This window comes from Amphiura filiformis, chromosome 17 (assembly GCF_039555335.1).
Source record: "Amphiura filiformis chromosome 17, Afil_fr2py, whole genome shotgun sequence".
NCBI lineage: Eukaryota > Metazoa > Echinodermata > Ophiuroidea > Amphilepidida > Amphiuridae > Amphiura > Amphiura filiformis.
Window position 1 is genome coordinate 30,239,613 of NC_092644.1, and position 130,736 is coordinate 30,370,348.

The window sequence follows — 130,736 nt, forward strand, 5'->3', positions numbered from 1 at the left end:
TCGGACAGTGAATCGGATAGTGAAAAATCCAAATCACCGATTGCGGACCATGCCGTTCAACAAAAAACAAAATCATGTTATTACTTGAATTGGAAAGATTCCTCGAGAGAGAGAGAGAGAAAATGTAATTCGGGAGCCTGCCGTAGCAGAGAAGCAATCTTGATAAGAAAGAGAGCACCGAACACCATGAACAGAGATGAGGGCCCATTATCTTAGTCACGTATACGATCCACTTCTGGGCGCTGGTGCACCCTCATTTGGTGTACAGAAGTTGGATCGAAAAACATCACGCTGAAGATGGCCATCGCCCGAGATGGTCGAAACTGTCACGTCAGTAAAACAGGTTTGGTTTTGAAAAGATGTATATCAAAAACAATAACAACAACAAAAACCGCGTGAATAATATCATGTAGGAAACAACATGGCGCCTATGCCGGGAGGGACGGAATGTCAATTCAGGTCATAGACATGATATACCACTTTTCAGTGACTTTATGACTTTGCGTGATTTTTTGTCATTCGCCCTTCTCGAATAGATATAGCCCTTCCCTGATATGACCGGTGTAGCTCAATGATGATTCAGAACAATACCTTGTGATGAAAAGAAGACACCCAAAGCTGAAAGCACCTGTGGATTTAATATCAATATTTTGAAAAAGTGAAAAGCGCGGGGATTCCAACTGGAAATGCGCCATTATTGATTTACTACATAAAGACATTGTCATTTTTTTTGGTTTCATTTTATATCATAGCTTCCCGATTACTTTGATAATATTCAGAACATTTTCAATCGCCTTGGATTTCGGAATCAGCCTGTGTCAGGAAGTTCCCGCAGTTGGGATGTGTATTGGTGTCACGAGTATCCCGGTAGGGAGTTTTTCTTCCAATTTGTAAATGCAAGAAGATTAACTGCTTCAGCATACCAAAAGGTGAGTTTATATTAATGATTTCGTCAGCCAACACTGTTCCCGCAGCACAGCTCTAGCTATAAATTTGGTTCACCTCAAGTTTGGTAGTGACGTCAATGCTTTTTCGCGGTTGCGCCGCAAGCGTGCCGACAAGCCGCCCCTGTACGCGTGCGTGGACACTCAGCGCGTTTAACTTTACGCGCGCGATTCGATACTGCGGCGAGCAAAAGACGCACCTACGTCACTACCGAACTTGAGGTGAACCAAATTATAGTATGGGTGGTGTTCTGATTCATCCTAAATTAAATACAAACCGATATTCAAAGCAGTTTTATTTGGCTTGAACATTGTGGAAGATGTGTATATTTTATATAATTGGGGATAATTTATGGTTGTAAACGCCTGGCCGAAATTGAAGTATACAATTCATTAGGAGATGTGCAATGTGTATTGATTGACTAGTAATGGGAAAATCTTACCCAGAACCAACGGGGAGACACACTAAATTCACGGTGTTTTTACTAGCAACGCAAACCTATGACGAATTATGTTGGTTTGCGAACTAAACTACAGCTATCGAGATTATCAGTTCCCGATTTTTATTCCTGTGCACTACGTATAGTTGGAGCGCGCTGTTGCATGGTTGACAAGATCTCAAATATGAAAGGCAGGTTCGTCTTTTCTGAAATAAAACTTTGTAAATTGTTTTGGCAGTGACAATAAACATTCTAATGTGAAATTGGGGAATATTTTATCATTATTATTCTGCCATTATTGATTAAATTACCGAAAAATAACAAAATAATATATGATGCAATATTATAGAAAATTGATTAAATTTTACCTCGTCGTTCTTGCGTCGTTTGTCATATTGATTTCCTGAAATACGGACCTTGTTATAAAAGGTGGTTTCTATGGTAAATTGTTTCTTATATATTATTTCTAAATCATTTCTTGTATCACAGGTTAATCATTTTCCTGGTATTGGTGAGATTGTAACCAAATCAAGGCTGGTCAAGAAAGGTGGAAAGTTTATACCACCAGCCTTCCTGATTCCCGAAGAGAAAGATGCATTCCTGAAAGAGGTGGATATTATTGCTATCTTTTAATAAAGTTGAATTCACTATTTTGTGTGTTCAATTGACAAAGCACATAAATTCACAGGTTAATCATTTTCCTGGTATTGGTGAGATTGTAACCAAATCAAGGCTGGTCAAGAAAGGTGGAAAGTTTATACCACCAGCCTTCCTGATTCCCGAAGAGAAAGATGCATTCCTGAAAGAGGTGGATATTATTGCTATCTTTTAAGGGGGTACTACACCCCTTGATAAATTTGTGTCTATTTTTGCATTTTCCTCAAAACTAATAACACAGTGGTAACAAAAGTTATGTATATTATAGGGCAAGGAATCCAATTACTACACTGGAATTTCAGTGACCCAAGACAAGCGGTTTGTTATTTATGATAAGAAATAAAGGCACCGCTAGGATGTACCTCGTTTCCCATCATATATACTGAACCGCTTGTCTTGAGTCACTGAAATTTCAGTGTAGTAATTGGATTCCTTGCCCCAATAATATACATAACTTTTGTTACCAGTGTGTAATTATTTTTTGAGAAAAATGCAAAAATAGTCAAAAATTTACCACATGGGTATAGTACCCCCTTAATAAAGTTGAATTTACTATTTTGTGTGTTCAATTGACAAAGCACATAAATTCGGTCTGACACTAGGAATTATTTTGACATTATGTATAATAAGCAGTTATTGAAAATAACTTTACTAAAACTATAAGGTTCTTGGATCAGGAATTTGCTTCTCCAGTGCCGGAGTAAACCTATCTATGAACAAAATATTCCGATCAACAGATATCTCAATTCACTGGTACTAATTTCAATTTTCATGGTTTAAAATGATCACAAAAAATTACATAAAAACGGAAAAATTGCATCGGTTTCGACGTAATTGAGAGCTGATCCTGCCAAACCAGGAAGTTTCAAAAGCGGAGTTTTTCAGGTTTTCGCCAAAAGGTGTCAATTTTATTCATGTATCAAAATAATACCGTGGGAATTTACATTTTTTAATATTTTTAGGCGGGTCTTTCTACAAGTTGTTATCATTCATTGCGCGGAGGCTGCGATCTAGGAAATACTATAAAACAAACTCAAGGAAGCGACAGCGACAAGCTCGAAAACGTCCATAGTACAGATTTGCTTGTGATTTAGGTGCAACTTGTGAAGAGCCCCGCAGGGCTACTAAGGTCAAGTGACCTCCGCGCGACCCACGCGGATTTTCCTAAGAATATACCACCATAGCTATCTTTCAGGGTATCGCTATTGACGATATCTGTTTGTCTCTTAAATATAGGTCACTGACACTGCTGCCAAGAATCGGACTTGGATGCAAAAAAGTCGTCACCAGGGAGGAGTTCTAATAAAAGATACGAAGGGTAAATATATAAATACTATACATAATACCTGATTAAAAATATCTCACCGTGGCTGGAAAGAGTGAATATTTCTTGCTGAAGACGAACTAGAAGAGGAGGAGGAGGGGAAAGAAGCAGGAGGAGAGAAAGGAAAATCGTATGAGGAGGAGGAGGAGGACGGGGAAAATAAAGATGAAGTAAGTGGATTATGATTATGATTATTTTAAAAAAAATAGCCTACGTTGTGTGTTTCCCACAGATTTGGATTTGAAATCACCAACCATTATCCAAGAATTTGTTGCGAACCCATTTCTTATTGATGGCTACAAATTCAATCTGGGTGTGTTCGTCGTGTTGACATCAATCAACCCATTGAGAGCCTACATCCTAGATTCTACAGTCAGTTTACGATTCGGTGGTAAAAAATACATGCATGGGAATTACACAGATGGTACTACATATAATACAGACATAAAGGGCAGACAGGCGGTGCATGATGTAAGTTTAGATGCAGATCTGTTGTGATTTCCGTGCACTTATTATCGTCGTCATCACCATCATTATCATCATCATCATCATCATCATCATCATCATCATCATCATCATCATCATCATCATCATCACCATCCTCATCATCATCATCAGCAGCAGCTATCATCATCATCAATCAATCAATCAACTTCTCAAATTTCATAATTAGCGGGATTCTAATTTAAATCAAAATTGTAACAATTGATGAGGAGTTTTTCAAAATTCTGATTACGCGATTGTAACGTACCGTACTGAATAAACTAACATACCCTGCAAAAATCAAGGCTTTGGGTACTTTTGTGACAAAATTTGAGATTTTTTAAAAACAATGTGTCGAATCTGTACATGTACGTACATGACGCTGTGCGGGATGGTCATGACACATCAAAAGGAGTGCAGCAAGTGACACGCATTAGCGATATAGGCGCTGGAATTAAATAGCCATTTTATTGGTTCATTTGTTAATTAAAATTAAAAGGGGACATCTGACAGTAAAAACTAAACTTTTGTGGAACGGAATCTATTTCTTAGTGATGGTAATGTTACAATATTGCTTTTATACGGTTGTTTGAAGTGATCAGTTATTAAATTTCGTAACAAAACTTTATATAAAGCCAAAAAAAAGATGTTTGCTTGCCCTCAACCGACCGACCCTAATTTTGGAAATCAGAAAAAAGTTGTTTTTTTCTATTTTCTGTACAAAAGAATACCGACCCTATTTTTGGAAATTCCTGAAAAAGTTTTTTTTTTTTTTTTTTCAAATTTTTGCATTCTGAAGATGTAAAAAAATGTATTTTAGAGCTTGTGTTCAACATTTTAGTTGTTTTGTAATGTTAGTTGATTCATTTTGACACCAAAATTGTCTAATTTTTCATATTTTGAGCCTTAATTAATACAAACAGTAGAGTTTGCTAGTAATTAAAAAAAAAAAAAAAATAAGAAATCCCGACCGACCGACCCGTTCGAACTTAATCATCTTTTTCTGCTTTTTTTGTGGTATTTTTTATTCTATAAACTGTATTTGTGTGCAAATTGAGGGCGCTATTTATATATATTTTTAATTTAATTTAGCCAAATAATAATAATTATTCCTAACATTTCATGATAAAAAAAGGGTTTTTAAATTTTGTTGCTATCTGTTACTCTTTTTCTGATGTTTTAATACCATTATACCAGTATATACCCATTATAATGATGAAAACACGATTTAGCGCCAGCAGCGTTCAACTTTTCTTAAAAATAACGTAGTTTTTCATGGTATCATACAACCGTGTGCTTTAACCGTTATTATTTTATTACTTACTACACCATTTCATATTATTAGATAGCTTCTGTTTCGACAAAGTTAAAACGATTTGCATATGGAAGAATGAAGATGTTGAATCAGTATTTTCAAGAGAATGGTAAGTTGGTTTTTGGTCTCTGTGCTCGAGCGCTCATCATGATATATACATGCAGACAGATAGTTACGACTTATATATGTCGTTTCAAGAGTGCTTGTCATGCGTAGAGAGAGGTTGCCGTAGACTGAGTGAAAAATACGAGAACCGTGCAAATTTACTATACATGAGGAATAAAATCATTAAACGGGATTAAAAAAAAAGGTATCGCGGTATCATACGTTTTGAAGGAGGCGCTTATTAGGGGCGCTTATTAGGGCGGATTCCGATTACACCTTTGAACCAAAATGTGATGGAGTGTGTCTTTAAAACCAAACGCAATGTCCTCAATTTCAGCAATGCATTATGGGATGGTGTCATTTCACAACACACTAGAATGACTATATGAACGAGCTGAAAGCGACTACAAATCCATAATAAACAAACAACTGAAAGATAACAGGCCCATACATTAGGCCTATATGTAATGTTTCGAATACTTGAAATAAGATTTGCAATTTACATGCCACTGTTGCTTCCGGTTCCTCCGGACTGGGACCAATCGTTGCAAAATCTTCCCCGTCGTCTGTCACGTGACCAATCAGATGTCTGATGATGTCCGGATGCACTATATGTAACTGTAGCATGTACGTACGTAAGTTGCAAGTTAAAATTATTACTGGATGTCTTACATCTATCAGATCTATATTATAGTTAATAATTTGCCAGGCCTACGGAAATATGCCGGTCTCGTTTGCGCAACATGCAACATTAAGTAATATAGACTAATAAAGGGCTCGTCCATGGGCACAGTACATCTAGGGAAAAAACCAGATAAATGACGAAACAAGAAATTCCATTTGAACTGGTTCCGAAACATTTCATAAAAAACTTTTGAAGAGAAGTAGCTGGTGTAGCACACTTTTTCAATCGGCCAAGTCAGCTCATGGTCAACAACTTTAAAAACCACTATCTCAACCTAAATACCAAGTTTAAAATTCCAATCATTATCGATATTATGTTTATTTGTCCAGGTAATCCATCCATTGTTAGAAAACAAATATATGAAGCAGTTCGAGATGTCCTAGTAACAAGAGAAAGACCAATGCAACTACATAAAAATTCTCCAACGAATAGTGATAATTTGCAGTAAGTATTGAAATACCCATGGAAAAATATGTAGTGGGATCGCTGTCTATAAGTAAGGAACCATGCAGCTCCAGCTAGGAAAATCCATTATCTCACACGTCATTGTCAATATACATCTTCACATACACATAAACCTATCCATTTCCATAGTTTTAGTAACTCAATCCCCACGGCCAAGGGCTTATACTACACACCACAGTCATAGTTTGCACATAGCCACAGTGCTACCCTTTTAAAGGGTTTTTTGTTCCTTCAAGTTCGGTTCACTTTTGAATTTTTGTTAGAAGAAAAATAATGCATTGTCATTTATTGTACCGATAATTGACACTGGTTTGCTTTTCCAGAGGTATATTTTTCGAGATCATGAGATGTGATTTTCTAATCGATGACAACCTGGGAGTACACCTTATTGAGGTAATATGGCGAGCTGTGTATGTGTGGAGAAGCCCGTCCCTGCCAATCGAAACGAAAATCAAGCTGTTTGAGACAACTTGTGTTACTGTCCTTCTGTACGGGTGCGAGTCATGGGTGCTACTGAGTCATGTTAAACATCAAGCGTGTGGATTGGATTCCAAATGAAACCATCTACAATCTGACCAACGCCACTCCACTGGTTGGCAGAGTCAAGATTCATCAACTCAAATTTCTCGGTCATGTACTGCGTCTTGGAAGACGACGAGCCTGTGAAAGAATATGCCCTTCATATTCCACCACATGGGAAGAGGAAACCGGGACGGCCACGCACACTGTACTTACAGTATGTACAGCACCTCCTGGGAGATACTGAAGGGATGCTGCAGCCAAACAAAATTATTTTGCCCAAGATCGCAATAGTTAAAGAAAGCTTGTAGTCGCCTGATCCGCAGCCGACTGATGATGATGTATGTGTGAGTTGTGGAGTGAGTTGTAACGCGAGTTATGGGGTAATCGCGTGTAGCAGTTGTTTTTGTTGTTTTATTAGAGCAGGGTGAGTTGTGGAGTCTTACCTGTAGAGCGAGTTGTGCAGTTAGTTGTTGCAGCTACTTTAGTTATCGTATTTGCTATATTAAGTGAGATAAGTTTATTTTGATTGTTTGTCTACAAATTGAAATTGAAGGTTGATTATTATTTTCACTAGAAAAACACACAATCTTTGAACCGGTTTTATAAAAATTGCGACCCAAAGTTACACCAAAAATCCAGAAAATGCACTACCAAGCCTGCCGCACATCCCCGTACCCACCTTTCCCCTAAAATGATCGGTTGTTATTATTTTCTTTTTCTTTTTCAGTTCAATATGTCTCCAGATATGTCGGTGGACAGAGAGGCCTCGCGCCTTTATAACGAGCACGTAGTGTTCAATTGTTTTCATGGCCCATTATTAACTGATGTTCGAAAATACGGAGCAGGGAGTAGGTAAGAGTGGGTCAACTACATGTAGTGCAGCTGCTAAGCCTCCTACCATGAAGGCGCTGTAACTGACAAGTGCATAAAAAAGCTATAGTTTTAAGAGAGTGTGTAATTTGTACAAATAGCACGAATAGCGGTTGCCAGTTCTTTTTGCAAGAAGATCGTCAAAAGCTGCAGTGGTAAACAAGCTTCAGTAATCAACCACCTTCAACATGTTAAGTGGTAAATAGAAGATCGTCACAACAGCAATAGTGTAGAAAAAGGAATCTGGTAGACTTCTAAACGTCCACAATGAGTACTGTTTTACTGAACTTGACTAAGAATAGGCTGCTATTATGTTTCAATAACAGTCCTGATGAACAGTGATGTTCGTGAAATACACGGAAAAAAGTACTGTCAAAAAACCACGTGATTTGGAGAATTGCGAACGTAATATTGGCAATCATCGAAACCATGATGTATTTAGTCTACGTTGCCGAGACCTAGCCTCACGCCGCCTAGTTTAAAGCTTAAATGCCCAATAAACACCAGAAAAGTCAAGGATATTGTAAATAAGACTCAACGTGAGTTATTACGTGAAAGAATAAGGGTTGTCAACAACAAATTGGTGACTTTAACCCACCAAATCTCGTTGCACATTCCGAGGGTTTGCGAGAGAACATTTGAGAAATCAAAATGTCGGCATATGCGGAAGTTACAGATTCTGTAGCAGAAAAGTGTAAATAACGAAAAGAATCGCTGGTTTACATGGTTTACGACAACAGAACCGGAGCTCTCCGGGACGCAATTGAAGAAATCGGTGATGAACTTATCGGAGTATAAACTGAGTAAATCAGAAAATAGTGTCTTGTCCAAAGGGTTAAATTATTCCGAATTCGGAAGCCGTGCATTCGAGGGCGAAAGTAGCCAGTACTCTCGATTCGACCCACAAGTCCAATATATGGGAGGGAAGATAAAGATTGATTCAGCCTGATAGCATGAAGCAAAAAGTAAACATTATGTGGGGAGATGCAACAACATAATTAAAAGCTTCCTACTAGCCCCACACCTAACGAAATATGAAAGGAAGTTGGAGTGCATTCTGTCTAGAAGTACAAAAAGTTGTATCCAACTGCGGAGATCATCAAAAGACTTCATTGTACTTTAGTGGACTATACTATACTATACCATTGGCTACGAAACTTCAAAATGGTTAGTGGATATTTGGTCTCCTACGGACGGTAACTGTACCCACCATGTGGAGAAATCCAAGCAACTGGCCGAAGAATTGGTGAGCATTGTGATTAATGAGACGACATCTTAAATCCCCACGATGTTGTGGCGTTTCATAAGGTTCTTTTAAGAGACTAGAGAAGGTATCTACGAAGGACTACAACAAGACATATGGTTATAAATTGTCCGTGGATGATGTGGTCGAGTTCCTCCTCTTCAAGCATATTTTACATTCAGAGGGAAAATCGACAGGCAGTTATTTGGGCCCACTTTGGGCAGTCCCGTCTTTCCGTTAGCCGCAAGTATATTTACGGAGCATGTAGAAGAGCCGAAGCTCTGGAAACTCAGGTAGTCAACAAAGATGCAATTGTAGCACTTACAAATCACCTCAACAAAGTCGACAATTAAGTTCCACGGTTGTTTGATGTAATCATTAATTAATTTTTCTAACAAAACATTTTTATAATGTTCAATTCAACAGCAACAACTATCGCACTAATATATATTTCCAGCTCGTTTTTTACATACATTTTCGTTTCTTTTCCAACTTATTCATCTTTTTTCGGATTTTTTGTGGTATTTTTTATTCTATAAACTCTATATTTGTATATTTGTCTATTTTTTAAAATTTAATTTAGCCAAATAATATAAGTTATTCCTAACATTTCATGATAAAAAGTTTTTTGAAAATGTCTTTGCTATTTGTTACTCTTATTCTGATGTTTTAATGCCATTATACCAGTGTCTATCCCTTGTATAAATCAAAACACGATTTAAGATAAATAGCGCTATCGGTGTTTACCTTTTCTTAAAAATGACGTAGTTTTACATGCTATCAAACAACCGTGGTTCACCTTTGAGGAGGAAGAGGATAGGATAATCCATTTTCTTGACACGTTGATTTTTCGGCGGGAAGATGGCGCTGTCAAGCTGTTGGTGTATCTATGGCAAGGCTACATACACCGACCAGTACCTGAATTTTGCTTCTCAGCATCCTCTGCATCGTGGGCGTGGTAAGAACTCTTATGGACAGAAAAGACAAGCAAGAGGAAGAAGAAAATATCAGGAAAGCGCTTCATACTTGAGGGTACCCGCCATGGACTACTGATAAGAGTCAAAACGCAAATGAAAACACCCCGAGAGAAGAATAGCCCAAAGAACGATGAAAACAACAAGTCTAGGAGTTTTGTCATCAATTCTTATGTGGAAGGTGTCGAAGGTGCCGAACGTATTGCCATAACCTTCAAAAGTTACAACAACATTACCACATCCATGAAACCCCATTGCTCTCTTAGTAATATGTTAGTTCATTCTATATACAAAAGACTGACAAACGAGATCTTATGAACTCCGCGGATGTCATTTACGCTATTATTCCATGTAAGAATTATACTTCAATGTATGTAGGAGAAACGGGAAGGAAGATTTGGTAAGCGAATGAAAGAACACAGGGCATAAGCAGAAAACACAGGGCCGAATGTGCGGAAACGAGCTGTTAGGAAGCCATCACAATCCATTGTCAATAAATCGGCTATAGCATACCATGTGCAGGATATAATACAAGATAACAGAATCTTGGTTAAGGGTAGATGACATGGTTGTTATTGGTCATTGTACACCCCCGGGCTACGACATGCTCAACTTTTCTCGTGATAGTGTCAATTATGGAGGTGGGATTTGCATATTGTATAAAAAATCTCTCAATTTGCAATCAACCCCATCTGGTTTTACTTCTACCACCTTTGAGCACTGCACGATCATACTCAATAATTCCATCAAGTTGATTATTGTATATCGCCCATATCCATCTCGTGTAAATAAATTCACTACCCCTGCATTTATGGATGAGTTTGACAAATTTCTTGATGAAACCTGTGTGACACCCGAAAAGGTTGCATTATTTGGGGACTTTAACGTCCATATGGATGAACCCGATAGATATGACACCAAGACATTTGCCAATATCTTGAAGAATACCGGTTTTCATCAGCACGTTGTAGGCCCGACACATATATCGGGTCATACCCTGGATTTGGTCATGTCCCGTCTTGATGATGATCTGATTCCAGATAGACAATTTGAGGCAGATAATTTACACTACTCAGATCATTATGTTGTACCTTGCACCATCCAATGTGAAAAACCTCCTCCATTGAAAGTTACCACAACATACCGCGAATACGGGAAGATGGATCATGAACATTTAACTATGCTGCTTGGTGAACGGCTTGCCAATTTCCCCGATAGTGAAGATCCTAATGTTCTGGTTGAATCCTATGAGAATTTGACATCCTCGGTGCTGGATGAAGTTTGCCCCTTTGTCACAAAATCACGCTCTGTAAGATCAAAACTGCCCTGGTATAATGAGACAATCCATGAGGCTAGGCGCACCCGGCGGCGCCTTGAGCGTAGGTGGAAAAAGACTCGTGCAGAAGCTGATGAAACTACTTTCAGAACTCAGAAGGACCATGTTTGTAGCTTAATAACAAATGCAAAAATTGAGTATTTTACAAACAAATGTACAAATGCTACCATGAAAGATATGTACAGTACAATCAATTTCCTTCTCAACAGGTCTCCATCTAAACTTCCTGATTGTACTTCTGATAAAGTTCTTGCTGATATGTTTTTAACCTCTTTTATTGAGAAGGTGGAGAATATTAGAAAGAATGTGCACACTGATGTAACTTCTGCTGCAAGTGATGATTCATATACTTCTAGTAACATGCATACAAATTTATGTACTTTCAAAACACTCACTGATGATGATGTTAGAAAAATCATTATGAAGTTCTCTAGCAAATCCTGCTCATTAGATTCTCTACCATCTTGGTTGGTTAAGGAAAACCTACATACATTGTTGCCAATTATTACTAGAATTGTGAACTCATCACTTGCAACAGGCTCATTTCCATCAAGGCTTAAGCGTTCTGTTATAACACCTGTAATCAAAAAGCCTACCCTAGATCAAAACTTGTTGAAAAGTTATCGTCCTGTGGCGAATATAACATTCTTGTCCAAAATCGTCGAAAAAGCTGCGACATGTCAGGTAACCGACCATGTTGAGACCAACCATCTTGGTGAGAAATATCAATCTGCCTATCGGAGACACCATAGTACAGAGATTGCACTTCTTAAGGTGAAGAATGATATTCTGCAGTCTCTGGACAATGGTAAGGCTATCTTCATGGTGTTACTTGACATGTCGGCAGCATTCGACAAGGTGGATCACCACATTTTGTTACAAAGACTCAAATGTAGGTTTGGCATAGAGGGTACTGTAAATCGTTGGTTTGCATCTTACTTATGTGATCGTACCACAAAGGTTACCAAAAAAATGAAGTTTCCAGAGATCACATGTTGAAATATTCTCTTCCTCAGGGTTCTATTATTGGGCCATTGGGTTTCACTTTGTATACTACCCCAGTTGGGGATATCATTCGTGATCATGGTATTATGTTTCATGTGTATGCAGACGACATACAGCTATACCTTGATTTTGATCCAAAGATCCAGGGTGACTGTCAGCGAGCCCTAACTAGTTTGAGCTCTTGTATCTCAAAAATCAATGATTGGATGGTTGCAAATACACTCCAACTCAATCAAGCCAAGACCGAGTTTATCGTTTTTGCTAGCAACCGCATTTTGCCAACTCTTGTCAATCTAGAGCTCAGACTTGGTGATGTCTGCATTTCTCCCTCTGCAACAGCTAAGAACCTCGGCATTTGTCTTGATTCTCCACTCAACATGTCTGACCAAATCAGCTCCCTCTGTAGATCTATCAATTTTCATATTAGGAACCTTTGGAGGATTCGTCGCTTCATTACCCGTGAAGCTTGCCACAATGCTGTCAGGGGGTTGGTCCTCTCGCGCCTTGATTACGCAAACTCTCTGTTGCTGGGCGCACGTGCAGTAGACCTTAAGCGTTTGCAGCGGCTCCAAAACAAGGCCGCACGATTAGTTTTTAATTGTGGCCGAGACCAGCCCTCTGCCGGCTTGTTGCAGGAATTACATTGGCTCCCCGTTAATGAGCGAATTCAGTATAAGATCCTGTTGTATATTTACAAATGTCTCCATGGTGAAGCCCCTTCTTATTTGGAAGAGCTTATTTGTTTACAAAGAAGTAACGATCCCCTTGGTGCTAGACGCCGACTCCGCTCTCACGCCGACTGCACCCGTCTGTCCACTCTGAGATCACACAAAAAGGCGGGTGATTCTTCCTTTGCTGTCGGTGCTCCTCGCATTTGGAATAACGTGCCTATGGAGATCCGTGAAGCGGAGTGCAGGATATAATACAAGATAACAGAATCTTGGTTAAGGGTAGATGACATGGTTGTTATTGGTCATTGTACACCCCCGGGCTACGACATGCTCAACTTTTCTCGTGATAGTGTCAATTATGGAGGTGGGATTTGCATATTGTATAAAAAATCTCTCAATTTGCAATCAACCCCATCTGGTTTTACTTCTACCACCTTTGAGCACTGCACGATCATACTCAATAATTCCATCAAGTTGATTATTGTATATCGCCCATATCCATCTCGTGTAAATAAATTCACTACCCCAAAACAAGGCCGCACGATTAGTTTTTAATTGTGGCCGAGACCAGCCCTCTGCCGGCTTGTTGCAGGAATTACATTGGCTCCCCGTTAATGAGCGAATTCAGTATAAGATCCTGTTGTATATTTACAAATGTCTCCATGGTGAAGCCCCTTCTTATTTGGAAGAGCTTATTTGTTTACAAAGAAGTAACGATCCCCTTGGTGCTAGACGCCGACTCCGCTCTCACGCCGACTGCACCCGTCTGTCCACTCTGAGATCACACAAAAAGGCGGGTGATTCTTCCTTTGCTGTCGGTGCTCCTCGCATTTGGAATAACGTGCCTATGGAGATCCGTGAAGCGGAGTCTGTGTCTTGCTTCAAGCGTATCTTGAAAACATTTTTATTCCCATGTTGAGTTTTTCTTGCTCACTTTTTCATTTTGTGCTTTGATTTGTATTTTTCCTGTTGTATTTATATGTTTCTCATTGTAAAGCGCTGTGTTCTTTGTAGAGCGCTTATAAATGCTTGTATAGAATAGAATAGAATAGAATAGAATAGAATAGAATAGAATAGAAAGATCATATTGTACTGGGAAGAAGCTATGGTAGTAGGCAAAGAGGCATATAGATGCAAACGGTGGATAAAAGAGGCGATAGAGATCAGGAAACAAAACACCATCATAAACAGAGACAAGGGGATACAATCTCAGTCATGTTTTTGACGATCTTGCAAAAAGAACTGGCAACCCGATGTGCAACGGCCTTCAGTGGTAAACCACTTCAATAATCTGTGGGTAAACAGAAGATCGCTAGTGTAGAAAATGGAGTCTGGTAGACTTCAAACTTCAACAGTGAGTATTGTTTTACTGGTTTTACTAGAATAAGAATAATCTGCTATTGAACCATACAATCTGTGTAAAGAAGAATAAGGAAGTCAATTGCACAAAATACAGTTGTACATAATTTTTGTCAATTGTATAAATAGCCACAGATGTCTGTATTCGTGCAATGTATGCCATTCCATGCAAGCTGATGGAGCACCTACTAGTGCAAAATGACTGGCTTTACATACATCTGTAGTTTCTTAGCAACATGCCCGGGTCAGTAACATGCGGTTAATAACTATTAACCCTGGGTATTAACCCCAACTCCCTCTCTGCTTTTTGCCTAAATGAAAGGAAAGAAGGAAGGGAGGAAGGAAGAAGATGGAGAAAAAGTTTTCCCGCCCGGAATTTGACCCACCGACCTCTCGGATTCCAAGTAACAGAATGGGTATAGCAACTCACGCCTGCCTGACCAACGGACAGTTTCGCGCGTATTATGTAGTTTGGCAGGATTGCGCAATCGGATCACTTGGGATGCATGGTTTTCCAGTCGTTTCTTGATGTATTGTTTTGTATGGACTATAGCATTAGGGTTTCATTCTATAATTCCAATGCGACAATCCGCGTATTCCCAAGTACGTATGCATATGACGGAAATCAATGAACACAAGGCGTGCGCAGAAAAAGGGGTGGCTGATTTCGTCTTGAACTGATAGCTTGAAAATATCACTGAAAGGCATGAATATAAGATTCTAAAATCACTTTCAACCCTCTTACAACAAAGAGGATTTTTATATAAATGGGTTATCGCCCGAAAATGGTGTTACAACTTTTGACTTTTTACTTTTCAGTTCCCTGTTGAGCCTCAGAGCTTCAGATATCAATGCAGGTATAGCTGTTTGCGTCATTTCAAAATGCATCGAATGCCAGGAGAAGGTAAAGTATCAGTAATTTTCAAATAAAAAGAATAAAATATCGTAGTCGTGTGGCTTGCTAAAACTTCAGCCATCGGTGTTGTACTTATCGGCGTCATTATAATCTCTGAAGTCATCACAACGAAGTGGCCATGCGTATAGATTATAAACGATGCGGAGATCCATCCATATCATTTTTTATAATGACGAATGAAAATATTTCTAGCCTACTATTTCTAAGTGTTACAGTTCTTATTAAACAGGATCGCCTTGATTTTCTGTCTTGAGCATGTTGAGATGAAAAATATTATTCTCGGGCCAAATTCAGGTTTTGTAGAATACCGTAAAAACTCGATAGTTAGCATAATGTGCTTACTATCGAGCGCTTTAAAACATGCAAACATGAAGAGCCCTATCCACAAAAGTGTTAAGGGTTTTGAGCAAATCATCGATACACATAGTTATATACGAACAAGTAAACCTGCAAATGCGTGTCTCAGTCCCCATTAGATCAGTTGGTAAAGCCCCCGGTAAGGCCCCGGACTTTGGTATAATTTCACGTTTTCAAAAGCGCTCGATAGTAAGCACATGTCCTAACTATCGAGTTTTTACGGTATGTAACTCAATACTTCTGTAATGTTTTATTTTCCAGGATTGCTCCATTTGCACACATTGCATGTCAGAAGAGGCCGTGTACATGATAAAACTGGCTTATGCTGAACATATCAATCGAAAAGGTCTAAGGCGTGTTTATCCGGAAGAAATGGTATTTGTTTTCCTTAAGATCGGTAATTGCGTTAGGCCTACATGTACATGTATTTTATTTCCATGTCAAATGATTTCGTCTCAATTTCATTTATTGTATTGTCGTATCTTCGGCACAGATAACATAACATTTCGGTGTTTATAGCCTCACTAAAATGACCACGGGAATCAGTGGCTAGCTTTGTTCGTTTAAAAATATAGTAACAATGGGATGAGCTTAATTATTTCAAACTGAAAAAATATTCGACTGACAGGGATGTTGATTTAGGTTAAAGGTCATTTATCTAGTCAAAATAGTTGTTGTTGATTTCTTGTGTCTATAATGACCCTTCATTAATATGCCGTTTAAGATTTGCGAACCAACGCGTACTAGAAAAGATTGGAAAGTAGTTCGTTGGGGAGTTCCATGCTATCTTATATATGATCAGGGCCTGATTGGATGGTATCCCCATTTGGTCACTGACGGAGTAAGCAAAATTAAACAATAACTAATACTTTTGTATGTAAGACACATTCTCCACTTTAATATGCAAGTGCTATAAAATAATTGACATTATTTAATTTTATTTTTATACTAGACAAGAGAAGAAGCTGTGACATACAATGATACGGAAGATGCGACCCTTTCTCTCAATAATGGACTCATCAGAGCTTGGTTTCGGGCAAAGTGTATTGGAGATTCCTATTGGTGCAACTGAAACTTGACAAGAACCCGTCGCCATAATTGAAACCTGCCGCTACAAAACTTGGCCTACGACGGTACAAAACTGGCTACGACAGTACAGATGTCATAATGGCAAATCCAGATCAGGAAGCAAGACACCATCATAAACGGATACAATCTCATTCATGTTTTTGACGATCTTGGGAAAAAGAACTGGCAACCGCGCTACTGATGAACAACCGCCTTCGGTGGTAAACAGAAGATCGCCACAACAACAATAGTGTAGAAAAAGGAGTCTGGTAGACTTTGAAACGACCACAGTGAGTACTGTTTTATTGGACTAGAATAAGAATAATCTGCTATTGAAATATGATATTTGTGTAAAGTAGAGTAAGGAAGTCAATTGCACAATTAATAGCATACAGTTGTTCACAATGGCATAATGGCAAAACCACCGAACCTCTCTCTATGTACTCGCAAATGCTTATGGGTTTTACCGAAAAGCTCAATCGAGCCGTGTGCTAGGGTTAATATCTGACGTTTTATTTTTTACAGACACCCAGTTTATCAAAATCGTTACGACCTGCCAACATATCTATATGTTTCGGCAAGGTTCTTCAGCGTTCTGCCGATTTGGCGCTACGTATGGTATAAATACGGAAGTGGGGTTCTGATTGGCGTAAATCACATCTTCATCATCACATCGGCACCTCATTCGCCGATATCACGCTGCATAGCGTCGCGAGACCTAGTTCTTTTTACGCGATAATCAGAAAGAGCAGTCGGAAACTGCTGAAGGACCTTGCCGAATACTATAGTAATCGAATCGAAATTGAGGAAACAACGCTCTCTCCCCCATCGTAACTAAACATCTCAAAAAAGGTAATTACCCCCTTTAAATAACGGCCATTATTCATTATTCAAAAACGGGCTATTGTATTACAAATCTGTAAAATGCGTTGACACCTCATTTGATTCGATAGCCCAGAAAACAATAAGACACCTGTCAATGTAGTGAGGTCCAGATTTGAAAGTTGCCCTTACAATAATATAAAACACTCGGATATCATTACACATATTTCCTTCCATTTATACTGAATACAAATCAATAGAATTTATACTGCAACTTTCAAATAATCTTTGGTTACATTGATTAAAATGTACCTGCGACGTCAATATCTAGTCAATTGCTACAAATGAGGTGTCAAAATGTGCAGAAATAAATTCTGCTTCCAACGCATTTGACAGATTTGTAATACAATAGCCCGTTTTTGAATAATGACCATTATTTAAATGGGGATAATTACTTTGAGATGTTTATATACACTAAGTGGTCCTTATCCGTGCCACCAATCATTATTTTCCCACTTGGTTTGTCTTAAATACATAATTTATAGTAAACTTCTCCAACATTTTGTGAAATACGAGGGTCATTCAATAAGTTACAACTTCTTCAAACTCAGCATTATTATACATTGAAATGTCATCTAGAAATGAGGGCAAAATTAATGTATGTACCCTTTCCCGATTTTTGTAGGTGACATCAGGACCTAAAATAGATTTGACACACCGGAAACGGTAAAACATCGTAAAACATCTTCATGAAAATATGTGTGTATCTCCTACAAATTTATAGATATGCAAGTGTCAGAATTATGCTATCAGATTCTAACTGTGCACCCAAACAGCGAGATAAATAAAAATGCATTTCAATGTTTTTTGTTGTTGTGAACCAGCTTGTGTTCCGATTTATATAATTCTCAATATTTGTCTTTATGTTAGCTTCAATTTAAGCTAACTGAAGTGACCAAATCGTATTTTATGGTCACTTAAGTTTGGTCTACCTATGTCGTCTTTGTAGATATATGTATAGATTTTCACCATTTCCGCGACTCCGAATCCTGATTTCATCAGGAAAAATATATTAAAACAAAACTTTTCACTTGCTAGGTAAGACCCTAGGAAAAATATATTTAAAAAAAATCTCTTGCTAGGTAAGACCCTAGGATATATGAGAGGGCTACTAAATGCAGAAGCTGAGATATGAGGCTGGAGGTAGAACTTTTGAATGACCCTAATACATCTCAATATAACGTTCAAGCTTTACTAGATACCCATTTTAATACATTACATTATTATTATTCACATCGACTGCTTGCATGTACACACAGGTTCGTAACTATAATTGAAGACAAAGATAAAAAGACTAGTTTGCGTCTGACGTCACGGTCAATCAAATTCTCTACGATCCTTGATTGGTTAATATTAGCGCGTACAAGGAAGGTCGATTTATCTGGTGCCGATCGGAGAAAAAGAATATCAGTAAATGGCGAAAAATTACGTACTTTTACAAGGCAAAAAGCAACTTTTCTAGGCATTGTTGACATGGTGTCTTCGCGAAAGAAAGTTTCCTACTATTAAGACCTAACTTTTGAGATGGTTTGTATGTTTGAAGGTGCAAAATTAACAATAAGGCGCCCGGTTTTACCGCCGTGTTCAGCAACTCATATCATCACGACACTTGTAAACAAACCGTGCTCGAGTTTGACTGACAGATGACGTCAGACGCAAATCTCTCGGTCTTTCATTATAACTGGAGGTACCCTATTACCCATTATTTTGTTTAAAAAGATGCAATGTTATATTAAACATGCTATAGATACAATATTTACTTCCGCAAAGAAGCAAATGTTGTATTATACAATATTTTGATATTTTAGATAAAATAAACATTTTCACAGATGACACCCTAATACACACATATGAAATTATGTACAAAACTACGAAATATGAAGGTGACTTATCTATAACATATCAAAGGCGTAGCCAGGTGTGCTGCCGAGCGTGAATTTTGAATTTGCAGATCAAATAGGATTTAATAGATATCAAACTTTTGCCAGAATATTTTGAAAATCAAAACAAGCTAAAATTTCAAAATCAAAGTGGGACGGCGAAATAGAAATGAAGCAACCGATTTGTGTGAGGGGTTAACTTGCCAGTTATACCAATGGGCTCGATTAGGGGCTGTGCAATAACTATCTGTCCCCGGGAATTCTAAAATGACTTACTAAAAAATGAATGTCCCCCATCCGGGATTCCACAAAACAACCTTACCCCTCCCCTTGGCCTGCCAAATATTACTTTTCCCCCTCCGACTACCCAAAACCCCATCACCCCATGCAGATGCCAACTATTTTACAATGTGCAAACTTTGTCTTTTTAGAGCACTTTATTTAAATGGTACCCCGTGAATGTGTGCCAAAAATATCTTGCCTCCTTTTGACCATGTTGACTTGCCAATCATATTTTTCTCCACACCACCCCCCCCACCCTTTTGACATGCCAAAACTTGCTTGTTCCCCTTTTTTGCAACCCGGGCCTAATAATTATTGCACAGCCCTTGAAATGAACATGTTGAATATGAACGGAACGAAAATTCTTTCTTGCACTGGCTGCACACAAGGCGGGCTACAAGCCCGAGATTATATCCTAACTATAGACTGGTTCTATATTGGAAAAATCACGTTTCTAGCGGCAAGTTTGCGTAAAGTTGGCAACCAGCTTAAAATTGTAACTTTGGGTATGCTGAACTCAAATCTATAACCTGCCAAGCAATATTTTGAGACCGTGACCCTCATAAAGACCCCTCAAATGACCCCATGGGATCGCATTGGGGGCAAAAAGTATTTTTATTCCAATAACACTTTCAAACATGTCAAATTGTTCGTCTGGCCTCACGCCTCACGGATCCCAGAAATGTAATGTAATGCACGACCTATCGTTAAGAAATCACGGGGTACAATAGGTCGAGGTCGATTTGCTTGCTGTATAGGTCAAAAGTCAAAGTTGCTTAAATATCGTAAAAGTTAAGGCAAATTGTTCGCCTAGCTAAGAGGATTCAGAAAAAGAATAGTTTGTACTACCTGCGATGTCAAGTTAGCATGTTACACAGCAAATAGTCAAAAGATATCTAGGGTTCTGTAACATTCAATGGAATTTGTATTTATTTATCATCTATCTTCTGAACTTGACATCACTGATAGTAAAAACTATTCTTTTCCTGAATCGCTATTCCATTGAAAATCCACACTACCCCTGTTGAAGATTTTGAAAATATCTTCCACAGGGGGAGTATGAATTTCAAATGGCATTAACATATTAGCAGCTCCGTTTGAAACTCACTCTTCCTCAGGGGAAGATTCAGGTTGAATCTTTCTCAGAGGGTGTATGAAATTCAAATGGATCCATGTGCTCATTCCATTTGAAATTCATACTCCCTCTGAGGCAGATATTTCCCAAATCTTCCACAGGGGTTGTGTGGATTTTAAATGGAATAGCCCATTGCCATGTAAGGAAATGTGACCAACCTGGTAATTTATTTCCTGATTTGGAAATGGGCCCATGTGCATGTCAGTTGAATTCGGCAACTTTATTGAATTTTTGATCATGAATCTTGATTTTGGATATTTGTTTAATAGTTATAATAGCACGCATATCTGTGATTTTATTTGATGTGATGTTTGTACAGTCAATTTCCCCGGATTCCATCATTCATTATTATTACTATAAAATTGTTGTTCCAGCATTACTAATTATTTAGTGTAACAAAATTAATAAAAACTTGTCGGGCTATATAAAGATTTAAAAAGTTATTGTTTAATATTTTGGGCAAAATATCTTTCAACAGATTAATAACATTCTGTTTAGAATTTTGTGCATCAACTTTTCAAAGGTGTTTTTGAATGTTATTAAAACGTTTTATACCCTTTATAGAACCCGAAATTTAAACGTTTTCTGTAAAAACTGCTGGGGTGTTGCCAGATTGATCACATTTCATAATCTGGAAATTTGTCCGGACTGCTCATGATGTACTGGTACAAACCGAAAATAATTCCCCATTATTTCATGGAGAAATACCATTTGGTTTAAAATATCAGTTGATTTTGATGTGAATACGGCGTTTGAAATCCAGGCTGTGGGAAAAAGGCAAAATTGACAATAACTTTAATTTTATTTACAATATTTTGTCACAAATAGACGCTTATAAGCAAATGATTCAAGATGATGTTTGAACTTTGCTATTAAGCAACTTTCGTTTTACCAGGACACATATAATTGAATTTCAAGTTCAATTTCAAAATTTTTTATAGCCACTGGCGCTGTTAAAGCCATATTATAACATTTTCATACAAAATAGATTAGCATTTCTTTGCCATAAAATGTTAGTTTTTACTGTCAGATATATCCCCTTTTATCTTTGAGCCGAACAACTACGGCAGAGCAAAGAAAATTGGAATTTACTACCAGCGCATATGTCGCCAATACGTACCACTCCTTCGGTCATGTTATGGTACGGCCTTTTGTTGTGTAGATCACCGTCGCGCACGCCGTGTACGTAATGTGTGTTATGAACATCGTGTATGCGTTCGACTAATAATTCCATCGTAATAATAAAACGCTGATTCAGGCGTTTTATTCAAAATCTCGGATTTTGACAAAACTACAGCACCTAGAGTCTTGATTTTTTCAGGGTATATTGGTTTAATAAAGTACAATATAATCGTGTAAAAAATGAATTTTAAAAAATCAGTGAGGGCGTCCTTCTCAGCAAATGTTATAATATGGCTTTAAATATGTGTAACTTTCAAATGCAATGTTCGCATCAACTGAAAGTTTATAAACACGTTTTTTTTCGTGGATATCTATTTAACCATTAAATATGCTAAAATCACGAAATAAATTTGTTGTATGTTGTGCAGTGATTATCCTGCCAACTTGTCCGTGAAATCAAAATGGCTCAAAGGGTTGCATTTATAAAATTAATAGTATGGGCTCATAATTATTCACTGACAAACGTTTAATAAATTGCAACATATCGAAATCATTTAATTACCTGTATATTGGCTCCATCATACACAATAGGTGGATTGGTTTGGTAGTCAGGAGACAAGTTAGAGACATCAGGTGTTTTACTGGGGCGAGGTCGTAACATCCGGAAACAAATCATTGCAGAGAGAATTATTATGATGAACAGTGTCACCACTGCAGCAACGGCAATACCTGCTATCCCGGCATCAGATAAACCTTCTTCTTCAGCTGTAAGAAATGATGATCGGAGATATTAGTTATTAAAATCTACTACGCTTTACCCGCATGATATTATTGCTATTAATGATAATGGTAATATTCATCATCATCATCATCATTATCAACAACAACAACAACAACAACAACATCATCAACATCATATATTATCGCCATTAGCAGCAGCAACATCGTTCTCATCGATATCTGTTTCTCGCCTCTGTTTCCAAATTAGACTATGCCATAGTCGAATTTTATTAAAATATGTTATTATTAGTCATGATGAACCCATTTCGTTGAACTCAAAATTATACTGATGTTTATTAAAATTAAAGTATTCAATAGTGAAATGGTCATAAAGAGTTAAAAATATCAGACAATAAAAGTAACTGAATGCAACATTATCTTGCATAATTATAATGGCTCACTTTAAGGGCTGGGGTATGAACGTTTGGACAGTATTTATTTTGGGACATTAGAGCACATCAGACATATCGAATTGCATTCTGAATACGAAGAATGTCATTCTGATATCAAATAATTTTTTTTTTTTTAAATTCGCAATTTAATACACATTTTATGGCAAATCATTAAAAATTGATATTTTGATATTTAACAGTACTTGAAGTAAACTTTATAAATCTGATGATTTATACTTAAAGTGTATGTAGGTGGGATGAAAAGCCGACGATCAATTGAAAATTTTGACCGTTCGTCCCATCAGGACCTAAGTGTGTCTCCACAAGGAGCGACCATTTAATCAAACAAACTGGTCACTACTATTAATCATGTATTGGTATGTTGATCCCCGGTGTTGATCAAGCCTACCTGTAATTACAGTAGATTGGGTCGTTATGTCCTGTGGTATGGGCGGATAATACAGCCGCAGCGTAGAGCCACCAAGATATCCATTGTTGTCTGTGCTAGACGCCACAACTCTAACGACATCCACAAATTTAACGGATGAACTCGATGAACACTCGACTACGAATACAACAATGATGTTATTTCCTGGTAAAAAGGCCACAATCTTAACATCCACAAACCCAGCAAGTTGACTAAAAGCAGGTTTGAGCTAGAGAGGAAACACATTTACGTTATTATTAACACAGAAGCATTAAAGAACATTGTGTTAATAGCGATGATTGTGTCATTTTAAACCCCATAGCGCTAGTAACGTGTGTTAATTAACATTAATACTACAACGCATTAATAAGAAATTTTCTATCTATCTTGCGGACGCATCCGAGAAAGAGTTTACAATTCTTTTCCAGGAATCTCTATCAGCCATCAGATTTGGGAGGTCATTAATTTCTTGATTGACGTCCCTTGCCACACAGTCAATGTAGTTGAATGGTCTTCTTCCTCTATGTTCGTGGATGCCTCATACAGATGACATCTGAAATTATTTGGTACGAGACTTAAAGCCGCAGATTGGTATTTCTTGTTTTCCAGGAAAACATCAGTCAGCAGGCAGACCATGGCCAGACGGTGACATTAGTTGTTTCTAGCTGTGTCTTTAAATGTTATCAGTTCACCCACTATTAGGTCCCGAGGCTGTTTCAGTTGCTTAGATATTATGTACCCATCATTTTCTTTTGGGCCTCTGGGGCACACGATCTTTGATCATGTTGATCTATGGGGCACACGTGTCCATGTAAATGCATTTGGCCTAATAATACACTTCGGCAATAAGAAAATTATCACTGTCAGTGAACAATTCCCCCTATATTTCGAGCCAGGGGAAAACCGTCCCCCATCCGGTTGATGCGCCAGTGGATGTCTATGATGTGATACCAGATCATCACTCTCACTCTTACCGTTACTAACACTTCTGCCTCTAGGTCTAAATAGGCTTGAGAGATGTCGTTTCCTAAATCGGACTGGAAGATGGCTGGCTCTCCACCAATTTCAACAAGATTAAAGCTGCCAGAGATCAGTTTCGACGACACTAAATAAATGTCAAATTACGGATGGAAGTAAATTCAGTAGTACTCTCAATATAGTGAACAATTGAATATATGAATACAAAAGCCACCTAAGTCCATACTTAAACCAAATTGAGTTAAGCATGGGAAAGTGTTCCTTTACATAGGCCTGTCATATGTATGAAAGAACAACTCAAATTCATCCTCTGTGTCTATTGAGCATGTGAAAATAGCATGTATGAAAGAATCACCCAATTCCATGATTTGAGTCTTGTAACACATTGATTAAAATCCAGTATGTATAAAAGTCCACTTGTAACACATTCATTGCTAGAGAGTGACTTTTGAAAAAAAAATGGGTTTAATAAAGGAAAGTGTGTGGTTTATATTACATGGCAGAATGCTTATCAACATTATACATACCTGTGCGCTTTATTTTGTATTATCTTACTAGTGGTAATCTCATTCTAACATTGTTGTCTTTGTATATGATTCAAAAAAACCACCTAAGTCCAAAATTTAAAATCAACCCCACGAAGTCCCTGAAATGCTAATCGTCATACCTAATACAGGTTAATCCACTCATTTGCACGTAAAACTTACCATATTGACCAGGTAAATCTAACTGAAGGAATTAAAATGATACACAGGTTTTTCTCTCAAAATCACTTCCCATGGACTTAGGTGGCTTTTGTATTCATGTATTCAATTGTATTTATTTGTGTCTGGTGAGAGGGGGGATGATAAAATCAAACTCTTGTTGCTAGAAAATCGCTTCGGAGCAGAAATCATGGTCCTGGTGCGGCCACAGTGTCTGAAAGGACAAGCTACATACAACTCATTTTCACAAATTACAAATTACTCATTTCATGGCTTAAAAAGAGAATAATTATGTTCATCCATGGAAACCATGGATGAGAATGTGTATAATTCAAATACACTGTTAGCATGTCAATTGTAAAGAAGAAGTTTTGAAATGTGTAAATATGCAACGTCACAAAAATACTGCACTGTTAGTCTGTTATACATATTATTTTGAACTCCAAATCTCGTTTGCACAATATGGTAATTAATGAGGAACGCCCTATGCATGGTGTGGTTCCAATCAAATTACATTTTTACTGCCTCTGACACATTATCTGTGTGTAATTGATATTCCATTACTATGTATTTCTTATTTAGAAGAACAATGTCCTATCATGTATAACCTGCCCTGATATCGACCTTTCATTTGGAAGAGTACGTGCATATGGATCACTGTAAAAATTCATACCTGAATCTAAAATCGTCACAATTGCAATTGATGGCTCGGCAATAGTAGTTGCATCAGTACCTACAAGTTCCAAGTGAAAATATTCCCAATTCTCAGGAAATCTATCCGACTGGATTTTGATATCCAGATATTTGGTTGACTCGCCAGCATTGAACTGAACTGATGTATCAATTGCTTCAAAATCGGCCTCAGGTTGAATACTGGAAGCGGTGCCATCTTTAGTACGAACATCTAATTATAAATCACAGCAATGAAAACGATTAAAGTAATATAATTTGATATAAACATGATTTTTCAATTTTTTTTTCTGTTTGTTTATTTTCGGACAAATCAGCGTTCAGACAATAAGCATGATAATTCTTAAGATTCAAACACATTTTTATTTCTTCATGAATAATTATGTGACTTACATACTAATGACTGTCCACCTAAATATCCTTGTCTCACAAAAGTGATTCTTACAGAGCCTCCGTCCTCACTTGCAAGAAAGTTATTATTTAGCAATGACACTGTCACTGAAAAGTAAGGATAGAAATATAAAACCGATTGCATATGCTTCAAACGATCAAACTTTAATTGAACAAAGTCGGTCACTAACAGTCACATTGTTATTGATATCTGGAGATGATCGGCTGCTGGTCCGACAAAGGCAACGTTTAAAATATAACAGTAATGTGTATGAATGGTTTCAAATACACAATTATTTCTCAGCGATGGTGTACTGATTATATTGTTCATCTACTTCAGCATGACTTTCAGCGCTACAGCAGAGTACAAGCAAGGCCCTAATACCTCTTAAATCCAAATGTTAGAAGTTATTGAGGTGACTAGGCCACTGATCAACGTTAAAATTACCATTCCAACAAGTTACACGTAGAGTTGGGCTGAAGAGCTCTAAAGCAATGAGGATGAGGAAGCTCACCCGACTCTTCCATCAGAATCCATTTAATTGGACCGGTGGACCGAAGAGCATGCTGGGGGCATCCTAAACTCCAGCTCTTAGTGTCATTATGTCAATACGCTGATCACGGCCAAAAATTCCAAAATGCGACTGTGGTTGTCCATTCCTGCACATTCCCAAGCATTTTTATTTTCAATTCAATAAAAATCTCGGCTCATATAAGATCAGACATGTTATGTTAGTAAATTGAAACAAAGTCAGTTATCTTACCATCATCATCATTGATCACAACCGTTGATGCAACAGGTGAAGACAGATCTCCATTCACAGGATCCCTCAGGGTCACCTCAAACGACTCTGATGATTCCAAGATGTTATCGGCAGTTATTGGTATCTTTCGTGTTTGTGTGCTTTCTCCAGGTTGGAAACTGATCTCAAATGAAGATGCCGTGTAATCTGATGGAGACTGTGCCTCAACATCTGACGTGTAAAGCACTATGAAATTGAAAGGAAAAAATATTTGTGTGCACCTGTCATCATGATCATGAAGAAACTTGATGCAGGTCGCCGGCTGTTTAGACTTCTCCGTAGTCCACTTGCCCATTTTACTCTGGCTATTACATTTAAGCATAAAACGCTGATTTGTATTAATTTGTGTGCAACTGATAGATTTTCACATCTGATATTTTCAGTCATCGTACTCCCTCTGTTTGTTAGCTTCCCAAGTGGACTACGGTACTTACTTTGACTTGCGGTTAAAATTTTTAACACGGGACTCTATGGCGAATTAGGCCAATTTCTGGCCTAACTAAAATTGGCCATGATGTAATGCATCTTTAAATGGATCTGGCTTGTGATTGGTCGCCCAGATCTCGCTATGGTTTAAATCCTCCGGGCACGTGCTATTACTACATCGTACACAGCAATATATGGAATTTGCGGCACGTTTGATCTGGCGCAAAAGTTAAACTCTCAGTGGTGTGTATGGACGTACATTTAGCGCGTCTTACTACCATGCTTGGTACTTGCGGTTAAATTGGATTGATAAACAAGTATGATTGACAGTGTGTTTTAGAGACCAAAGTCCCGGGGTAAAGTTCTGCTTAAAAGTCAAAGTACATAGTGGGATTGTTTACTCGGGCTTTCGCGATCAATAAACTGGTAGATTTGGGGGTTTGGGTGAGGTGGGAGCTACTCAAGTTTGGTTTGGGTAGGGATGTGCCACTGAGAATTTGAAAATGGACCCATACAAATTTTCCAAGAAATTTTGACCCATCACAATACCAAAAGTCAATTTTTTTTGCCCAAATTTGGACAATGGACAATGTGTATCAATAGACTAATATCGTTTTGCGAGCACCTTGATGGTTATAATGCAGTGTTATAATAATATTGAGTGACGCCCTGGATGGCCAATAATGTGTATTGATAAAATCTGCGACACGACTGTTCTCGTAAAAGAATCAACCACATCAAACCATTGGCTGATAACTTAAGGATATAAGCTTGTGTGGACCTGAATGCTGCTATGCTTCTTTGTTTTTGATAATGAGAGCAGTTGGTCTCATAAACCCACAAAGTAGAGTTTATGTTGAAATGTTTCCTTCCACTCACCTACACTCCCTGTAGCTGCTTGTGAGGTATCCCCATCCCTGTTGACCCTTCCACTCACCTACACTCCCTGCTTGTGAGGTATCCCCATCCCTGTTGACCTTTCCACTCACCTACACTCCCTGCTTGTGAGGTATCCCCATCCCTGTTGACCCTTCCACTCACCTACACTCCCTGCTTGTGAGGTATCCCCATCCCTGTTGACCCTTCCACTCACCTACACTCCCTGCTTGTGATGTATCCCCATCCCTGTTGACCCTTCCACTCACCTACACTCCCTGCTTGTGAGGTATCCCCATCCCTGTTGACCCTTCCACTCACCTACACTCCCTGCTTGTGAGGTATCCCCATCCCTGTTGACCCTTCCACTCACCTACACTCCCTGCTTGTGAGGTATCCCCATCCCTGTTGACCCTTCCACTCACTTACACTCCCTGCTTGTGATGTATCCCCATCCCTGTTGACCCTTCCACTCACCTACACTCCCTGCTTGTGATATATCCCCATCCCTGTTGACCCTTCCACTCACCTACACTCCCTGCTTGTGATGTATCCCCATCCCTGTTGACCCTTCCACTCACCTACACTCCCTGCTTGTGATGTATCCCCATCCCTGTTGACCCTTCCACTCACCTACACTCCCTGCTTGTGATATATCCCCATCCCTGTTGACCCTTCCACTCACCTACACTCCCTGCTTGTGATGTATCCCCATCCCTGTTGACCCTTCCACTCACCTACACTCCCTGCTTGTGATGTATCCCCATCCCTGTTGACCTTTCCACTCACCTACACTCCCTGCTTGTGAGTTATCCCCATCCCTGTTGACCCTTCCACTCACCTACACTCCCTGCTTGTGATGTATCCCCATCCCTGTTGACCCTTACACTCACCTACACTCCCTGCTTGTGAGGTATCCCCATCCCTGTTGACCCTTCCACTCACCTACACTCCCTGCTTGTGATGTATCCCCATCCCTGTTGACCTTTCCACTCACCTACACTCCCTGCTTGTGAGGTATCCCCATCCCTGTTGACCCTTCCACTCACCTACACTCCCTGCTTGTGATGTATCCCCATCCCTGTTGACCCTTACACTCACCTACACTCCCTGCTTGTGATGTATCCCCATCCCTGTTGACTGTAACAGTTACCTGCCCAGTGGATTCTTGCACTGTGTACGTGTTCTTTTCTAGGTGATATGTTGGTACTGTAAATTCAACACGACAACAATATTGTTACTATTTATACATATATATTTATATTACAAATTATATATTATATATTTATATCATGTAGCTATCATCATTCATCATTATTGTCCCCGCCAAACGAAGTTTGGAAAAGGGACTATAAAATGAACTCCGATGTACTGTATGTGTGTCTGGCTGTCTGTGCGCAACATGTTAATCTTTTGCACCAAAATGTTAACCCTTGTCGAAAAGATGATCTCCTACGTTATCTGAGGGTCACTTGAGGTTATTTTACAAAATATGGTAATTCTTTTCAATTTTTTTCCGAACAAAAAGCCTCTTAACTCAACATGAATAGATAAATTTGTTACTATCGTCAGTCAAATATAGACATACTTACCTTTATCGTTATCAGCAATAATAACCGTTGCCAAATACTGCTTTCCCAAAACACTTCCACTCTCCACATTCACAAGTTCGACTTGAAAAGTTTCAAAGCTCTCCAAGTTTTCATCGTTCACGATGCCAATGGTAAATTCCTTGGAATCCTCCCCACGCTCAAAAGTAACCAATGCTGCGCTAGATGTGAAGCCGTTGTAATCAACAAGTTCTTCGGCACTGTTAGTATCAATGCTTCTAATCTCTGTATAAAAGAAGAACCGACCATTATAGATAGGATAGGAAAAACTCATTATTTTCTTTGCTACTTGTACATTAATTGAAGGCGATTCTTCTTCAAGACCAAAAACATGTTAACCCTCGATCTTCTTCCTTTAGAAATGTTCGAACAATTTTAATATAAACCTTAGCTACCACAACGGATCTCTTTGGAAAGACGATGTTAACGTAACACTTCCATTTTACTTTTCATTTTTTGTATTCCAGATCTTTTGTTTTGACTAAACTATGTGTATAAAGATGTGTTTTTGAAATTTAATATTTTTGCATGCCGAACAATAGAACTACTTACAAATAATTATTATGACTTTCAAACAATGCAATAAAAATTTCCAATACTTACGAACAGACGTCTGACGTGTTAAATCTCCCAGTCGTAAAATATTGACAGAAAAATGACCACCATTATCACCATCATCTGATTCTCGAGTGATGTACGTTGGCCGATCAAATTCGTATGAGATCTCTGAATTTTTGGTTTAAAGAAAAAAGTTTAATGAAAAACGATTGATTTTGCTTGAATTATATGAATAGGGTACAGGACATGGTATAAACTAAAATAAACTGAGCTCAAAAAGAAACAAGGTCATATCTTGAAATCCTGTCCATCAAATTGAACCAAAATTACACACAGATTTACTTCAATAATCTACTCTTAACACATGTCAGTAACCAAGCAGTTATCCAACTGACACAACAGCAAAATGCACTGACATGGGACAGCTTCCTGGACCACATTCACAGCCCAGCCCTGTTCCATGAAATAAGTGTATGAAAAGCAGAAAGCAGCACCGTTTTATCATCTGTGCAAGGATTTTGTGTGCATTCTCACAGATTTTTTTGTCCTGGGTGCCAAATGTTGGGCTGTGAAAGTGAAGGAAGTCCAGGAAGCTGTCCCATGACAGTGCATTTTGCTGTTGTGTCAGTTGGACAACTGCTTGGTTACTGACATGTGTTTTGAGTAGAGTATTAAGGTAATCCTGTGTGTAATTTTGGTTCATTTTGATTGACAGTATTTTAAGATATGACCTTGTGATTCACAAGTTGTAAAAAATTATAAGTTTCTTTTTCAGCTCAGTTTACAATAGTAATCCGAACTTCCATGAGCTATGCCCGTAGGCATGAAAGATGGGAATTCATAACATGTGTCACAATGGTGCCATTGACTTCACGAAAAGCAGAAAAGCACTGAAAAGTTTGAAACAAGATATCCCGCCAAAACTACTCAATGACTCAATTGCTATTACACACTTTGATGTGTTTCATCTCAAGCAGCTCTAAAGAGTTGAACTGGTTTACGTCCCACATCGCTTATGGTAAGACCATTTAATGGTACGGGCGCATTCACTATACGTTTGAAGCATTTTGGGAGACCTTTTCTACTTGGAAGAAAATACGATTCTTCAAAACCAAAATATGATTTCACAGGTTTGAAAAAGGCAAAACAAAACATTGCTAAAATAGCGCTCAAATAAATCAGAATGGCAAATTGGCAATTGCAAAGGGCAGATTGATGTACTTGGGGGACTTACATTTGTATCTCTTTCTGTTGTTCTGGGACATCTCTGTTTAAAATGCGGGACAAACCTTGAGACTTGACAACTGTTGTGCTTTTATAGAAAATTATTGTGTTGGAACATTTCTCGTACCTTCGTTGTCCTTGATAATCACGGTCAATGTGACAGGCTCCATTGATGCTCCAAATGAGAGTAAAGGAATAAGCTCTACGGTGAAAGATTCATCCCCTTCCACCATGTCATCATCAACTATCTGAATACAGACAGTAATGTCCTCTGTTGTCTCAATAGTTTGTGGTCCAAAATCCCTAATTGCAGTAGCGGTGTCGGAATCCCCCTGTTTAGTCTGGAACACTAACAATGGAAGTACAATTCATCTATATATTAAAGGGGCATTTCGTGATCCACAGCCTCATCCCCCCATTCTCAAAAAGAGTTGAGATTTTTATATCACTGGAAACCTCTGGCTACATAATGTTTATGTAAAAAATATTTCTTGCAGATTAATTCGTTTAGCAAAGATATCGTGAAATTTGAATTTCGTTCTGGTGCACCAGAACGAAATTACAACGTATTGTCTATGGAGCAGTGTAATACACATAATCATGCATAACTCGCAAACGCAATATCGGAATCAACTGAAATTTGGGGAATATGCATTTTTCGTGGATTTGTACTGAAAAATGTCATAAAAAGAGGATGCTAGGATCACGAAATACTCCTTTAATCAACATCTATACATACTAAATATAGATTCAAGTTCGAGTAAGTACGTGGATGTTTAGCCATGGAATTTTATAGTTACATATAATTTAACGCAGATTAACTGCAAACAGTGCCGGTAAAAAAATCTCTTTAAAAGAGTAAACACAGTTACCTTATTATTGATGTTTTAGGAGGAACATTCGAGTTCATATTAAAGTGAATTGTTATTATGTTTTGATTGTCTGACCTGTCTACTTTTTAAAAAGTTAAAAGAACTTACAGAGTACAAAATATTAACGTGATACATAATTTTAATACTATTCAAGTGAATTATATACCGTACCTGCCCCTACTAGAACGTCAGATGCTCGCCTATGTCGTCGATGTCCAGCTAACGTATAGGGGAAAGTAAACAGTTAAAGCAATTGTAAACTCAATATCATGCATCTTAAATAGTACCTGTATTTTAAATTGTAACACTTTTGATTTTAGCTATTGGTCTGTAAACACATGTTATTCAAAAAACGTAGTTTTTAATCATTATTATCACACCCAGAACTGACCGAATTTATCATTGCAACACATTTACCCCGCTTGTGGGCTGGTCTGCCAAATTCTGCCAAGTAATGAATCATTAATTGTTTAGGTTTTCTGCTGTCGGTAACCTGCTTTATCTGTCTCCATGTCCTGTGTTGGTCGGGTGGGTTGGATGTGAGGGGGTGTTTTAGGGCGGGTTGGGTGGGGGAAGGGGTCAAATTACATGTCTGACTGGAAGAGGTCACTGATTACATTATGTAAAAAAAAGGCCCCAATAAGTTGGAGGAGTCACACCCCATGATGACAGTCTCTGGATGCTTCTGACTGATTGTAATATGTATTTCGTTTTGGCCCATTTTTAAAATTTTGTAGTAGTAGTGATATTTAGTTATGGTTTTACCCAGGCCGGTACACAATAAAATCCACAACGGTCCACTTTTGACTACTGTTTTCAATAAAAAGGTCCAAAAGTGGAAGAAGAATATACAAAAGGTCCGGTCCACTACACGGTGATAAGGCGTTCACAGTGTACAAAAATGGCAAGTTTAAGGGGAAGGCGATTAAGGCCACTTTTTACAACAAACACAATCTGCGCAAAAGTACATTCATTCGAAACAAAAGTTCACTTTTTGTAAGCCCCCCCCCCCCTAGTAGGCCTAACATTAGTCACCTGAGAGTAGTTATTTATGAGAATGTTGACAGACTACACTCCGATCGCTGATGATAATTAATATAGTCGCAACAAATGTAGGCCCTATACGATTCTCTAGTAGGATATTAACGACAAAACCATGTTGAGTTTTTTCTGACGCCTATTTTTGTATACTAGTACGTGTATCGAGTTTCACGCGCTGCGGCTACACGGTTTCACGCGTTATTTGCTTTGAGGGCGTACTACACCCCTGGCCAATTTTGTGCATATTTTTGCATTTTTCTCAAAAATTATAGCGCATTGATGACAAGTCAGATATGTATATTATATAGGGGCAAGGACTACAACTACTGCACTGGAAATTTTATTTCAGCACAGACAACAGTTGTGGAGTTACAGTCAAAAATGAGGGAAAACCACTATTTGATCAATACATCAATAACTACTTGCCTTGAGTTCCTGAATTTTCAGTGCAGTAGTTGCAGTCCTTGCCCCTATAATACACTAGTAAAATTGTAATGAGAATTCTTTCAAAAAGATGAGAATTGGACAAAAGTATGAGAATTAACATTTTCTCATCCAAATGAATGAGAAATACTAATTAGCGTGTCAACCACCTGTCACAGTGTTTTAAATGAGGAAATTTATGTTTCAACCGTCATCCTGACTTTCTGTATATCTTGTATATATAGCTACAATCAAGTGCAAATTTGCTGTGACACATCCACGGTTCAATGACTCTCCCCCCGCCCCCTTATTCAATGTTGTACACCAAACACCGCATTGTTTTTAAATGTGCTATATCATGTATATGATTGCTCCAACATTGGTTGGTGGGGGAGGGAGGGGATTCAAAATAGGCTGAAAATTATACAAATAAAATATCCTATGGCGAACTTCATATGGACGGTTTTATTGAACCGAGGTTGCGAAAAATGCATATGCAGTTATTATGTTACTATGATTTTCTATAATAATATATATAAAAAAAAATTGAACATGTTGAAGAAAACACAAGCATTGATAAATGGAAATAGAAATCAATCAATCAAGATTTATTCATTTAATATTTCATATAAAGACATTTTAATAATTATGCAATACAGAAGAAGTGTAAATTGCCAATGTGAAGAAAAAAGAAAAAGAAAGAAAGAAAGAATTGAGATTCACCAAAAGACCCGCTCACCTTCCAATCCACTCATAGATCTTTGGTATAAATATATGCCGATAATGCAGTTGTATAAATTAAATAAATAAGTTTTTAAACATATCTTATAGAAGAGAAGAGAAAAAGTAATAATAATAATAAATAGCACTACAGAAGATTCGAACCCAGGACCCTCAATATAGCCTATAGTTTACAAGTCAGATTCTCTACCGTTGCACCACGATGAACTCTATGAACATTTAATCGATTTGTAATGTATATTAAGTTATTCAATGTACGTATGGCCCGTGGCGTAGTACAAAACTAACCTGAAACGTCTCAAATAGACATAATTGTATCGGTTTACTACGAATATATTTGTTGGCAATGTATTTAGGGTTAAGAAAATAAACTTGGAATTTTTATTCGTGCACTTTCCTCACGGTCGACAAAATTAAAATAAAGAAAATTACATTAATTTCTTTTAACACTGTTTGTGTCGACCGTTCGGCCATCAACCTGTTATACTTATTATAAATAACTCTGCACGACTGACAACGGCCCTACTGCAGTGTAGTGGTTTCGTTAATGCCTTGCTATCACGAGGTCTTGAGTTCGAGTCCAATTGTCGCCGATTTTTTTTCCTTTAAAATTCTGTTCTTTATCCCTTTTTAAAATCTCAGATGACACCTACGACGGCGCAGTTTATCGATTTAAATTTGTTTAAAAAAATTATGATCAATAATGAAATCTGTGAGATTATAGATTAAAATTAGCAAAGTCTCAAGATACTGGTTATGGCTTCCTTAGATTTTTCATTCACCTATTTGGACACAAATAACGCAATGTAGGTGTTTTGCATCAAAACAAAGTAATCATACTAATTCCTAATGAGAAAATTGAAGCTCACATTAATTTCAGTGTCAAACGACCATCTGTGACAGGTTGTTGACAGGTGAATTAGTATTTCTCATTCATTTGGATGAGAAAATTTCAATTCTCATAGTTTTGTCCAATTCTCATCGCTTTGAAAGAATTCTCATTTTACAATTTCCACTAGTGATATACATATCTTACCTGTCACCAATGCGCTATATATTTTATAAAATGCAAAAGTAGGCACAAAATTGGCCCGGGGTGTAGTACCCCCTTAACGCTTATGTATGCCGTCCAATAGGCTAAAACTGGAAACAAAAATACAGCACAATCATAACTATATCTATCGAGTTATAGAAAACAAAAGAAAAAGAGAGGAAACACGAAAGAAACAAATTATTTATACAATACTGACTTGCGTTATTTGCAGCGAATTCAAAGTTGCTAAGATCCCTCTTCCGACGCCCAACGTTATTTGTAATCGGTGTTCCTAAGACCAAGTTAATGTCGATACCGACGCAGCCAGCTGCTTCGTCTACCACACATGGGGATGTATCACACGTCAATGACAGAGGTGCTGTTTATGCATAAACGAATTTAAAATATAAATCATTTAAGATACACCGGGTCAACCAATCTTATTAGGCCTAAAAAAATTGTTTGATTGGCGTAACATAAAAAAAATTAGGGTAGGTAGGTCTGGATTCTTTTTTTTTTTTTTTTACTTTTTCAGCTGTAAATTTCGTTTGATAAAGGCTTTGGAACTTTTTTTCTTCTTTTTTTTTAAATTTAATTTTTTTAAAAAAAAAAAATAAAAAAAGTTAGGGTCGGGCCTAATTTTAAGGGTAGGTCGGGTTACGCCAATCAAACAATTTTTTTAGGCCTTAGTGTGCGCCTGAATTGTACTCAACAGTTCAGCACAATACAAAATCACTAAGGGATAAAATCAAAACTAGACCGGTGGTTGTCCGTGGGTTCCGTTCGGTTCCATCCGGTTTATATTATTCTAAACAATGGTAACCGGACGCATATTGCTAAATCAGACTTTTATTTTCTCATTCATGCACTGCACAACGCTCCCCGATTTCCACGTGAACCCTGGCTAAGATCTTGTTCACAGAATCAAATTGCACTCACACTGGTCTGGCACACTCATTACGTAGGGGTGACATGTAGGCCTATAATGTGTATTTTGGTCTCATTATTAAATAAGGAAGTGGGGTGAAAAGAGATTTCTAGGGAAAAGTATGATAAGGAAAGTTAGCCATATTTGTCATAAGAATTTTACCACCACATTAAAATGCACAATATAATAGGCACTATGCACTACCAGCAGTCTCAGTCATGCAGTCACCCCTGCATAGTGAATAGTATGGTCTCGCAGAAGAGCGTACGAAGTGAGCCTCACACAAAAAGTTCTCAACTGCAGTGGGCTTCGGAAAATTTGTTTTGCTCCAAATTAACTATGACAAATAGCTCAACAATTTGGTTATTCCCAATTTGCTCATTATAAGGGTATCGACATCCTTCGAACTATGTTCCTGTGGCCAATATTGACCAAGTTACAGCTTTAAATAAGATGAAATATGGGTAAAAATTTGACTTCTGACATTTTTGCCCGTAGAAAAGATGTCCCATATGTATTTTTAACTGAAGATTGCTTTTTGTGAACTTTGAGTAAACTTTTTCTAAAATATATACATCTTATGTTGGACAAATAAATTTGTCATTACTGAGCGAACTGGGTTTGTAGCTATAAGAACAGGGATGTTGTGAGAAGTTTAACACGGTATGAACGCACTTTGAAGTTACACATCGTGTGTTAGGCAAAATGCTGGATACAGCAGCCTCAGCAGGGCTTGAATGAGAAGGACTTTACAATATGAACTGGGCGGAACCGGCAGTCAACCACCGGTCGAGTTTTGATTTCATCCCTAACTAAATGATCGGAGCGACGCAACGGTTGTGTCAAAATTAGCTTAAGTCCGATATTATATTCTTGTTTTAATGGGTAATTATAATGTGGGTAATTATAAAACATCATGGCGGACTGCACGCATCTTTGTCATTTGTACTGCAAAAATGTCGTATTTGTTCAACTGCAACATCATGACGACGACAACATAGTACATACCAGGAGGGTGAAAGTGCATAGGAACAATGCCGGAAACTACGTCACGCTATTGTTCGACCTAGGCTACATCATTTTTAACGCATGCGTGTTCGTCAATACAGCTTCAGTCTCCTCCACCTTCGCAACACGGTACGTGGTGTGTCTGGAATCCCCGCTGGAATCACACTGACGGCGGAGGAGAATACTAGCTGGTCAGACAGTTTAATTTTATCAAGCATATAATACCTGAACAATCACCGTCATTTGATCGATTTACTACAGAATATAATTGTATATTCAAAATATAATTTGAATATTGTAAACCTGTTAACTTATATATTTGTGTACAAAAGTATAAGGACACGTGAATAAAATCATGTCGAAGATAAAATGGCCGCTAATCCGCCTATTGTCTAGACCTAGAATACATCTTCCGGTTTGGTTATGTAACCTAGGATGCTTATCCCTTCGTATAGATCCTGTACATACACACCCTGTAACCCTATCTGACCTTAAAGTACTTACATTGGGCAGTTGGGTTTAACTTGATCGATATTGCAAATACATCGGCATAGTCAAGCTGTCCTGCAAAATACAAGATAAAGTATACATATCAACCACTTAAACTTATTTTGTTGATATTAAGATGGCAAATGATCTGTTAATACGACATTTCGGATTTAAATAGCAGTGGCTCCGGAAGATTATCAACATGGGGAGGGCTGACAAACCAACTTTGTGGATGACCTGTCCTGGGGTTCCCTTGACTTGAGTTGAGTGATCGAGTATAAAGGAACTTATAAAATATCGGTCAAAATTTTGCGGGCAAAACTTTCTCACGGCTGGAACAGAATCATAAAGGACATTCCTCGTCGATTGTCATCTATATTCGCCATTGTAGTGAATACCTCAAACCTTAGTTTATACTGGTTGGTTCACGATTTGTGTACACCTTAGCAACCAATTGACTTGTGTTGTGATCATTTTCATCGTGGTTCCGAACACAATCTTCGGAAGTATGGCTCAAATGTCAGCGATGTTGTTTTTAAGTTTCATAACCGAACCCGTATGTTCTTGATTTCTTGATTGAGTTTAAAATTGACGGGATTGAGGATGTTTGTCATTTTATTTAGCGTATTTCGCACTTTCACCAATGTTCACCATGTATCATCCGATATGTGCAGCCCAAGACGCATAGATAGAGGAAACCTGACCTTTTTACAGTGCATGCTAGAAGATAGACAAACCACGGTTGTATGATGTATATAGAATTGGCTTCATTATTAACTAAATGCAAACTATAGATGGCGCTATTTATCCTAAATCATATTTCTTTATTAATACAAACACTCTCTTCAAAGAATCCAAACCAAGTCGCCAGTGGACCTGGGAATCCCCAGATGGTTCCACAAGGAACAAGATCGATTTTATCCTAATACGACAAAAATGGAAAACGAGCGTGACTTCCTCGCGCAGCTTTCCCAGCGCAGACATCGGATCTGACCACCAACTTGTTTTAGCCAACATTAAACTGAAACTTAGATCCAGAGGGAAACAATACAAGATCAAGAAATTTGATGTAAGCAAACTGTACCTACAGCAGACTTACAGTGACTACCAAGTAACAATTGGTGGAAAATTTAACCCACTAATTGAACTACCCGACACAGACATAGAGACGGAAGAGCTATGGCAGAATATTAAGTCAGGCTTTAATGAAACAGCTGACAAGGTCCTAGGAGCAAAGAAACCTCAGAGACAAAAACCTTGGTTAACTGCCGAAGTTCTTAAGCTGACGGAAGAAAGAAGTAAGGTGAAGCAGGAAAAACTCAAAGACAACTAAAAAAAGCCAAGGTACAACTTTCTCAACAGAGAAATAAAACGGAAGTGTAAAGAGTGCAAAGAAGTATGGCTTCAAAATCTGTGCAAAGATGTGGAGCATGCAAATGATGCAAAGAAAACCAAAGAGGTTTACACTACCATCAAGACCATCACTGGATCAAAATCTACTCGTATGAGAGGTGTAAAGGACAAAGGTGGCGAGGTGCTCACCGATGACAAGAAAATAAAGGACAGATGGAAAGAAAACTATGAGGAGCTGTATAATCAACCCATCCCATCCGATACAAGTATCTTACAGTCTCTACCAAGTACTTCAACTGAAGACATAGAGCCCCACATTCTCAAATCTGAAGTGGAACTGGCCATCAAACGCCTCAAGGGAAATAAAGCAGCAGGAGAAGATGGTATATCAGCGGAAGAAATCAAGGCAGCAGGAGAAGCTGGATGTAATGCTCTTCGAAAACTCTGTAACAAGATATGGGAGTCTGAAGTAATTCCTGAGGACTGGGGGAAGGCAATCATTGTCCCCATATTTAAGAAAAAGGATAAAATGGACTGTGGAAATTACAGAGGTATCAGCCTCCTGAGCTTGGCAGGGAAAGTATTTTGCTCGATCATCCAATCTAGAATCCAGAAGAAAACTGAAGAGATCCTCTCAGAATCTCAGGCAGGATTTAGAGCAGACAGGAGTACAGTGGACCAATTGTTTTCGCTACGGCAACTGGCTGAAAAATGCACGGAGATAGGGAAACCGCTATACTGCTGCTACATCGACTATCAAAAAGCTTTTGATACTGTTTGGCAAGAAGGTCTTTGGAAGGCTATGGACCACCTAGGCTACTCTAGAAAAATGGTTAGACTTCTCCAAGCCTTATATAACACCTCTAAAAGTGCAGTAAGAGTGAATGAAGAGCTGACAAACTGGTTCACCACTTAAACAGGAGTCAGACAGGGATGCATTCTCTCCCACCAGCTGTTTAACATCTTGCTGGAACTGGTCCTACGCCTAGCTATTGAAGATGTCGGCATTGGAATTACAATTCAAGGACAGCTCATCAACAACCTGAGATTTGCCGATGATATTGTTTTACTGGCCGACTCTGAAATTAACCTCAAACTCTAGTCGACAAAGTACACAATGAAAGCATGAGGTTTGGTCTGACAATAAACATCGCTAAAACCGAAGTCCAGGTGATTGGTAGAGAAACAGCAAAAGCCACCATATCCATTGGAAATTCCACCCTTGAGCAGGTGGAATCATTCATCTATCTAGGTGGAGTGATCACTGAAAAGGCAAGCAGCGAGAAAGACATCAAAAGGAGAATTGGCTTGGCCATGGGCATCATGCAAAAACTCAACCCCATCTGGAAATCCAAAGAAATATCCACCATAACAAAATTGGAATTGTAAAAGTACTGGTGCTTTCTATAACAACCTATGCCTCTGAAGCCTGGACAATCAAAAAACGTGATGAGCAGCGACTTCTGGTATTTGAAATGGCTTGTCTCAGAAAAATCCTGGGTGTTACTAGAAGGGACAGGATTAGGAACACCTCAATCAGAGACACCCTTGATTACCAGTGCACTGTAATGAACAAGATCCGTGCAAAACAGCTGTCCTACTATGGCCATGTGAAAAGAATGCCTCCATCCAGATATCCAAAAATCGTATTAGAAGGAAGAATCCAAGGGAAACGACCTAAAGGAAGACCCCCAATGCGCTGGATGGACAACATCAAAGCAAACTGCAGTGCAGTGGGAATCCAATCCGTAGTAGAAGCCGGTCGGATGGCAAACAACAGAGCTGAGTGGCGAAGCATAGTGGCTAGGCAGCTATCTCCAGGACCTACCTGTGTCATGGGAGGAAAGCTTTAAGTGAAGTAAGTGAAGATACATTTTATATCCAAATGACTCAAAAGCATCTGTATACATTAGCATGATATCATATTTAGCTGTTTAGTCCTAAACTTTGGTTGTGCATGATGTTTTGTTTGTAAAACTAATAAATGATCCCATCAAATAACCGTGAAACAATATGGTCCGTTTTTGTTTTTGAAAATTGGAGCAACTTTTATTTTGACCTCTCACAACTTGAAAATTGACCTTTGATACTTTTTGGTTCATAACTCCGCAACCACAGGTTGTACACGCACAAAATTATATTTTTTGTGAATAATTTGACATGCTTTTGAGTGAAATCGGAACATACTTAATTTTTGACCCCTGTATAACCCTATGAGGTGATTTGGTTCCGAACACAGATAGCGTAAACAAGACAACGATCGACGTCACACTACCCAGCTGAAGACTGAAGGTTTCAGGTGAAACGACAGTTCATCCGTAAAAATAGGTATGTCTTGTTGACCAGATTTAAATTAAATCTTAATCCATGAGCTAGTTATTTGTCGCGAAGAAACTTATTGATTCTCACTGCACGTAATTTTAATCTCACTGCACAATCCATAGATCGGCAAAAAACATGCACAAACGTACCAGGAGGGACGCTGAAATAGCCCCTGGCACGACCCCCGAAGGGGGCTGTATTTAGACGGATCGATATCATAGCGCAAGTGCATTATTTGTCCAATTTCTCGAGCAACAAGTAATACTGAAGTTTTAATATTAAGGGATCTAGAATGAGCGTTTATGGCGTTTCGACAGTATTTTTTGTGGGACATGAGAGCACCTCAGACGTATCGAATTGCTCTTTTGGGGAAAAAAATCCATATCTTCAATATAAAAGGTCAAAATTTTCAATTGATCGTCGGCTTTTCCTCCCAGCTACATACACTTTAAGTATAAATCATCAGATTTATAAAGTTTACTTCAAGTACTGTTAAATATCAAAAATATCAATTTTAATGATTTGCCATAAAATGTGTATTACATTGCGAATTTCAAAAATCAAAATTATTTGATATCAGAAGGACATTCTTCGTATTCAGAATGCAATTCGATATGTCTGATGTGCTCTAATGTCCCACAATAAATACTGTCCAAACGTTCATACCCCTTCCCTTAAATACACGAGAAATCAATATTTGCTATTTGTATTCCAAAATACCCACCAAAAAATGTCGAAAATTATGAGGAGATGTAAACGCATCCACCTCCAAATAAAATGAATCAATCATACGCGACAAGCATATTCAAGCTTACGATGTAAAGTTGTGATCACAGGTTTTTGAACAAGCGAGTCGAGCATTTAGATCAAGGATATAAATACCTCTATAGTAGCTTATAGTACCTACCTGATGAACAACGAAATGCCCTCAGTTCACAAAAGTTGAGATAATTTGTCCCAGGAAGACTAACTGTTATGTATCGTCCATTTTGGTTGCATGTGATTTCAAACACCTGATCAGTTGTAGCGGCAACAGTAGCCGGGAGGATGGGTGAATCGGTACATTCCGGGTTGCTAACATCGTCGTTGTTTCCTACACGAACTTGCGCATTGTCCAAACGACCTTGTGCTAAATTTAAATGATAAGATGTACCGGATAAGCTATCAAGAACCACACGGGGGCCGATTTCGGCTGAATAGTTAAATCATAATTGAGCCAACCACACAATCTTCGGATGTGTGGCTCAAATGTCAGCGATGTTGTTAATTCTAAGTTTCATAACCGAAACCGTATGTTCTTGATTTCTTGATTGAGTTTAAAATTAACGGGATTGAGGATGTTTGTCATTTTATTTAGCGTTTTTCACACTTTCACCAATGTTCACCAAATATCATCCGATATGTGCAGCCGAAGACGCATAGATAGAGGAAACCTGTCCTTTTTACACTGCATGCTAGAAGCTAGACAAACAATATGGTCCGTTTTTGTTTTTGAAAATTGGAGCAACTTTTATTTTGACCTCTCACAACTTGAAAATTGACCTTTGATACTTTTTGGTTCATAACTCCGCAAGCACAGGTTATACACGCACAAAATTATATTTTTGTGATCCTTACGTCCAAGCGAATAATTTGACATGCTTTTGAGTGAAATCGGAACATACTTAATTTTTGACCCCTGTATAACCCTATGGGGTGATTGGGGGGGTCATTTTGAGGGCCATAAACTCAAACTATACCGTTTTTGGATTCTGTAGGTCCAAATTAGTAAAGATACCAAGGTGACCACCTTTTGTTTAATAATGCTTCAACAATATCATACAAGCAAATATGTGGGATTTTCTTTTAGCAGTAGACTTCGGTTATATTATATAAATGCGCTTTTATGAATGCGCACGTGACCAGATGGCCAGCGCCATATTTGCATTACATCACTGTCAATCACTGAAATGGCGACCATTGAGGGAGTGGCTACAGTTGTGACATTGTTTCGTGGTTAGCACTGGCAAGGAACATTGGCTGGAGGTTCGATGCTATAAATTTGCAATTATAAATCATGGATATCGAAGGATCATGATTATTGCACAGCACCCCCATGTACAAACATAACTAATTTGTATTTATTTATTTTTTCTTATTTATTTATTGATTGATTGATTGATTGATTATTACTTATGTACTTTCTTAAGTTCCCATTTCCGTGATTAAAGTAAAACTTTATAACTTTAAAACTTTGAACCAAACTGAACAAAATTGACGTATACAATTACATATATAATAACATGACAATAATTTGTAAGACGATCTAACTTGCCATACTAGCTGAATAAACCATGCATCACATACGTGATTGTACGTCAAATTGTCATATAACGTATGAGCGTGATGTATAGTATACATCTTCTTCAACATCTTCCAGCCGGGATGATTAGATCAGTACAGTCATCTACGTGTTTATACTCTAAATTGTACGTCAAAGGGTGTACAGGTTACCGATTTAGCATGCGGGACACAAAAACGTGCTTAAAAACACATTTTGAATTATATTTATACAAGATAATGTTGCATTCAATTACTTTTATTGTCACTAATCATCTGATATTTTTAACTCTTTATGACCATTTTACTATTGAATACTTTAATTTTAATAAACATCAGTATAATTTTTAGTTCAACGAAATCATGACTAATAATAACATATTTTTAATAAGATTCGACTATGGCATAGTCTACTATTTTGCAAGAACAATTTTCCTTGCAACCTGTCATTTTCGCCTATAGTACTTTTGTGTGTGGAGTTTGTGTACATCCGGGTACCGGGGTACCTTACATCGTTGAACACGGTATGGCGACTTGTAGATGTCACGTGCGCATTTATAAAAGCGCATTTTATATATATACCCGAAGTCCACTGTTTAGTATGGAACCCTACTTACGTACCATTATTGTCATTTCGGTTATAGAGAATAACCCTGCTGATGCACATACTCGTTCCCAGATCAAGTTTCCACCAAGGACCGGCTTCATTACCTGTATAAGGCAAATCCAATCACTCGTATCATTGTAATAACGTCAATGGTTTCATTGCTATGCATTTGCCATTTGAACCCAACTTTAAAGCCATAATGTTCGATTTCTGTCAAATTTTGCTTATTCTTATTTTTTACCCAAAATGCTGAAATAGAATTAGCAATAGTCCTGCTAGCTATTACAAAGTCATAATTATGCCTCTATGTCCAAATTGCTCTGTTGATCTACAAACTCAAACACATTTGACTGGTTCCATGTTGGTTTATGTTCGGACATGTGTATAAGCGTTACAAATATGCCAAAAAATTCAGGTTTGAAATCAATTAACCAATTTCATAGAAGATCGTACATTATGGCTTTAAATAAAATAAGAAAGTATGTAGTAATTTGTGTTCCACAATATGTGACCGTCCACGGCGAATGAGCCGTAAATTCCTCCCCGGTCAATTTTGTTTTATTTCGTGTTTAAAATAAACATCATAAACTTAAAAATGGTATATCATTTGACTTCAAACGATATCCAGAAGCGGCGTTATGGTTAGTTAAACTTTGCTCCTTCAACAAAATTATAGCTTTTTCACTTCTATGTGTGTCTCTTTTCCACATTGCTGGCAATAAATATCAAACAGTCATAATTGGCGGTCATTTCAAATCATCCCCAAGTCAACGAGGTTTAAGAAGGTTCTCTCATTGTTAATTGTTGGTTATGCATACCTATACAAAATACAATGCCTGGTAACCCACCACTTGAAAAGGATTTAGCAAAAGCAAACAAAGACCAGAGCTATTAAAAGTTCTACATGTATAGCCATCTAAGGTAGAAGCTTATTATCCACTTCAAAAATAGGATTATTGATTGGTGTTGTGACTATCAAAATAAGACAGATGTCGTGCTAGCTTAAGCGACCGATGAATACGACCTTCGTACACATTTTACACCATAACTCAGAATACAATTTAGGGAATTTACGGCTCGTTTGTGCTGCCGGGTCACATATGTGTTATCAAGAATATCTGATATCTGATCTTTCAAACAAATTCAGAATGTAACCAAAATGTTGTCTACACTTTATTATCTATAGAATAGAGTAGAATGATTCATTAATGGATCATTATACCAGTGTAGTGTAATACAGTCCTACCAAACCTCGCACTACAATATTTGAAGTACTAGTGCTATATGATGGTTTTGTGTATTGCTAATTATTGTTGATACATTTTTGCAAACTATTTTTGTTAACACTGTTATGTTAAAATATTTGAAGTACTAGTGCTATGATGGTTTTTTGTATTGCTAATTATTGTTGATACATTTTTGCAAACTATTTTTGTTAACACTGTTATGTTAAAATGTTTGCAAAAGTTTTTCTGAATGTTATTGAAACGTTTTATACCCTTTTCTGTCAAAAGTTTTGATAGCCATTAGTGTTTGCTGGGGTAACACTTTCAATCCACTGCCACTTATTTCGACTTTAGTTTTTGAAGTGGTGTATTGGGCACGGGGGCACGTGCCCCCCCCATCGATTCCAAATTTAAGAAAAATTGCAAAAAAAAAACCAGTTTCTGCCCCCCCCCCCCCAACAGGTGCCCCTCAACCCATTGTTGTGTAATACAGTCCCACCAAATCTCTCCCTCCTATAGATGTAGTACTATATGTGCTATATGATGGTTCTGTGTATTGCTAATAATAATTGCTGACACAATTTTTGCAAACTATTTTTGTTAACACTATTATGTTAAACTGTTTGCATCAAGGTTTTTTCTGAATGTTATTAAAACGTTTTATACCCTTTTATGTAAAACGTTTTTAGTGTTTGCTGAGATAACACTTTCAATCCACTGCCACTTCTTGAAGTGGTGTATATTGTATGGGGAACGTGCCCTAACCCAAAAAAAAAAAGGTTGAATCACGCTACATACGTACGTTAACAATAATAAATGACCAAAAATGGCTACCTGTAACTGCACATGAAAAGTCCCTGAAGTAATCTTGTTCCGAGTTTCCATCTATTGCAAGATCGGCAGCTGCAGCAAAATTGTTGGCACTAAATGTCGAACTTTGACTCACAGATTTACCTATCAGTGAAATTTCTAGAGATATCGGCAAGAAACAAATCAAAAATGGATTTATCACTTTCTGTTTTAGATTGTTGGCACATTTAAATACACCCCTCCCCACCCCCACCCCCACACACCCCCACACACATAGGCAGAATTTAGTAATAATGCTTGTATCATACCAGAGAAGAAATATTAAGTTGACAAATCCAATATTTGACTTCTTCAGTAATGCGATGATCCGCCGGTTTTCCCGCTATAGACTTCTTATCCCTAGGGTGCACAGTTCTCAACAGCGGATCATATATGTGATTCTTCATCACGATTTTGCGTCTCCTAAGTGCCACCTCTTTCTGATCCATACCGGGGGCACTTCAATATGAAATGGATATAGGTGTAGGGCTGGCACTTTCGCACTAAGGGGCATTCGGTGAGAGCAAAATGGAAAAAATATAGGGTCATTGGGTGAGAGCATGATTTTTGGCATTCGGTGAGAGCAAAATGTAAAAAATATGGGGTCATTTTAAATGAAATCTTTGGGTGAGAGCCGAAAAAGCGCCACAGAAACCTCGAAAATCGAATTTCTAGTTCTAAATGGCTTCAAATTTCTTTGTTTTGTTTTTTCAAAATAAGTAACAAAATCAGTGATAAATGAAAGTTGCTGTTCAAATTGAACTTGTAAGGGTCTTTGGGTGACAGATCAAATGGAAAAATAGGGGGTCTTCGGGTGCAGAGCATGTGTTTGTAAAAAAATATGGGGTCTTTGACAGCCCTACATACGCGTCACCTCCAAAGTTGGAGTGCCCCCCCCCCCCCCGGGACCCATAATGCCCCGTGTATCCATCTTGTGTATTTACTCGAGTCCTTTTCCAGTATCTTTGCCCCTCTTCCCGTTTACATGGTCTATGGTCCTCCTATGTCACATGGTCAGTGATGGCAGACTTGTACTGTTCATGAGACGGATTCCTTCCTTTTTGTTGCTGTCGATATTGAGAACTATGCACCCTACGGATCATCGCATTTCTGAATGGGCTGAACGAAGGGCTGACCGCCCGGGGGCTGACAGAAGAAGTTACCTCACTTGGGTGACGAAACGGATCCCTGAGGAACCCCATATAACACATTGGTCCACTCTGAACTAGCACCGCGAAACTTAACACGTTGGCGACGGCCAGTAAGGAACATAGTGCAGTTATATCCACGGCAAATTAACCGTGACCATTTCAGCCATAAACCCGCTTAGTGAAGATTAAACCGAGATATGCAGTATTAAACCATTATAGTAATCGATTGTCCAATGCAAATTTATTACCACGTGATAATATTAATCCAATGAGCGATCGAATTGTCCGCTACGGTCGACTAATCCAATCGATAATGACGCTATTGACATGTACGGGCGGAGCTCCACTGACCAAGTTTTGGGGTATTTTTCACTAGTTTGCTGTCATTTACTCATCAAGGCGGTCCCCCGTTATTATACGGACTATGCTAATGATTTAAAGATTGACATGTAGAGAATAAACCATACTTGATTGACAGAAAGTACTTAATTTGTACCTATTACGATTTCGTGACACCCTCTTCCAAATGCGACCTAGCCAAGGCGGCCCGGTATAGCAAAATGTGCATTGGAATAACACAGGAGTTTGGATAGATAGTAGGATTTCTTTCTCATACAAATGCATGCTCCCCCGTTATTAAAGCTTGTGCCGAGTTGAAAATTCAGATATTTTGAAAAGAATAAGTAATTGAAACATAGAGTAAGTACTAAAATCATAGCTTTTATACTTTTTGATATATGACGCTAACTTGTTCATCTCCTATATCTACAACATAGCGCTACCAGTAGGGGTCAATTGCCTATTGTGAGTGCCCCTGTGTTGTGTGCATACATGTAGGCAACAATAACTGCATGATGATGATTTTCCGGGATGATTTTATCCATTGCAATTGCCATATCCAATGCCATAGGACTTATGACATTACAATCATGATGAATCTATTCCAAGAAAAGATATATGTCTTGTACGCAATCGCAAGAAGTGTGTGGAGTTTACGACGTATTTCCATCACTTGTTCGGCCGGAAAAGCAACTGCCGATATATTGATCACAATATCGCTGCATATTCTAGCGTCAACAACTTTCTAGCATGTTTTAATATGTTTTAATATGTTTGCACATTTCGAAATTGCGCCACTTCTTATTTGAAAAATCCAGGAAATTGGATTTTCATGCAAAAGAGCCAGCATAAAAAACCCAAAAAAAACCAAAAACAAAACAAACAAACAAGCCTATTTTTAGAGGTATTAAAATCGACCGTCAGCGCTGCAATAAGTGTGATTTGAGGCATATAAAATAGGCCATTCCTCGACACATATAGGTTCACAAGCAACTGGCGACTATGCAATATATTTTTTCTGATAATAATAATTATTTTATGATATCTTCTTTTAGAGCCTGCAACAATTATTTGACGTAAGGTGTTGCTGATGATTCAGCCAGATCGCCGTACCTACTCTACCACCTTATCTGGCTTAAGGGATCTAGAATGAGCGTTTATGGCGTTTCGACAGTATTTTTTGTGGGACATGAGAGCACCTCAGACGTATCGAATTGCATTCTGAATACGAAGACTGTCTTTCTGATATCAAATAATTTTCATTTTTTGAAATTCACGATATAATACAAATTTTATGACAAATTATTAAAATTGGATATTTTTCAATTTTTGATATATAACAGTCCTCGAAATAAATTTTTATAAATCTAATGATATATTCTTAAAGTGTATGTAGCTGGATGAAAAGCCGACGATCAATTGAAAATTTTGACCTTTTATATTGAAGATATGGATTTTTTCCCCAAAAGACCTATTTTTTTTGTGTTTTGGAAAAAAATCCATATCTTCAATACGAAAGGTCAAAATTTTCAATTGATCGTCGGCTTTTCATCCCACCTACATATACTTTAAGTATAAATCATCAGATTTATAAAGTTTACTTCAAGTACTGTTAAATATCAAAAATATCAATTTTAATGATTTGCCATAAAATGTGTATTACATTGCGAAACTCAAAAATCAAAATTATTTGATATCAGAAGGACATTCTTCGTATTCAGAATGCAATTCGATATGTCTGATGTGCTCTAATGTCCCACAATAAATACTGTCCAAACGTTCATACCCCTTCCCTTAACCGGTTTTCCTTTTTATTATATTTGAATTTTTATGCTGAAAAACAGGGGTAAAATAGGGACAAAAAGTTTGAAAAGGTTCTGGAGTCAATACACTTTATTGTTCCCCAAATTTGGTAAAGCAATCAATCACTGCACTCTTTGGAACATTTACTGTGTTTTACTAACGCCGGTTTACGTCGTTTCTCTGTTTTAAACTAGAAAATATTTATAAAAAAACAAACAGAAACATTATGTTAAAACCGGTCTAAAACATTTTCATTAAAGAAAAACGGCGCATAATTTAATAAGCATATTTCTCTTTTCATTTCAAGACGTCTGCGCAAATGTCCACACTCATAGAAATGACTTGTTCGCCTTGTTGGCGCAATTCAAAAGGAGTAAGTTTGGACAACTCAAAAATAGTGTAAAGTTGCCAAAACAAAATTCATTTTAGTTATCCGAACTTAAAAATGCTGAAAAAGCTCAAAAGTTCCGTCAACTAATCAACGTTGTTAGCATTACTTAAAAAGTTGATGTAAGTCGTTGCGTCAACTTTTTAAGTAATGCCAACTTCTGAATTCAAGTTCAGGGAACTTAGAAAAATAAACAAGGTTCAAAGAACCAATTAGTTGAGTTATTGTAACTCAACATGTAAGTTGATGTAACTCGTTCATATTAAGTTACTGGTACTTATTGTTTTGAGTTATCCCAATTTGGTACTTTGTTACTTAATTCACGTAATTGGATCATTTTCTGCACACTTAGCAGTATTCAAATATTTATTTTTGTAATCAGTGCAAAATTATGTATACTATAGCACACCTCTAGAAAATTATGCTACCCTAGGCTAGTTTCATTTTCTGAGTTGTAACAACTCAATAATGTAAGTGCAAATGAGTGCGACCAACATAATGATATCGAGTCAGCGTTACTCAAAATTGTACGCGTTGGCATTACTCGGAAAGTTGACACAACGACTTACATCAACTTACTGAGTAATGCCAACGAACAATTTCTATGAGTGCAGAGAGGAGACAAATCAAATACTTATCTCTAAAAAATATTCTTGTAAATTCTTGTAAATACCTGTATCCAAAGCTGCTGCGGTAGAACCACTGCTGAAGACAAAAAATGGTGGTGTCTCTCCATTTGGGTTATCCCAAGGAAGACATACATCTGGTCCAGTAAAAGTAATCATTGCTAGCCATCCTTCTTCGAACGTATTACATACTTCTCCTGATGTCCTCTGAATTAAAAACCTTCTGACCGCTTGTGATGGTTGATTGTCACTGGGATATGTAATAAATAAATAAATAAATAAATAAATAAATAAATAAATAAATAAATAAATAAATAAATAAATAAATAAATAAATAAATAAATATATAAATAAATAAATAAATAAATAAATAAATAAATAAATAAATAAATAAATAAATAAATAAATAAATAAATAAATAAATAAAGAGAGGAAGAGAGGAAAAGAAGGAAAAGAAAGAAAGAAAACTATGTTAAAAATAGCTAAAAATATATGCATAATTGGTGCGATAGATGTTGGTATTATCCATGTCTAGAATTGAACATTATATAATGTTTTGTTAGAAAATTTAACAACCGTGTCCTAAGACCCTAATCCTTAGACCATAACTCCGAACCTAACCCTAACCCTTAACCTAATAGGCGGGGCAGCACGTATACAGTTGCTTACATCAATATTTTTCCGTAATTAACATTTGTAACGCATACATAATGTATACTAGTATTATGAGGCTAGATTCCACATAATGCCATTATTATTTCCTCTTACTTAACAAAAAGAAACGAAATATATTAGATTTAAAATTCTATCAAGGATCCAACCGAGGTTCGAACCAACAACCTATGGGTCCGTAGTCCAGACGCTATACTACTGTGCTACGAGTTTATCATACTTATTGATTATGGAATAAAGCGCATACACACGATATACTATAGTATATAACCAATGAATACATATAATGTAAATCTCCGATCAATAAAGAACCCTAATCCTAACACTAGCCCTAAGACCTTAACCCTAACCCTAATCCTAAACCTAATCCTAACGTTGCTTAAATGGGCTCCCCATTCAAATGTTAATTCGCCCAGGGCACATGCCATTCCTTCCTTTTGGATGTCAGCTTTATTTGTCTTAACACACTCTTAATGCTCCCCTCTGTCCCTTATGTAAAGTGCAACTATTGTTTTATTTGTTTATGATAACATTATAAGTTACCCTTGAGCACTGAAGAATGCAAGATTAGAACTAGATGATGTAAGATCTGTCCACGGTGATGACTGAATTCTAGAAACATCAAACCAACTAAGCAAGTCTGGACTACGGTCACCAGTATCTCCGGCGTCAAATATGATTTCTTTAGCAGCTACGCCATCTTTGTAGAGTGATACTTTAACCTGGGTGGAAGAAAATAGCACCAGTAACATTTTTTTCACTTAGATAATAATGGTGAATCATCGAGAAAAAAACCCCACCATTTTGTCATGTTTGAAATAAGTTTAAAACTGCATTTTCGGTGCTTGTGTACAGGAGCATAGCAAGTGGATGGACAATGTGAACGAAGTCCATGGGCCTGGAGGGTTCAGGGGCCCCGAGCAAAAGCGAAAATAAAGTAAGGGGGGAAAGTGGGTTTTAAAATTCAAAATTTAAGTGTTCCTTACAATATTTTTCAGATTTTATGAACAGTGGCCAATTCTCTTTAAATTGTAAATCTTGTGCAAAAGTTACCATTTCCGCATTATATGGTTGTAAATTCAATGAATTATGACTTTACTAAAAAGCGCTTACAAATTGATATGCCGTCGGCAAATTTTGTGCGGCCCGCGGGACTCTCGAAGATATTTAAAGCCATAATGTACGGTCTTTTAAAATCACCTGAGTTTTTGGAATATTTGTAATGTTAACCCTCTGCATGTAGGTATCGTGCCTAAATTGTCTTTAAAAGTTCAAACATTTTACAATAAATTGTACATTGTCATGACCATATTTAGAATCAGCATTAAAAATGCATTAAAATTAATACAAACAAGCCTTGCATTGGTTCAGTGGTTCTTAATAGCTCTTGATAGTTTGGGAAAATCTCTTTATTTTTTTCATTTTTCATGTTGAAGCCTATGTATTGACAGCACGAAAAGCATTAGCAATTGTCCCAACTTACACGTAATTGAATTCAACCAAATTCATTGTGTTTTAGGACAACAGAGCAACTTTGAATAAAAGTCATATCTGATATTATGACTTCAACCCCCCCCCCCACACACACACATGCACCCCAGTTAAGTGGCTGAGATAGTACGTATGTTTCCTTTCATTTTACCTCATCGAATAACCAGAAAAACCAGAATAATGTTATTATTAATAATATTATTGTATTTGGCAAAGAATGATCAAACTAAAAGTTGACCGAAATATTAAGGTTTTCATAAGGAACTACGTTACAATTTCAATGTCAAATTTTTCTATAGAAAATTAAACGAACAGGCAAATATCTGAATCTCACTGCAACCCATTGACAAATAATATGTCGGCTATTGACAGGGAATGATTATTATCCCCAGGATTTATGTATTATCATTTTCATGGGTACTTGATTCAGGAGACGAAACTTGAATAACTGACTTTGTATTTATTATTATTATTATTATTATTATTATTATTTTTGATCCAATGACCCGTGAATAGCTAAGAATTAAGTTCATTACAGGTAGACTTAGGACTATTAAATTTAGTTACGATGATAATGGACTGTCTCACTCGAATTGTGAAACGGTCGCGAACCTTTTGGTGGAACCATGCAAGTAACTGCCTAAAATGAGGCAAATTTGAAAAGAAATATGGTTTCAAATTGAACTTTGGAATTTGAAAAGTAGAAATCATGTTGGGTCTAATGTTAGGTGCTAACACTTTTCTTTGATGACTTTGTCCCCAATTTTTTAATTTTTTCAAAATACATTAAAAAACGAATGTAAGAGAATGGAATGGATAGTAGTCATTTCGTACATGCAAAATATTAAATGCTGGCAAAATAAGCGACCTCGCTCCATCACAGGCAGTGGCGTAGCGACGGGGGCAGTGGGCACAATTATGCCCTGGGCGCCACCATTAGGGGCGCCGAAATGACCAATTTAGCATCGATTATGCGCCCCTCCAAACGATGAAAGTCAAAATTTTCGCCCGCTACTGGCGCATTTCAGCACAAAATCATTTAAAAGATCAATTTAAGACCGATATTCAACTTCATTATAACCCAAAAAAATTATGGATAAGCCCTATTTATGCAAATTTTCGCGCGCTCTGTGCGCAATTGTTTCCATAATGGGGCACCATTATGTATCCTTAGCCGTGGGCGCCACAACCCTTAGCTACGCCACAGGAGAGTGAATCTGAACAGTTTGCATTATTTTAGATACTTTGTTACATAGGAAACAATACACGGTCAATGGGCTTTGACACTTTTTGTTAATTTATTGGCCTGTTACTAAGTAACAAAACAGATGAGATAATGGCAAAATAATCTTTGTTTACAATAAGATTGCAAAGGAACAATTTGAGACTATTTTGGTCAAAATTAACGCATTTTCACTGAACTTTTTAACAACTTGGAGCCCAAAATTTAGTATTTGACCTTTTTGCTTTTAGCTTGAGAACTGTACATCCAAAATAGGTCAAACTATTCCTTTTCTGAATCCTATGATGATAATAATATTGTATAGGGCGCTATATGTTGATATTTGAGTTAGCATTTGTCTTACTACATAGTGGAACCAGTGATTTTTGGAATCCTTACATCTCAAATGATAAAACTAGAATTGGTTCAAAAAATCAAGGATCAATAAATGATACAAGAGGATACCTTGAATAAGAACAACAGGAAAGAAAAAAAGCAAGGTACCGTACACCAACTTGATGTGGGGAAACAAGTAAAATGCAGACTAGACAGTATGCAGGGGGACAAAAACAGCAAATGTAGGCAGAAGAAGTAGGCACAGTTCGATAGCCAAAAATTACCAGTTCCAAGGCCCACAGAAGTAAGTGCTGAACCTGCAAAAACAACAAGGATGGTAATACACAAATGCACTAGAACAAGTGATGAAAATCACTGTGCATATAGACAGACACGCTAAACCAAACATCCAGAGTAGGCACAAAACAGGCAAAGTTCGATGGCCAAAAATTGCCAATTCCAGAGCCGGGGGGGGCACTTCAACTTTGGAGGTGACGCGTATGTAGGGCTGTTAAAAAGCCCCTTTTTCAGCATCGCTGTCACTCAAAGACCCCATATTTTTTTACGAACACATGCTCTGTCACCCGAAGACCCCCTATTTTTCTATTTGATCTGTCACCCAAAGACCCTTACAAGTTCAATTTAAACAGCAACTTTCATTTTTCACTGATTTTGTTACTTATTTTGAAAAAACAATGAAATTTGAAGCCATTCAGAACTAGAAATTCGATTTTCGAGGTTTTTGGCGCTGTTTCGGCTCTCATCCAAAGATTCCATTTAAAAAAAGGTCATGTTCTCACCCAATGACCCCATATTTTGTACATTTTGCTCTCACCGAATGCCAAAAATCATGCTCTCACCCAATGACCCTATATTTTTTACATTTTGCTCTCACCGAATGCCCCTTGGTGCGAAAGTGCCAGCCCTACACCTATATCCATTTCATATTGAAGTGCCCCCCCGGGTTCCAGAGCCGCCACATAAGTGTCAGGAAAACAGTACAGTACTGGAAGTGATGAAAATCACTGTGTTCATAGCAGTCAAACACTAAACAGTCAAAAAACAACCGTCCTTTCGAGCAGATAAACTGCTCTTCTTCAGGGACAGACAACAAAATATAAAGCAAACAACAAGAACTACATGCTGTAGTTTAAAAACAAATTCAAGTCAAAAATTGAAGGCAAGTTCAAATTGAAATAAGTAGCAAACAAAGACAGCAAACTCAGAGCAAAATAAGTCTTCTCTCATTGAGAGCAAATTCACTACAAAGTTTATAGCCTGGGAAACAATATGTAAAATAAGCACCACCACAGGACAATAGGGTATTGTCCTAATTGACAGGAAGTAAATGTCAAGTGGGGTCGTAATCAATAGAGGTGTTAGAGAATGAATAGATAGGGTAAGTGGACTAATGTCACTCAAACTACAATATTATGAAAAAAAGTAATGCATATTAAATAAAGAACAAATAATGTAGACCTACACAATACATGTATCAAGAAAAGTGAAAAATAAGCCAAAAATTGCTGGATAAAACACAAGTCAATGAAGGTCTCAAATATTAAAGTGTAATATGCATACTGAAAAGACGGGGATGTAGAAAAACAGAAAGTAAGGGAGCAGGTGCTAGGTGGTCCATGCATGATAAAATTTAATTTCAGTGCATGTACAGATATAGGCCTGCGGATGAAAGTGATAAAGCCAAAAATCACTGAAATCAAAGCACAGTGAAATACCGTTGCAAATTGACATGAAATATGCCAAAATAGGTAGTGATACAGGGACTGCTAAAAGCTGGAAAAATATTAGCAAGCAAGGAGGCCTACAAATGTGAATTGACGCATCAAACCAGAGGAGGTTGATCAAGCTATATATCCTCAAACAAAATATGTGTGAGACCGCTCACTCAAAGTAAATGATGAATCACCCTATTTAGCTGCTTTACAATAGAATACCACAATAGCGTTTGAACCCGGGATGGGTGTGATACACAAGTTGCAGCTAACTACTTTTAGGGATAGGTCAGTGTGTGCATGTCATCATGCCATACACACCATGCATGCAGACCCTGTCAGATTTCAGATTTCAGATAAAATATGACTGAAGTTCCGTGGCAAATTATAATTTTTGCTACTTGTTGCCACTTTCAGACTCTATTATTTATGATAAAGAATGTTATCAATTATCAGAATATCTTTATTAGGTTGGCAGGAAATGACAGGAAAATACATAAAATAATAAAATAGAAATGATCAACAATCATCACCTCTCTAAAAAATTCTTCTCTGATCAAACATATAGGCCTACATGTAGGTCCAGTAATAAATGATAACAAGATCCATGATAGGCTTAAAGATACACTGGCATGTTAATCTTTAACATTTAAGCCAAGTGGTTGGGTTGTCTGAAGTTTAGAGATCCAGTCTTTCTCAAATTTCTTTCGCATGAAAGTGTCAGTCTTTGGGGGTTTGTCAATACACATGACAGTAATGTGATTTGCAGAATGTCCTGGGAGGTTGAAATGTTTAGCTACTGGTGTATTTCTGTTAAGACGAGCATCGGCACAATGCTCAGTCAGCCTGGTTTCCAGGCTACGACCAGTCTCTCCCACATACTGCACTTGACAATTAGCACATGTGATAAGGTAGATCGCATTCTCACTCTGACAACTGAGGTGTTTGTGGATGACATGACTTTCACCTCTGGAAGAACTAGTGAAAGGCGACCCTTTCTTGGTGTGTGCGACTGGTGAGCCACCACCCCATTTAGGTATAGAGTGGATCTCATGATTACATAAAGTACATGAGCCACATGCAATCGAGCCTCTAGGAGGAGGTTGGGCTGGAGGTAGGGATGAACGTACAATCATGTCCTTGATGTTAGCACTTCTCCGATAAGCTACCATGGGTAGGTTAGGAATAGCCTTCTTACATCTATCTGAAGAATGCAAGATACGCAAGTGTTTGTGAAGTATCTGAGAAAAAAAGAATTGGTTCCATTTTGTCTATTCCCCAATGCTTTCCACGAGTGTTCGAAGGTCACAGGCGGGGGGGGGGGGGTAAATTTGTTCTATCATGTTGTTATATACCTCAAATTGTTCCTTTCATTGCTAGTATTATAAAAGTCAATTGTCATATTGCACTAGGGTGCCTAGTTCAATTGACTATTTTATTCACTGTGATAAGTGCAGGGGCTATTTTCGGAAAAAAAAGTCACTGCACGACGTTGGCAAATGTAAAATCTCGATGATCCACCAACTGTGACGAGCTTGCGGGGAGGGGTGAAGGGAGGTTTCCCCTCCAGTTTTGGAGATGTTTTAAAAATCGTGCATTTTAGTAACTCATTTTTTACCTGATTACATGATTGGACACTCTTGAATTATATAGCAGTACTTAATCTGCAAACAAACGTGCAGAATAGGTCTAAATAAAATTTGAATAAACAAGCAACTGGGTCGAAGGTCTGACATATTGATTTTAGAGGGAAATTACTGCAGTCAAATGCATTTCTCACTTGTGGGGATTGGGACTATCTTTACTGGCAAGTTATCAATGTTGTGAGCTCAAACGGGTTGGGTCCAGGGGTCCGCCTTAGATGCCCTGGTGGAGTCCAGGGCACAGTGTCGACACCCTGTATTATAAATATTTCTTCCCTGCAATGAATCACTTCTTCATACTCATACTGGTGAGCGACGGGCGATTGGTATTTCACCGAACGCACGAAAAGGAGTCCTATTTGATTGGCTAGAAATCGATCGCTAGCTCGCTCAGTGATGGAGTATAAACTCAAAATGTAGAGATGTATTCAATTCTCGATATGGTGCATTGTATTATAGACTTGTGATTTAATATTCCATACAGCACGTGGATCTGAGCTGAATGGGATATGCTTGTTCCTTTTATATGATTATAATTCTCAAACAGTTGAATATATCATATTTTTAATGTACGATTTAAAAATCGTTACGGTGAAAATGCAGTAAAATATATCCGTTTAAAGAAAACAGCAATCGCCGCTGAGGGTATTGAACTTCCAGTTAGTGTATTGAAAACAAAACCTGGGTTTTACCTGGCAACAAATCGAATTTTCTTGTAATGGCAACATCATATGGGGTACTGAGCATGCGCAAATCGTAAAAACGTGTAGAATAGAAACTCTGTGTTATCTCATATCGTGTAAATGATATGCTTAGCCTGACTCGCTTGGCCTATCTCGAACAAAATCGCCATGCGTAGCTGTTGAAAAACGAGTGGATTCGCCGTACTATCATGGCAATTTTGACACGAAGATATAGGGATGATGACGCTGTGCAGGGTCAAAGCCCTTGCTGGGGAAGGGGTAGAGTCTCAAGCTCACGAGTTTTTAAAGGCCTTTTCAAAGCATCCATATTGAGTTTTTATGATAAACTTGGGAAGAGTTTTCTTTTTCTTGAAGTCGTTTAATAACGCCTTCGAGATTTCCAAGTTGATCATATTAAACCATATTTACTTCTTTTTTTGGCGGATGTATGTAGCCAATTGCATTTGATCATGTGGTTTAATCATAGATAGTGAAGGAGATCACTATCTATGGTTTAATTCATTGTGTTAAAAATTATTTTATTTTATGACCACTCAAACAGTAAGAACTTTCTACATTCACAGTGTATGTGTATGGATGCCATTGAAAATCTACAGTAGTAGGGTATTCCAAAAGAAATCCCTTTCTTCTGTTGAGGTGTTTGTTACTGACAGCATAATCCCCACATTTTTGTTTCCAAACCACGCATAGTCACATCGCGGAAGAATACATGGATTTGTGCACAAAAGATCTAGATCCTGAAAAGAAACGACAGGTAACCTACTTTTAGCTTCGGTTCAAGGCGTTAGGCTGTTTTTCTCTCTCTCACACACACTATTTTCTTTAAAAATGTATTGTTAAACCATGTCAAACCATATAGGTTTGCTTTTCTTGATTATGTTTATATCAAACATCTTAAAAATCGTTTTCATAACCATAACCCGACATACATGTCTCACTGAGAAAGTAGTAATTTCATGCCTATATAATTTATTTGCCGAGGTATGTGTTAAATGTGTTTATTTTAGAGATTTGATGTATGATACCTACTTGGAGTAGATGTGGTACTCAAACTCCAAAAATAGAGACCAATTACCATTTTCTCAATTTCAGCCATTGAAGTCAGAATCAGATTTTATTGACATTCATCTTACAACAAGATATGGTCAAACAACGGATACAAATAAGTATACAAATAAAGTACAAGAACAATAAAATTTACAATTATAAAGAATATAAAATAAATTAACTAGACATAGGCCTATTATTTTAATCCCGTGTTTCAAACGCAGTATAAATGAAATTGGCAACTGCATTGTTGGTGTCAAAATCATTGGCACCCATGATAAGAAGAAACTTATCGTTTTCATTTGAATTGTTTGTATCAAAAATATCATCTATTAAGGTCATAAATATATTTCGGATATCGTTATATAAGGAACATTTTATAGTGAAGTGAAATTCGTCCTCAATTTCATTTTTACAGATTCTCCGTTCTGGAGGCAATTTAGGTGAAACATCTATCCATTTCAATCCTTAATTTATGGAAACTAATTCTTAATTGTAGTTATATTTTAAATAATTGTAGTTATATTTAGCTCAGTGATGACAAAGTGGTATCAGTCGGATTTTACGTCAGGACATGTCACCTCAGAGAATCAGAAATAATAAAAAATTGTTACTATACTGCAATTCCACGTCCACCTCAAATATACCCCGACTATGGGGTTGGAAAAATGTCTTGAAGTACAGTGCACTTTTGACGAAATAATAACTTTATTGTACAAAATAAAAATGGTGAAATATGGTGCAAATGTAGAATAATTCGCATAAGAGCACAAAAATGAGTACTTTTTAGCATAAAAATGGCCAAAATGATGTTAATTTGGACAGAAACGCACACACAGGTGTTACGTCAACATGGGGATGATTGTATGTACCGTGTCCCCTTATCAATTTTTTTGGCAGATTCGTCCCTCCTTCGCAAGGAATCTTTGCCAATACCTTTTTGTTGCGATCGCCATTAACCACGCACGTTGACAAACATGACAAATGGAAATGGAAAGTGGCCAGAACTTGTTTTGATTGTAAACACTATCCTAACTATCATGAGCAAGGCGTGAAGAGGGGGGGGGGGGGTGATGAAACTAGTGGTTAGCAAACTATATCTATGATATGAATGAGACCCTGTGAAAATTAAGAGTTTTCTAGAAACATGAGAAAAAGGGTAATGAAGTGTTAAGCGCGGTCAGAGCAAAACTTTGACATTTTATCTGAAAATGACCATACGGTAGATGCTATATTTAACTTAAGCATCCCTATTGAGTTTGCCGAATGACATAAAAAATATTTTAAGCACGGAATTTTAATTCTCACTGCACGGATTTTTAATCTCACTGCACAAACGTGCCAGGAGGCACGTTAAAATAGCCCCTGGATAGGTGGAACAATTTGAGATACATTACAACATGATGGGACTATTTTTAAGTTTTGGCCCCGCTGTGACCTTCGACCCCTCGTGGGAAACACAGTGGCATAGAAAAAGTGGAACCAATCAAATTTTTATCCTTTCAGGTTTAAGGATGCCAAAAAACATTGGTTCCACTAATGTAGCAAAAGAAAATCCCAAACCAATAGCGCCCTGTACTAAATAAATTACATTGATATGATTTATAACCATATTTGATCAACTTCGTGCTGATTGAGTATTGGAATATTTGTGTAATTGTATGTATGATTATTACTTCATGTTCTTCGATATTTTGCCAAGCGATTCGAAGCATGAAAACCCTTCATTATTATACACACACGTTAATAGGCATTACCTTAATACATGTATTGTACCTACAATGAATTTTTTAATGTGTGTGGGGTGCCTCGTGTGAGGAGGGGTGTGAAAATATGTGGTTGTACTGGGATTATTACCTCGTCAATATCCAGATAATTCCAGTATCGAACTAACGGGCTCTTGTAGTGGCCTTGAAAAGAATCAGTAAGGACCTTAGCTTCTTGTTTGTCTTCGTTATGGGCTGCATGTGATATCCATAATTCATATGGGTCTGGAGACGACACGCCAGATACTGCACGAAAGACCAGAAACCAGTCATCTGCATATTTAGAGACACAAAAATATTAATACTAAAATTAATCCTGAATTTTATTTGGAAACACTGAATTCATAATTGCTCATTTCGATGGATATAAGTCAGAAATAGTCTGCCCCAAGAAGCACTTGGTCAGTAATGCCGGCTGACACACAAATGTCGCCGAGTCTCTTGATGTGTGTTGCTTTTCTTGTGAGTCATAGGAGATTAGTCGGAATCTCTTTTTGCCATGTTTGCCGTCCCATGATTTTCATCAAATTACAACTTGCCCCTGGCTACACCAATGTGGATGAATTTTATGGTTTTAGGCAGACTGTTACGGAATGGTGCTGCAAAGACGAATGTCTTGTCAGCGGCTGATTTGAGAGTTCTGCTGTTTATCTTTGTTACTTCAAGGCGAGTGACGTCGGTGGATGCAGAGCGCAATCCCCACGGGCAGGAGAATACTAAGTGATGACAAATAGTAGACTGATGCTTTTAACTGATGCTCTCAAATTAGCAAAATTTGTAAAACTGTTTCAAAAGGTAATGGTCTGCTGCGCAGACTTAGAAAGGTTTTACCTCAAAAAACCCTCAATCTCCTGTTTAAGGCTCTTATTTTACATCATATGGACTACTGCGACTCAGTGTGGGGAAATGCTGGTACGACCCTTCTGAAAATGCTTGACAGGTTGCAAAACACTGCTGGCAAAATTATTCTTGGTCTCCCACGTAGATACCCCACTGATGTTCTTCTAAATACCTTAAAGTGGGACAAACTTGATGCCCGTCGCAGTATCCACCTTAACATCATGGTCTATAGGAGCCTTAGCAACATCCTCCCACTCCCTTTATGTAATATCTTTTCCACAGTAAGTAACAGTCATGGCCACTCCACTAGATCTGCATCCCAAGGTAATCTTGTCCCTCCAACTAACAGAAGTGCCTCTGCCAAAAGAAAATTCTCCTCCAGAGGTGCACTGTCCTTTAATCTTCTTCCTACCAGAGCAAAAAATCCGTTGCCAGCTACAGTCGGTTATTTTAAATATGCTTGCAAGTAAAAATTCACCTTAGGGACCGTTCATTATTTGTACCGGAGGGGGGCAGGAGCAGACAGCAAGTCACTGCCAAAATCTATATGACCCCCCCCCCTTCTCCGATAATAAAAACCATATGACCCCCCTCTGAGCTACATGAAAATCATATGACCCCCCCCCCACCCACCAAGAAAGTATTGCTGCATGCTGCAGAGGAGTGGGGTCTTTGTAATTTTGGTTACAGTGATGTGCCACACAGACCTTTGAATGCTGACTTTCTCGCATCTGTACCATTTTTCATCACCATGTATAGCAGTGATGTCAGTGTGCATTTCATTTATATTATAGGCACAGCTTCAAGTAGCTAGTGGACACTTAAAGCGCTGAAGTATGCACATGTGCAATGACGCGCAATAGATGCGCACATGGATCAGCTGCCTCAACGCATCACGTCACTGCCACATATCAGACTGAAAAATTATGCCTTTAAAAGGAATAAAAAGTAGTGACATCTTACCATAAATCAGTGATGTACAGTGGCATAGATTTCTTTTTGACATGGGGGGGATGAAGTATAGTGAATCCAGCACCTTTTGGTGGCAAAATAAGTTTATGGTTCAAATGCGAGCAAAGCGCTCGAAATTTGCACTATTTGGGCTAAAATGGGCAAATATGTGGTCAGAAACCTATATTCAGGTGTCAACATGGGGGGGATGATTGTATGGAGCATCCCCCCTGGCAAAATATTGGGGGGGGATCTGCGCCTATGTTGATGTATCAATTGGACTCAAGTCCACTTTTTGCCGGACTCGGACAGACTCGGTTCGACTCAAACTTGGACACAGAAGGTCCAATTAGATCCGTGTAAAATGTGAAATGATTATCTTCAAATGTCAAAATAGATCTCAAATATGATTCAAAATTTGTTGTCATAATGATGATGATGTTGATGATATTATTTTTCTATAATGTATTTGAATACATTGCCCAAGTTTACTGTCATGGTGGTTTAGGCGAGTCTTTGTAGTTTAACTAGTATGGAAATGACACCTGTGTGGGGTGGGGTTTGATAGTAAAAGAACAAAGAAGAGTCTGACCACAGCATTACCATGATTACTGTGCAGCAGCTTGCAATTCTCTGTTACGAAAATGGCAGTGTACATGTATATGAAATATGGTTCAAAATTCTCTTATTTCAGCAAATTTGTATTGTAAATTTGGCAAATTAGAAGCAAAATCTAGAATTTTTCTCCATTTTTTGGAACCCAAGACCCATTTTTTCAAAATATTATAATAAATTACTTACTTTTGGTGCAAATTTATGTCAATTCACACCGTGGCAGGTGAAAAACAGGTGAGGGCCGACTTAAGTCCGGACTAGGACCAAAGTGTCGGCCGACATGCAAAGCGCAAATTTAATGGTCAGGGGTCATGGGGCAATGTTCCAGATGGGGTCCAGGGGCGAAGCCCTGAAGCTCTAGGATTTTGAGATGCAAAACCATCTGACCCCCCCCTTTCAATAACTAAAAACCATCTGACCCCCCCTTTTTGCCTGACAAAATCATCTGACCCCCCCCCATGTATTCTCCGGCCCCCTCCGGTGGAAATAATGAACGGTCCCTTATGATGTTTGTATGCAAATTTTATGCCTAGCTGGTCTAGTTCTTAATGTATTCATAATTTTGTTAAAATGTGCAATCTGTTATATACTTTTATAATGTATTTTAATATGTATTGTTTGTTTTTTTGATGTTTTAAGTTTGACCCCTGGGCCAAACTAAAAACAGTGTTTACACTGAGTTTTGTTACCCAGGCAAAAGAAGTTTTAATAAAATAAATAAAATAAACACACCACAGATATTGGAACACACAACATCTGTGAACACACCCAGTCGTTCACTGCCAGCCAATGAAGTTGTTGAAGAAAGGAGGGATGCATGCTCATATTTAGTGGCACGAAAGATCAATTTAGCAGACCAGTTTTGCAGACGTTGAAGTCTGGCAGTGGCTTAGCGACTGGGCCAAAGGGGGCGCGTGCCCTGTGGGGGTGAGGTGGCGCTGAATTGACCAATTCAGCATCTATTCTGCGCCCCTCCAACCGATGAAGGCACAATTTTCGCGTGCATTTTAGCACAACAACATTTGAAAGATCATTTAAGACCGATATTCAACTTAATTAACTAAAATTAATGAGTGATAGGCAATATTTGTGCCAATTTTCGTTTGCCTGGGTTACTCATTCAGTGGATGTTTTAAGGTATCCTCCATTCTTCCATGAGGCCCAGGGGTCACATTAAAATATACATCAAAATACATCAAAATGATTTAACAAAATATTTAAATACATATGATTATAATCAAAAATTAACAGTTAATGATGAAAATAAAATATGAATGAATGAATGAAAAGCATACACAATCATGAACTTAAAATATGCAAACTAACCCAATTATAAAATAAATAACCAACACAACAAATAAAAATACAAAGTACTTTTATCAAATATAAAATTAAGAAATCAAAAATTTGCTAGCAAAACCCTACAAAACTCAGGTGTTTTTTTCTTCAAAATGATACTAGCCAAAATAAAACATAAAAGGCACGTTAAAAATAAACAGTTAAAGACACAATAGAATTTATAACATGAAAATTCACCATTTAGTAATTGAATTAAATAAACACATTTAAGATTTAAAACACACTAAAAAATTATATAGTAAGAAATATCACCAGCAAAATTTTGATTTCAACATTGACAAAATACAAGCTTAAAGCCACACATAAAAATAACAGATATGGAAATAAGAGTTTAAACTGACCAGTAGATACCAGTTGTAGCCCTACTAAGGGGTTGTGCAATAATTATGAGCCCCCGCCAAAAATCGCTCGCCCCCCCACCCCTCGGCCTGCCAAAAATTGTTTGCCCCCATCCTTTGGCCCGCCAATAAATCGTTGCCCCCCCCTTTGCACATGCCAATTTTTTGGGATCCAATTTTCAAACCTTAAATGGCCTAGATATATGATGCGAGCCCGAAAAAATTTCGCCCCCCCCCCCCCCCCATTTTACCCTCCCCCAGGGCGGATTAATTATTACACACACCTTAATTCATGCATCTTGGATGGCCTGGGGGAAGTTAGCCCGTATTTGCAAGACTATCCATGCCTTCAAGGTAAAATAAACCTACTCATGCTACGTACGGCTGGCCATGGTCTGGCTTGCTGTCTGATCTTTCCCAGGGAAAGATGACATTCCAATCTTTTTAAGGCCAATTTAACGCAATTTTTACCATTTAAATAGCTTAAAATACAACCACAATTATACAGGTAATACATACCTTCACCTTGGGCATAAACTATAGTCCAACACCAAAGTATGGTCGTAAAGATGCGGAAATTATTCTTCATTGTACTCGTGGAACTACATGCGCTACATAAGCAGCTATAAGCGGTTAAAAAGCCCAGGAGCAACACAATGTGCTGACGGTAAGATTGTCGATTTCTTACACATAGGCCTAAGTGAATAAAAATGATTGAGATGTCTGGTTTTTTAGCAGAGTTATACACGCCCCCGACATGGGGTATTAATTTTACACAATACAATAACTGTAAATGTAACATGTGTAATAATGAGTGACCTATATTTTATTTAGGGCAAGTACGGAGGTTATGTTATGTACCAATTATAGATATGTAAAAGTATATATTGCTGGAAAGCATAAAGAACGGCCATTCAGAGGCGGATTTAAGCTGTCAGCAAGTCAGCATGTAGCTGGGAGGAAAAGCCGACGATCAATTGAAAATTTTGACCTTTCATATTGAAGATATGCATTTTTTCCAAAAAGGTATAATTTATTTTGGTGTTTTGGGGGAGAATATCCATATCTTCAATACGAAACTAGGTCAAAATTCTCAATTGATCGTCGGCTTTTCATCCCAGCTACAGCTTCGAGGACTGTTAAATATCAAAAATATCGATGTTTAATAATTTGCCATAAAATGTGACACGATCAAGGGAAATGAATCGGATGTCGCTAATATTGATTTTGAGATATTAACAAAGAAAGTGTTAAAATTCTTTTGTTTTATATTGTTTTCAGTGATTGATAAATTGACGTAACTTCACAAAGAAAAGTTGTATCAACATGGGGTTTTCAGTTTCTGAAAGGTCTCAATGTCCTCTTTAGAAACATGTGTAAAATTCATTTTCGACCAGGTCGACATGTGACTCATTCCCCTTGATCATGTCACAAATGTGTATTACATTGCGAATTTCAACAAATCAAAATTATTTGATATCAGAAGGACATTCTTCGTATTCAGAATGCAATTTGATATGTCTGATGTGCTCACATGTCCCACAAAAAATACTGTCCAAACGCTCATACCCCATCCCTTAACCAAATTAATGTACACCAACTTTACTTCAAATAGTATGAAATGGAATGAATATTCGCGCACTGTGCGCATATATCTCATAACATTGGGCCGAACTAATGCTCACTGGTCACTTTTTTTTTCTTGCCCTACTCCAGACAAAAAGTTCAGACACGCTCCTGATTTCAACTCTTTACTATTGGGCCCCCAGGTTTGTTTTTTTTTTTAGCTGACAGGGCCTTTTTCCTTAAATCGGCCTCTGAAGCCATTACATCTGAAGTCATTATTCGGGTGTAAACCTACTAGAAGATATACACGGTGTAACAATTAACTTTTTAATGAACATGTGGTATAGTTGGGAATGCCTATTTCTTTTCAGAAGCAATTGCACAATCTGAGGTGGTCAAAATCAAACAGGGCTTGAAAATGCCCACCAGAAAATAATGATATAGTTTGTATAGTGTGCGATGCTTGCTTATACAGGGTGATCAAAATGTTCTTTGTTATTATACTAAGTAATTATTCAAAAATCTTAATTAATGCTAATTAACTGCTCATAACAACCCATAAATAGTACAAAATATCTCTTCATCCCGGGATCTTCATTTGACACTTTCAGACTTATTACAAGCAGTTCTGAAAATGAACTGCTTTACAGAAAGTCTGTGGAAAAAGACCTGTAGCATGTGTAGTGACCCATAAACCAGCTCGTTAGTCATATGAAAAACTTTCGCGCATCTGCCTTATTACTAGTTTACACACTTCTGATACACGGCAATTCAGCTGTTGATTTCCCGTCGGCTGTTCTGTCTTTGGTCAGTGTGAGTTTACGGTGCAAAAAACCTATACTCTACGCTCGGGATATGAAAGTTAAAAGCCTAATTGAAAACAAAATCCTTACTTCAAAACTTTCTGTGACTACGAAAATTTAAGATTCTCCATCGTCTGGTTTTCAATGGGAAAGTAGCCAAAATTGTCGCATGATTCAGAGGGGCTCGTCCGTATTAACGTACACAGCCGACTTTATTTTTTCCACCGATGGAACATGAATATGCATACTTTCAGGTTTCCGTAGATATAAAATTGTTATGATTGGATAAGAGAAAAGGCCCGCGTTTTTTTATTAAAAATTTGAGCTATATATAAAAAATGACCTAAGGGACGCGCATTTAGATATTATCGAGGGGAATGTGTAATTTTGGTGTTAAAATGCGTATATTACGAAAACATGATTCTTATATAAAAATGTGTACACTTAACATTTTAATAAATTTTATATATTCAGCACCGCCCTCTGTTGTTTGTAAGTTGAGCGGTTTCCGAAAAAATAGCTGAACAATGGGGTTAAAAAAAGAACCACTAACGACGAAATGTGGATATCCAACTACTTTGCCCCGCCGGGCTACAAAGAAGCACTAACCGCGAAATATGGATATCCAACAAGCTTAAACGATAAATTAGCACCCGATAGAGGGCAGGGCTTGAGAATGAGGGAAATTATGGGGTAAAAAGTAGGGTTAGGGTTAAGGTTTAGGGTTAGGGTTTAGGGTTAGGGTTTAGGGTTAGGGTTTAGGGTTAGGGTTTAGGGTTTAAGATTAGGGCTTTTAATTAATTATGTTACAAATTGACAATGGCAACTTGCACCAAACGATCCTAAACGTCTTTGGTTTGGGAATAGTTGTCATGAACAATAATAGCCTAAAATCCATGAGATATATTGCATAGGCATACAATCAATAAAAATAACCAAAATCCTCAGATGTGGATTTGCTAATAATAACAAATGGAAAGGTTTCTATACAAAAACGATACTTTTATAAACCATCATGCGCCCAGATTCAACCTCGATACATCTGAGCACACATTTTCGTCCAAGAGCTCTCAAGCAAGCAGTAAATTGTCTCCGCACAGTCTTTGATTACACTACACGGTTGAGTGCATAGCAATGTAAGAGCTGTGGAACGTCTAGCTGAAAAATGGGTCTCTTTGATTGGTTTTTGTCGAAACCTCAAGTGTTCCCTTCATCCAATCAGAATAGTTTTTATATCAAACGAAAGCTAACACTTCCCACTAAAAACACATTTCGTCACTAGGTCAACAGATAACGCAATTCAATGTTATAGCAAGTCTGTTGAAAAGTACCTATCCAAGCACATTTTTTGACCAAAATGTAGGTTTTAAAAGTCAAACCTTAAGTGTTCCTTACAATATTTTTCAATTTTTGAGTCATTAAATGAAAAAGCATACTTATATTGTCCATATACATGTACTAGCGTCATTAGAATGAGCAATGGCCAATTCTCTTTAAATTGCAAATTTCGTGCAAAAAGTTACTATTTTCGCCTGTTTGTCATACAGTTGTAAATTCAATGAACTATGACTTTGCTTAAGAGTGCTTACAAATTGATATGGGGGTACACCGTGCCCAAACGTATGCTCTAATACAGCATATCCATCCCAGCACGACATTTACCGTGCCCATACGACCCGTATGGACACAATGTGTTACGTGTACATATGTGTGTACTGGGTGAATTTGTTTGGATCGGTGGGCAACAAAGAAGATATATTTTACAGAATATGTACGTTGTTGGTTTTTTTGCTAAAAACATTCTAAAAACATTTTGCCAAATGATTTTAGAGGTGCAAGTCGAGTGGAGCCGTCGATCATGGTGATAGTTATACAGGTATAACCAAAAATTTTGCATTTTTTACCTTAGAACTTGAAGTGCATTTGTTTCAGCCTACTCTGCAATTTAAACTTTAATGCAGAGGTTGTTAAGGGTAATTATTTATCATATCATTTCATCTGTCAAATCCTGATACGGCCGTATTCAAACACTGTCTTTCTATCTAAATGTGGTTTTTGTACGATAGGTCGTAGATAGTACAAACTATACATTGTTTTAATCCTTGTGATTTGACTAGTATTTTGGTATGGCTCTCAACAAGATAATAGTACCCGTACCCGTACCCGAGTCCCAATTTCTGTACTCGTACCCGTACCCATGGCTCCGGACCTGTACCCGTACTCGCACCCTAGTTTGGCTTTGCACCCGTTCTCGTGCCCGTACTCATGGACTGCGACCCGTACCCGTACCGTACCCATACTCATGGTCCGGGACCCGTACCCGTACTCATGACATGGGACCCGTACCCGTACTCATGACATGGGACCCGTACCCGTACTCATGACATGGGACCCGTACCCGTGCTCATGACATGGGACCCGTACCCGTACTCATGACATGATACCCCACGGCTGTTTGATGTGATCATTTATTAATTTGTTGAACAAAGCATTATTATAATGTAAAATTCTACACCTGAATAATTTCCAAAAGCTATCACACCAATAAATTGTATATGCGCATATATTTTGCAGCAATTTTTAACATAAATTTATGTTTCTTTATCAAATTATTCATATTTTTATGTTAAATTTAATTCTATAAACTGCGCTATTTACATATATTTTAAATTTAAATCAGCCAATTAATATGAATGATACCAAACATTTCATGATAATGTGATGTGCCCTGAGTAATTTGATTTGATTATTTATCTTTGTTTACATAATTACATGAGTGATGACATTTTGGGGGAATTCCCCTCTTAAATTGAGCAAAACAAATTGAATCATATCTAATTTGGAATATTTATAAACCCCCCTGAGGTTGTAAAGTGAAGATGACATCACAGGATTCCCCTCAGGAAATTATGTCATGTGAAAGGTTAATGTTAAGGCTTGGGAATTTCCAAGATCACATTTGGCTATTAATATTTGGGATTTCCCACTGCTTGGTATATAAGAAAATGTAAACACAATTATTCACAGTTTGTAGTGTTGATCTGGGCTAGCTAGCTAATAAGCTTACAGTCCAATTCCTTCAAAAAAAGGAAATTGCGAACCAGAATTAATTTAAGTAGTCAATGCACTACTACCTGCCAGTGTTGTCGGAGAAGATCTAGAATACGTCAAGGAACGTACTTCATCCAAGAAAGGAATATAAATTCTCCTGTCGACTCGCTGAAGTCTGGTTCATGCGCATAGATTATCCAAATAATTATGATGATCTATGGTTTTTGATACAACACAGCTGTCAAAATAAGTGGGGACAACTGCATCGCAGTCCTGCTTCCTGAAGATATTGTGTGAAAGGTGGAAATAGCACCAAGTCGGAAAAAGCAGCGCAATGATTAAGTTTGGAGAAAGCAGCGCAAGGAGTTAAGTTTGGAGAAAGCAGCGCAAGGAGATAACGGTTTGGAGAAAGCAACGCCATTTTTGTGTGAGGATTTCATACACAAGGATATTATGGACTTCGCTGATTTTCGCAGGACAAGTGAATAAGGATACATGTATATTACATCAGTCGTCCAGAACATTGCAAGAACTTTATGATCACCAAGAAGAAGAATGCTGGCTAAGTACTAAATAGTTAAAGAGTGATTATATTTGATTGTGTATGTGCACTTGTTGTCATATATTGTACCAATCATAACTGGCTTTCAATTAAAGACTTAGATTTTGTTAGCTTAATCAAACAGTGTATTTGTGTTGTGCATTCGTGTGAGTTCGGGTAAAAGATGATTTTGGCCTTGAGTCAAGTACGACTCGTAACAATAAAAAGTTTTTAAAAATTCACTTGTCATTTGTTACTCTGTTTGCAGATGTTCTAATAACATTTTACAAGTGTCTTCCTCTTGTAATGATGCAAACTAGGTTTTAGATAAATAGCGCCATCATTGTTCAACTTTTCTTAAAAATGATTCAGTTTTATATGCCATCAAACAACCGTGACCCGTACCCGTACTCATGACATGGGACCCGTACCCGTACTCATGACATGGGACCCGTACCCGTACTCATGACATGGGACACGTACCCGTACTCATGACATGGGACCCGTACCCGTACTCAAAAGAACCACTAACCGCGAAATGTGGATATTGAACTAGTTTGGCCCGCAGGGCTACTACCACTAACCACGAAATGTGGATATCCAACTAGTTTGCCCCGCATGGCTACAAAGGAGCACTAACCGCGATATATTGATGTCCAACAAGCTTAAACTATAAATTAGCCCCCAAAAGAGGGCAGGGCTTGACGAATGAGGGAAATTATGGGGTAAAAAGTAAAAGAAAAAAGTAGGGTTAGGGTTTAGGGTTAGGATTAGGGTTAGGGTTTAGGGTTAGGAAAGAAGCACTAACCGCTACAAAGAAGCACTAACCGCGAAATATTGATATCCAACAAGCTTAAACTATAAATTAGCCCCCGACAGAGGGCAGGGCTTGAAGAATGAGGGAAATTATGGGGTAAAAAGTAAAAGAAAAAAGTATCGTACACGTACCCGTACTCATGACATGGGACCCGTTCCTGTACCCGTACTCATGACATGGGACCCGTACCCGTACCCGTACCCATGGGTACGGGTACCATACAGTACATGGCTACATGCATGCAGGGAAGTGAATGTAGATCTACTCTCACTTCCCAGATGCATGTTAACTCCAGTCATGAATCCTTCTGTGAGTCCTCTGATCATAGTCAAAACAAATAGGTTACATGGATGGGGTTGGGTGGGGAGTAACACAATGGATCCAGATAGCAAGAGCCTTGAATTTTAGCCTGGCACAGGGCCCCGAAAAAGGTAAATCTGGTCCTGGCTACACAAAATGTACATGCTACACACATGTAGATATCTACATTGTAACAGCCCCCAGCAGAGGATGATTTAAGCACTTCCCAGCAAGTCTTGCGGTTAGCACAGCTGTGTGAGTGAACATGACACCACTGTCCGCCCACTGCATACACACGTGCATGGTTAAATTTGAATTTGGACAGATATATTTACAATAAAAACACCTTCAAAAATTCGGTCGATTTCACATTTTATGTTATCTACAGAAGGTGTGAATTATCCTTCATGCATACATCACTTTAGATCTGAAATCGACCAAGTAATGACGACACACGGGCAATTCTAAAACAACATCTTTTGCACAGAGTTCAATGGGATTTGAAAAGTAAAGTGGCAGTTGAAACTCTATTGATATCACTTTTATAGTGCATGATGGGGCTTCCTTAAATCATCCTCTGAGCCCCCAGCTTGCATGTACACACTTTGCCAGTCATATACATGTATGCTATGTCTCATTCACACACCTATAAAGGATGTAGAAAAAAACAGCATACTGGAAAAACATTTCAAGAAATTTCCTTTTGTGGTGAATCATGTTTAATATCATTATTCATCATTTTAATATTTCCCATCCGAGTACACTCCCCTACATGTGCAAGCGCACACATGAAGAACATATGGAAAGGTTTCTATACAAAAGCGATTCTCTTATAAGCCATCATGCGCACAGTTTCCACCTCGATACGCCTGAGCACACATTTTCGTCCAAGAGCTTCCAAGCAGAGAATAACAAGCAGTGAATGTCTCCACCACAGTCTTTGATTACACTACACGGTTGAGTACATAGCAATGTGAGAGCTGTGGAGCTTCTAGCTGAAAAATGTGCCTCTTTGATTGGTTTTTGTCGAAACCTCAAGTGTTCCTTTCATCCAATCAGAATTTTTGTATATCAAACGAAAGCTAACACTTCCCCCTAAAACCTCTTTCCGTCACTAAGTCAACAGATATCGCAATTCAATGTTATAGCAAGGCGAATGTGGTAAATCTGTTGAAAACTACCTATACAAGCACATTGTTTGACCAAAATTAGGTTTTAAAAGTCAAAACCTCAAGTGTTCCTTACAATATTTGTCAAATTTTATGTCATTAAATGGAAAAAGCACAATTATATTGTCCATACACTAGCGTGACTAGAATGAGCAATGGTCAATTCTCTTTAGATTGCAAATCTTGTGCAAAAAGTTACTATTTTCGCCTGTTTTGTCATACGGTTGTTAATTCAATGAACTATGACTTTGCTAAAAGAGTGCTTACAAATTGATATGCTACATGATAATGTGACTGGTGTTATCACTTTTTGCCACATGTACTTGGGCTTGTGCATGTAGTGAGTCAAATGAATAGACGGTTCCTTTACGTAAATGTCTTTACTTTTGAAGATTCGTTACTAGCTGCAGTGACGTAACTAGGGGTTGTAGCGTCTGGGGGCAAGAATACAAAATATCCCCTCTTCTTAAAACAATTACGCCCGGGCGCGCGAAAATGTGCATAATATACCAATAATTTGGAACAATTTTGGGGGCTTGTGGTGACGTGAGTAAGGGTGGTTTGGGGTTACGGTGTATAGGTGCGCCTGGCTACAGAGCGCTTAGGTGATTTATTCGCATTCACTCGGCAATTTGGCATAACATGACTACCGCCCGCTAAAAGTTAGCACGCAACTTTGAATAACAATACGCTATTTACATATCAATGTGTCTCGTGTTCATTTTGGTTGCCCTCTCCATGCTACATGTTTGCCTGTAATGAAAGTCTCTAAAAACGCCAACATAAATCATTAAGGTGGTACTACACCCCTTGATAAATTTGTGACTATTTTTGCATTTTTCTCAAAAACTAATAAAACACTGGTAACAAAAGTTATGTATATTATAGGGGCAAGGAATCCAGGTACTACACTGGAATTTCAGTGACTCAAGACAAGTAGTTATTGATTTATTGATCAAATATTGGATTTCCCTCATTTTTGACTGTAACTCCACAACTGTGGTCTGTGCTGAAATAAAAGTTTCCGTGCAGTAGTTGTACTCCTTGCCCCTATAATATACATATCTTACTTGTCACCAATGCGCTATAATTTTTGAGAAAAATGCAAAAAAGGCACAAAATTGGGCAGGGTGTAGTACCCCTATAAATCATCAAAAGACATCGTTTAAAAAATTATTTCAATATCGAATTCGGAAAGCGTATACGGTGTACACATTCCAGGTAATGTATAAATGTGTTTCTTCTGGCATTCTACATTTCCAAACTTTTCCCAAAAATCCTGCGTGAATGATTCTCAACGCTGCACAGACATTATCCTCGACAAATGCTAGAAACTTAGCACAATTTGACGTAACTTTAGAAAATATTTGAATATTTAGATGATTATGTGTACTGTGAAGGGCAACATAAGTAAATAATAAGAATTCAAACATCGCGCCGTCGGTGTAACTAGCCCTCGCTTCATACGAGGGTTAGTTTGGTTATTGGCGCATTGATATATATAAAACAGCGTAGGCTATCATCTCCGGAATTTGTCACGCATCCGCCGTTACTTACACAAGATGCTTGTAAACTTGCTGTTCAGTCGCTCATTTTCTTCCGGATTGACTATGGTAATGCTTTGCTCTATGGTGCCAATGAAGGTGACTTAACGCGTTTGCAACGCCTTCAGAACAGGGCCGCCAGATTGATTATGCTTGTTGGCCGAGACCATCCCAGTGCTCCTTTACTACGTCTCCTTCATTGGCTACCAATTCGCGAACGTAACAAGTTTAAACTACTGGTCTACGTGTTCAAATGCCTCCATTCACAGTCTCCATAATATCTTCAAGAACTGATCTCGGTTAAAACATCTGTTTATGCCACTCGTTCGTCAAAGGACAAAACACTTCTATCTCAACCAAAAACCAAGACACGTACCGGTGATCATTCATTTGATTCATGTGCACCCCGGATATGGAACACTCTACCTCGTGACATCAGGGAAGCTGGTACACTCCAGCTTTTCAAAGCAAATCTGAAAACATACCTGTTCAAGTAGTTTTTATCATGCTCTTATCCAATTTTCATGACATATATTATGCTTTGTATTGTTTGTATTAGTTTATGGTTCATGTACCTGTATATATTCTTTTGTAAAGCGTTCCGTTCTTTGTGGGGCGCTCAATAAATGCCTATTATGTTATGTTATGTTATGTTATGTTATGTTATGTTATGTTATGTTATGTTATGTTATGTTATGTTATATTTTGGCGTAACTTTGGGTCAGGGTGCCAGGGGGCGAAAGTAGATCGGGTCAAGGGTACCAAGGGTGTGCCTCAGTGGTGCAGAGCTAATCAATTTTGGTATTGAAAGCCATAGACCTACCGAATAACTTACCAATAGTATTTCAGATCAAATTTATTTCATGTTTCAATGAACTTCAAATTAAAAAAAATGTTTTCATCTTCTCCAATGACTAGATGCGGTGACGTAGCTAGGGGTTGTGGCGCCCGGGACAAGAATACAAAATACCCCCTCTTCGCAAAAATGTGCATAAATACCAATAATTTGGTATAATAAAGTTGAATTTAGGTCTCTCAAATGACAATTTATGTTCCAATGCGCGCAAAAATTTTGCATGGTGGGTAAAGTTTTCCACTTTCCGATAAAAAGTATTATCGTGTCGAAAGGGTATCCAGGCCTGGGTGCCCCCTTAGCCCGGTTCCCCGGGACGCGGTCCCTCAGAGCCCATAGGAGTTACGCCACTGAAAAGATGCAATGTTATATTATAGGTACAATATTTACTTCCGCAAAAGAAGCTAATGTTATATTATACAATATTTAGATATTTAGTACATATTTTAGATTAAAAAAAAAAATATTTTTACAGCTGACACCCTAAAACACATATGCAAAATATGTACAAAATTTATACGAAATATTATCTTAATAGGCGACTTATCTTATGATAACATATAAAATAGAAATGAAGCAACCGGTCTGTTTGAAGAAACTTGCCAACTGAGTCATCTGTGATACCAATGGGCTCTATTAGGGCTGTGCAATAATTATCTGTTCCCGGGATGGCTTGCCAAAATGCTTGCCCACATCTCCTCATTGCACAAAAAACCTTGCCCCCTCCCGGATGACATAAATTGCCCCCCCCCCTCCGACCGCCAAAAATCTGCACTCAACCCATGCAGATGGCAAATATTTGGAAACCCAATTTGCAAATGCATATTAGAACGTTTCTGTACTGTTTTCCTGACCCTTTTTAAAGCGGTTTGCTTAAATGATACATCATGAATGTGTGCCAAAAATCTCTTCCCTCATTTTGACGTGCCAAAAATATCTTGCCCATCCCGCTGTTGACGTATTTCCCCACTCTTTTGCCCTGTCAAATATTGCTTGTTCCTTTCTTTTTGCATCTCCGAGGCCAATATAATTATTGCACCGCCCTTGAAATGAACATGTTGAATATAAACGGAACGATAATTCCATCTTGCACTGGCTGCACACAAGGCTGGCTACGATTCTGTGACCTATACCTTAATGTACTTACCAAACCCTTACCTGTGACCAATACCTTAATGTACTTAGCTCTAATCTACTGAACCAATCAAATAATATTTTTATTCCTTAACTTACAACTAGATTTAATCATAATATTAATTTATCTCTAGATCTCTTACACTAAGGATAAACCGAGACTGTAACATCATATAGCAACAGAGAAAAACAAAATCGTTTCACATACAAAGCTATAAGTTTAACTCCATATTAAACAATTTTTGAATGATAGATATGTAAATTACACCAAAATGAAACTTCTAAGTCTCTTCTTTATATAAATACCCTGTCGAGAAAATTATGTTAAGAAATAAGTAAGTATGAAGCCAAATCCAACAACAGAATTTTCAATCGCGATTTTCTCTAAAAGCATCATAAAGCGTCCAATTCTGTCGGTCCGTGTCACGTCACTTCCGGTTGATGATGCGACTCACGGTCGAGTGAAAACAAGCCCTTGATTCGATTTTTGTTGATGATTTCTGTCATTGGTGTTGTGTAAATTTCGATCGCAAATAGTCAATGGAATCAAACAACCGTTTCTAAGTCTACAGAATGGAAGAAACTTACAGGATTTACCGTGTATATACTGACAAACTTAAAATTAAATTCCATGGTCGATAGCTTTTTTTCCGGAATTGAATGTCACTCCAACAACATCGCTATGTAGCCTCCTTCACAGCCGGTTCCTATCGTTCATAACAAACCATAAGTCACATGCAGTTTGGGCCCGAGACTAGAGATAGCCCGGATGTTGGACCGACAGAATAGATCAATATGTGATGCGACCGACGATGTATATTTCTTGCCAAATTTTAGAACAGAACTATAACAGCCTGTTTTATACGTTAAATGGGCACTTTATTTTTGATTTTGATTTGTTTTAGGGATGAAATCAAAACTCAGCCGTTGGTTCCTTTCTTCTATACAATAGAAATACCGGACGGAACCGGGCGAATTTTATTTCACCCCTTAACATATAATATCACGCAAATCTGCTGTGAGTTTTTAATTATTTGCTATGCGATTTGTACATTAATAGAAACAAGATAATAAATTTCCTCGAATGTCATCCTTTGCTGATGTATTTACCATAAAATTGTTTTTCCAACATTCCTAATTATATTCTGTAAAAAATAATAAAACCTGTACAATGTATTGTATTTTCCGATATTTCCTGATCAGGCAATGTGTTGCCAGATTGGTCACAGTTCCTAATCTGGAAATTTGCCCGGATTGTTCATGGCGTACTGGTACAAATCAAAAGTAATTCACCATTATTCCACTGAAGAAATACCATTTGGTTCAAAATATCAGATCATTTTGTTGTGAAAACGGCAATCCAGTCTGTGTGGAAAGTAAAGAAAAATTGTTATTAAAGTTTATTTCATTTGCAATATTTGTCCTCAAAAAGGACGCATATATAAATTATGTTTGAACTATGCTATTAAGCAACTTTTGCTTTACCAGGACACTAATACTTGAATTTCAAGTCAAATTTCAAAAGTAGCCAATGCAGCAAGTATCTGTAACATAATTATGTATGCGTAACTTGCAAATAATGATTTTTTTGGTGGATATCACGAGGGATATCTATTTAACCATTAAAGATGGTAAAATCACGAAATATCCCTTTAATTTGCTATATGTTATGATTGTGTAAGTGCAGTGATTATCCGTTACATTTATCATACCAGTCTATCGCAATATTTTGTTTCCTTGTACTGCTAACCTTTCCATGAAAATGGCTAGAAGATTTTGTAGTTTTGTATAAATCATTTGGTTCATATTCGCTGAAAAAATATAAACGTTTAAAATTCGAAATGATACTTAATTATACCTGTATATTGGCTCCATCATACACGATAGGTGGATTGGTTTGGTAGTCAGGAGACAAGTTGGAGACATTACGTGTTATACCAGAGCGAGGTCTTAACATCAGGAAACAAACCATTGCAGAGAGAATTATTATGATGAACAGTGCCACCACTGTAGCAACGGCAATACCTGCTATCCCGGCATCAGATAAACCTTCTTCTTCAGCTGTAAGAAACGGTGATTGGAAACATTAGTTGTTAAAGGAAAGGTCTATCAACACATTGCCCCATGCCGATAACGATAATGACAATATAATTGATAAGTGAGGATGGCAATACTCATCATCATCATGAACAAAAACATCATCAACATCATTATCATTATCGTCACCATGAGCAACATCGACGTTCTCATCGATATCTCTTTCTCACTTCTCTTTCCATATACAGGCCAGCATAGTATAATTGTGCTGTTTAGCCTGGCTTGAGCATTCGGTTTGAGACTGGTCTCGACAGGACCCAAGTGTGTCTGCATACGTAGCGACCCGCGACCGCTCAAACAAAAGAACCGATTAATATTTTGAGAACACATCAAAAAATCATCAACAAAAAATCACTGATATAATTGGGTTTTCAACAAAAGCAGTTTTTGGCGGGATGCTCATCCTACTCGAGCATCCCGCCAATTGTTGCAAACCCCCATATATCAGTGATTTTTTTGGATAATTTGATGATGTGTTCTCAAAATAGGGCAAGCGGATGTAATAACAAAGGTCTTCATTTATATTATTATTAATTATGTAGTAATAATTTGTATGTTGATGCATCTATACCTGTAATTATAGTAGGCTGAGTCGGTATGGCCTGCGCCTGCGGTATGGTCGGATAATACAGCCGTAGCGTAGAGCCACCAAGATATCCATTGTTGTCAGTGTTAGACGCCACAACTCTAACCATGCTAACGACATCTGCAAATCTACCTGCTGAGCTCGATGAACACTCGACTACGAATACAACGATTATGTTATTTCCTGGTAAAAAGGCCACAATCTTAACATCCACAAACCCAGCAAGTTGAATTAAAGCAGGTTTGAGCTGGAAAGAAAATGCATTCGAATTATTATTAACATAGAGGCGTTAAAACATTGTATGAGAAAGAATGATAATGTTATTTTATACGTTTATTTTAACACCATAGTGCTACTAACGTGAGAAAACGTGGCTAATTTAACACTTATATAGTACAACGCATTATGAATAAGAAGCGTCGGTACGAGACTTTATATAAAGCCATAGATTGATATAGCAGACCAGACCATAGCCAGATGGTACATTGAGTAGGTTTATTTCACCTTGAAGGCATGGATCATTTTGCAAATGGGGCTACCTTTCCCGTGGGCCATCCTATACGCCATAAAGTAGCAAGACTGCAACTTGTATCTACTGGTCAGTTTATAATCTCCACATTTGTTAGCTTAAAGCTTACCCACTGCATAGGTTCAGAGCCTGTTTCAGTTGCTTGGAAATTATGTAGGTCTGCCCCTCATATTCATAAGCGTAGATCCCGGGGGTGGGCGGATAAATCCCCCCCCCAATATTTTGCCGGGGGAATGGTCCATACAATCATGCCCCTAATGTTGAGACCTGCATGTGGGTTCCTGACCAAATTAACCTTATATTTGGTCATTGTAGCCCCAAACGTGCAGATTTTTGCACGCTTCGCGCGAATTTATTCCACATTTGCACCATATTTCATCATTTTACCTTCAAAATGGCAAAATTTTTCTCGCGCATTTGTACAAATAACTTATTCTGTAGCCAAAAAATGATGGATTTACTATACTTCAAGAAATTTTTTCAACCCCATCCCCCAATGTCAACAAAAATCTACGCCACTGCTCATATATATTTCATTTGGGCCTCAGGGCACACATGATCTATATGGTATTTATGGGACGCATGTGTCCATGTAAATGTATGCTGCCTAAATACTATCAGTGTCACTGATCTATTGGTGAACAAAGCACTGGTGAACCCTCAAGCTGATTATGTTTGATGGCGAAGAGGAGGAGGAACAATTAAAAAGAAGAATACATCTGCAATCTCTGCTGCGGGTATAGTTCATCCCCCTGACCGTACAACCAAAATGACTTAACCGGGCCAAATGCGAAGTACACATATGTGCAATTTACTTCCTAAAATGGGCCACATTCAGATGAATTTTGACCTGAAATAAGCCTGAAGATGCAAATCGCAGATTTTTATCATTATTCCTCTGATATTTCGAGCCACCGGACAAATCCTCCTAAACCAGTGGATGTAAATGATCTGATACTGGATTATCACTCTCACTCTTACCGTTGCCATCACTTCTTCCTCTAGGTCCAAATAGGCTTGAGAGTTGGCGTTTCCTAAATCCAACTGGAAGATGGCTGGCTCTCCACCAATTTCAACAAGATTAAAGCTGCCCGAGATCATTTTCGTCGACACTAAATAAAGGCCACATTACGGATGGAAGTAAAATATCAGTAGTAAGTGTACTCCTAGTTGCAAAATGAAAGTCAGTCGTGAACAATGGTATGGTAGTTGCTTGTGTCTGGGGACGGAAATCTAACTCTTTTGTAGGCAAACAGTCTCTTCGGAACAGAAAATCTGGTTCAGGTGCAACCACTGTGTCTCAAAGGACAAGATACATGCGACTCATTTTCACAAGCTACCCCGCAAGCTACAATATCACTCATTTTTATGACTTAAAATAAGAGAATATTGTTCATCCATAGAAACCATCTTTAGTATTGTGTAATGCAAATAAACTGCTAGCATGCCAATTTTAAAGAGTTTTTGACATGTTTATAAACAAGTGTGAATATAATACGTTACAAAATACTGCCCTGTAGCCTATAGTCTTTGTACAGATATGGAACTCTGAACTGAATCAATAATTAATGAGGAGCACCCTATGCATGGTGTCCTTCTAACATGTCTAATCAAATTATATTTTTACTGGACGCGCACATTATTCATGTTATTTGGGTTTAAAGGGTAGTTCATTCTAATCTTATTCTTGATTATAAGTACTTTGTCCTATCATGTACTTGTGTACGTGACCTGTAAAAACTCGATAGTTAGCATATGTACTTATTATCGAGCGCTTCTAAAACATGCAAACATGAAGAGCCTAATCCACAAAAGTATAAAGGGTTTTGAGCAAATCATCGATACACATAGTTTGAGTCTGCAAATTTGTGTCTCAACCCCATTAGCTTAGTTGGTAAAGCGCCGGACTTTGGTACAATTTTATGTTTTCAAAAGCGATGGTATATCTCAATTTTTACAATGATACATACCCGAATCCAAAATCGTCACAATTGCAATTGATGGCTCGGCAATAGAAGTTGAATCAGCGCCTACAATTTCCAAGTGAAAATATTCCAAATACTCAAATACTCTTTCCGACTGGATTTTGATATCCAGATGTTTGGTTGACTCGCGAGCATCGAAATGAACTGTTGTGTCAATTGCTTCAAAATCAGCGTCAGGTTGAATACTGGTAGCTGTGCCAACTTTAGGGAGTGTTCATAAATACTTTGGTAGGGGGGCTGGAAAATATGTAGGGGGGGGTCATAAAATTTTAGGAGTTCTGAATAGGGGGGGGTTAAAATTTTTTTGGGTGTATGAACAGGGGGGGTTAAAAAGTTTTTGGGCACGTAGAGGGGGGGGTGTAAAAACTTTAGCAACATTATTAGTCCTGAAGCAAAAAATATAAAATAGCCTGAATTTTTTTCGCGCGCTACGCGCGCAATTGTTCCAGTAAAACCAGAACAAAAGTTCATTCAAGATAAGGGGATTTGATCAGGCACTTTATGTATTTTGACAAGTCATTCAATAGTCAAAGATACCCTATATAAGTATGAAGTGTTATGAAACTTTATTTTGAGGTTTGTGTCATATCCTTCTGGTCTGCTCTTTAAATCACTAAAATGGTGCAATATCTTTGTTCTTCTTTAGTGTTGACAATTTTTACAATGTTTCATGCAGTACAGATTATTAATTTATTATCAGTGACATTTATACAACTAAATCATGTTGCATTACAATCATAGGCAGAGGAAGCTTGGAGAACCGGGGTACACATTTCCACTGTCTAATTTTTCCATGGGGGACATCCCCCTAAAAATCCTAGTAGGAGAAAAAAAAACCAATTATTGCCCTATGCAACTTTTTTAGCACATGGAAAAGCACTGTGTTTGGGGCCCCTTTGCACAATTTTGCGCTTCGCGATCACGCAAACTGGCCCATCAAATAGCAAAACACACCATTTCGACAGTAGCGTAGCCAGGGGGTCAAGGGGGGAAAGTTAAGTGCCCCCATGACAAAGATGTAAGAAAAAGTTCCCCTGTCAAAAAATGAAAGATAAAATCTGGAGGGCAAAGGAAAAGAAAAGGGGCAAGGAGCCCCTTTTCCACCCAAATTCACCCCGATCATGGGCCAAAATAGTGTAAATACAAAATGTTTGTGCGCTGTGTGCGCAGATTGTCACAATAAAGGCATCCCCATCATGGGCGAAAATAGTGTAAAATACAAAATTTGTGCACGCTACGTGCACACATCGTCCCAATATAAGCCTTTTTTGGAAGGTCAAAATAAATACATGAAATGCTCAAATACAGTCTCTCTAAAACACAAAACTGGTAGGCCTATATGTGAATTTATTTGCAACTGTGCCCCCAAATTCCAGTAAAACCAGATCAAAATATACTCATCCCCCGACCCCCTAAATTTCAATGCTTCCATTGCCACTGATTCCAATCATAAATGGATGTTTTAATTTTAATACTGGGTTCCCGGATCCCGGGTTGCATAAAACATACTTATGAGCTACCGTACTTAACAAAATGATAAAACATTTCCACAATTTCACATATTTTATATCAATGACATGGACGTACAATTTCATTGCACATCAATACAAATGTTAGTATCATTAATATATTTCCTCTGTCCTTTGATGTAGAATGGTACCGCACATTAAAATGAGGGGGGGGGGGTCAAAATAGTTTTGAACCTATATGAGGGGGGGGCAAAAAAGTTTTAGGTCCATTAAGAGGGGGGGTCAAAAAAGTTTTGGGTTCACGAAGAGGGGGGGTTAAAAAAATTTTCGACAAGAAAAAAAAAAAATTTCCAGCCCCCCCCCCACCAAAGTATTTATGAACACTCCCTTAGTACGAACATCTAATTAAGAATCACGGCAATGAAAACAGTTAAAGTAATAACATTTTATAATAAAGTAATATAATATGATACACGCTGATGAAAACCAACACAAATTAAATGGACTGAAGCGGGATTCGAACCAGCGACCCTGCGTTTAATGCGAAGTGCTCTGACCAACTGAACTATTCAAACCCATATGGTGGGGCTGATCTTTATTAGCCACTATGTCTATGCTCCAGTAATCAGCAAAACAGTATTACTTTGTAAAACTGGATCAATAACATTGAAACACTGGAAATTAACTAGAACCTCGATGGTAGTGGTATATTTTATTTTATATTATACTATAATGGTAAAACATCGCAATTATACCGAGGTTGTTGGTGCGAGTCCTCCTTGCAGTGTGTTCTTTGCTTTTTCACGCTACGATTTGTTCAGCTCAAGATTTGCTCTTGATCAGAGCCCTCGCAGTACCTTAGAAGATTCAGTGATCCCCAAGTAAAATAAACCCAAGCAAGTGACTAGTATTTAATAGTAAAGAAAATGTAATGCCAATCCCTGCCTGGTTAGACCATTCTGTAAAAAAATTAATACCACTCCCAGTATGTACAGAGCTTGCCGAAGGCAAGCTTCACTATAGGCAAGCTACATACATGACATAAGTCACTAACAAGTAGGACCACTATGCAGTATTAAAAGATCACTGTCTATACCCAGATATTGGACTACTCCACCCAACAACCGCAAAAGTCCACTCACCGAGGCGAAGCCGAGGGCTCTTGATATTTTACTGTACATTTTATTGCAGCCAGTAATGAGATTTTTGAGGTCTTTCTATATTGTCAGAGGCATATGTCATGGTTTTTTCATTTTTCCTTTCAATTGGATGGCAAATAGGTCGGCTTTGGAGCAAAGCTACTCAAGATTCAAACAGGGATTTTCTTCTAGTCTGTCTCGTCTCATGTTGAAAGTAACGCCATATTGGATTTTGCAGTGGCGGATTCGAATCGCGCGCTAACCTAATCCTGTGACTCGTATTAAACACAAGCGTGGAAGCGCTATTTCTCCCTACGCTAACGACGCAATCGCATATAACGCATTGATTCAAATCTGCCACAGCGAAATCAAACATGGCGTTAATCTCAACTTGAGATGACAAGATGCAACTTACATGCTGATGACTGTCCACCCAAATATCCTTGTCTCACGAAAGTGATTCTTACAGAGCCTTCATCCTCACTTGCGAGAAAGTTATTATCTAGCAATGACACTGTCACTGAAAAATAAGGACAGAAATATAGAAAGCTAATTGCATGCTTCAAAGGATTAAGCCAGTAGCGTACCCAGCGGGGGGGGGGGGGGCAGGTCAGAGCGCCCCCCTGAAAAAAAATGAAAGAGAAAAGCAGGAGGGCAAAGGAAAAGAAAAAGAGCCCCTTTTTTACCCGGGCCCATTCCATGTCAACTCCAGGGATGTGCACCGCAGTACCTCTTCAATTTTTTTCTTTTTCTGTGTGGTGGTAGATATTGATGAGAAAGTAAAATCCCGAACATTTGAGCTTCATACTCCATTTCGTTTTCCCGTGGCATCAATTTGAAATTTAGAGGGGTCAGCGTCAAATCTGGCCTACTTGTAAAATGTGTCGCAACTTCGTCCATCGACCAAAGACGATGCCCTTTGTCCATAAATGTATGGAGAATGCAAACCATTTACTGAACTTTGAAAAGTATGATCCCAAAGCCAATATATTCTCAGAAATGTTGCCTCCAATGACATATCTTCAACATACCTGAAGTTGATGGTGGGGCAAAATGTCTGACATTGGTTTTCAGGGGGGTCAAAATGTACAAAAAATGTACAATTGGGGTTTTGCATGGGTAATATCTCAGCTAAAAGGATTCTAATAGGCTCAATATTGGATAAGAGTAATGTCCTACCAAAGGGCTCTAACTGGGAAAAAAATGGACAATAAAATTATTTTTACTTTTGGAGTTTTGACCCCCCAAAGTTGGTCCTGGATGGACGAAGTTGCATTTTGAGGGCCCTATATCTTTTAAAGTAAAGGAGTTACAAGTTTTCTGATGCCAGATTTGAATTCTACACAAATAAGTACCCCAGAATACATACTTTTCAAAGTTGTAAATGGTTCCCTTTATACATTTATGGACCTCCAAACATCGTCTTTCGCGTTGCGACACATTTTTTACGCTGACCCCCCTAAATTTCAAATTAATGCCACGGGAAAACGAAATGGAGTATGAAGCTCAAATTTTCGGAATTTTACTTTCTCATTAATATCTACCACCACACAGAAAAAGAACAAAATTGAAGAGGTGCTGCGGTGCACATCCCTGGAGTTGACATGGAATGGGTCCCCGGATAATGGGCGAAAATAGTGTAAAATACGATTTTTTTCTCGCTACGCGCGCACATCATCCCAATACGACCCTTTTCGGGAAGCTCGAAGACATACAGTCTCTATGTATTGTATGATGCAACTGCAATTTTTTTCGTCTGTGCCCCAAAAATTTTATTTTGCCCCCCCTGACCAAGAAAGCTGGCTTCGCCCCTGGATTAAGCGTTACTTGAACAAATAAGTCGGTCACTAATAATCACATGGTTATTGATATCTGGAGATGATCTTCTTAAATTATAAAAGTAATGTACATGAATACGAATACGTGAATACAAAACCCACCCAAGTCCATACTTTGGCCAAATTGAGTTAGGCATGTGAAAGATTTACTTATACATATGCCTATCATATAAAAGTTGAACCCAAATTCACCCTCTACGTGCGTCTATTGAGCATGTGAAATCCAGCATATATGATACACATGTGTTTTTTTTTATAGTTTTCTCAAAATCCCTTTCCATGGACTTGGGTGGGTTTGTATTCATGAATTCATCTGCACTATTAATTCCGAATGATTTCAAATACACGATTATTTCTCAAACGGAGCTGTACTGATTATATTGTTCATCAGCATGTTCAGCACTGCAACATGTAGAGTACCAAGCAAATTCCTATTACCACGTATACTGCTGAACATAATTCCCATTTCAACAATTTACATGTAGCGCCAGCTGTTTTTCTCACAACAGCCGACATAAGCAGATAATGAGGAGTCCCCCTCCAATATTAGCCGGGAATCTGAGCTAATATGAATCTATCCAATGGACCGGGTAGTACACAGAGAGCATCCTAAACCCAGGTACCTACAATGCTGGCCATAAGTGTTGGGACGGTTTGATAGGGTAATGTAAATAAGCCCCCCACTCCCCCCGATCAATGTTGAATCCCACTTTTTTGGTCACACGCGCCTAGTGGCACCCAACATTGATTGGTGGGGAAGGGGGAGGGTTGGGGTGTTAGGAAAGGGTTTAGGCTTGTCATCAAAGAAACCTCCATTTTATCACGTTAACAATAACGGAAATAAGGCCATAATATAGTGTACGTTTTCCGTAAGTGTCCCAACACATTTTGGCCATGGTTGTATTTGAAAAAAAAAAAAAAAATCATCTAATTTCAGTTTTTTGCTTATAACTCAAAAAGTAATTATGATATTGACACCAAATTTGGAGCAGTATGAGATCCTATAATTATGCTTGACCACAAAAAATATAAATGGCTACATTTTAAATTTAGGGACTGGTCACTTTAAAAGTCTTAAAGCCATATTTTTGGCCATGTTTAAGTTCACTATTCGTCACTTTAACTGTCAAAAAGTTAGGTTTTAAAATGACAAATTATTGTTTCCACCAATTAAAATCTTATATTAAAGTTATAGAAGAAAATAAAAGTTATCACAACATCTCGTGATCAAAAAACAAATAAAGGAATCGAACCCATGCACACTTGGTTTTCCAATATGCTGTCTACCTCAATTGAAGTAGCGGAGTAAATCAACTTGTTAGCATTATTTTAGACTACATACAATAATGGATGAACAAGTACAGCGTGTTAGCTCACTTGATGCTCTGCTTTTATTTGTGATCTTATTTATGAAAAAAAATCCTACAGATTTTCATTTCAACAGAAATTCAGTGATATGAGAAATTATTTATTTTAAAAAGAAAGCAAAAATTTTTTTTTAAATAGTTAGGAATTGAACTCGGACTTTTGAGTACAAGACAGACAACTTATCAACGGAGCTAACATGTTCAAGTGATATTACGAAGTATTTTTGGGTATAAAAGCTATTACAAATGGAATAAAAGTGTTGAAACTAACCCGCTGCTTTTAGGACATGAAACATGTCTTATTGGCTATAGAACAACGGTATTCAAGGCCTTTTCGAAGAAAATCGAGTCTGAAGCCTTGTTCACACAGTCGGACTTAAACCACTTAATACCGGACTTAAATTACGTCGGTAATAGTATCGGGTATAAGTGGCAGTGTGAATGAGCGTCGGATATAACTATATCCGACGTAATGTGGTTTAAATCCGACAATTTAAATCCGAAGATGACCAGGGTTAAGAGCTGTTAAGACCGATCGAAACGTTACGATCGGTACTAGTAATTACGTGTGAACACTGAACAGCGCTTTTGGGCTGTCGGATATAACTGTGACCTTTCACCTTTCTGCGTGATTCAGCGTGAAGAACACTTCCGGGTTAAATTAAATCACTCGCGCAACTGATTTGAAGCAGAGTATAAATAGTGTGACCAGTGAGAGATAAAACAAAATCATCATGGATGCAGGTGCGAATATCAAACGCAATAGAGGAATGAACTGGCAAGAGAAGGAGACATTAGCTCTGCTGACCATTTCCGGTTAGTTATGACCGGTAATAGCTCGGATATAAACACGTCGGACATAGAGCTATTGCCGACTCGTCGTGTTCACACAGTCGGACTATTACCGGACTTAAATTACGTCGGTAATAGTATCGGATATAAGTGGCAGTGTGAATGAGCGTCGGATATAAAAAAATTACTATATCCGACGTAATGTGCTTTAAATCCGACAATTTAAGGCTGAAGAAGACCAGAGTTAAGAGCTGTTAAGACCGATCGAAACGTTACGTCCGGTAATAGTAATTACGTGTGGACACGCAGCACTATTGGGCTGTCGGATATAATTGTGAGTAGGCCTATATCACTCGCGGAAAATTTTAAGCAGAGTAATTTATGGCTGCAGCTGCAAATATTAATATAAATTAGCGGGATGCAGGCCTTGCCGTTTAGATTTTAAAGGCGAGTGGTTAATCACTCGCTAGCATGATTGTAGGCGAGTGGTCGAATTTTCACAAATATCACTTATTTAGGAAATAATCAAGTAGAGTTTCTGTCTTGACACGGTATTTATGTGCATTTATGTTGAAATGCGCGCGAAGCGCGCTAACATTTTCACTTTCTACGCTTGGAGTGAGTACAGCATCGATTAAATACTGAAATGGCTGATTCAGTGGCTGATTTTGGGAGATTCGCAGCGAGTGATATTTAGTGTCTATGGCGAGTGGAAAATCGCTCACTAAAAATCGAGTTTGGGCGAGCGGCGGCGAGCGAGAGCGATCGCTCGCCTCAAACGGCAAGGCCTGGGGATGCGATAATTTTTTTCGGACATCACCGTTAGATGAGTAAATGGGAGCGTTCACTATAACATAAAGAATTACTGAACAGGTAGAATCATTGAAAATGAACATTAAAATCTGTTCTTTCTTACATTTCCCTTTTAGCTTCTTTTTATTTGCTGCTTGTGATTTCCCGTTTCCATAGAGGGGTCAATTGGAATGACAAGGAAACATTGGCTATACTCAAAATTTGGAGAGACACGGAAAGTATTTCTGGGATAAAAAAAGCTTTGGGAGGAGATAGCCACGCTATTACATGACAAGGGGGGGGTCCTGATACGGTCGGGGAGCAGATACCTGTAGTGATAAAGGCACTGAAAACTCTCCATCGCACCCTCCATGATCGGGGGAAAAATTAAGGCGCAGGAGCAATTGACCATCCTTATTGGGATAACCTACACGAGTTTAGGGGGGGGGTCGCAAATGTTAACCCCCAGAGGGTTAAGGGGGGGGGGCAGTATGGCCCTGGATGTAGATGGTGATGAAATTTATTAAGCCATAAGCATGATAACAGAAAGGCATGCAATTGCATTTTATAAGATGATTAGGGGGTCCCAAATATATACGGAAAGAAAAATAGGGGTGTCATAAAATATTTTTGATGACCAAAATGTAGGAGTCACAACACAGCATGACTACAGATAGTGTGTTTATTTTATTCAAAAAGACTGATGCCTGGTTTTTTTTTTTTTTTGGTGTGTAAACGGTGGGGGGGGTCATAAAATATTTGCTGCCGAAATAGGGGAGGTCGCAATTTTATTGAAGCCGACTTTTTGTAAATTTTGGACCTCCCCAGGAGCAAGATCCCACAGGGGGCCTAAATAAGGACTTGGTTCACCCCCACTACATACAAGGTTTGATACCATAGGTAGTTAGTATGGACCCTCTAGATCACTGCTAGGTAGGTAGTGGAATCAAATTGTGGTATCACTTTTTTTTTACAGGTCATTTTATGTATGGACGTATAATCGCATAAATTCACCAAAAATAGGACAAAATTAAGGGATAGGGGAAATATAAACTCCAAGAACTCAACTTTTACTCATAATAATGAATTTATTTTGGTATGAATATGTAGCTAATTGATTGTTCTAACTGCCTAGTATTATTTGAAAGCAAACCTAGGTTTCATTTGATCATGATTTGAAGTGGCCAGTCCATACACTAGTGAAAAATCAGATTTTTCACAACAATGCGTAGGGTGGGTGTTTTTGTGACCTTGGCTTCAAATTTTACTATTGTGCCAATTTCTATTTTCAAAATTAATTAAGTTTCCATTTTTTAATTTTGTTTTTAATATCAAGCATATCTAGGCAAACTTTGATGTTCTGGTTCAAATATTTATGCATGTTTACTTGCATGTTGGTTTGTGTTGTGTGGGTTTGGGGTAGGTGTGTGTGGGTATGTGGGGTAGGTGCGGGGTGTGTATATAGGGTTCAGGGTTGGGTTTACATGTCTTAATATGTCACTCGGCTGAACTATATAAGTTCTATTAACAAAATTTGTTTGGTAAGTTGCCATTCATGTAATATTTTGAATATTTATATGTGTGGGGTGAGATCAACCGCTGTTTGTCAGGAAAATAGACTGAAAATGTAAAAAAATAGTTACTTTTCCACATGTAGCAGCGTGTGTAACAATACTAAGGGGTAGGGGAAATATAAACCATCATAACTCAACTTCAACTCATGCTAATGAATTCATTTTGGAATTAATATGTAGCTAATTGATTGTTCAAACGTGTTAGTATTATTTTAAAGTAAAGCAAAAATTAATTGTCAGGTAGATAGCCATAAAATGTGAGAAAAGGTTACTTTTCTATGTATAACCATGTCAAATATGGCATTATTAAGGGTAAAAAAAAAAAAACCACCATAACTCAACCTTTACTCATAATAATGAATTCATTTTGGTATCAACATGTAGCTAATTGATTGCTCTAATTTCCAGTATTATTTTTAACAGAAAAACCATAAGATAGACATAAAATATGATAAAAATGTTAATTTTCCAATGTGTAACAGCGTAAATTTTGACAATATTAAAGGTTAGGGGACGTACAAACCAACGTAACTCGACATTTATTCATTATAATTCATTCATTTTGGCATTAATACATAGCTATTTGGTTGTTGTAATCTTTTAAAGCAAAATAACCATTAATTGTTAGCTGGAAAGACATAAAATGTTTTAAAAATGTCAATTTTTCATGTGTAGTACCGTAAAATATGACAATATTAAGGGGTAAGGGACATACATATCACCCAAACTCAAGTTTTACTGATGAAAATGAATTCATTTTGGTATCAATATGTAGCTATTTGATAGTTCTAACTTTCTAGTATTATTTTAAAAGCAATTAAGCCATTAGTTGCCCGGTAGATAGACATAAAATGTATGAAAATGTAATATTCAATGTCTAACAGCGTAAAATATGACAATATTAAGGGGTAAGGGACATACAAATCACCAAAACGAACATGAATTCCATTTTGGTATCAATATGTAGCTATTTGATTGTTCTCATTTTCAGGCATTATTTTAAAAACAATTAAACCATTAGCTGTCAGGTAGTTAAACATACAATATGAGAAAAATGTTGATATTCCATGTCTAACAGCGTAAAATATGACAATATTAAGGGGTAGGGGACATACAAATCACCAAAACTCAAGTTTTACCGATGAAAGTGAATTCATTTTGGTATCAATATGTAGCTATTTGATAGTTCTAACTTTCTAGTATTATTTTAAAAGCAATTAAGCCTTTAGTTGTCCGGTAGATAGACATAAAATGTATGAAAATGTTAATATTCAATGTCTATAAACAGCGTAAAATATGACAATATTAAGGGGTAAGGGACATACATATCACCCAAACTCAAGTTTTACTGATGAAAATGAATTCATTTTGGTATCAATATGTAGCTATTTGATTGTTCTCATTTTCTGGCATTATTTTAAAAGCAAGTTTCCCACGAGGCGTTGAAGGTCATAATGGGGCCAATACTAAAAAAAATGATCCTATCATGTTGTAATGTTGTAATCTCAAATTGTTCCTCTCATCGCTAAGAATTTTAAAAAAGACAATTGTCATAGTTCTACGAAGCTTAGTTCAGGGGTTATAACGTCGAATATATCAAAAATATCATAGATAAAGGTCAAATTTTAAAAATGGTCCAATTGCACCAATTAACGTAAGAAACCTCAATCGTATACTACATTCAAATTTTGGTGCAACGATTTGTATTCCCGTGTTCCCCTTCACAGTTAATGCAGCCAAAGTTGAGTATGGTAATATTTCCCCTAACCTTAATATTACCATATTTGACACTGTTACACATGGAAGTTTTTTCTCACATTTCTTTTGTATCTACATAACAACTAATGATACTAGAACGTTAGATGAATTCATTATCACGAGTAAAAGTTGAGTTATGGGAGTTTATATTTCCCCTACCCCTTGATATTGTCATATTTAGGGACCGTTCACAAACACTTGTAAGGGGGGTTGATGCAAAAAAGGGGGGGCTGAAAAATGTTGGCCCTCCTAAGGGGGGGGCCTGAAAAAAATGACCAAAAATTTTCCGGGAAAAATTGAGTTTATATGATTTTCGATGGGGTTGACCCATAATTTTCATGTCAAAAAGGGGGCCCTAAAATTTTTGAGGTCTGTAAAGGGGGAGGGGGCCGAAAAATGTTTGCGATGAAATTTTTTTGCATCAGGCCCCTCCCCCTTACAAGTGTTTGATGAACGGTCCCTTCTGACAGTTTCTGTGTATTTACCTGACAACTAATGATCGCTTTGTTTATAGAAAGTTAGAACAACCAATTAGATAAATTTTGATACCAAGATGAATTCATTCTCATGAGTAAATGTTGAGTTATGGCAGTTTATATGTCCTCTACCCCTTAATATTGTCATATTTAAGCTGTTAGACATAAAATATGTACCTTTTCCTCACAGTTACTGTGTATCTACCTGACAACTAATGATCGCTTTGCTTTGATATAATACTAGAAAGTTAGAACAATCACTTAAATACATTTTGATACCAAGATGAATTCATTTTCATGAGTAAAAGTTGAGTTGTGGCAGTTTATATTTCCCCTACCCCTTAATATTGTCATATTTATTTATGCTGTTAGACATAGAATAGTTACCTTTTCCTCACAAATACTGTGTATCTACCTGACAAATAATGGTCGCTTTGCTTTAAAATAATACTAGACAGTTAGAACAATCACTAAGATACATTTTGATACCAAGATGAATTCATTTTCAGAGTAAAAGTTGAGTTATGGCAGTTACAAATTTCCCCTACCCCTTAATATTGTCATTTTACTCTGTTAGACATAGAAAATTTACCTTTTCCTCACAGTTTCTGTATATCTGCCTGACAAATAATGGTCGCTTTGCTTTAAAAGAATACTAGAAAGATAGACCAATAACTTGGATATATTTTGATACCAAGATGAATTCAATTTCATGAGTAAAAGTTGAGTTATGACAGTTTACATTTCCCCTACCCCGTAATATTGTTATCTTCACGCTGTTAGACATAGAAAAGTTACCTTTTCCTCACAGTTTCTGTATATCTGTCTGACAACTAATGGTTGCTTTGCTTTAAAATGATACTAGAAAGTAAGAACAATCACTTAGATACATTTTGATACCAAGATGAATTCATTTTCATGAGTAAAAGTTGAGTTATGGCAGTTTATATTTCCCTACCCCTTAATATTGTCATATTTACGCTGTTAGACATAGAAAACGTACCCTTTTCTCACAGTTTCTGTGTATCTACCTGACAACTAATGGTCGCTTTGCTTTAAAATAATACTAAAAAGTTAGAACAATCAATTAGATATACATATTGAATTGAATTGAATAGAATTAATACCAAGATGCAGTCAATATCATGAGTAAAATATTGAGTTCTGATGATTTATTTTCCCTACCCCTTAATATTTTTCTATGTTATGCTGATATACGAGGGAAATCAACATCAGTTTTTGTTGGGTTTTTTGGGTTTTTTTAAACATTTTTTTGTCTTTTTCCCAGTGGTTACTCACGTCCTACACATAAATATTCAAAATATTACATCAATGGAAATTTAACGGATTTTGTAAATGGAAGTTGGTGCAGTGTAGTGACATATTAAGACATGTACACACACATTCATCCCCTCCCCCCCACACATCCCCTATGTACACCCAGCCCCCCCCCCCCACACACACACACACCTCGTCCCACAGACACCCCAACGAACTCATACATATTATAATGATTGGAACTGTTACAATAATGTTTCCCTTGATATGCTTAACATTAAAAACAAAATAAAACATTAAAATTTAAATTAAAAAATTAAAATGGAAACTGAATCAATTTTGAAAATATAAAGTGGTATAGTTGTGAGATTTGAGGCCAATGTCAAACTTTACACATATGGTTTTAAAAAATCAGATTACCACTCATTTATGGACTATATACTTCCAAATATGCTCAAATGAAACCTGTTTTTGTTTAAAAATAATACTAGAAAGTTAGGAAAATCATTTAGCTACATATTGATACCAAAATGAATTCAAAATCACGAGTAAAAGTTGAGTTCTTGGAGTTTATATCTCCCCTACCCCTTAATTTTGTCCTATTTTTTGTGATTTTATGCCATTATACGTCCATACATAAAATGACAAAAAAAAAAAAGTGATACCACAATTTGAGTCCACTACCTACCTAGCAGTGATCTAGAGGGTCCATACTTACTACCTATGGTGTCAAACCTTGTATGTAGTGGGGGGTGAACGAGGTCATTTTTTTGAGGTTGCTGCTCCTGTACTATAGTGGCCTTGAAAAGAATTTGTAAGAACTTTTCAGATTTGAAAGCCCCGTCACATCACTGATATTTATTTGTGCAATAGCTTTAACTGCTTCAAATCCCACTTGAGAGACTACTTTCAGTCCATTCAAGAAATTTAATCCTTGGTGCCATCTATGTTTTGTTGTGGTGGTAGGGTGGGAGGGTGGGAGGGGGGCATTATCTCATTATGTTGTGGTGTGTTTTTTCCTGCTTGGCTAAGTGCAATATATTGTGTCTCTTGTATCTTGGGGCTTCATGCTTCTAGTTTTAACATAGTGCTGTTTTTAAAAAATGTTTGTACTTTTAATGTGTTAATAATCTTTGTAATTTTTATGTGTATTTATAGTGCAATACTTTGTTTATTTTCATGACCAGCTTGCAAGGGTGGGGTCCACTCATCTTTTAGATGTCAGTGCTTTATTTGCCACTTTTGTTGGGCCCTGGCAGCCCTTGCTTGCTGGTCTAATTTTGCTGTATATTTTTGTTGAAATGCCTAATGAATAATAAATAAATAAATAAATAAATGTCAATAGGATTTATTGGGCTTTTGATCAAAATCGGAGCATTTTCGATTTTTGACACCTGTTGAGCCCAAAATTTAGCATTTGATCTTTTTGCCTATAATTCGAGAACAGTACATCGGAGATAGCTCAAACTATACCTTTCTTGAATCTGATTCTAATTTCGATATTGGTATGATTTATTGGATTAACTTCATATTGACTGGTGATTAGAAGGTTGACTGTTGATTGGAAGGAATATTTGTGTAACTGTGTGCATAGATTGTTACTGTACATATACTACGCCAAGAAAGTATCCTTACACTTGGTAAAATAATCACAATTTCAAAATTTCACCATATTGGGGTAACTTTTTTTTTTATAGATGCACTATCTAATCCGGCACATTTTGACACCCCATTGAATCCAATGTGATTTCAAGAAGCAAAGTTACAAGCATTTGATTAGACGAAGGTCCAGTTTTAAAAGTGACACACTGGCCTATTCAAAACTGCACGGACTAGACATCTGGTTTGAGAGTGGTAAATGGCTAATTTGTGTGTACCTTTAATTTAAAACAAAAGGAACAAAAGAAAACTGAAACAAAAGAGCTGACAAATAAAATGCAAATTATGAAAAGTACAGAGAAGTAAAAAGTGAAATAAATACTGCTTTAAATAAGGCTTCATTGAAGAAACTGTGTATAGTCTCTTTGTTGCGCTTGTTGGAATCTTTTCACGCCTTGTATAGGCCAATTTGTCACTTTTAAAACTGGGCCTTTGTCTATTCAACTGCTTGTAACTTTACTTCTTGAAGTCACATTGGATTCAATATGGTGTCATAATGTGCGGGATTAGATAGTGCATCTATTACAAAATCAAATTTACCTCAATATGGTTCAGTTTTGAAATTGTAATTATTTTTCCAAGTGTAAGGATACTTTCTTGGCGCAGTATACAATAGATTCTTACTTCAATATTTTGCCAGGCGATGTGTAGCATGCATGAAAAGCCTTCATTACTAGCACTGTGGTTGGTTGTACACAAGTTAATGAAGAGTTTAATGCGTGGGTTGGGGGTGCACTTGTAGCTACTTGTCAGTGCTTGTGTGTGTTTGGCGTGTGATGGGGTGTGGAAATGAGTAAGTGTATGGGGATATCATGAGCCTTACCTCGTCAATATCCAAATAATTCCAGTATCGAACTACAGGGCTCTTGTAGTGGCCTTGATAAGAATCAGTAAGGATCTTAGCTTCTTGTTTGTCTTCGTTATGGGCTGCATGTGATATCCATAATTCATATGGGTCTGGAGACGATACACCAGCAACTGCACGAAAGACTAGAAGCCAATCATCTACATATTTAGAGATACAAAGATTTTTTTTAATTAATCCATATTTTTATTGGCAAATACCCATATCAAAAAATGAGACCTTTTCGGATAACTTCCCGAAAGTCACCGGGTAGACACCGGCAAATTTCACATGCAAATTAGATAGGTAGCGGGTGACTACCCGATAAATTTTTGGAAACCATAGTGGATACCTTTCAGGTAATAGATACCGGATGACTACCCGATGACTTTTTTGGGAAACTAGCGGGTAACTACCCGGTGACTTTTTTGGGGAACTAGCAGACTACCCGATAACTTTTCGGGGATCGAGCGGATAACTTTTGGTGACGATATACCTAGTGACCTCTTTGGAGACTTCCTGTTGACCTTTTGGGGAATGCAGAAATACAAATTCATGAGTATGCACAAATTTATTAGGCAATTTAGCTTATTATTTGAATTGTAGTTTTTGGAGAAATACAATTAACTCTGCAGTCATGGCAGTTGAGCTAGTGCTATCCTGCTATAAGAAACTTGAAAGTGTACAATGTAATTGTAGTTATTGTACAAAAATATTCTTCTGATTTAATTTGGTTCACACCTTTATAAGGTGTACACCTTTCAATTAATGTACAACCAAATTGTTATGATATCAGCATATATGTATTACAGTACCTAAATGTGATCACATCACTGACACAGCCTATAATTTTTATATCAAATATTATAATTTATTTACAACAAATAGCTGAACATAAAGCTTATATCAGTTAATTGACACATTAGCTGATGATTAGTAATTTAATTGACTTTAATTTACTGTCAAAATCAAATGTGTCATATTAGGTACATGTATAAAGACTGCATCAATATACAAATCATTTCATACAAATTTTCCTACCTGCATTGTCATATGAAATCAAGCATTCAATGCTTTATAATTCCTACAGCATATGTTCCAGATTAATTAGTAAACATCTTGTAATGTCCTACATGTAAATCCATACATTTTGGACCACAAATAACTTTGCACAAATATATTCCAACTGCCAACAGCTAGAGCTAGCTAGCTACTCCATTTTGAATTCATTCAGTGACCTTTGACCATATACCACCCACAATGCATTCTTAAGATGTTTTATGCTATTTCAAGGTTAAATTAAAAGCGGATAACCACCGGGTAACTCCTGCAAAGAATCTTAAGTTTCTGGGAACCTTCTGGGTAACTCATTTGAAATATTTGAGTTTTGGGAGACTTCCGGATGTCTACCTGAAAACTTTTGGATAACTTTATTAGGTATCCGCAAGGTATCCGCTAGCGGGCACTTTCGGATAACTCTGAAAAGGTACCCGGAAGGTTTCTGATGACCACCGATTGGTCATCGGGTGGTCACCGGGAAACTTTTCTTTTTTGCTATGGGTACTGAATTTAAATCACATATAAAGTCTAATTTCGAAAGATAATCAGAATAAATGCAACAAAATAACTACAAGTCATGAGAAACCAGGCATCAACTAAATTGATATAAAGGTGTTGGCTCTTATTAAAGTGGTTCCTTGTTATGCAAATGAGACAGTTAACGTTCCGCTCTTTGTTATGTTAAAATCTTTCCCTATTACACCATTTTTGGCCCCCACATATAATTATGTGGGGCATATGTTGTTATCATCCAAATGGTTGTTTGTTTTCTTGTTTGTTTGGTTCTTTGTTTGTTTGTCCGGGCGGAAGCAAATTCATTAATCAACGCAGCTCTAACGCAATGGCCGATCAACTTCAAACTTGGTACAGGGATAGGGTATGGTGGCCTCATGTGCTGTATAGTTTCTTATTTATGAATGTTAATTAGCTCATTAGCATATTTTGCCTACATTGTCATTAATCCACTCTGCAGCTTAAACGCAATCACCGATTAACTTCAAACTTGCTACTGTGATAGTATATGGTGGTCTCATGTGCTGTATACCTTGGTGTCATCACTGTCATGTTATTTGCATACTTTATGAATATTAATAGGCTCATTTGCATATTTAGCCTACATTTCCATTAATCCACTCTCCAGCTTAAACGCAATCACCGATGTATGTGTGTAGTTACCATTGGGCCAGATGAGCCACAAAATTTGAGGGCCCCCAAGTTGACCTGTGCATCCTTTTAGCCCAATACACCATGTTTTTGGCTCAAATAGGGTAACATTGCAAAAATTTGCATTTATATTGGCAAATTCATTTTCATTTTAAGCTAAAATAGAATGAAATTTAATATTTGCACGCGTCATAGGGTGTGCAATAATTATAAGCCCTGGAGGGTAGAATGGGGGGGCAAGAAATTTTTGGCGAGCCGAAAGTGGGGGGGGCAAGCAAAATGGCAAGCCGAGAAGGGGGAAAGTGATTTTGGCACACATTCAAAAGCCTTTTAAATAAAAACGCTTTAAAAAGGCTTAGGAAAACAGTACGGAAACACTTAAATATGCAAATTTTACTGCTCGCTGCGCTCGCAACATGTATCTATACCATTTAAGGTTTGCAAATCGTATCCAAGTGATTTTTGGCGGGCCGAGAGGGGTGGGGGAAGCGATATTTGGCGAGCCGGTGGGGGGCTCATAATTATTGCACAGCCTCTAAAATGGGAACAAATTGTGCTCGGCTCCCTCTAAAGTGTTAGGCTTGCCCCGTCACTGTCAATCTTAAATACGTAAACCAAAAAATTGGCCACTTGAGTGCCTTCCTCGGTGAGTTTGGGGGCCTCCAATTTTTGGTTATTGGACTAGCCAAGGCCGCCCAAAAAGGTAGATCCGGCCTTAATTGTACATACTCCAAGGCTGTTTCTACACAGGTGAATGAACATGAAAAGAGTCTATATCGCGTTTATTTGGTGCGGATTAAATATCACATTAGTGCACTCAAGGAATGTAATGTCTGCGTCAAGAAGAATTTGATCAGCAGAGTGCTATCCTGACACAAAAATGTCGACGAGTCTGTGTTGTGCTTTTCGTCTGAGTCGGAATTAACTCACCAATGATATTTATGAATAAATTAAATATGACGTGAGTCACGTGACTCATAAACATGATCGATTGGAATGATTGGTGGATACGTATTTAGGCAAAGGGCCCGGTCAACAAGGCAGTCTAGAAAGTTAGTAAAGTAACACGCGCTAAGGCGACAAAAAAAGAAAACCCTGTTCTACGGACCCGACCGACCCAGATTTTGAAAAAATTGGGGAAAATGTTTTCCAGTACAAGTGAATGCCGACCCAAATTTCAGGAACAATTTTTTTTTTTTTTTGTATTTTTTCAAATTATTTACAGATTTTGGTGATTTTTTAGGTCATTTCAAAAAAAAAAAAAATTAAGGCCGGCCGACCGACCGACCCTCCCTTTTTTCGTCGCCTACTAAAGCACGTGAAAGCTAAATGTCTTTATTTGGTTTATGATTAATGGGTTTAAAAGGGTTACAAATTATAGAAATCATTTGACTATAAAGAACTATTCTTACATATGGTTTTGTGTTTTGAAAGTTATACAATTGATTGTCAACGTTCAATTCCATGATTGATGCATGGTATTAACTACAATGTTCAGGTATAATTATTTTATACTGCAGACTGCCAGGTTAATTAATAATATTTCAGACTTCAGAAGGCATTTTTAGTAAAATTTGGTATTCCATGGTTGCCAGAAAGAATGAACGCGGCAAAAACAGTACTTATCCAATTCTGGGGGTTGGGGCAGGGGGTCGATGTCGTGTGAACTACATCATGCCGCTCATCATGGACCGTCGGGGCAGGGGTCGACCCCCCCCCCCACACACACACACACACACCCTTTTTAGATACTTGAGTGCACTGGGCAAAAAAACCGGGCGAACCATTCACAACTTCCGTCAGTATATTTCGTCGGTACATTAACAAGTTTAGCTATGCCACAAATTTGTTGTGTTTGTAAGTCAACAGAGCATTTTGACATCCGCCACAGAGCTCCATGTTAGACGACCAAAATAGCCAGTGGGGTTTATTTCACTTTCCCTTGTTATTTATGCTTAAAATAGACAGAAAGCCTTCCCGGCAGTTACTACTAATAATATTTCAGCATTTTGGGTAAAGAATAACAAAATTGAAAATTGACAGATATCGTACATTATGGCTTTAATTCCTTCCTTGAGAGAACTCCCGGGTGGGGCAGATGACATACGTTGAAGACCTTGTTACAGTTGGTTCCCATCAGGGTAATGCAAAATATTATTGTCGGCTACACTTGGTTGTCCTATCCTGTAGAAATGCCCGACCCGCAATCTACGGCGATACCTTTCACCAGGTCATTTGGCCTGGTTGAATTTCGTCAGCGTTATCTCTCCGGATTCAGCTGTTAATGGCTAAATATGCTTAACATAAGAAATACCTAACCAGGAAAATGATAAACATACACTCATAGAAATGACTTGTTCGCCTTGTTGGCGCAATTCAAAAGGAGTAACTTTGGACAACTCAAAAATAGTGTAAAAGTTGCCAAAACAAAATTCAGTTATCCGAACTTAAAAATGCTGAAAAACCTCAAAAAGTTCTGTCAACTTTGTTGGCATTACTTAAAAAGTTGATGTAAATCGTTACGTCAACTTTTTAAGTAATGCCCCCCGGGGTAATGCCAACAATTAGTTGAGTTATTGTAACTCAACATGTAAGTTGATGTATAAACTCGTTCATATTAAGTTACTGGTACTTATTGTTTTGAGTTATTCCAGGCAATTTGGTACTTTGTTACTTAATTCACGCAATCTGCACAATTAGCAGTATTCAAATATTTATTTTTGTAATCAGTGCAAAATTTTGTATACTATAGCACACCTCTAGAAAATTATGCTAACCTAGTTTCATTTTCTGAGTTGTAACAATTCAATAAAGTAAGTGCAAATGAGTGCGACCAACATAATGATATCGAGTCAGCGTTGCTCAAAATTGTACGCGTTGGCATTACTCGGAAAGTTGACGCAACGACTTACATCAACTTACTGAGTAATGCCAACGAACAATTTCTATGAGTGTACCCAAAACAAGTAGAATTTACCCTTTTGACAAAACAACACCGCTAAACAGGAATTTAGTGCGGTTTTAGTTTACCGCCTAAACAGGATTTTATCTGAAATACCTTTTACATTTCAGGTTTTTGATATAATACACCCCTCATTTTCTAATTTTTATCATGTTTGGGTAATAATTATGGTCCTGATGCAAATCATAAAACACATACACAAACGCTGTGTGAGATCACTAAAATGACCCCAAAACGCACCAACCTTAATACAGTTGAATACATGTATATTACCATTAAAATGCAATCACAATAATACATACCTTCTTGGGCATAAACTATAGTCCAACACCAAAGTATGGTCGCAAAGATGCGAAAATGATTCTTCATTGCACTCATGGAAATGCATGCGAAACAAGAAGCGGTTAAAAAAACATAAGATCAACTCAAATGTCCTAACGGTTAGGTTGTCGAATTCTTACATAAACGTCAACGTCAAGTGAATGAATGAATAAATTTTAATGCATGGATGAGCTCTTTAGGTCCTATACAAGTACGCCTGTATCGGTCATTGCCAAACGTGGTATCAAGGAGTACCATATTTATGTTTGTACAAATATCGGCAAGTACGAAGCCGGCCTCGATATTTTTATATGCTTTTCAGTGGGGATGTGGGTGTTTGGCACCACTTGGGGAGGGGACATCATTGTTATTGTCAAGTTATTGTTAACTACATGTATGCATACAACACAGGGGCACTCGCAATAGGCAATTGAACCCTACTGGTAGCGCTGTGTTGTAGCTATAGGGATGAACTAGTTAGCGTCAAAAAAAAAAAAAAGTATAAAAGCTATGATTTTAGTACTTTCTCTATGTTTCAATATTACTTATTCTTTTCAAAATATCTGAATTTGCAACCCGGTACAAGCTTTAATAACGGGGGACCATACATTTGTATGAGAAAGAAATATACCATCTATATCCAAACTCCCGTGTTATTCCAATGCACATTTTGCTTCACCGGTCCGCCCTAGCTTGGTCGCATTTGCAAGATTGATGTCACGAAACCGTAATAGGTACAAATTTAGTACTTTCTGTGAATCAAGTATGGTTTATTCTCTTCATGTAAGTCTTTAAATCATTAGCATAGTCCTTATAATAACGGTGGACCGCCTTGATGAGTAAATGACAGCAAACCAGTGAAAAATACCCCAAAACTCAGTCAGTGGAGCTCCGCCCGTACATGTCCATAGCTTCATTATCGATTGGATTAGTCGACCGTAGCGGACAATTCGATCGCTAATTATTTCATTAATATAATCACGGGGTAATTAATTTGCGTTGGACAATCGATTCCTATGATGGTTTAGTACTGCATATCTCGGTTTAATCTTCACTAGGCGGGTTTATGGCTGAAAAGGTCATGGTGAATTTGCCGTGGACATAAGTGCACTATGAGAGGCAAAGCTGAACTTTTACCATAGGTAGCCAACATTATAGGCTACACAAAAATAGCAACTGAACGGGAGTACCTTATGGTGGGGAAAGGTCATCGAACTTTACACAGGGTCACACTTCAAACTTGCTCAAATTGTGTTAAAAACCATTCCGATGTATTTCTCTAGCCACAAGGATTCAGAAAATGTATAGCTTGGCATATCTAGGACGTACCGTTCTTGAGTTATAACCGAAAAGGTCAAAGGTCACATTTTTGGCTCTTAGGGGGTCAAAAACATCAAAGTGCTCCGATTTTACCGAAAGAGGTGTCCAAATGTCCATTTTGACAAAACAATTAAAATAAGGATATGATTGCGCCATCTAGGATATTTCGTGACCTAGGTAAAACAGTGAAAACAGGTCAAGTACCATTGAGGCCTAGTGACCTTGACCTATTTTGCTGTGCTACCTAGGTAACCAAACATCCAAGATGGTGCAATCCTATCCTTATTTGTCAAAACAATCATTGTGACACCTCTTTTGGAAAAAGCGGAGCACGTTGACATAACCGTGACTTTGACATAACTTCGACATGCCATTGTTGGGAATAAAAGGGTTCCGCCATTAAATTTCCGACAGCATATTATTGCTTTGATTGTCAACAAGTGACGAAATTCATGTGTAAGCGCACCACTTGAGAAAGTGGTAGCAATGTTCTCATGTATCCCAAAGGTGTGTTTGTAGGATTCTCTTTAATTCATTATTTTCCCAAAAAGACCTGAATATGTATATCCTTAATATGATAGGTCAAATTCTTTCAAATGATGGACGAATTTTCCTCCCAGCTACATACACATCAGAGGATGATTTAAGGAAGCCCCATCATGCACTGTAAAAGTGTTATCACTAGAGTTTCAACTGCCACTTTACTTTTCAAATCCCATTGAACTCTGTGCAAAAGATGTTGTTTTAGAATTGCCCGTGTGTCATTATTAGTTGGTTGATTTCAGATCTAAAGTGATGTATGCATGAAGGATAATTCACACCTTCTGTAGATAACATAAAATGTGAAATCGACCGACCTCTTGAAGGTGTTTTTATTGTAAATATATCTGTCAAAATTCAAATTTCACCATGCACGTGTGTATGCAGTGGGCGGGCAGTGGTGTCATGTTCACTCACACAGCTGTGCTAACCGCAAGACTTGCTGGGAAGTGCTTAAAGGTGAACCTCATTGAAAATAAAGTTATATATCAATGGAAAGCTTATGATGTCAGGAAGCAGAAAAGAATATTTTTTATTTGCCTAACGTACCAGGCTAGACAAAGATTGGATATTGGCACCCCCCCCTAAATTACAAAACGAAATCGTTCAAATTGGGCGCTTTCGTTGATGACGTCAGCTCGGGGACACACATTTACTTCCGGGTTTGATTGTAAACACAATGTCCATGCATTACTGTGGCATGCATCGGGCCAATGTACGAATTAAGTCATTGTCAACTTACTTTACATGAAAAATATCTTCAATAAAATAAGAATAACATGATGGAAACATCATGATCAAATCAAGAATGAAGTTCCTGAATAAAGTGTGTGGATAAAAATGGAAAAAGTGCTGGCCGGGGTGATTTGGGATAGGCCAAGCCACCCACGATATGCATAGGGAATATTACAGTAAAGCACGAAGAGCGAAGATTCGCCGAAGAACCGGAATGAAAACAGATTGCAAAAAATAACTGCTAGTGCTACCAGTTCAGATCGTCACACCAAGTTGAGATCAACTTATCACAATGAGAAAATGAAGGAATAGAATAAGGTACATGTACAGGATTTTTTAGTTATTTCTTAGCTTTACAACCGGTCATGTATGATAGGCGAACTCGTAGATACATACGGGATGAACTCAGTGACTGACTGAGTCTCAGTCGCTGAGTGTTCGGTATCCGCGACTGTACTGTAGGCTACTTGCAGACAAAATGACCGATTTGATATTCACATTCTGATATTTCCAACTTATTGCTACTTCATCAGCAAACTTTATTCCTGTAAATGTTCCAAATATCAAGGAACGATTGATCAAATCAGCTAATACACAGAGAAGTGCTCCCGGAAGACGAAGACTAGCGCTGTTTGGGCATATCCGCCTCGCAGACATCAGCTCCTGCAATTTCTTCAGTATTTCGCTACTACCATCATCCATACAACAATTACATGGATGTTTTTCTTTTTCAGTAAGGCTACACCGATTGTGCTATCATCAAGAACTGTGACAGAAATGACAATATTATAATTTAGATTTCAGAATTCCATCAAATAACGGTCTACCAAGCCTAAATTGTATTTATAAAGTATTTGTTTCTTTCAATTGTCAATTCATGGAAAGAATATTTTCCGCAATGAATGATATCCGACCGGGGAATGATCACGGCGCTAGATATGAAAACCTTTTTATGAGCTGGATTTATTGAAATCTTTTTTTGATTACTGCAAGACAATATTTTTTAGAAATCAGATATTTTAAAATGAATCAAGAACAGGGAATGTCACTTGATAAGCAAGTATTTAATTTGATGTTTATATTATTATGCCATGACCGATCACCGGTCGCAGCAAGCATTTGCGCATGGAATAGATAACAGAGCGAAATTCGAACTCAATAACCCAATTATACCCAGCCAGTTTCGACTGATTTGTCCAAAATTTACGGAAAATTTATGTGTTGACAATAATTCTATTATTTGCAACTTGAATATTCCTCTAATTTCAAGCTTAATTGCGAAAATGCATACAAAAGCAGACTTGATCAAATCTGCTGCAACACGCACCGCACCGCAAGTGCTATACCGGAGGACGAACTTGGAGACTCGCTGTGTTTGCGCGTACACACCTTGGTCGGGTAAATGCTATTTCTTCAGCAGCAATTTACGCATCGTGTTCGGTATAAATCCATAAAACATGAATGTTTCACTTTTTCAGTACCGTACACTGATTGTACTATCATTAAAGAATCGTGACACAAGTGACAATATTTTAATTTTATTCAGATTTCAGAATTCCATCTACTAAGCCTCAATTGTACTTATTTTATAATAAAGTATGTTTCTTTCAATCGTGATTGCGTGGAAAGAATGTATTTACCGCAATGCGCTAAATATGAAAACCTTTATGGGCTAGATTTGATGAAATCGGCGATTTTTTTATTAATTTTTTGATTACTGCAAGACGATATTTTTAAATATCAGATATTTTCAAATGAATCAAGAATAGAAATGTCACAAACAAGTATGTAATTTGTTTTTCGATCATGTTTATTCAGTCCATGACATGAGCGGTAGCAGCAAGTTTGCGCATGGAATTGATTCCAGCGCGAAATTCAAACTCAATTACCCAATTATACCCAGCGAGTTATGACTGATTTTGTCAAAAATTTACGGAAAATTTATGTGCTGACAATAATTCTATTATTTTTAATATATATAGAAGGAACCAGCAACTTGAAGATTCCTCTAATTTCAAGCTTTATTGTGAAAATCAGACTTGCCGGGCAGCTTGCAAAGTACAGGAAGCAAGTCTTGTTTACATGTTTCCGAGTAGGATCACGTGACTGCGAACCCTGAGCTTACGTCACGAGCATTCTCAAGGTCATAGACGATTGATTTGGGTGCTTTTTGGGCGCCTTAAAAAAGATCAAAAATTCATTCATTTTTTTAATTTTTCAGCTTTATTGGCCATCAAAAGAATCGGAAAAAATAATTTTTAGTATCCTGACATCATAAGCTTTCCATTGATATATAACTTTATTTTCAATGAGGTTCACCTTTAAATCATCCTCTGCATACACATAGATTTATAAAGTTTACTTCGAGGACTATTATATCGCGAATTTCGATAAATCAAACTTATTTGATATCAGAAGGACGTTCCTTGTATTTAAAATGCAATTTGGCGTGTCTATTGTGCTCTCAGGTTCCACAAAAATACTGTGTTAATGCAAACTGTATCCAACTTTTCTGACAAACATCATCCGGCTATATCTCAGTTTTGTCACATTTATCGTTTGAATTTCACAGTACTTCACTTCCAACTGTCCAAATGTCAAACTCAAGCTGAATGGTTGGTGTGCAAAAAAATAATTGTCGTAAGGTGAATTGTATAATATGATTACAGATGATGGAGCGCAAAGTGTGATCGCCCCGATATCTTCATGGCAGAAATCGCCATGGTAGGTTGAATCCACCACCACGCATGGCCATTTTGTTCCGACCTGTTTAATAGTTTTGAGACGCATAATGGGCAGAAGGACATCTGACTAAGGCTACTGACAATTGCCCGGTGACTGACCTCGCTGTGTGTGAGTCGAGCATGGTACGCCATAGGTCATATGCGTTTAGACTACCCACGATTGGCCTATACACTGCGCTATATAATTCGGCACATATAAAACCAGATTTATTGTCAGTTTTTGAGTTCAAGACGCAAGCTTCTTTCTCAAGACGCAAGCTAACAACTATCATATCTGTTCAACACATATATTCAAGTGCAAGGAACCACATGTGGTTTCTTACAAATATTTTCGTCTGAATATCAAAATCGTGCATAGCACATTCACGTGTATTGATCCCGGGTATTGATTTTAGTATCTCTGGTGTACCAAGTAATTATTAGCCAGGCGATGTCGGTGTGGAGCGATCCCATCTGGCTTGACCTGTTTTACTTTTCAATATATTTGTATTTTTATGCTAAAAACCAGGGACGAATAGGGACAAAAACCTTTTCATAAAGTTGATAAAGCAATCCATCACTGTTTGGATGATGATTCATCATAATATTAATTGAGCTGAAAAATACTTTTCAAACTTTTGTCTCCATGCACCCCTGAACCTATTCACCAGTTTTACGGTACTCATGGTACATAATTTGTACCGATATTTTGGTGACAAGTCATATGAATCATTCCGTGACCAATAAATTTATTGTTAATTGAATAAGCAATTATAGATTGTACAATGACAAATTCGTATGGTATTGAACTCACTAAACTCAACCCATAAAGTATCGACACGATTATAGATGGTCAGATATATCGGGAACTGAAATATCTAGCAAAAACTTATAATAAAATGTATATAAAGCGCAGCTTTCTCCTGCGCATTTTGATACCTCTTTTGTTGCTCTACGATATCATTTGGTTGAGTTATGGGCGCTTGAGTGGCTTCAAGTCGGATTTTGAAAGTTGCACTTAGCTCCTATTCAAGCCAAAAGTGTATGTTATTATTGTTATAGGTAATAGTACATTGCCTAGTTAACGTCGCTGTGTGAAAAATAACCGGCCAATATTAAAAGTACTCTTCTAAAATTCTAGAAAATATAGTTTTGTAACATGTCCTAAATTTTTAGTTAATTTATATGTTTGGAAATATTCGTACTTTGGTGTTTTAGGAAGGATATGTAAACGACAGATAACACCAAAAAATATGAAGAAATTATTTCCAAACCGTGTTAAGTCAACAATCATTATGTTGCTCATTTTCAAGAATGCTGGTTAACAAAAAGCAGGCCATTGTCTCATTTCGTGAACAAAGGTCCACATACCATTGTTTCCTTGCGTTTCCTTTATAATCGGTTACCCAACTGAAGCTATAAATACCAACTCATTGCGACACCGCACATATAAAACAGACACATGTGCACAACCAGAGAAGATCTGATTTAATCAGTTGAGCTGTTTTCAATGAGTGTTATCTTGGTTTAATAGCTTTTAATGGGGTTTAAGTCCTGCAAAGGTCGAAATGAATTCTACTATAGACATGACTGCATCATGAGTGATTAATTTATGTCATATCACCTTTAGCCAAATATAGAAGAAACATGTCTCGGTTCTCATTCTAAGTGTATAGAAGGTGTAGATCTGATTATATCAACTGCTATCAATTTTGTGCATGAAGATTCTGGGACCCCATCTAGAAGACACCTTGTATACCCAAATGTTCGGATTAATGTTGAAAACACTTTAATCAGAGTGAGACGAAAATACCAACAGGGATCGGAAGCACGACCCAATTCACCCGTGTGTAATGAGCCAGGTCTGTTACGGTTTTATGTGCATGCTCAGATCGAAACAAACTTGACAGGATGGACAAACTTGTGCTTCATACTACACAAGACATGGCACACCGTCATCATCCCTATATCAAGGGGGTGACACTAAATTCACGGTTGTTCTATTAGCAACGCAATACCTATGAAAAATTCCGCTGGTTTACTATCTAGAAAGTGAGGCCAGTTATCGATCCGTTATGAATAATTCATGTTCGACCCTTGGATCATGTTAATTGATATTGGCAAATAACAACGTTGTTAGTTTTGCGAACTTTGCCTGTTCAATGAGAGTATAGCGCGCCCCCAATACATCTGGGCACAAACCAGGCGAAAACGATCCAGTTTAATGAAATGGCGGACGGATATTCCCATCGGGCACCAGTGATATGTTTTTTTTTATTTTAGTCTACTAATTTGATATGAAATGACATTTTGCAATAGCAAAGTCAAAATTAGGACTTGCGGTCAATAATATGAAGGAAATACGTGACGGAGGCAAGGTGTGAAACACAAGTAGTATTTGAAGTTAAAATAACCTTTGATACCCGACCTGACCTTCCATAGCTTTCCATCATGGCGCCTTATTCGTTTTTATGTATTTCTATATGCTCTCAAGTAAAATAAAATACCAAACTGCACTAAGCAGACAGAATGTTACTTGGCTCCCAGCATGAATTATTGATTTTATACGGAGGTAAAGAAATACACAGTTGCCTGCAAGCCGTGCACCATACTCAAAATACTTCGGTAAATCTGAATAATGGTCACATGTAGACATATCACGTGTTCGGGAAATCACGTGGCAACATTTTAAGATTTCAGACTTGTTTACTAGTTAAATTGTCATTTGTACTATTGATTATTTATCTTTGTTAATTAATATTAATTAATATATCTTTTAAATGCTGATAAATCGTGGTTGGCTGCCCATATTATATGTTAAATTCAATGTTTTATGAATATAATTCTACCACGCAGAGGGGGTCACACAGCATAATTTCACACTACACGATTTAGCTAGATTTGGAGCTCTGCATTTCAAATTCACGTCAATTTTAAAGTTTATACACTTAATATATTTAATATAATACTTATTTTTTGTTATAACAAACTGGAACACGAAATATACTAGCTTATTACCTATACAGAAAGGGATTTATACACATTCACTCAGCAATTTGACATGCCTGGCGCATCAAGACATTCTCTGTCTGGATAACATGACTGTCGCCCTCAATACGTCTGGGCGCAAATTTAAATAACAATATGCTATTTACATATGAATGCGGCTTCATGCTAATTTCTAGCGCCGCTTCCAGGCCTATTCCGTGCCTATATCTTCGTGTTAAAAATTGCCGTGATAGTACGATGAATCCTCACGTTTTTCAACAACTACGCATGGTGATTTTGTTCGAGATAGGCCGTGCGACTCAGGCTAAGCATACAATTTGAGATTTTGAGAGCCTGCCACACTGTTTCTATTCTATGTTTTACGATTTTCGCATGATCAATATAAATGGCTGGCCGTAACCGCCACAACGTGGAGCTGCTACGCGTAGCTTACTTTTCGCTTCGCGGAGCTAAATTGACCAATCATGTTAGATCTTTTCATTACGCGGAGCCAGTGGATGCATCCTCGTTCTAGAGATAGAAAACTCTTGCCAAAATTAATGTTTACTATGGGGATTTTAAATGAATCGATTGTAAATAAACCCCCGACCAGTTGTACAGGATCAATACCATTGTTTGATTAGTGTATAATGTTACCTTGCATGCATGTGTCATGTGTGTGGCGTGTTTGTTTGTTTGTTTGTTTGTCACTGACACCCACGGTACTGATACTCTCATACTATCACGGTGATCATATTGTTGAATGTTGTTGACTTTAAAATAATCATGATGCAGTCATGTCTACAGTAGAACTCACCACGACCTTTGAAGGACTTAAACCCTATTAAAAGCTATTAAACCAAGATAACACTCAATGAAAACAGCTCAACTATGTTACATCAGATCTTCTCTGGTTAAATACACACTGCACTTGTGTCTGTTTTACCTGTGCAATGAGCAATGAGCTGGTATTATAGTTTCAATTGGGTGAACGATTATAAAGCGAACGCAAGGTAACAATACTGTGGGCTTATGTTTACGAAATGAGACAATAGTCTGCTTATTGTTAACCAGCGTTCTTGAAAATGAGAAGCTTAATGACTTAACACGGTTTAGAAATAATTTCTTCATATTTTTTTTGGTACAAAAGTACCAATATTTCCAAACACCTAAATTAGCTAAAAATTTAGGACATGTTACAAAACTATATTTTCTAGAATTTCAGAGAATACTTAAAATATTGGCCGGTTATTTTTTACACAGTGACGTCAACTAGGCAATGGCCTATACTTCTAACATACACTATTTGTAGAGGTCACACGTCAATGGTGAGCGCACTGAGTATTGTGTATAGGAAAACGGACAGTAACTACAGTATGTATGGCCTACTACTAGTATATAAAGTAAATCCGAACTGGTTTGCAGTTTGCTGAAGGTCGAATTCCGCAGGGACACCGCGCAAGTTATACAAATTAGCTCCCGGCGATACACTGCAGATCGCAGAACTGTGTGCATAGTTTACCACCACTCTGCCTAGCTATATAGTTATGTACAATACTGTATGAGTTTCTTATGAGTGCATGTCCATCTTAATAATAAGTCAGTTCGTACTTTTCATAAACTACTTTTTGAATCATAACTTTCGTGACCGAGGATATCTTGCAACTACGTGACGCTCGTCTGGCAAATTCTTAATGAATAAATTCGCTTCACGTAATGAGTAAGTCGTACTTAATTAGTCAGTTTACCTCCGAGTAATGAAAAACTCTAACATGATCATGATTGGTCAATTTGGCTCCACGGAGCAAAAAGTCAGCTGCGCGTAGCAGCTCCACGTTGTGGCGGTTGCGGCCTACCATATCAGTATCCCATATGATATTTCTATTGCAAGAAAATTTTATTTGTTGTCAGGTTTTATCTTAAATACACTAACTGGAAATTAAATACACTAATTAGTGAGGACCGGTATTTTGCTGTAAATATGTTTAACTGCAATTTGCGGGTAAAAAATTTGAAATCCTGAGTAAAAATTGTGATCATATTCAAGTCTTTGAGAAAAAATTTATATAAAAGAATGCATGTAAAATCCAGCTGCAATACAATGTACATTATTGACACACTATCACTCTCTTTATCTACTTCAATAATAGAATATCGATTTCAATCGAATTGAATACGTTGCTCAGTTTTAGTGTTTGTAGTTGACTACTAAGCGACCTAAGCGATCGATTGCTAGCCAATCAGATAGAACTCCTTTTCTTGCGTTCGGTGAAATACCAGTCGCCCGTCGCTCACCAACGGAGTATTAAATTTATATTTATCGTATAGACGAATCTAAATTCACGCATTCCTACAACTGACTAGCAGCCTTTAGTTGGGTAGCCGTCGGCTACAATGCACTCAAAATGTGAAATGATTCGGCCTTGGCGGAAATTTTAAACTGCATTCCATCACCCGTTTTACACCTTCCGCGAAAACACAGGTAGACAAAAGAATAACACAATTATACAGTTCCCTTCGACAAAACACACAGCATGGGCTATTCGCTGTTGAAGTGACATAATAATCGGAGTAACTATAGGCGGTATCTATGCATTGATGTACTTGCGAACAACTAAGGACTATGTAGATGCGACGGGATTACCTGCGGAATTATCTCCATTATATACATTATTAGCTATTATTCTAAACCCTCCTCGTCCTTACATCTTCTCTAGGTGTTGGGCGGCTTTTATTTGCACAATTGGACGCTCAAAACACCAGGTTGGTGCTATCGGCTACCCAAAGATGTCCGACCAAATCCTGACCATGACTTGGCTACTTGGATTCGTCTATAGGAAGTCGACACTGTGCACACCGTCATCGTCCCTATATCTTCGTGTTAAAAATTGCCGTGATAGTACGATGAATCCTCACGTTTTTCAACAACTACGCATGGTGATTTTGTTCGAGATAGGCCGTGCGACTCAGGCTAAGCATACAATTTGAGATTTTGAGAGCCTGCCACACTGTTTCTATTCTATGTTTTACGATTTTCGCATGATCAATATAAATGGCTGGCCGTAACCGCCACAACGTGGAGCTGCTACGCGTAGCTTACTTTTCGCTTCGCGGAGCTAAATTGACCAATCATGTTAGATCTTTTCATTACGCGGAGCCAGTGGATGCATCCTCGTTCTAGAGAGAGAAAACTCTTGCCAAAATTAATGTTTACTATGGGGATTTTAAATGAATCGATTGTAAATAAACCACGACCAGTTGTACAGGATCAATACCATTGTTTGATTAGTGTATAGTCAATGTTACCTTGCATGCATGTGTCATGTGTGTGGCGTGTTTGTTTGTTTGTTTGTCTACTGTGTCAGGCCAGGATCACTGACACCCACGGTACTGATACTCTCATACTATCACGGTGATCATATTGTTGAATGTTGTTGACTTTAAAATAATCATGATGCAGTCATGTCTACAGTAGAACTCACCACGACCTTTGAAGGACTTAAACCCTATTAAAAGCTATTAAACCAAGATAACACTCAATGAAAACAGCTCAACTATGTTACATCAGATCTTCTCTGGTTAAATACACACTGCACTTGTGTCTGTTTTACCTGTGCAATGAGCAATGAGCTGGTATTATAGTTTCAGTTGGGTGAACGATTATAAAGCGAACGCAAGGTAACAATACTGTGGGCTTATGTTTACGAAATGAGACAATAGTCTGCTTATTGTTAATAATAAATGTTGGTATTTATACAGCGCCTTTCACATGTGAACATGTACCAAAGCGCTTTACATTTATTCCGCCGTCGTTAGAATATGTCAGCTGCCATACAATGCCCAAGGCATGCTCATACCTTTGGGCGGCGCTCAATGGACAGTATTCATAACAGCTCCCCATTTCACACCTGGGTGGAGAGGAGTAATCGAGATAAAGTGCCTTACTCAAGGGCACAACACGATGGCGTCGCCGGGGCTCGAACCCGCAACCTTCCGATTATGAGTCCTAGCCCGTTCCGCTCGGCCACCGTGCTCCCATCCAGCGTTCTTGAAAATGAGAAGCTTAATGACTTAACACGGTTTAGAAATAATTTCTTCATATTTTTTGGTACAAAAGTACCAATATTTCCAAACACCTAAATTAGCTAAAAATTTAGGACATGTTACAAAACTATATTTTCTAGAATTTCAGAGAATACTTAAAATATTGGCCGGTTATTTTTTACACAGTGACGTCAACTAGGCAATGGCCTATACTTCTAACATACACTATTTGTAGAGGTCACATGTCAATGGTGAGCGCACTGAGTATTGTGTATAGGAAAACGGACAGTAACTACAGTAGGTATGGCCTACTACTAGTATATAAAGTAAATCCGAACTGGTTTGCAGTTTGCTGAAGGTCGAATTCCGCAGGGACACCGCGCAAGTTATACAAATTAGCTCCCGGCGATACACTGCAGATCGCAGAACTGTGTGCATAGTTTACCACCACTCTGCCTACCTATATAGTTATGTATATACAATACTGTATGAGTTTCTTATGAGTGCATGTCCATCTTAATAATAAGTCAGTTCGTACTTTTCATAAACTACTTTTTGAATCATAACTTTCGTGACCGAGGATATCTTCCAACTACGTGACGCTCGTCTGGCAAATTCTTAATGAATAAATTCGCTTCACGTAATGAGTAAGTCGTACTTAATTGGTCAGTTTTACCTCCGAGTAATGAAAAACTCTAACATGATCATGATTGGTCAATTTGGCTCCACGGAGCAAAAAAGTCAGCTACGCGTAGCAGCTCCACGTTGTGGCGGTTGCGGCCTACCATATCAGTATCCCATATGATATTTCTATTGCAAGAAAATTTTATTTGTTGTCAGGTTTTATCTTAAATACACTAACTGGAAATTAAATACACTAATTAGTGAGGACCGGTATTTTGCTGTGGATATGTTTAACTGCAATTTGCGGGTAAAAAATTTGAAATCCTGGGTAAAAACTCTGATCATATTCAACTCTTTGAGAAAATAATAATATAAAGGAATGCATGTAAAATCCAGCTGCAATACAATGTACATTATTGACACAATATCACTCTCTTTATCTACGGCAATAATAGAATATCGATTTCAATCGAATTGAATACGTTGCTCAGTTTTGAGTTTGTAGTTGACTACTAAGCGACCTAAGCGATCGATTGCTAGCCAATCAGATAGAATTCCTTTTATTGCGTTCGGTGAAATACCACTCGCCCGTCGCTCACCAACGGAGTATTAAATTTATATTTATCGTATAGGACGTCGACACTGTGATCCGTCCACGAGCTTTTTTCGGAATTCATTTTTTAGCGTTTCAAACTAATATAATTCGCTACGGAAAGATATTTCCCACCTCTGTAAAGCACATCGTGTGGGTCTATCTATTATTGTTTTGTCAGAATTTCCGTTTTAATTTCACCTTTTTTTCACGTCATGCTCCTAAAATCTCAAATTCAGTACTTTATCTCGAAAGCAAGCAGCATAAATAGTCGATAATTCCATTGATCTAATCCAGGTCTCTTCTGCATTGAAAGCAGGATTACTCGACGGGCGACTTTGTAGCCCAAATCTCCCATTTGGGTGCTTTGGTAAATTAAAGTGAATTTTGGTTATTTGCTTCCTTGATCATGGTGATAGCCTGCAATGGCAAATATGGTTTCCATGATTATGTCGACCATTTTGTCTGTTTGTTTGTTTACCTAGGTTATATTAGTCCGTATTAAGAGACGCACGTTGTACTGTCCAAACCTAGAAAAATGAGTGTGTTATTATAGGGGATTTTATTTTTCTGTCCCTCCTATCTCCAGGTGAATTTTGTATGACCCCCCATCGCGGGTTTGCATTTTCATTATACCCTTCAGGCTTGTGTTCGGGTTTGTTTTTAATTTGACAGGTAGGCCTATTTGTCATAATAGGGCTATACTTTTTAAATGTATAGCTATAACGTGCTATATAAATATTATTATACCGGTATGTAATATTATGTAGGCCCTATAGGCCTATCGGGCGTGGGGTGGGTGAAGAGGTGTGTGAGGTGGGTAGTAGGGGGTGTATATAGGGAAACTTTGGGGTGGTACTCAACACATTTTAAATATGACTTTCAATGCAAGGCTCATTGTTGCCACAAATGTGTTTTTTTTTTCCTTTAGGTTATTTAATAGGGTTTTTTTTATAAACTTCCATTGTATTGTTATTCCAAAAGCAGTTTCAAACAAACACAAACAAAAGGCACCATACCCAGTCACCTTCATGACAATTGAAACACTAGGTCAAGTATTAACATCCAAGTTATTCTGTTTTTAGGCAAGCACTTTTAATTAATTGCTTGAACAGGTTTAAGTTAACAATGATAATGAATGGTTCTTATAAGGCACAATATCTTCCGATGAGGAACTCAAAGCGCGTAAAGCACGAAATTGACAAACAAACATAAAAACCATCAATTTACAAAAATTGGATTTGAGCTGGCGTTTAAATACGGTAACGAAAGTCTGGGGATGTTAATACGAAGGTTATTTGGACCCGGGTATTTGGAAGTGTGTTCCAAACAGTTTATAAAATATACAGCGTAGTAGGGCCTATTTATGTTTTGTAAATGAAAGTTTTGTTTAAAATATTGCCCAATTGCATGTAAGATTGTTGATTTTTTTACCAAATGCTGGGCAAAGTTGTTTTGAGGAGAAGCAAATTTCAACACATTGGTCCGCTAGGCCTGGGAATTTCTTTGCTATATTGAAGTTCTAGCAACACTGTAGCCAGGCCGGTCTTCATATCACTGCATATGGCACCCGGGGATATCGATTTACAATGCCTTGGATTTCACGCGTTGATTTTGAAAAAATTTCCAGCCGGCAGTGAAAAAAGGTGGGATCAAAACGGACATTCTGACAAAACTATGATATATCGCTTACGGTGATGTGCGTTAGAAAGTTGGGAAAAATCCTTCGTTAGCCAACTATATTACTTTGAAAAGCTAAAAGGTTGATCCAAAAAAGGCTCGCGGGCAGAGTTGAAGCCTATCAAAATCGAAAATCTTACACTAAATGATTGAATTTCACGCCTAACTTTAAAACTAAGATTTGAAAAAAAAAAATACAGTATCAAGCATTACAGTTTTTCCTGACATTTACTGAAAAAATGAAAATTATTGCTTTTCATTTGGCCGAGAAAATTTTTTTTACACTTTGTACGTTTGTATTGCCTCATTAAATGACTGAGTGAGCCTTGCAGAACAATAAGAATCGGTAGTCCTGCGTTGAGACTGATCATATGGCACATTCTCCGATAAAGTGTTCAAAAAGCCAAATCTTTGTCGCCCATAGTTTCAAGTCGTATTCAGACTTGTTTCGATAGAAAAAAAGACTTTTATTAATATAACTAATACTTAGGAGTTGCTTTCTAAAATGTGTGGGGCTAGAGGTTGTAACATGCCTAGAAAGTATAAAACAATAAAGCTGATTATGCATATCCATTGTTTTCCTCCATGTCGCCAGCCATGGTGCGTTCCGTATGTGTCCCTGTTCGCTATACATGCGCACATAATAATGGATTATAGGTACTTTTCATATAGCTGGTATCATGCCCTAATTATAAAGTATAAAACATCACAACGCAGGTTATTAAATTTTTCCAACAGGTCTTTGAGACTATGTCGCCAATATTGTTCACAGATACGTTACCATATTTCTAATGGATAGCAATCTGTCAAAATAACTAGCTATATGAATGTTCTCATATGTGATGGATCAAGCAGGCTCCATAGTTATATTATATATGTGGTACATAACACAATGGTTTCAAAGTAAAAAAATCAGGTATATTAATGGCAAAAAATTACGTTCATGTCGTCACAGATACGTTACCTAAAAAACGCTGTGATAAATGAAGCCAAATACCATACCAGACTTAAGTACATTGGGTGATGACTGATCAAGTATGGGTATTAAGTCGGTAAGTTTTTACACTTGCACGATTAAGACAAAAGTGTGAAAGGGCTTCACAGATACGTTACCACAGGTACGTTACCTCCAATGCGTACAAGTAATATTGCTCAAAAATGAAGTATTGTTGACGATTAGTTTACGATTTTGAATGATTTTCATGAATTCTTCGTGGTTGGAATTTTGCAATTCCCGAGATCAAACTTGAACGCTTTATCGGAGCTAGAATGGGCCACTGATGTCTATCGCGCTACGGTGGGGAACGAATAAGTGCATAAGTCAATGACCTGCTCGAACAAACTCGCGAGCCAGAGGATGTTTAAAGAGCAGAAAATCATCGGATTCAATAATAAATCGTCATAATAGAGAGATTGCGATTTCCAAACGTTAAGTATCGGACGCACGTCGAAAACCACTCTATTATCCTGGATCGAATCGAGGTCGCGTATTTAGCCAGTGCACGTGCAAAATTAACGTACATACATCGTTGAAAATGCACAGAATTTGTCCATTTCAAAATATGTTAAAGACAGTCAAGGATAATGAACAAAAAACGGAAAGTTTGTTATTGTGATCCTTTTTGTTTGTACGAAATCATTATAATAAAGCTGCCGCAATGTGTGAAAATTTGACTTAATTCAAACGCGAACGCGAAAACTGAAAAGATAAAAAGACCCATAGGGTCGTTTTATCTTTTCAGTTTCGGGAGCTCTATTGTTCAGAAACGAAAACGCAAGGGATTATGCGAGTTGATCTGTAATTTCAATTCATTGAAATAAATAATAGATAAATTTTGGATTTTATATAGCGCATTTTTCCACAGGATTCAAAGCGGTGTAATTTCGCTGCGTGGTGAATCATCATCACAATCAGATCGCATCAACTAGGCTGGTTGCAGCCGAACCTGGCGCAAACCTATACGCACTAATCATGCTAATAGATTGTAACATCCACCCATTTTCTGCAGCTCCCCAAATTCCATTGGGTGAAGGAAGTTTTTGATAACCAAACAACTAATCACCGATTTTGAAAGCAGGAGGAAACCGGAGATCCCGGAGAAAACCTGCGAGAGAGAGCATGGATCGGGATAAACCAAGTGCACATACAGGCCTTGGGCACGGCCGGGGCTTTAACCTTTTAAATTTTATGTCATTAAATGAAAAAGCACTCTTATATTGTCCATATATACTAGCGTCACTAGAATGAGCAAATCTCTTGAAATTGCCAATCTTGTGCCTGTTTTGTCATACGGTTGTAAATTCAATGAACTATGAATTTGCTAAAGAGCGCTTACAAATTAATATGACTCCTTGGGTCAAATCTCTATACAGCAAGTTAATTGGTATGGTGCGATTAATTTGGTTTATGATTAATGGGTATAAAAGTTTACAAAACGTATGATCATCTACCTTGACCATTTGGTTTTGTGTTTTAAAAGTTATATACTATTGTGAAAGTTCAATGCTTTGATAGGTATTAATATTAAAATTGCAATAGTCAGCCAGGTACACTGCAGACTGCCTGGTTAGAAACACAATAAACAAGCGAGATAATAATATTTCAATAAATCAGACTTATAAGGCATTTGTTAGTAAAAGTTGGTATCCCACGGTTACCAGAATTAAAGAACGCCACAAAAACAGTACTACATGTATATACTAGCTTAAGCGTATTGCCCCGTATTGGCTAAGTAAGAATCAAACAACGAACGCGGCAAAACAGGCCTTGGCTAAGAAAAGTGCAAAGGCGAGTACGTGCGAGTCCCGGCCGGGTAACTACTTACGGGTCCCGGCCGCGATCCCGGGGCCGCGATATCCCAACAGATTTTGCCCACTGAATACACTCTGTTCTAAAATAACGAGTTCGCTATTGTCCCACTTTGCTGTGTGTGCAGGATCATCTTACTGAAGTTACAATATACAATTGGGTCCCAGACCTAGTAAAACTAAGAAAGGCGTACATGATGCAGTCATGTCTACAGTAGAATTCACCACGACCTTTGCAGGACTTAAACCCCATTAAAAGCTATTAAACCAAGAGCTACCAAGATAACACTCATTGAAGACAGCTCAACTGATTAAATCATATCTTCTCTGGTTAAATACACACAACATATGTTTCTGCCTTACATTTACAATGGAGCAATGAGCTGGTATTATAGTTTCAGTTGGGTGAACGATTATAAAGCGAACGCTTGAGAACAATTCTGTGTGGGCTTTTGTTTACGAAATGAGACAATACTCTGCTTATTGTTAACCAGCGTTCTTGGAAATGAGAAGCATGGTGGTTTGCAGACTTAACACGGTTTGGAAACAATTTCTTCATATTTTTTGGTGTTATCTGTCGTTTACATATCCTTCCTAAAACACCAAAGTACGAATATTTCCGAACATCTAAATTAGCTAAAATTTAGGACATGTTACAAAACTATATTTTCTAGAATTTTAGAAGAGTACTTTTAATATTGGCTGGTTATTTTTCACACAGCGACGTTAACTAGGCAATGTACTATTACCTATAACATACACTAAAACACCAAAGTACGAATATTTCCAAACATCTAAATTGGCTAAAAATTTAGGACATGTTACAAAACTATATTTTCTAGAATTTTAGAAAAGTACTTTTAATATTGGCCGGTTATTTTTCACACAGCGACGTTAACTAGGCAATTACCCATACTTCTAACGTACGCTATTTGTAGAGGTTACGCGTCAATGGTAAGAGCATTGTGTAGGCCCTATTTTGTGTAGGAAAACGGACAGTAACTGCAGTATGATAATTGTGAAAGCATATTTTCTGAACATGACTGGCGGAAGAACATATGAAGAAGAACATTAGTGGCAGTTCATTGACCAGCTCTCCTGGTGCTACAACAAGTTCCATAGTGTACACAGGGAGCAGCGTGGGACAAGGTCCTTGCTTCAGTGCGAGAAGTCCCGGGTTTAAAAGCGGCCGCAGGCCCAGGTTCCGACTGATTTTGCTTAATCGCATCACAAATGTAATGTCATCTAGGCCTATATAGCTACAACGCGTCTTCGTACGTGAGATTGATTTAAATCAGTCCACAGATCGCGAGGTCACTCTAATACTAGTGAACACGAAGCCGCCAGAGAGATATAGCTAGAGATCATGTTCTTTTGGGGTAAAGTGGATATCAACATCAAGTTAACAGTACTGATGAACAAGCGCTTTGGCCTTACCTTACTTAATTAATGCGGTTCAATCCGGGGGTTCAATACATGCATATTACCATTAAAATAAGTTAACACACCCATACTCGTAGCGCAGTCTAAACGAGGAGACGGAAAAACATAGTGTGTGAAGTGTGTTAAACTGTACACACTCTACATACAAAACGAGGAGTTTTCACAGGAATATGAGGAGGTGTGTGAGGAGAACTTAGTACAAAAACAATTATGGAACTCCTCGAATTGAAGGCAAAAATGCCAGAAAAAGACGTCCTAACCCCCCTATAGGGTTCCCCACTTTGAGGAGCTGCTCGAATTACTGCTTTTTGGGTCTATAACCTCCTCAAATTCCTGTGTTTGTAAACACTCAACTCCTGGTTTCGCACGCGCTACACACGCACACCTTCTTGGGCATAAACACCAAAGTATGGTCGCAAAGACGCGAAAAAGATTCTTCATTGCACTCATCAGAAGCGGTTTAAAATCTTAGGAGCAACTCAAATGTGCTAACGGTTAGATTGTCGAATTCTATAAACGTCATGAATAGGCCTACATTTTAATGCACGAATGAGCTCTTTAGTAGCGATAGCGGTCAGTGTCAAAGGCATGTGGTCAAGGAGTACCCTATTATTGTATTTGTTTAAAGGCCCATTCAGTGATTTGCTCATCCGGACAATCGTAAAAATCATCAAAATTCAGATTTTGGTACCTTTGTCATTGTCATAGATGTGCTAACATAGCCTGCGAGTGGTTAAGCCGAAAGCCGTGTATTTAAAGCCATATTATAACATTTCTGTAAAAATAGATTAGTATTTATTTTCCATAAAATGTTAGCTTTTACTGTCAGATATGTCCCCTTTTAATATTGAGTCGAACAAGTGAGGTAAAGCATAGAAAATTGGAATTTACTACTAGCGCCCATGCGCTATATAAGCTTATATGCATGCTACTCCCGCGGTTGTAATACGGTACGATCCTCAGGGTGTGTGTGTATGTGTATCCCTCACACCGTGTACCGTGGATAGGCCTACGTGTTCGACTAATATTTCCATCGTAATAATAAAACGCCGGTTCCATCGTTTTATTCAAAATATCGGATTTTGACAAAAATACAGCACCTACGTAAAGTCTTGATTTTTGCAGAGTATCTTTATTGACTAAAGTACATTACAATCGTGTAAAAACCAGAATTTAAATTTTTTTTGAGGGTGTTCTCCTGAGCTAATGTTATAATATGGCTTTAAGACAAAATAAGGCATTTTACATGAATCTGTAATTCATACTGACAGTACGTATCTAAATTAGCTACATGTATTTGAATGGAGCTTCAACTTCGTCAGTACTGCTGTTTTCTTCGTTTTTTGCCAAATTTGTCAGTTCAAAAATACCAAATGACAATTTGAATGACTTTTCCTTCACTTTTAAGCAATTTATAAACAATTTTAATTTTTTCACACTTGCGCTGGGATCACTGAATGGGTCTTTAACAGATTAAGTACAACCATGGAGGTATATAAATAAATGGAGAGTGATCGCCAGAATTCTAATCTCTTAAGTGGAGATTATCCTATTACCTCTATTCAATGAGTCACCAAACTTGAATGACTAGCCACTTCAGCCAAGCTATTGATCTCCACGATGGTTATGAGACTCTACCATGGTTCATTGATCGTCACTCCCAAAATTTCCTCATAGGAATTGACCCTACATTGACCCGTACCGGAAGGCTTGTAAAAGAGACTGTATAATGACGTCAGCTAGTCAATTAGCTGTTCAAAGTCGCCAGTTCTGATAGCTTATAGTTTCAATGTATGATTGTGCGAAAACCCGATGAAATTTGGATGTTCTGTTCTCAAGTTATGAAACTGTTTTCTACACTAGTTGTGCCGTAACTTGACAAATATACTTAGTTTTCATGTTCATAATTATATTAAGCTTTTAAGGGGGTCTGAGGGAGTTCAAATATAGTGCAAATGAAAGCAAAACGTTTTTACCTTCCGATTGTGAAAAAATTATGTTGGGCCAATTTGGGCCAATTGAGTTAAGAGCGAGTAAGATTTACCGGAAGTACTTCGGAATTCAGCTAAAATATTTTCATCATCATTAAACTTCTCATTTTATAATAAATAATTATCAGTATTTAGGCCTAAATTATTATTAATATTATTAGGGGCCATCATTTTCTTTGGAGGGGGGTTCCAAATAGGCCTATACGGGGGGTCATAACTTTTGGAAAGAAAAATAGGGGTCATAGCCTAATTTAATTTGTCAAGAATCATGACCAAAATGTAGGGGGTCACAATATGACCACAGATATAGGCCTACAGATAGGGTGTTTATTTTATTCAAAAAGACTGATTTCAATGCAATTTTTTGACGAAAATGACATTTTGATATCAAATTTTCTGAAACATGAACACTTTCCAATAAACATTATAAGTAACTGCATTTAGCACCCCATTGAAATAAATGACCAGTGAAACAGACTTAACAATGTAATCAGCTTAGCATAATCAATATCCCCTGAAATTGCCTATTCAACAATAATTGGTCATAACCAACGTAGTACAAAAGATGCTTGGCTAGATCATTCTCCATTTATTTATATACCTCCATGGTACAACTATCGGCAAGTACAGTCATATTTTTGTATGCATTTCAACTATTGGAAATCATTTTAACATTAGGGGCGCCAAATTGACCAATTCAGCGCCCCTCCAAGCGATGAAAGACAAAATTTTCGCGCGCATTTCAGCACAAAATCAATTGAAAGAACATTTTTAAGACCGATATTCAACTTCTAGTAACCAACATTAATTAGTGATAGGCCTTATTTTCCCAAAATTGTTTCAAGAATTGGGGGGAAGGCGCCACTGCCCGCGTCTAAGATATTCTCGGGGTGGGCGCCAATTTTGTTTCTTGCCCATGGCGCTACCAATCCTACACGCCACTGAGAGAGAGAGAGAGAGAGAGAAAGAAGAGAAATTGGAGAAAAAGAAAAGGGAAACGCATGTGCATGTGACAGTGATTTTCATAGGCGTAGATCCCGGGGGATGGGGGGATAACCCCCCATCCACAATATTTTGCCAGGAGGGGGTGGTCCATACAATCATCCTCCCAATGTTGACGTCTGATAATGGGTTTCTGACCAAATTAACCTCATATTTGCCTATTTTAGCCCCATGCCCAAAAGTGCAAATTTTCGCGCGCTTCGCGCTTATTTATTCTACTTTTACACCATATTTCATCATTTTTAGCTTCAAAATAGAAACATTTTTCGCTCGCATTTGTACCACAAACTTATTCTATCACCTATTCACACCTGGCACCAACATAATTTTAGGCCAAATAGGGCCTATGACCAACTAATTGTGGTTGATAGCTACTCTGCCACGAACGAACTACCCCCATTCACCATGTTCACGCTAAACTTGTTTGTTTGACCCCCCCCCCCTCTTTTGATATACAAAACTTTTTTGACCAGGGGCGTAGCAAGAGCCTCGGGAGCCCATGGACAAGGAGCAGTGCGGGCCCTTTAGACTAGGAGCCCAGACGATTTATTCAGCTGAGAAGAGACAAAAGGTTTGATGGCCTGGTTATGTTAGTATAGGCCCAAGATTCAATATTCCATATTGCTGCCGGGTCACAGCCTGTACGGGCAGCCTGGGGTCACAAAATAGGGGCCAAAAAATGCATTTATTCAGCTCAAGAGAGACATGGACAAAACTTGTTGGATATCACTCCCATGCTAGGAGGATACTTATCATGCCTATAGCAATGACAGCAATTTTGGCCCAGACAGTAGCCCCAAAGGGGCCCGGCCGCCCATATGGTGTTATTCAGCTGAAGAGAGACAAGGACGAATCTTTTTGCATTGGAACTATTACACTTGGGGGGTGCACAAAATACCAATGACAGCAACTTTTTCCTGTACGGGGGCCCAGACAGTAGCCTCAAAGGGCCCAATGTCCCATAGCTGATTTATTCAGCTGAAGAGAGACATGGATGAATCTTTTTGCATTGGAACTATTACCCATTGGGGTTTACAAAAATACCAATGACAGCAACTTTTTCCTGTACGGGGGCCCAGACAGTAACCTCAAGGGGCCCGATGCCCCATAACAGGTTATTCAGCTGAAGGAAGACATGGATACATCTTTTTGCATTGGAACTATTACACATGCGGGTGCACAAAAATACCAATGACAGCAACTTTTTCCTGTACGGGGGCCCAGACAGTAACCTCAAAGGGCCCGATGCCCCATAACAGGTTATTCAGCTGAAGGAAAAAACTGGATGAATCTTTTTGCATTGTAACTATTACACATTGTGGTGCACAAAAATACAAATGACAGCAACTTTTTTTTCTGTTCGGGGGCCCAGACAGTAGCCTCAAAGGGCCCAATGTCCAATAACTGATTTATTCAGCTAAAGAGAGACATCCCAGCAAACACAAAACGTTTTCGACATTATTCGCAAAAGGTTATAAAAGGTTGTCAGAAAACGTTTAAATGTCGGGTTATATAAAGGGTACATTAATGGTATAAAACGTTTTCATAACATTAAATAACATTTGTTGGTAATTTACTGCACAGCAAACACAAATGTTTTACAGAAAACATTTAAATGTCGGGTTATATAAAGGGTATACAAATGTTTTAATAACATTCCAAAAACATTTTTGAAAACTTGGTACAAATCATTCTTAACAGAATGTTATTTCGGGGTTGAACAAATATTTTGCATAAAATGTTTGCCCAAAATATTTACAATAACGTTTTTAAAATGTTTTCACGACCATTATATTTAAATGTTATTAAAACATTTTGTAAAAAACATTTTTAGAACATTTCTGTGTTTGCTGTGTGCAAATATTTTAACATAATGTTATTTAAGTGTTGACAAAATATTTGGCCAAAAATGTTTGCACAAATAGTTTACAATGACATTTCGAAAACATTTTAAAAATATTGTTGTAGTGTGTTTTCATACAAAACGTTTTAAAACGATTTCATGACCTTTATATAACCCGACATTTTAATGTTATTAAAACGTTTTTACCTAAACCCAAACCCAAAATATAACCTATTTAAAACGTTTTAAAAACGTTTTTGTGTTTGCTGGGATGGTTGAATATTTTTGCATTGGAACTATTACCCATTGGGGTTTACAAAAATACAATGACAGCAACTTTTTCCTGTACTAGGGGCCCAGACAGTAGCCTGAAAGAGCCCGATGCCCTATAGGCCTAACTGGTAATTCAGCTAAAGGAAGACATGCATAAATCTTTTGCATTGGAACTATTACACATTGGGGTACACAAAAATACCAATGACAGCATTTTGTTCCTGTACAGGGGCCAGACAGTAGCCTCAAAGACCCCGATGTCCCATAACAGGTTATTCAGCTGAAGGAAGACATGCATAAAAATTTTTGCATTGGAACTATTAAACATTAGGGTGCACAAAAATACCAATGACAGCAAATTTTTCCTGTGAGGGGGGCACAGACAAAGCCTCAAAGGGCCCAATGTCCCACAACCGATTTTTCCAATTTTGTCATCTTCCAAGAGAGAACTACACCAGGAGTGCTTATCTTATAGAAGGGTGAAATTAGACTCCGAAGATGACCGCGCTGGTGATCTACCAATGAACTACCCATTCAGCTGAAGAGACACATTGATGAATCTTTTGAATTGTAACTATTACCCATTGGGTATACAAAAATACCAATGACGCCAACTTTTTCCTGTACGGGGGCCCAGACGGTAGCCTCAATGGGCCCGATATCCCATAACTGGTTATTCAGAGCTTTCAGCTGAAGAGACATATGGATGGATCTTGTTGAATTGGAACTATTGTACATTGGGGTCTACAAAAATACCAAGGATAGCAACTTTTTCCTATACGGGGGCCCAGACAGTAGCCTCAAAGGGTTTGATGTCCCTAACTGGTTATTCAGCCACGACACATGGATGGATCTTTTTGAATTGGAACTATATTGCATATTGACAAGTTATGGGACATCGGGCCCTTTGAGGCTTCTGTCTGGGTCCCCGAATAGGAAAAAGTTGCTGTCATTGGTATTTTTGTAAATCTCAATATGCAATTATTCCAATTCAAAAAGATATGTGTGTCTCTTTGGCTGAAAAACATTTTTACTGGTTTTTAAATACTAAAGTGAACAATAGCCCATGAAGAGTGATACATTTCAAGGCACTCGATTATATAGGCACTATACCCGGGGCACTATATAAAAGAAAACCACATTTGCCAATCAGTGGTTCACCGTAGCTTAGGAACAACACGTGTGAAGGGTAAAGCATCAGACATGTGAAATAAGATCCTTATGCACGCTGCTCTTGAAGGATGGTGCTCTGTTGTCAGATATGTTTCCGACTACCCCATCTGGTAGGCTATTCCTGCTGAACTGAAGTGTGGATGAAGGTAATTGCCAGAAACTGGTACTATGAGAGCATGGCAAAGTATGGACAGGCTTGAGCGGGTAGCCCTTCTGTCTACAAAATGACTTTGGTAGCTGTGCTTTCAGATCTGGTGGGAACAAGCTGGTGTGCATTTTATAAAGGACTGTTGTTGCAGCCACTTGACGTTTTTGATGGAGAGATGTGATGTTCAGCTCTGTACTTGCTTCCTCTTCGCTCACGCTTATGATTCCTCTCTGGATAGAGTCTAGTAATCCTAGAGTGGGTGTGCTGGCACTCATCTTAGACCATCACACTGCAAACTTTAGCCTCGTAAACAGTTGCTCTGCCTCCGAAGCCTCTCTGACATCAAGTTTATTTGCAACTCTCCTCAGAGCGCCCAACTTCTGTCCTGCTCTGTATGAGACGTATTAATAGAACTGTGCTTTGTCCAGGTTAGCTTGCTGTCGACTGTGACTCCCAGGATCTCCAGCTCCTCCTTCTCACCCAGTGTGGTGGTACCAAACAGACTATTTATCTTGGTTGGATTCCTCTTTCTTGATATTGCCATTATCTTACGATTCGGTCTCTCGAAGGTCACCATTCGTCTGTCATGCCTATCTGCCCAGATCCTCATTTTCTCCAGGTCTCTGTTTAGGCTAGCCGGGCTGTCTCTAGATGTAACCTCACAAAACAAGGTGGAACCATCTGCGTAGATGTAGAATTGGGTTTCACACTCATCACCCAGGTCATCAACGAAGACAGAGAATAAAAGTGGGTTCATATTGACCCATAATGGAGGATGGCCAGATGCAGACAACTTTGATCAATGATCTGTCAGGAGCAGCTTGTCGGATACTCCTTTTGCCATGATCAAAGTCCATTTTGACAGACATTATTGAATGCTCCTTTGATATCCAGGGCAGTCAGACGCAGGTCGTTGCCTCTGTCCAGGAAGTTGGACCACTCTTGGGACAGAATGGTAAAGATATCAGTTATATTGTGGTATGGCCTAAATCCAAACTGTCTATCTGATATCAGTTGGGTTTCAAGGAGGTAATTCTGAAAAATGCAGTCTTCCATTGGCTTGGAAAAACTCCCTTGGAGAAGCAAAGCACAAACAGCAGACTGAGTGGTCTTGCCAGTTATGCGCTGTATTCGGCCTTCAGGATGCTTGCAATGATTTCATCAGGACCAGTAGCTTTATCTTTTCCTTTGAGCATGTTGCTGAAGCTG

General features: G+C 37.8%; 1 protein-coding gene across 1 annotated transcript; it reads right to left on the minus strand.

Moving 5' to 3' along the window:
- Nucleotides 1-21,439: 21,439 nt before the first annotated feature.
- On the minus strand, nucleotides 21,440-103,727 carry LOC140138390 (uncharacterized). Its single transcript, XM_072160292.1, has 21 exons — nucleotides 103,582-103,727; nucleotides 98,074-98,255; nucleotides 52,632-52,810; nucleotides 51,464-51,666; nucleotides 47,095-47,229; nucleotides 45,049-45,138; nucleotides 43,016-43,237; nucleotides 38,449-38,508; nucleotides 36,226-36,387; nucleotides 32,942-32,989; nucleotides 32,026-32,247; nucleotides 30,720-30,842; nucleotides 30,099-30,341; nucleotides 29,608-29,715; nucleotides 27,166-27,390; nucleotides 26,405-26,509; nucleotides 25,995-26,225; nucleotides 24,614-24,744; nucleotides 23,622-23,868; nucleotides 22,603-22,805; nucleotides 21,440-21,682 (listed from the first exon to the last, which is right to left on the minus strand). The coding sequence occupies exons 1-21, from the start codon at nucleotides 103,655-103,657 to the stop codon at nucleotides 21,635-21,637; spliced, it is 3,243 nt and encodes a 1,080-aa protein (XP_072016393.1). The 5' UTR covers nucleotides 103,658-103,727; the 3' UTR covers nucleotides 21,440-21,634.
- Between the last annotated feature and the right edge of the window lie 27,009 nt (nucleotides 103,728-130,736).

Bases quoted from the DNA above. Each gene is read 5' to 3' on its own strand.
- LOC140138390 (XM_072160292.1), bottom strand. From the start codon at position 103,657: ATGAGTGCAATGAAGAATCATTTTCGCATCTTTGCGACCATACTTTGG. The intron at 51,667-52,631 runs GTAACTTATAAT...TACATATCCCAG, and splicing joins GCATTCTTCAGTGCTCAAGG to TGACAATCAACCATCACAAG. The intron at 43,238-45,048 runs GTACGTAAGTAG...ATTTAAATTTAG, and splicing joins TAACCGAAATGACAATAATG to CACAAGGTCGTTTGGACAAT.